This window comes from Emys orbicularis, chromosome 6 (assembly GCF_028017835.1).
Source record: "Emys orbicularis isolate rEmyOrb1 chromosome 6, rEmyOrb1.hap1, whole genome shotgun sequence".
Taxonomy (NCBI): Eukaryota; Metazoa; Chordata; order Testudines; family Emydidae; genus Emys; species Emys orbicularis.
In genome coordinates, this window is record NC_088688.1 from 72,854,084 (window position 1) to 72,969,917 (window position 115,834).

Genomic DNA, 115,834 nt, shown 5'->3' on the forward strand with positions numbered 1-115,834 from the left:
AGTAGTGGGCAGCTGGGAACACAGGGTCTAGGAAGGGGTTGCTCTTTAAGGGAGAAAAATGGAGAACTAGAGGTAAGCTGGGCAGCCAAAAGGGAATATCATGCTGGTATACTGCTGGCATGGAAGGGTATGGTGTGGTGGGAAGGAAGCTGGTTAAAAAGACCTGGCAGCTAGGATAAAATGTTTGTTAAGGAAAGTGGGGGGAGGGAAAATACCTAGCTCAAAGACTGGTTTGTTAGATTCAAAAACTGATGAGCTAGCCTCATGTTAAATTTTTGAAAGGACCAAGGTTTCAAATATTAGTTTGATTTCCATGAGTTAAAATATAAAGTGTATCAGCAATTCAACAGCTCCCTTGTTTGAAAACAGAGTAGTCGTGGAAATTGTAACAAATTATAGTACTTAAACTGTTATAATGATATGTTCACAGTCTGAGTTGAATTCAGCTCTACCTGCAAACAGCTTTTATTCACTCACCTCTTGAAGAGCATGGTGTGGTGTCCATATTTGCTATCAAAAGTATATATCTGTGAAATTTCAAATTTATTTCTGAATCATTGTCTGCCAAGACCAGATGTAATGTTTGTAGTGTAGCATGCGTGCTTCTGCCATGAAATTCCAAAGAGCTGTAAATATAACAACTTTAATAGTTTGGACGCAGAAAAATAGCATGTTAATTAAATCTGCAGGTTAAATGTGGGGAGAGAAGGGTTGAATTAGATATGTAGACAGATATAAAACAAGATAAGTTAGAAACATGACTAGGAAATAACACAATGAGATTCAGCTACAAAAATGCAAGTTTATATAACTAGGATATAATAATCAGAAACAGATATTCAGTTGGCTTGAGATCCTTGGAAAGCAGTAATGTTTTAAAGGCCTGTGGGTGGTAATGGGCAGGAAATTGGTATGCTGTTAAATTTGCAATGTGATAAGGTAGCCAGGAAAAAAAAGGCAAAAACAAATTATGGGACAGATTATCAGAGGGCGTAAATTGTTGTAGTTCCAGTGGAAGGAGGGAGTTGCCATTAGAACTATGACAATTTACATCAGCTAAGAATCTGCCTCTTTGATTTTGGGCTGGGTCCACTGATGCATTCCTTCATGGATCACAGAAGTAAAAGTACTGCTCTGTGTAGCACTGGAAAGACTGCGTCTAGAATAAAGCATGTAAGGGAAAACTGCAAAGAATGAGGGAAATATCCACTGTGAGAAGGTGCACTGTCACAGGCATTCCACATATTTTGTCTTATTACCAGTAAGCATTGGGCCAAAGGTTTAGAGTTCTGCTGACTAATAACCAAAGTGTTGCATTTGTTTTGTTCAGTGTATTTTTTTAGCATAGGGCCAGTGAGAATATTTACTGATTGTTTGTTCTGTCCCTAACTTCATAATAATATCTTTATATTTCCTTTACGTTAACTTGACCAAATCTGCTGTTTTAAAGGAGCTATTTTTCAGGGCCAAAATCCAGCCTTTGTTTCCAGGGATTCTGAAGTTCTACAGACACTGGGAAAGGGGCCATTCTTGTGTGCAACAGTGTTGGGGGGGGGCTTGTGGTGGGGGTGGCATACAACCCAATGCCTTAGGTGTCCTATGGTAGGGATGAGTTCAGGGCTAGGGTTCCACCATCTTGGAGACGCTTGTATCTTCAGGCCCTCGGTGCACATGGGGGTTGCTGAGCCTAATTCAGCTGGGGACAGTCTGGCCTGGCCACCTGGGGTGGATGCTGGATCAAGGATCTTAGTAGTAGTACATCTGAGTCACTGAATTATTTGTTTTTCATATAGATTCACTGACCCTTTCCTGTTGAACCACAGGCACTTCTGGCGTCTATCTTCTATTCTCCTTTGTGAACATAAGAAATAATTCAGGGAGTATTTCAGTAATGGTACATATCATATTCTGTTGCTAAATTATTATTGTCATATCATGGAGTCTGTGCTTGCATCTACACAGGTTTCTGTTCCCCATTATAGGCAGAGTTAGTAGCAATGCCCATAATTAATGCTGCCTAACACTCTTCATTATAAGTTTCTATTTTCAGTTGTTTATAACATTGCCAGAATTTAAGCAATTGAGGTGAAACTTTCCATGTTTTTATTTTTATTTATTATTTGTATTATGGAAGTGCCTAAGGACCAGCTGAGAACAGGGTCACACTGTGCTAGGCCAGTGGTTCTCAAACTTTTGTACTGGTGACCCCTTTCACATAGCAAGGCTCTGAGTGTGACCCTCCCCCTTGTAAATTAAAAACAGTTTTTTATATATTTAACACCATTATAAATGCTGGAGGCAAAGCGGGGTTTGGGATGGAGGCTGACCGCTCACGACCTCCCCCCCCGTAATAACCTCGCAATCCCCTGAGGGATCCAGACCACCAGTTTGAGAACCCCTGTGCTAGGCAGTGTACAAATAGAGTAACACAGTCCCTGCCTAAAGAGCCTAAAGTCTTAATAGACAAGACAGACATGGGGTTGGGAAAATGGATAGAACTGAGAAGCAGAGTGAACTGAGGGATGATTTGCAAATAATGTGGTGTTGGCACAATTTAAAAAAAAAAAAAAGACCTCTGCAGTGGGTTCTTGTTAGGGGAGTGGGTTAGCGAAGCTGACAGACAAAGCAAGGGACAGAAGGGAGAGCATAAGGAGATAAGGGCACTGTTAAAAAGGGAGGGAAGAATGGAGGGGGGAGCACATGGCAGATGGAATGAGGCTGAGGTGAACAGACTGAGCAAGGGGGCAGACCAGTCAGCAAAAGGGAGAGAATGGCCAGATTCAAACTGTAGAAAGCAGTCTGATGATATCTGCATTTGACAGTCCCTGCAATGGTAGTAACTACTGAGGATGCTCCTTGCCTTTACTCCTGCAGACTTGAGTTTCTCTTGCCCCAGGGCTGTGTCCTCCCTCTAATCTCTAATTCACTGTGAATTTTTTTGGAACATTTCAATGAAAATGATTTAGCCATTTCTAAGGATGAGGGTAGGGAAGAATAGGTGGTAAAACTGCTGCTGCTGGCGGTAGCTCTGGCTTTAGACCTGGGCGCCCAGGCAGCAGCCTTCCTCTCTGGCTGCCCAGCTCTGAAGGCAGCGCCCCTGCCAGCAGCAGGGCAGAAGTAAGAGTAGCAATCCCACGACCCCCTTATGTTCCCCTGCAATAGCCTTGTGACCTTCTTCCACCCCCCCCCCCCTCCGACTGACTCTTGTGTTGGGACCCCCATGTTACAACACCTTGAAATTTCAGATGTAAAGATCTGAAAATATGAAATTGACTAATTTAAAAAAACCCTGACCATGAAACTGGTAGGGCCCTACTCATGTCTCCTGCTTACCACTGATCTGCCTGTAAGCCAGCGGTCCCCAAACTTTTGAGGGTCTCGCCTCCTCTTCATTTGCACACCAGTCTGAGGACAGCTCGAGAAGATTTTCTTGCTGACTGACGGAGAGGTTACTGCTGCTAACATCCTGACAAAATAAATGAGTTTCTGACCCAGTTGAGCTGAGTTATGTTGAATGTTGGGGAAATATGACTTGAAATCAGACGGCAAGTGGGCTAAATGATCTACTATTATTTCTTTAATTTTGCTCTGCTCAGTTTCCCCTGTGCAGACAGCAGTGACAGGCATGAAGTAGTGGAAAACAGGTAGTCTTTGTCTCCATATTTGTGAACTCCCATAATTCAGTTTTCATGATAAAAGCATTCACTTTCTCATAGCGATTTAGAATGTTCGTGCCACGGCCTTGTATGGACAAATTTAGATCATTCAGCTAAATATATCCATGAGGGAGGCCAGTTAAGCTAACCGCACAGTATTGTTAAACACAGAGGCAAGAGGTTAATGAATGATCAAGAAGAAATGTGAACTTGTGTGTAATTCAAACAGTCTGTCAAGTCCTTTCCCTTTTGAAAGCCAGCAAACCTTTATGTGAAGCAACAGTTGCTGATGTTCTGACCCCATCTCTTCACAAAGAATGCGAAACAGGCGAGCATTGAGTGGCCTGGACTTGATAAAGACAACAATTTTGACGGACTCATCTAAAACTTCATGGCGCTCAGAACTCATTTTTTGAAGCAAGTGCCTAGAGGGTATGATACAATGCACCCACTGCAAGGAAGGATTTTCTTTCCTGATCCTAGCTACAAGTCCATTCACTCTCCCGGTCATTGCAGCAGCCCTGTCAGTGCAGATGAATTTGCATAAAATCCAACTCAAATGATGTTCAGAAAAAAAAAGTCAATTAGTTTAAAAATGGCCCCTCTGGTTGTGTTTGCCCTTATACTTTTGCAAAACAATATGTGCTTGTTGACATGAGTGGTTGCTTACATTTGATACTGTGAAATCAGCTGAGCTTCTCCACTAATCTCTGTGGACTCCTCAAGCTGAAGGACAAATGTTTTTGCCATTTGGTTTCTCTGCAAGTTGAGAGAGAATATCCTCAGCCATTTTTTTCAGTTCTACAACACAGTGTCATTAGATAAAGGTACTTTCCTGAGAATATCAGTTGTTTTTTATCAAGTGTTTTTTTTTTGTTTTTGTTTTTTTTGCAACACCACAGTAGCAGACAGAATCAGATCTTCTACAGTTGTGTACAGTTTGATTTTGCTACAAGAAAGGAGACAGCATACGAAGCTTCAAGTGCTTTTGTAGAAATAGTGAAGCTTTTTTCCATTTTAAGCTGGCAATTCTGGAACTCAGAAGGATTTATTTGAAAAAATTCTACTGGCTTACCCACATGCACAAGGTGTTTTGGCTTCAAATGTCGTTGCAAACGCTCCGGCTTCATACTGTTATTTGATCGTTTCTCTGCAAAGGAAACACAAATCTTGAGGTGTATTGCTATTTGTAGATGTGAATCAAAAAGCAATATATTCCTCACAGAACTGACAATGGTTTTTTTTCCCCAGTCATTTCAACTTCTTACAATTTTCAGTGTTACCACTATCACTGCTTCCAGCTCCTCGTTTTAAAAATCTATCAATTTTTACATCGCAACCGCATACACACCATAACAACTATAACTCATTAACGTGCTTGCACACATCAGTAAATGACATAAAACGCATGTCTAATAGTTCATATATGCATGTTATGTTACCATATTATATAGTATATAGAGCAGTATAAACAAGTTATTGTATGAGATTTTAGTTTGTACTAACTTCGTTAGTGTTTTTTATGTAGCCTGTTATAAAACTAGGCAAATATCTAGATGAGTTGATGTACCTCCTGGAAGACCTCTGCGTACCCCCAGGGGTACATGTATCCCTGGTGGAGAACCACTGATCTAGACTGACCTCCTGTACATTGCAGGCCACAGAATCTCACTCCTCCATTCCTGGAATAGGCCCGTAATCTCTGGCTGAGTTACTAAAATCCTCAAATCATAGTTTAAAGACTTCAGGTTACAGAGAATCCACCATTTACACTAGTTCAAACCAGCAAGCGACCCGACCCATGCTGCAGAAGAAGGCAAAAAATCCCCAGGGTTTCTGCCAATCTGACCTGGTGGAAAATTCCTTCCAGTTAGACCCTGAGGATGTTGGTGAGACCCACTGGCCAGACACCTGGGAAAGAATTCACTATAGTAACTCAGAGCCTTCCCTGTCTAGTGTCCTGTCTCTGGCCATTGGTGATATTGGCTACTAGCAGTCGCAGAGGTGCCATATGCCATTGAAGGCAATCTCATCATACCATTCCCTTCATCAACGTATCAAACTCCGTCTTGAAACCAATTAGGCTTTTTGCCACTACTGTTCCCCTGGGAAGGCTGTTCCAGAACTTCACTCCTCTGAGGGTTAGAAATCTTCTTCTAATTTCAAGCCTAAACTTGGCCAGTTTGTTGTAAGGGGGCTGAAATAAGATTGCATGGGCTACCTTAATTTGGGTATTTCCCAAATTTGGAGTGCTTTATTTTGCAATCAGTATATAGTTTTAGCATCATATTATAAATGTTATAATTTCAGTCTGTTTTCCTTTGAATCTTTCCATATTTGGATATCTTTGTGTATTCAGTTGCCTTTCAGGGTTTGTACCTTTCTGTTACACACTTTAGCTAATGGCATTTGTCACATTGTTACATTAAAAGTTACACTTTTAAACAGGAGGAGAATATTTAAGAAGTAGCTTGATCTTGGATACAAAATCAAAAGGCTAAACTAGTCTAAATCTGTTAATACATGATGACTTTCTCCTGTCAGTGCTAGTATGTGAGCAGTTTTTGTTTTTTGTTTTTTGCTTGGATGACGGTTTATAAATAAAATGCTAATATCTTCAGATGACTAATCTATACATCTGTAAATGTGAGGGAAAAAATTACTGGCACAGTGTTGAAGTTCTAGTACCAAAGTCACTAAGAAAGTAATGATTAGGCCTCCCAAAGAAGTCATGGTCATGCGCTGCAGTGACGTAAAAAGAGGATTTTGCGACTGATTAACTTCAATTTTTTTCTGTGATCAAGCTTCCTAAGCTTTCCAATGAAGAAAAGTTTGCCTCTCCTGCCATCCTATTTTCTGTAGCAGATAACTTTATCAAAGAAATCTAACCCAAGAGCAGGTTTCCATCCCAGTTCAGTTTTATAGCTGATTTCTGCAAACAAACAAAACCCTTAATATGCTTAATCATTTATAGAACATGCACTTCTTTGTTTCTGTTTCTAGCAGTGCATGAATTATTTGAAAGCAAAATAAATTAACCTCTGAAAACTATGCTTTCCTAAGACCATAAAAAAAGCCAGACTGGGTCAGATCAATAGTTCATCTAGCCCAATATCCTGTCTTCCAACAGTGGCCAATGCCAGGTGCCCCAGAGAGAACGAACAGAACAGGTAATCATCAAGTGATCCATCCCTTGTTGCCCATTAATGATTCCCAACAATCTGTTAGCTTTTTTTCCTTTTTTGAGTAGTGTCCCTATGCATGCTCCAGTGTAGGTGTATCTGCACATCTAATCAAAGATTTTAGGTAGCAGTGTCCATTCGGCTCACACTTGGGTGGGTAGCCTGGGAGCTGTTGCCAACCTGAAGGGTAGTACTTTGTACAGGTACTGGTAATTGCCCAGCATGAAACTCAGGTATTTTCGGTGCCTTTACCAACCCAGCCCTGACGGTTGAGAGCAGTGATTATGCTCCCCAGAGGAACCATGTGGAATTTGATTTCTCTTTAGAATCTGTTAAATTTGTAGAATTCTAGAAAAGAACTCAGGCCACAGCCTCTCTTAGTAGTAGGAAAATTCCAGGAATTAAATTTGCTTTCTCAAACAGGCTCCACCCCACTTCTGTGGCTTCCCTTTTCAACAAGTTTCTGGTGAGAAGGATCTTTCAACCAGAGTGAACTTTGACCAGACTATTACTTCCTGCGTGGCATCGGCTTGTCTTTTTGAGCTCTTTCTAAAAAGAGCTTATAGATATCACAGCCTTTAATTGAAATGGCCTTCTTCCTGCCCCTCACCAGCAGTTATAATTCCAGTCAAAAGTGGGGCGTTTAGCAGGGCAAGAAGATAACCCAAACCTACAGTTTTATGAGGTGGGTTTTTCACTGGATGTGGCAGTTTGGGAAGGGCCCCCAGTTATCCAAACGCAGGAGGAAAATGTATGGAACTTTAGATTGTTTCTAAGACTATCAACCAATTATCCAATCCAGTAAAGAAGTATTTACAGAACTTCATCTACTACTCTTGCAGTGGAAAAAGGGAGGGAATTTGTTCTGTGACTGCTCCAGCAGACTGTCTTGGAACGTTGGATTTCAGAACGCATGCATGGCCCATATGTGTCTACTACTACACAAAAATGGTTCCATGGTTATGTGGCTAGACACCCAGCACTGCCATGGGGCTCTGTGGCAGTGGTGGTGCGAAGAAGGTTATATTTTTATATTGGACTTGTTCCTGGTGACCAGAGATACAAGGCTCCCTTTATTTGCCTTTACCAGGATACCACTTTCAAAATGTTGGATAAAGTGACCACATTTTAGAAAATGCTTTAAATGGCCAGTAAAACCCAACCGGTCAGTGTAATTTAAATCAGATAGACTTCTTAATTCACAAGTGGTTTGCATCAATACATATGATATGGCAAATAGATTTAAGTTTGCAGTCAGAATCTTAAGGATGTTGTGCTGTGTGGCTTTCTTAATGGAAGACAAAATTATGGTAATATTAATTTATCCAGAAAATGTAGACTTAATACAGTTACACCCAGTTCCATTTTCCCCTTCAAAAATCCTTTGTGATGCAGCATGGCTATAGCTGTCTAGTCTTTATATGTCACCTGACAGCATGGTATCATCTCTTATAGAGATCTTAGTTCTAAGCCTGAGCAGGGTACAAATGAAAATGAGTTTGTTGGCCTTGTCCTAGTTTCAACCCATTTAAAACATTTGGCATAATTCAGGACCATCTGTGTACAATCCATTATGTGAATAATACCATTGCTTTACCATTCTTATTACACAGGCAAAACCAATCTGTGTTATAAGTAGGGCATTCCCATATCCTAACTGGTTTCCCCAACACAGCTGTAATTGTAATGGAGATATTTCCTAATGAGTTTAAGCAGATACTGGACTTTTATGTAGTGCACCGAAGTGGGAGTCCTGAGATCTGGGTTCTGTCCTTGCATATTTTATTGACTTACAATGTGACTGTGGGAAAGTCCATTAACCTGTTCATATAATGGAGGTAATGACAATTACCTGCCTTTGAGATCTTTATCATGTTAAGAGATTTGGAGAGACTCCTGTTTGCATATCAAATATTACATCACACGCTTAGGCTAGGCTGGTGCCTTCAAATATTGTATCCATGCTAGGACATTTATTACAGTTCATTTGCTACCAAAGGAAACAACTCTTGAAAATAAGAAAGCAAACTGGAAAATGGAGTTTGCTCATAATAGTCAAAAGAAGAATGGACTAAATCTATTTCCAGTATTTAGGTGGTTTCTTTCTGTAACAAGTTTTGCAACTCAGAGAGCAGTTATCATTGGTTCACTTTCAAACTGGGAGGATGTATGTAGTAGGGTCTTCCAGGAGTCTGTCCTGGAGCCAGTACCATTCAATATTTTCATTAATGACCTGGATAATGGAGTGAATGACAACAAGCCGGGAGAAGTTGCAAGCATTTTGGAGAACAGGATTAGAATTTAAAATGCCCTTGATAAATTGGAGAACTGGTCTGAAATCAAAATAAAATTCAATGAAGATAAATGCAAAGTACTAGGGAAGGAGAAATCAAATGCACAAATACAGAATAGGAAATAACTGGCTAAGTAGTACTACTGCTGAAAAGCATCTGGGGATGGTAGTGGATCACAAATCGAATGTGAGTCAATGTGATGAAGTGGCAAAAAAAGAGGCTAATATTCTGGGATGAATTAACAGGAATGTTATATATAAGAGAGGAGTGGTAATTGTTCTGCTGTACTTGGTCCTGGTGAGGCTTCAGCTGGAGTATTGTGTCCAGGTTGGGGCACCATGCTTTACGACAAATTGGAGTGTCCAGAGGAGAGCAACAAAAATGATAAAAGATTTAGAAGACCTGACGTGTGAAGAAAGGTTGTTTTGGCTGCAAAACTGAAACTAATATAAAAGTGAGGTTTTGCACTGGGGAGGTGGGAGAGGAGAGCACAAAGACCCCTGAACACTTAAAAGGACAGGACAGGACATCACAGTGACAAAACCCTTCTGCATCCCACCTCCTCCTCATTTCAATTATGGCTAATATTACAAGAAAATACTTGTCCCCTGCACAAGTCAGTCTTGGTCGTGCCTAATATTTTATCATAGGTTTTGGAAATGTCCCAATTTCACAGAGTGGTGGAATGAAATTAAGAAACGAAAGAGCGCCCATACCAAAAATTCAACTCGTAATTCTTTTAAACGTCCTGCTTAATACAGACTTAGTTTAATTGTTTGGATAGAACACACAACAACTGATTTGTAATCTGTTATTCTGGGCCAGGAAAGCTTTTCCATGTGAGTGAATAAACAGCATGGATCCTATGAAGCAGCTGTGGAGGAGACAGAGAGGGGATGCATTCTCAAGAGAAAATATTCACATATTTATATAGATGAACTACGATGCATGATCCTTATGTAAACACACACACTATCCACATGAAGGATATATCCTGGTTATTTTTAATTTCCTCCTACTCAGTGCTTCAGAGACTGAGATCCTCCTCCTGGATAAAACATCCTTTGTGTGCCATGTGACACTCTGTTATTACTTTCCTTAAGTTGGGTCTCAGTTCAAGAGGTCTTAGAGGAAATCCAGATTTAGCAATGACCCTTTCTCTTCTCCCATCTCCTGTATACAAGTTTGCCTACCTCAATATTGCCAGAATTCATCCATATCCTTGACTTTTCTGTTTCAGAACTTTAATTATTTCCTGCCTTGCCTACTGCAGTTCCTTCTTTTATTGTCTTCCTAAATTCCCTGTCTAAACATCAGGAGGTCTAGAATCCTACAGGTAGTCCATGTTCCTTCTTCTTGGAATAAGCACATAATACCCTCATTCTTTGTCACCTTTATTGGTTTCCTGTTCACTTCTATCAAATTCAAAACTGTCTTATTTTCAGAACTCCCCATAGACTTGCATAATGTTATTGTAATATAGAGCAACCTGCCTGGAGTGCCCTACAGTGGCAGGCTCTGGTAGGATAGGCATATCTGCCTCAGTTTCCCCTCTCAATCGCACCAAGGACACTTGGACATTTTCTCTTGACTCAATAATACCCTCCTTGGGGCCAGTTTCTGACAAAAACATAGTCCAAACAGTACACAACACAAATCACAGACCTAGACCATGTCTCACACCCAGTATGTAAGGTCCTTAAACTGCCATATCCTCTGGTCCATTGACATAGCACATACCACACTCTCATGTCTTCCAGCATACCTGGGATGATCTTAGGTTCACTCCAGTCCTAGAGCCATCCCAGCTCTTCCACTTGGAGTGTGACCCTGCTCTTCCGAGTGGGAACCCTCACAGTTTCTCTGGTGGGAGCTCATCCTAATCAGGGGGGCATCTTTCATGCTCACTGGCCGTCAGCCTTCTCCAGCCCTCTGGCTCCAGCGAGGAGACAACAGTGGGTAAGCTCCTCCACTGCTCCCCTGCCTGCAGCCCTCTTCTTTGGCTTTCTGGCTAGGGGAAGTCAGCCAGAAAAATCCCTCTTGCTGCTCTCCTGCCTTAATCCTCCCCCTGGGAACCACCTACGGCTTCCTTCAGGGACCTCCTGCAGTCTCCTGGCTCTGGCAGCTCTCAAGCGCCGATCTCTCACTCCCTGGCAGTTCTCTCCTGCTCCTTTACCTGACTGACTTTTAGTCTCTTAGATTCACCCAGTCTCCTTCCTTCTAGGGCCCAGATGCCATCTTAGGCCTAACTGGAGGTCAGCTGACCAGTCACAGGTGTACTGGTCTCTTCCTTCTGAAAGGACCAGTGTTAGACCTGTGAGTTACCTGGAACACTCTTCCTCCAGATACTAAGCTGTAGAGTCATCTGCTTTCTTCAAATATTATCTCAAGACATTTTTCTTTTTAACTTATGACTGACCCATTGTCAAGCATTTTGTAATACTTTGATGGGTGATATCTACAGATGTATGTATTCCTTGTATTTGGAATAATGGCCCAAATTCATCCTGGTGACATTCCAATGAAGTCAGTGAAGTTAAATCAGAGAGGCATTTGGCTCATGATTTCAATAGGAATTCTACAAAGTAAGACACTGTTCAACATGATACTAAGCATCAAGGCTGGATCCTGCTCCATTAAAGTCAGTAGGAGTAGGATCATGCCGTAAGTCCTCAAACACAAAGAACTGGATTTTCAAAGGTAACAAACACCCAGAATGTCATTTGAAATCCATGGGAGCTGCAGGTGCTCAACACCACTGAAAATCAGGTTTCATATTTTTAGTGCGTTTACTTAGTGACCAAGTATTAGCAACCTCACATTGATTATATTTTCCTTTTTCAGTGTCAGTTCATGAAGGAGAGCAGTATGTAAAACCAAGGAGAGAAATCTATGGCACAGATTGAGATTCCTTAAGAGCAACGAATGTACCCACTGAGAATGAGAGAAGAAAAAGATGGATGAACTATGCGGTTGTAGTGACCCAGATTGAAAAAGGGTTTTGTGATGGGGTGTACCAGGCCCGGAGGCCCTTTTGGAGGTCTTGTGGCCCCTTTCACACCTTTCACACCCTGCCCCAGGAAAGGGAGCAGTAGAGGTGGGTCTTCCAGGCTCCCTAGAGAGGCTGCTGGCGGGGGGGGTGGGGTGGGGTGGGAACAGCCAATCAGAGCCCATCAGGCTCTCATAAAAGGAGCTGCTGGACAGAGCAAATCAGTTGTTGACTGGAGCCAGAGAAGCAAGGATGGTGCTCCTAGTTAGGTGTAGAAGCTGCAGTACATGGACAGAGCACTTGCTGTCTGGGACCAGAGGGGCAAGAAAGGTGCTTTGTTGGCTGCTGGAGCTCAAACAAGATCTTCACCCCTGAGGTAAGGGTGAAGCAGAGGGGCTGCATGGGAAGTGGCCTGAGGAATAGCAGCAGCAACTATTACACAAAGCACAAGTGGCTGCTATTTGTAGAGTGCTTGGGTCAGGACTTTGAGTAATGGGTGGGCCCGGGTCCCACACACTGGCAGAGTGGCCTAAGCCCTGAGAAGGGGACAAGTAGTGTTTAGAGGCCCAGGTGTGTGGTAGGACTCCTTCTCCATGGAGAAGGCCCTGGGGGGCACTGCTCTATAAAAGGGCAGGGACAGATAGAAAACTAGCCCAGAAGGGGCTGAAGACTGAGCCCAGAGACTGTGCCTAAAGACATTACTGAGGCCCTGTCACAGGCCCCGTTGGACTTTTCACCTTGGAAGGGGTGGGTTTGTTTATATGTTCAGGGATATAGACTATGCATTGCTTAGCCGGAGGGCTGAGCCCCTGAAGACCCACCTGACAAGGTTAACTGCTGACAGGGGGCACTGCAACACAGAGAGAGAGTGCGGGGGCAGACACACCCAGCCGGTGGTGCTCATGTGAGTTTAGAGACCCTAACACAGTGTTGCAATCCACAAAGCCAAATCCATGAAGTAGTTTGAGACCTAGAAAAAAAGCCTGCTGGAATATTCTGTGTGGGGGAGAAAAGCCGTGAATTAAAATATCATTTAATTCCAGAAAAGTCTGAGAGAGTTTGTGGAAACCATTAGGGGAAGTCCTGTACGATTCTGTACTTGAGTGAGAGCTCATCCCAGTCCAATAACTGAAGCATGAACATCTTTTGTACAGAACAACACAAGGCTGATTTGCTTGTCCATCCAGGCTTTCATACTAGGCTTAGTATCGTGGTATCTGACTGCCTTTCTTCTGGAGCACATGCATGGCTAGACTCTTTAGGGAAATGGCTTGAAACTGCAAATTTGGGTCCACTAAAGGGACCACTGTGCAGAATAGCTCTGTCCCTTATCAAAAGAGTCTTCTGAAAATTAAAGGCCAAGTCCACCTCCAAAGAAGACTAGACTCAAGCATGTCTGTACATGGGAGGGATTCATGGAGAAGACCGAGAGGTAAATGTGAAAGCAAGGTGAGTCCAAATTATTGTAAAAGAGCCAGCTTGTTAGTATTAAAACAGCTCAAAAACTGAACTTCTAGCTAAAGAAAGGGTGTTCCCAGAGTAAGCCATAATACTGGAGTTCGGGTCAGGCAAGATTTACGTGCCCTGAGAAAGGAATAATTTATTATAATTTTGTGTTTGAAGTGTGGTGGGATGGATCAGGCATAGCAGAAACCTTTGAATTTCAGCTTTTGTTTTGTAGTTTGAAACTCCCAGTGGGGTTTCTGCAGCTGGGCTGAGTAATTCTGAGATGTATTCATCTCAACAGAGCTTTAATCACTCCTATTGCACAATACTACAGTCTATTACTAGTCTTCTGATATCTGTAGTCACTGTCAGAACACTTAGGGGCCCCTGCATTTTGTACACACAAATCTGAAGCACCTCAGTTTGACTATAATTATCTGGCTGAGACTGTAGGGGAAAATATTTGAATTTACTTTTTTTTTTCTTTTTGCATTCTTTGAATTTACATTCTTTTCATTCCCCTTATTTACCCACCTGACCATAATCTACTCTGAGTGGTGCTGCTATGCCATGCTTAATGGATGTAATCTTGTGGATAATGAATTCTTTTAGCTAAGAGAATGAGAGATTAGAGCGTCTTGAGGAGGATGAGAGCTGTGCCCAAACTGGGAGTTGGGGAGGGGTGAAGGGAATAATCTTTAGCCAAACCCATAAACATATGTGGTTTAGTGGTTGGGTGAAAAATCTAGCCAGGTTTTCAATTTTCCAACTGCTTCTCTCAACTCTAGTGATGGGCATGAAAAGTAAAGCCCAGCACAACTTGTACAGTATTGTACGCATGAGGATTGTACTTTGAAAATAGCCTCAAGTCAGATGACAATTGATGGAATAACCTCAGCTATTATAATCCTACCACATTTACCATGTCTCGTCTGCAGTCCTGCTCTGACATGTCCTGAAATATCTATAATTTAAAAACAAAACACAAACACACACAAAAATACCACCCCAAGGGTTTTCTCCGGATTTAATTTTTTCCTGTGCTTTTCTAACAAACATAATTTCTAAATAAAAATAGATGCAGAACAAAATGATACTATGAAATTGTTTTTAAAGTGCCATTCTAAACTAAAAAATAACAGTAAAAATAACAAAGGGAGTTCCATAGTTATTGTTTCTCAACAAGTTTCAGATCAATCTTATTTAGTTGACAAATAAAAACATAACTTTTCTAACTGCTAACCCTACAACCTCAACTTGGGATTTGAGAGTCAAGCTGAAGCTTGAATTTGCATTGGCCCATCAATCAACACCATTAATAAAGATTCTGCTACTGCAAGTTAGTTAACAAGTCTGCTGATGTTACATGAGCCAGATAGAACCCAACTCACTCTACATAGTCCTTCAGAGCCGATACTACTATTAGGAGTAAAAAACAGTAAAAGATTATTTTGTATCAGAAATGTAAGTGGGTTTGACACTCTGAAGACTGTCACAATAAGCCCCCTGTTTTGTAGAAAAGAGAATCTCAGCTTTTGTTTAAATAATTTTCAAGTTTCTAACCCTTGAAAACCTAAACTAGTTTAAACTAATAAGCTGAAACGAAAAAATAAGATACTCGTGAAATGACCTAAAGAGCTCTGTGACATACACACTCCCTCTCTTTTTAAAATAAGACAGCTAAGTTTGGAGTATATTGCAAAGATCACTTTGAGGAAATAGGGCTGGATCCAATGTTCATCAAAGTCAATGGAAAGACTCCCAGGGTAGGTATTACAAAGGTACTTGGGCATCTAAGTCCCATTTTTAACCACCACTGCAATCCACAAAACATCTGCTTGGCTGCTGCTGAGCCCTGTAGGCTTCCAAAGTTGGTCAGCACCTAAGGGTATGTCTACACTATATGAAATTAGGTCAATTTTATAGAAGTCGATCTTTAGAAATCGTTTTTATACAGACGATTGTATACGGCCCCACTAAGTGCATTAAGTTGGTGGAGTGCGTCAATACCATGGCTAGCATCGACTCACGGAGCGGTGCACTGTGGGTAGCTATCGCACAGTTCCCGCAGTCTCCGCTGCCCATTGGAATTCTGGGTTAAGCTCCCAATGCCTGATGGGGCAAAAACATTGTCGCGGGTGGTTTTGGGTACATGTCATCAATCTTCCCTCCCTCCGTCCATGAAAGCAACGGCAGACAATCATTTTGCGCCTTTTTTCTTGGGTTACCCATGCAGACGCCATAGCACGACAAGCATGGAGCCCGCTCAGCTCACCACTGCTGTTGTGAGCATTGTAAACACCTCGCACATTTATCCTGCAGTATGTGCAGAACCTGGCTAAGAGACAGCAGCACGAGGACAATTGTGAGGAGGACATGGACGCAGACGTTCCTGAAAGCATGGGCTGTGGCAATTGGGACATCATGGTAGCAGTGGGGCTGGTTGATACAGTGGAATGCCAATTCTGGGCCTGGCAAACAAGCACAGACTGGTGGAACTGCATAGTGTTGCAGGTATGGGATGATTCACAGTCGCTGCAAAACTTTTGCATGCGTAAGGCCACTTTCCTTGAACTTTGAGTTGCTTTCCCCCACCCTGAAGCGCAGGAATACCAAGATGAGAACTGCCCTGACAGTTGAGAAGTGAGCGGTGATAGCCCTGTGGAAGTTTGCAACACCTGAGTGCTACCAGTCAGTCGGGAATCAATTTGGAGTGGGCAAATCTACTGTTGGGACTGCTGTGATCCAGGTAGCCAATGCAATCCCTGACGTTCTGTTATCAAGGGTAGTGACTTGGGATATTTAAAAGGGAAGAGGAGGAGAAGGTGCAGTAGGCAAGCAGAGAATCCATTCTCACCAGCAGCCAGGACCTTTTCATCACTCTGGAGCCAATACCCTCCCAGGGCGAATTATTCCCGGACTCTGAAGGTGGAGAAGGCACCTCTGCTAAGTGCACATTTGTAACTACACTATGGGGTTAAAAGCAATTGTGTTTAATGTTTGATTTGTCTTGAACAATTGGGATACATTCATGGCCAGTACAGCTACTGGAAAAGTCTGTTAACGTGTCTGGGGATGGAGCGGAAATCCTCCAGGGATATCATGTGCTGTCTGCTGTGAATTGCTTGATTCACTGTGAAAGAGTCTCCCTTTTGTTCTCAGAAATGTATCTTCTTAAATTCTACTCTCCCTTTTTTCCCCTCCTGCAAATGTTTCTATGCTCCCTGTATCAACTCCATCCCTGAGATTATTGCAGATTAGAAGGCAAAAAAAACCACACTCGCGATGACATGTTTTCAGAGCTCATGCAGTCCTCCCACAATGATAGGGTACAGCTGAATTCATGCAGGCATTTGGTGGCAGAGGCCAGGAAAGCATACAGGGAGCATGATCAGAACACACAGGAGGAGATGCTGAGGCTAATGGGGGAGCAAATGGACATGATGAGGCATCTGGTGGAGCTGCAGGAAAGGCAACTAGAGTACAGACCCCTGCTGCATCCATTGTGTAACCACCTGCCCTCCTCGCCAAGTTCCATATCCTCCTCACCCAGATGCCCAAGAATGTGGGGGGGGGCCTCTGGGCACCCAGCCACTCAACTCCAGAGGATGGCCCAAGCAACCAAAGGCTGTCATTCAAACAGCTTTGATTTGTAGTGTGGCTACAATAAGCAATGTAGCCTTCCCCACCCCACCCGACCCAGGCTATCTTTTACTAGTCAGCATTGTCAGTGATTTCAATTTTTTTTTAAATAAAGAATGAATGGATTCAAAACAATAGGGACTTTATTTCCTGTGCCACCTGTGGTCGAAGGGGGGGGGGGGAGAGGGATTGGCTTACAGGGAAGTACATTCACCAAAGGGGGTGGCTTTTACATCAAGGACAAACACACACAACTGTCACACTGTAGCCTTGTCAGTCATTAAACTGTTTTTCAAAGCCTCTCTGATGCACAGCGTGCCTCAGTGTGCTCTTCTAATTGCCCTGATGTCTGACTGTTCAAAATTGGCCACCAGAAGATTTGCCTCAATCTCCCACCGTGCCATAAATGTCTCCCCCTTACTCTCACAGATATTATGGAGCACACAGCAAGCAGCAATAACAATGTGAATATTGGTTTCGCTGAGGTCTAACCTACTCAGCAAACAGCGCCAGCACACTTTTAAATATCCAAAGGCACATTCTACCACCATACTGCACTTGCTCAGCCTATAGTTGAACTGCTCCTTACTTCTGTCCAGACTGCCTGTGTATGGCTTCATGAGCCATGGGAGCAAGGGGTAGGCTGGGTCCCCAAGGATAACTATTGGCATTTCAACATCCTCAATGGTAATTTTCTGGTCTGGGAAGAAAGTCCCTTCTTGCAGCTTTTCGAACAGCCCGGAGTTCCAAAAGATGCGAGCGTCATGCACCTTTCCCGGCCATCCCACGTTGATGTCGGTGAAACAGCCCTTGTGATCCACCAGTGCTTGCAGCACCATTGAGAAGTACTCCTTGCGGTTTATGTACTGTTTGGCAAGGTGGTCCGGTGCCAAGATAGGGATATGCATTCCGTCTATTGCACCACCACAGTTAGGGAACCCCATTGCAGCAAAGCCATTCACTATGACCTGCACATTTCCCAGAGTCACTACGCTTGTTAGTAGAAGGTTATTGATTGCCTTGGCTACTTGGATCACAGCAGCCCCCACAGTATATTTGCCCACTCCGAATTGATTCCCGACTGACCGGTAGCAGTCAGGCATTGCAAGCTTCCACAGGACTATCACCACTCACTTCTCAACTGTCAGGGCAGGTCTCTTCTTGGTATTCCTGTGCTTCAGGGTGAGGGAAAGCAACTCACAAAGTTCCATGAAAGTGGCCTTACGCATGCAAAAGTTTCACAGCCACTGGAATCATCCCATACTCACAACACTATGCGGTCCCACCAGTCTGTGCTTGTTTCCTGGGCCCAGAATCAGTGTTCCACTGTATCGACAAGCCCCAATGCCGCCATGATGTCCCAATTGCCACATCCCATGCTTTCAAGAACATCTGTGTCCATGTCCTCCTCACAATCTTCCTTGTGCTGCCAGTTCCTAGCTAGGCTCTGCACATACTGCAGGATAATGCGCGAGGTGTTTACAATGCTCACAAAAGCAGTGTGCAGCTGAGCAGGCTCCATGCTTGTTGTGCTATGGCGTCTGCATGGATAACCCAGGAAAAAAGGCGCAAAATGATTGTTTGCCGTTGCTTTCATGGAGGGAAGGGAGACTGACGACATGTACCCAAAACCACCCGCAACAATGTTTTTGCCCCATCAAGCATTGGGAGCTTAACCCATAATTCCAATGGGCAGCGGGGACTGTGGGATAGCTACTCACAGTGCACCACCCCGTGAGTCGATGCTAGCCACGGTATTGAGGACGCACTCTGACGACCTAATGTGCTTAGTGGGGACATGCACGGTCGACTGTAAAAAAAAATTGGTTGCTAAAGATTGATTTCTATAAAATTGACATAATTTCGTAGTGCAGACATGCCCTAAGCCACCTAAATCAGTTAGGCATTGCAATACTAAGTGCAGGAACATCTAAGTACCTTTAAAAATCTGGGCTTAAGTGATGTTTGAAAATAGTACTTAGGCTTTCAAGTCACTTAGGGTATGTCTACACAGCAAAGAAAACCCTCATGGCTGGCCAGTGCTGGCTGACTCAGGCTTGCAGCGCTTGGACTGTGGAGCTGTTGCATTGCTGTCTAGACTTCTAGGCTTGGGCTGGAGCCTGGGCTCTGGGATCCTCCCACCATGCAGGGCCCAGAGCTCAAGCCTGAGCCCAGAAGTCTAGACAGTAATGAAAAAAGCTCCACAGCCCGAGTGCCGCAAGCCTGAGTGGCTGGCACTGGCCAGTCACAGGTTTTTCTTTGCTGTGTAGACATACCCTTAGACCCCTTTTTTGAAAAATGTATCCTTTATCTATCTAGCTAGCATCAACTTAATTTACTTTAATGTAATGCCTACTTAACAAAAATTGTCTTTACATATTAATTCTTGGCCAACCATTTGCTCACTTCACACAGTCTCACAAACACAACTCCGAAAATGTATAACTATTTAATGGAGTTAATTTGATTTATGGTGAATCAAATCTTACTTTTATGTCTTAAGAATATAGTCTTATAGCTGCTTAAATGCAGTAAAAATCATAATCAAGTTAAACTTTTCTTTATAAAAAAGCATAATAAGTTCCATCTGGACTAGATTTTCAATATTGAGTATAGTTCTTGCACTCACACATTCTTTTCATCTCAAGTTGTAACAATACAATTTTCAAACCTCAGTTCCAGTTAAGTGTCGTTTTTTTATTCACATCAAAACTAACTGAAGGAAATATAACTAACTTGTTTGCTGTATATCTTTCTTTGCAAAGGTGTCAGTTTTCCCAATCCTGGAAATCAGGTGCTTTTTCCAGAATTGTCCAGGCATCTCTGATTCCAGCTGATATAGCCTAATTGACTTTTGAACCCACCATTGATACAACTGCAGCCTATTTTATTCCAAGTAAAGGCAGACTGATGACATCCTCTCTTGCTCATATCCTGGGTTGTTGCTCTCGCACAAATACACAAGTAACCATGCAGCTATGATTAATTGTTCAGCCATTAGTTTAGAGCTTTACGGTGAATCTCTGGGGGGAAAATCTCTCATCAATTTCCTCAGTAATCACCAGGTCATAATAATCTTTTCCAAGTCACTAGATCTATCTGTACAAAAGGCCAATGTGAATTTCAGTCTGCAAAAATTAAGGCATTAGTTCAAAGCATGGAGGCAACATGCTCCTTAGAATATTGCATTTATATACCAGAAATACATTGATAGTTTGGAGGGAGTTTAGAGATGAACAACAAACCTAATCAGAAGATTGGAGAAACTACCTAAAAGGAAATATTGAGATATGGCTAGCTTTGGCTAAGTGATGGCTACAGGGTGACATCATAGGCTACAAATGTTATTACTTTACCAAGGAGAGAGAAGAACTAGTGCAATATATGGGAGTATAGCTAGAGGTAATGAGATGAACTAAGTAAGAGAAAAACTAAGACATAGGGTGTGGAATAGTCTCCAAGAATAAATAGTGGAAGCTCCATAGCTTGGAACTTTTAAAAATTAGACTGAACAAAATGACAATGTTATTAGAACTGGGTAAAATTTTTCAACTGAAACTTTTTTGGCAAAAAATGCAGATTGGGTGACACTGAAACATTTAGCGGATTCATGTTGGTCTCGCCAAATTGTTCAAGTGGAAAAACAGCCTCCCGCCCCCAAAATCCAAAATAGTTAATGCTCCACTTACACATTTATAAAACAAAACATTTGATTTTTTTATTCAAAATGACATATTCAGAATTGTCCGTCACATTTATTTTTAAAAAATTCAAAAACATTTAAAAAATGCGTAATCTGGATTAAATTAATTTTTTTACTTTTTTGATTCACTGAAAAATTTTGTTTTTAGGTTGACCCAAAATGATTTTTTTTTTCAGTTTTACAGAATTGCCAGCAAACTGTAAAATCTGTTATTAGTACAGTTCTAAATGTAATTTAGGGAACAATCCTGCAATCTAAAAGGTGATTTCAATTTCTAGAATTATTAACTTTATTTGTGTGGTTTTAGAACTATGCCATGGTGCTTTTCACAAGAATAAAGCTGCTAACTAAATGTCCTGATGAAATTTCAGTCTGAGTTGGTTTAATATTCTGCTATTAAAATTTAATTGAAAATTTCAGTTGTAGATAGTTTAGATCAGGAAGTGAGATTATCAACTGCACTATTGATTATCATATTTCACTTTAAAGGATAGTGGGTGAAGTGATCCCATCAGGTCATATTTTTCCTTTGTCTTTTGTTGTTTGTTTAAAAATCTGGACATCAGTAGGACAGCTGCATAAAGAACAAGGGTGAAATCATGTCTGTAATCTGTAAATCAAATAATAAAATTTGAAACATTTTTCGTAACCTTAAGAATGCAAGGTGTCTGAGTACTTTTATATTATGTGATTTAATTCTACATTCAGATGTGTAATTTACTTATATGGAAGCCACCTGTGTGCATCCAAGGTCAGAATTTGGCCTGATGTAGGATATGAGTGTAAAACATACCTGATGTATAGTGCCTAATTGGCTGTGTCTGGACCATATGCTTCATATAATTTCCACCCCAAAACCATATAACCCAGGTGCCCTAAATGTAGTAATTCTGTCATATGTTCAGCAAAATGGTGAACTGAACTATTTATAATCTATTGCATACTAATCTTTTTAAAATTTCAAATTGAATATTTTTTGTTACTGCCAAGGTGGGTAATCCATAACATAGACAAATTTCAGTTCTCACCCTTAATTTACACATGTGCACAATTAGAACAACAAACCCCATACAAAATAATGGAATTAACAAGACGTTTAACTCCACCATGCAGTTACACTGCTTTTTATTTCTCTGAATATTCTATTACTTAATGTTCTGTATTAAGATTATAATTTATTTGTTTGAGACCTTCTCTTTATTTCTGTCTGAAAAGCACCTAGCAAACTATTGATACTATACATAAAATAATAATAATTTAGTTATTTTTATTGTAGTATGCAGATTGCAAATTGCTTTGATCAACTTCACTTTTTTAAAAAAGCACTACTGACAAGCTGAATGCTGGAACTGTGTGAAACTGCAATCATTTTCAGAAAAAAATCATCACAATTTCATTTGAGGTGATTTTGTATGTGTAAAATGTTGTTGCTTTTTCATAAAATTTCACAAAATGGTGTCTTCTAATGGAAACGTAGAATCTGATCTGCATGTCAAAAACATTGGAATTTTCACTCAAAATAGTTATTTTTAAAGCAAAAAAAAATAAAAAAAAATCCACAATCTTTTCCATGATTTTTCACAATGTTGACCATTTTCACAAAATCATAATTAAATGAACAAACATCAGTTCTGATGTTTTGAAATATTGTGCACAATCCTACTCTATATTATAGGTGGTGCAGTTAGCAAAGCCTATAGTTAAGATTGCCTGACACTTTCCATTATCTGACCCTGTTTTCAGTTGCTTATAACTTTGCGAAATGTAAAGTTTCAGGCTGAAACTTTCCATTCTAAGGATCTACTTAAAGCTGAATACTTTTGGAAAATTTCAACTGAAACATTACAGCTATTTTCAAGAATAATATTAGAGGAAAATACATTGTTTTGCCAGTGTTAAAAATATTCTTACAACTGTTTCATTGATAAGGACTAGTGTCTCCATGCTTTGGAGCAAAAGCTTGAAATTTGACAGGAAAAATTGCTCCATTGTCGGAGAAGAGCCATTTCCCACCCCATGAAAAACTGACATAAGTATCTGAAAAAAAATCAGTTTGCACATGCTCAGTAGAGGCTTGTTAGACTTTGGCTGCTAAATTCTCTGAAGAATTCATCTCCACTGAGCATGCTTCATTCTCTCTCCGATTTTATATGCTAACCAGATTTTGAGCATACTCCCTTCCAGGGCTACAGGGGCCATGCAGGACTTTCAGTGTCACTGCTCCTCCTGGCAGCTGGGGGGCTGCTGTGGTGCCAGGCACTAGAACTGAGAGCAAGCAGAGGCTGTCCCTTCTGTGCTTTCAGTGTTCCCCAGCTGGCTCCCAGGTGAGGAGGAGAAAGAAACTGCCTGATTTGAATGGAGTGGGGGTAAGGGGAGAGAGGTTGGGCTCGATGGAGGGAATATAGGAGCTTGCAGGGGAGGAGAGGTGTTAGGAACAGGAATTGGGTGGGTGGGACAGGAGCAGAAGGGGGAACAGAAGACAGAGAAAATAGGAACAAAGGAGGGAGTGGAGAGAGGGAGGGGGTGAGAGAGAAAAACAGAAGAATGAGCTCTCCTGTGACTTGTGGTAAATCTATAGAAGTGATGCCAAAAAATACAGCATGAAAAGATTTGAATCATTGCAATCATTGTTATTGTATTGAAGTTAATACTGGCTGGTTGTTCTCTGATCTCACAAACAAAAGTTTCCTTTACTGTTTAGCACAGTCTGAGGGGAAACAAGTGTAAAAACTGAAAAACACTGAAATTCTCCTGTGACAGTGGGAGGATCGCTGGAGAACTTATTGAACTACCAGGAAGGACACTAATGTTTTCTTCAGTCCTGTGTTCCTGTATCTGTACAATACTTTTCAAACAACTACAAAGGAGTACATTGCAGCACGTGTATCACACAGCAGCCTTTGGAAATCAGTTCAGGTTCTTACTACTAGCTGTGCTTAATCCAGTGCAACCATTTAAAAAAAAAAGCCATTTGTTGTTTCATTTGTGCACCACATTGCACTAATTTTCCTATATAATGGCTTTTATTTATGATTCCCTCATCTGATTTTTTTGGCTTGCTGAAAATGCAGCTGCCCAAGACACATACACTTTGCACATTCTTTACTTAAAAACCTGGCCCAAAGACACTAGACTAATCTTGCTTCTGCAGAATAATTGTCTTAATAGTGACTTCCCATAATTTTCCCTTAAATAGAAGTTGGATTAGCAAATGGATATTTAGTCTTCCTGGCCCAAATTCATCTTTTTTTTATTTCTGGACTTCAACTCTTTGATCTCCTTGCACATGACAAATCCTTTTGCCTGTATTTTGATTTAAAGCTAAGGAATACTGAGAAGTGAGTGTATTAGTGTGAAACATCTACAAGCATTGTAGAAAGTATCAGTGCATCTAAATGGTTTTTGGGATCCCTGTTTCAAGTGATTCTGTTTTATACCTGGAGTAGATGATCTGAGAAGTGTTTCCGGAGACTTTGGAAATAAAATATTAAATTCCCATTAGTTTTCCTCTCATGTGAACAACAAAAAGATGCATTCAAAAGAGTTTCTGGTTTCCTCCAGTGAATTACTCCAGGATATAATCTTCCCAGGAAAAATAGTTTTTAAAGTCTCAAGAGGGGGGGGGGGGAGAGAAACTTATCCATTCACTCTCCCCTTTGCATGAGGATTACACAGTCCAAGCAAAAGTGTGTTATCTTTTTTCGACCTGAGCAGTTTGTCAAAATTCAGGGTCCTGCAGGTTGTTTCAGTTAGGAAGGGAAATTGATGATGGAGTCCAGGTATTTCTTTGATGTAATCTTTTCTATTTACAAAGAATGTATACCTGTAGTGTAACTGCTGCTCTTCAAGATATGGGTGCAGACATATATTCCACTCACGTGTGCATGGCCCCAGCATATTGAAGCCAGAGAACTTTGCTTAAAAGTACCCATCAGGCAGCACTCTCCCCTCAGTGCCTTCGCACAAGAAAGCATGAGTGGGGACTCTGAGACAGAAGAGACAGAGGATGGGTTGTGGAATACATCTGCACCCACATCTCAAAGTACAGCAGATACGATTTAGGTAAGTAATTTTTAGGGTGACCAGATGAGATGAAGAAAATATCGGGACACCGGGAGGTGGGGGAAGGAGGAGGGGGCAAAAAAAAAAAAAGCTGAGTGCTGCGGCCGATCAAAAAAAAAGAGTGATCCCGGCGGCGAGATCGGTCGGGACGCGGGACAAACAGCTCAAAATTGGGATGGTCCCGATTTTATCGGGACGTCTGGTCACCCTAGTAATTCCCCCCCCCCTTCTTTGAGTGGTTGCAGGTGTGTATTTCAGTCAGGTGACTCACAAGCAATAACAGAAGGAGGTGGGACTCAGTCTACTTAAAGAACATCTGCAGAACTGCCTTTCCAAACTTTGCATCTGATTCAGACGTGGTCATAATAGCATACTGTTTGGTAAAAGTATGCACTGAAGACCAGTCAACAGCCCTGCAAATGTCCAATATAGAAACATCACTGAGGAATGTGATTTGAAGCCGCTTGGGCCTTCATCGAATGAGCGACAAGTCTCTGTGGTGATGTGGTGTGAGCTACCCATATGCTGTCGAAATGCAGGAAGTGATCCATCTGGAAATCATTTGTGTGGAGGCTGCCTGATCGTTTATCTGATCCGCATAGGAGACCAATACTTAAGGCGATAACCAAAATGGTTTAATTTTCTCCAGACAAAATGCCAAGCATCATTTCACATCCAACATATGAAGACACTGTTCATTTGCATTTGTGTGCGGCTTAGGAAGGAATACAGGTAAGAATATTGTTTGGTTAAGGTGAAACTGTGAACTCACCTTAGACAAACATTTTGGATGTGGCCTTAGGGCCACTTTGTCTTTGAAAGCCTGCACATATGGCGGCCCTGCCATTAGGGCCTGCAGTTCAATTACTCTCCTTGCAGATGTTATGGCAATCAAAAAAGCTGTCACTTGGCGAAGGAGGGACAGAGAACAAGTTACTAGGGGATCAATCAGAGGTCCCATATGGGTAGGCAATACATTGAGTTGGCAAAAATTGACATCCTTTGGATTGGAGAGTGGAATGCCGAGATCGTGGCTAAAAACCCCTCAACAAGTTCAAAGTGAGACCTGAGGATTTCAGATATAACAGGTAATCCAAAATGACTTGAATGCAGGCAAGTCTTGGCTGAATTCCCTGAGCCATTAATCAAACTGGAAAATGTTCCACTTGGCCAAATTAGTAGATGTCTTTCTACTACTAAGTAGGACATGCTGAACTGCCACTGAACATTGCCCTTCCTCCTCATCTAACCATGCAGTATCCATGCTGTGAGGTGTAGGCTGCTCAGTACTGGATGCAATATCTGATTGTGGTGCTGCATCAGTAGGTTGGGAAGAAGACGAAGATGTCTGGGGGGCTGGACAGACAGACTGTGAAGACTGGAAAACCAAAATTGTCTTGACTGGTGCATTGAGTATCAGTTCAGCATGATCTAGCTTCAGTTTGAGAATAACCTGAGGGATGAGTGGAATCCGGGGTGGAGGAAGGTATACATAGAGGCCAATCCCCCAATTCAGATGGAAGGCTTGAGATTGAGACCTCCTTGAGAGAAAAACTGATAGCAGTCCCTGTTGTCTTTCATTGAAAACAAGGTACCAATGTAATGCCCCATTCTCTGATGATGGATCCCTGGATGTTGCTCTTCGGAGACCACTCATGATTCTGGGAGAAATTCCTGTGAGGTGATCAGCCAAGTGATTCTAAACAATGGATAAGTCACTGGCTGTTGGAATAATGCCTTCCTTGATACAGAAAAGCCACAACTTCGTTGCTTCCTGACAGAGATGGTAGATGTGCAGGTGAATGAGCTCCTGATGGTGTGGCTGATGTGGTTAGGTCCTATGATGGTGTCCCTTGAATAGCTATGTGGACAAACCACACAACAGAAACACTAACTCTGGAACCAATCCCTGCAACAAACCGCATTGCCAACTCTGTCCACATATCTATTCAAGGGACACCATTATAGGACTTAATCACATCAGCCACACCATCAGGGGCTCGTTCACTTGCACATCTACTAATGTGATATATGCCATCATGTGCCAGCAATGCCTCTCTGCCATGTACATTGGACAAACCAGACAGTCTCTATGCAAAAGAATAAATGGACACAAATCAGACATCAAGAATTGTAACATTCAAAAACCAGTAGGAGAGCGCTTCAACCTCCCTGGACACTCAATAACAGACTTAAAAGTGGCAATTCTTCAACAACAAAACTTCAAAAACAAACTTCAACGAGAAATTGCAGAACTGGAATTAATTTGCAAACTTGACACCATCAAGTTAGGTCTGAATAAAGACTGGGACTGGCTGGGTCACTACAAAAAGTAATTTTCCCTCTGTTGATATTCACCCCTTCTTGTCAACTGTTGGAAATGGGCCACATCCACCCTAATTAAATTGGCCTCCTTAGCACTGACCCCCCCACTCCTAAGGCAACTCCCATCTTTTCATGTGCTGTGTATTGCCTACTGAATTTCCATTCCATGCATCTGATGAAGTGGGTTCTAGCCCACGAAAGCTTATGCCCAAATAAATTTGTTAGTCTCTAAGGTGCCACAAGGACTCCTCGTTGTTTTTATTTATTTTGGTGCATTAGGGGCAGCTACACTTGTTCTCTGTTCATGCCATAGAATTTCAAGGGGGAGGGTCAAAAATTGATTGGGTATGGCCAGATCCAGGTAGTGGATCTAGGTTTTTGTGGTGCTGGCATGTGAGGATGTGCCAGGATCAAGTATTTTTTGGTGTTGTAGGAGGAGCTAGACTTGTCCTCTCTTTAGGTATTAGAATGTGAGGAATCGGGGGCTAAAATGTGTCTGACTCACCCACTGTTGTGCTGAGATGCATCAGGAACTTTTATGTGTGTGTGTGTGTGTGTGTGTGTGTGTGTGTGTGTGTGTGTGTGTGTGTGTGTGTGAGAGAGAGAGAGAGAGAGAGAGAAGCGTCTAGATTCATTCTCAGTTTTTGATGATACAGTTTGAGGGCTTGGGGCCAAAGATGGGCAGGATCCAAGTGGATCCGCCTCTTACCTTTTCCCACCTCTAGAGCAAGCGGGGAGCGTGGGCACCTCTCCCCTTCCTGCTGCCTTGCCCCTCGCCGGAGGGGCTCCACCTCCGCCCGCGCTCCCAGGGTATTTGTTGTTGCGCGCAGGGTGCAGCCCAGCTCCAGCCGCACTCGCTGCGGCGCTCGGAGAGTAACTGGGCGCCCCTAGACAGCGCCGTGCTCCCGGCGCCTGCTGCCATGGGACCCAAGGCCGCCTCCGGCTTCTACCTGGGCAGGAAGCCCGCCGCCCTGCTCGCGCTGCTGCTGGCCGCGCTGCTGCTGGCCCTGGCCGTGCTGGGGGCTCTGTACGGGCGCTGCCTGCAGGAGGTGGAGGAGCTGCGGGCTGCAGCGGCTCCCCCCTCGCCCACAGCCGGCCCGGAGAAGGAGGGCGCCGGCTGCTGCCCCCCAACTCCCAGCCCCAGTCCCGGCAGCACGCGCCCGCCGGGGGTCTGGGACAACTCCCGCCTGCCCCGCGCTCTGCTGCCCCTCCACTACGAGCTGCGGCTCTGGCCCCGGCTGAGCCCCGGCCAGCCCGGCCCCTTTGTCTTCTCCGGGCAGGTGAACATCACGGTGCGCTGCGCCCAGGACACGGCCACCGTCCTGCTGCACAGCTCCGAGCTGGAGCTGTGGGGGGCGGCCGTGCGGGGGCCCCTGCTCGAGGGGCCGGACGACGGCGGCGGCGGCATCGAGGTGGCGGAGCTGTGGCTGGAGGAGCGGCAGGAGTACGCGGTGCTGGAGCTGCGGCGGAGCCTGCGGGCCGGCGGGCGCTACGTGCTGCAGCTCAGTTTCAGGGGGCCCCTGAGCGAGAATCTGGACGGGCTCTTCCTCACCCGCTACACTGACCAGGGGCAGAGCAGGTGAGTGCGCGGGGACATGCCGGGGCATCTGGGCGCCCGGGCAAGCGGGCAGCTAAGCGCTGCCTGGGGTTTAGCGTAGGGCAGGTGCCAGACTTCAGCGCCCAGCTCCGAGAACGTGGCCCCGAAGGGCGCTTTGCTCCAGCCAGCCCCAGAAGAGTTGCTGGCTAATTCCCGAGCCAATTTCTGAGATGACCGCCCGGGAAAGGGCTTGGGACACTTTTGCTCCGGTCAAAGGCTGGGACACCAGCTCTTCCTGACTTTAGAGGCCCTTGTTTGTATAGTGCCATCATATCAGCATCAGAGGACCCGATCCAAACCCATGTAAAGTCAATGGAAAGATTGCCCTTGACTTCAGTGGGCTTTGGCTAATCCCCTAAATCAGTGGTTTTCAACCTGTGGTCCGGGAACCCATGAGGGTCCGCAGACTGTCTGATTTCCAAAGGGTCCGCACCTCTGTTTGCAAAATTTTAGTGGTCCGCAAATGAAAACAGGCTGAAGACAACTGCCCTAAGTGCTTGTTTTGGTGGGTTGGGGGGCGGGGGACAGACGACACACAGCCAGGTATCTCTCTTCTTTCCTCTTTTCCCAAAAAGGAATTATAAGCTTTTTAGAGATGGAGGAAGCTGAAACCAAAACCTCAGATCTGAACACACCTTGCATTTTAGGAAAATCAATACAAATTTGCAATCACACACACATCTAATTAGTAATGTCCTCTAGGTGTATGCCAGGAAATAGAGAAAGTGGTGTCTCTACTTTGTATCTGATCTTAGCTGAAGAAAATTTCTCCTTTGCCGGTAGCTTAAGTTCTCACTTTGTCTGTTATGTGGAGTTGAACAAGAAAAGAACTTTTGTGGCTATAGAACGTATAAAAGACACTATAAAAATAAAGTAGTCTTGTCTGACAACAGGAATATCCCTCCCCCATCCTCTGCCTTTCAGGTTTACACGACCATACAGTTTGTTATTAGATAATGTGTTAGCAGATCCTCTATAAAGGAAAGAAGTCACTGCAACATACATTGCCCAATCTATTTTTCATAACAAGTCACAGTGTAATTGCGCGGGGAGATTGGGCAAAAGCTTGTGTCTGTTAAAGTTAACTGTTGCTGGATTATTGGCACTGGTACCCTCTCAAAAGAGCACTAAATGGTCAGCACTGTTGCAGTTATATAGAAGCTGTAGTTGCCTTTCCTGTGATTATCTGATGTTACAAATCAGACCAAATAGTTGAAGGCTTGCAAAAAGATGCTGGAGCCCCTTATTCATATTAGCCCAGGTGTCCACCATAGAACCAATTCCCAAAACCAATTCACTGGTCTACAATTTTTGAGACGTCGTCTGCTTCAGAGATAAAATGTGCTATTTATTATGTATTTTGATGTGCTGAATTCAAATATGACAATTAAAACAACTGATTGGCTATTGTTTCTAAGATATTTAAGTTTTTACATTTTATGTCTATGTATATTGTGTAGATAGTAGAATTTTAATCATAAATTGTAAACCTAGGTCTTTTCATGTGTTTATGGTTGCTTTACATGATAATATTTCACCTGTCCTGTTTATGTAACACTTTAAAAATCAGCAAAAGGGTTATATAAATAAAATTTATTATGAAACAAAAGGCAAAAAACTATTCTGTACATAGTTTAGTCCTATTCAGTGTCTACTCGGCGCTTCTTGGCTTGTCTCTTGTATTCATTAAATGGAGCATCTCTTGTCACTGTCCAGCAATAGTCTGCAAGCATTGATGGGCTCCATTTGCCTGATAGCGTTTCTCCATTGTTGAAATGTCCTGGTGAAATCACTCGCCATGCTCGTCGCTCACTGCTCCGCAGTTCGGTGGAAAAAAATCTAGATGAGAGTGCAAAAAATGTATCTTTAGTGACATGTTGCAACCAAGGCTTTTGTATGCCTTGAGGAGGTTTTCCACCAACAACCTGTAGTTGTCTGCCTTGTTGTTTCTGAGAAAATTTATTGCCACTAACTGGAAGGCTTTCCATGCCGTCTTTTCCTTGCCACGCAGTGCATGGTCAAATGCATCATCTCGAAGAAGTTCACGAATCTGAGGACCAACAAAGACACCTTCCTTTATCTTAGCTTCACTTAACCTTGGAAATTTTCCACAGAGGTACTTGAAAGCTGCTTGTGTTTTGTCAATGGCCTTGACAAAGTTCTTCATCAGACCCAGCTTGATGTGTAAGGGTGGTAACAAAATCTTCCTTGATTCAACAAGTGGTGGATGCTGAACACTTTTCCTCCCAGGGTCCAATGACTGTCGGAGTGGCCAATCTTTCTTGATGTAGTGGGAATCTCTTGCACGACTATCCCATTCGCAGAGAAAACAGCAGTACTTTGTGAATACAGTCTGCAGACCAAGCAAGAGAGCAACAACCTTCAAATCGCCACAAAGCTGCCACTGATGTTGGTCATAGTTTATGCACCTCAAAAGTTGTTTCGTGTTGTCATAGGTTTCCTTCATATGGACTGCATGACCAACTGGAATTGATGGCAAAACATTGCCATTATGCAGTAAAACAGCTTTAAGACTCGTCTTCGATCAATCAATGAACAGTCTCCACTCATCTGGATCGTGACCGATGTTGAGGGCTGCCATCACACCATCGATGTTGTTGCAGGCTACAAGATCACCTTCCATGAAGAAGAATGGGACAAGATCCTTTTGACGGTCACGGAACATGGAAACCCTAACATCACCTGCCAGGAGATTCCACTGCTATAGTCTGGAGCCCAACAGCTCTGCCTTACTCTTGGGTAGTTCCAAATCCCTGACAAGGTCATTCAGTTCACCTTGTGTTATGAGGTGTGGTTCAGAGGAGGAGGATGGGAGAAAATGTGGGTCCTGTGACATTGATGGTTCAGGACCAGAAGTTTCATCCTCTTCCTCTTCCTCGTCTGACTCAAGTGAGAATGATTCTGGTGCCTCAGGAACCGGCAGTCCTTCTCCGTGGGGTACTGGGCGTATAGCTGATGGAATGTTTGTATAATGCACAGTCCACTTTTTCTTCTTTGACACACCTTTCCCAACTGGAGGCACCATGCAGAAGTAACAATTGTTGGTATGATCTGTTGGCTCTCTCCAAATCATTGGCACTGCAAAAGGTATAGATTTCCTTTTCCCGTTCAACCACTGGCGAAGATTTGTTGCACAAGTGTTGCAGCATATGTGTGGGGCCCACCTCTTGTCCTGATTTCCAATTTTGCAGCCAAAATAAAGGTGATAGGCTTTCTTAACCATAGTGGTTATACTGCGCTTTTGTGATGCAAAAGTCACTTCACCACAAACATAGCAGAAGTTATCTGCACTGTTCACACAAGTACGAGGCATCTCTGCTCACTTTGGCTAAACAAAAATGTGTCCCTTTGCAAAATCAAACACTGACAAATAAGAGAGCATGACACTGTATGATTTCTAGAGCTGATATAGGGCAATTTGTTCAGCAGAGTGATGTAAGCTTCGTTATGATTGCATCATCCATGACTTCTAGGAATAACATGTATGACGCAATACCAGCTTCAGAGTGCATCATTCATTGTTTTGCCTAAAAAGCAAGTACTGTCCAAACCCAGTCATAGATTTATTCATAGATCCAGTCAAAGATGTATTTTAGTCATTTCTGGTTTAAATTGAGATCCCTTCCCTTTATAACTCACTTATCCTCCGCCATTCCCAAGTCAAGGGTCGTATATACTGACCCAAAAGCATATCTTGAAAACTAGAGCCAATCAACAATTTTAAGCGTCATTTTCATTCTCAGTGATCCAGAATTAGTAAAGTTTGACTACATTTATTTCAGAAGCATTTTGGTTGTAGAGCAGTGTTATGTGGGTAAAACCATAGTGCAAAATGCAGCTCAGACATCTTTCAGCCTCCTGTAGCTAAAGAACTACAGTCCCCATAAAGTACAAGTTTCTCACACACATTAGCATAACAGCTCAGGGAAAGTCAATATTCAAATTTTAAAATGAAATAGATGGGGAGTTGTTTTTCTAGTGTTCATCGATCCTACTCTAGGTCTGCAAAGACAAATCTGAACAGCCCAGATCTGCTGGCCACTTCTGTTCTCCCAGGCTGCTTTCCCGGCCTCATCTCCCTCCCTAGTTTAGTGTTACAGCCTGTACCCTAGTTGCCACAATGCCTTCCCACTCCATCATCCGTGATTCTTGTTATTCATGCCTCCTCCCCAAGCTCCGAGTTGTGTTGCCAAGCTCTCCCTTGGCAGCACTACTCCTAGTCTCAAGGAATTCTACAGGCTTGTCAGAGCAGGACCCCCCTTCTGGGGAATTACAGGAAGTTCATCCTAGACAAAAGAGCTCAGTAGGGGAGCAACAAGCTCCACATCACTGTTGCCATTAGCTTCCCTGACCTAGCCCCATAACATGAACATGCTTTGTGCTAAAGTTGACAAACGTGGAACTTGCCACTCTGCTTCCAGTTTTGCTCCCCAGCCTTCTTACCATCCGGCATGTCTCCTTCTCCCCAACCTCTCACACTTGCTAAGCTTGCCAACGCTACTTCTAGTCCAGTAGACTTTCTCAGGTCTCCCGGAGTGGGGCTTCACTCTGGCAAACCATAAAAGCTATGCTGCTCTGTGCTCTGACTGCTTCAGATCTCCCCTTCCATTAATGTTAATATGAGGGACTAGGACAGCACACACATCCAATGTATCATAGTCAGACTCAAATGCAAAACCTTAACTCTGACCTCAGATGTTTTCATGTACATATGACACATTATGCACTTCACCTGTATGTCTGTCTGCAGAGAATATATCTTAATTGAGCTAAGGTTAGAGTTAAGGCTGTGGTGTTTGAATGTGTTTTTGTTTGTTTTGTTTTTGTTGAGGAATTAGATGCATGCACTGCAGGTGTATGTTGGAATAAAATGGTACTTAGATGTAGAGTGGAAGAGTCTGTGAATGTTTTTGTTAGGTGGTATGGATGTTAGCATTTGCTTAACTGCAACTATAAAAATCAAATCACCAATGACAGTGCTTTACACTTTCAAAAAACTGTGTACACAATATAGAGACACTATCAACTTGGTCCAGTACAAGTTAAATAAAAACATTCATTTTAAATAAATTAACCTGCAAAATAGCAATTATGTGCCTACATGCTGCATAGACTTTGTGCTGGCAAATTTCATCCTAAGAATCTGGAAACAAAACTCATTAAACAAAAGTGAAACTTAATTAATTGATTTTTCATTGTCCAAACTGAGATGCACAAGGTAAACAAAACACATCAGAAAATGGGATTTTAATTTTTTTTTCACCTTTAATAATTTAAGGAGTAGTGAATTGCTCAAGGTCAGTAGAGCTAGAATTAGAATTCTGGCATTCTTGGGTCCCAACCTACTGATTAGTTAACTAGATTATGTTGTCTATCAGCGGTTGGATATTACAAGAATGTGCCAAATAGATAATATTCATTTTGCTTAAAAAAAAAAATCCATTCATGCATGAACACATACCAATAATAAAAAAAAACTTAATTTTTTTGTTTTATTGAAATAAAAAGTGTCATGTGACTTTCATATAACCTAACTCCACTGATACTAAATCTGGAGAATTTAACTTCCACTGACTGCTTTTTTCCGTGTGTGTGTAAGTGTGTGTGTGTGTTGAGAAGTTGGTTGGCCTGAGAGAAAAACAATAGGAGCTTATTTGTACAAATTTCTTCTATTTTTCCTGCAATCTTCATCCGTTCTTTCATGGATCTCTTTATACAATGGTATTTGTCTAATTATGGAGTTTGAGTTAAGGAAAACTAGAATATTTTGCTTAATTTCTTTGGAAAGCCCCTTTTAGTTTTATACAAGTAGGCATAGAATATTACACCACTAAGTATATAAATGAATATCCTGTGTATGTGTTCTTAGTATTCATTTACATTCTGTTCTTTATGTTGTGACTTCATTTTATGGTACAACCTCCCTAAATAGCTTAGCAAAGTGGCAAAAAGATTTATATGAATTGTTCCATTCTATCCTTAATTTACCCTGTAGTAACTATGGTATGTAAGATTGCAGTCTGGTTAAAAGATTCCAGTTATGTCCAGACAGTAGATTGAATCAAAGGAAGTCTATGGGTTGCAGATTTAACATGTTGCTTTGCTTATCTGTTCTTGTCTGCATTCTTGATGTTCTTAAGTCAATTTTTCCATATCTTTCCTTGTTTTAAATGACTTTCTCTGAACTTGATCCATGCAACACTATTTTGTAACTTCTCCTTCTTTCAGAGTGAAGTCTTCAATCTTACCATAGTTGCAGTTTCCTAGCTCTGAGTCTCTCGCAGTTTGTGCTGCAGAAACTCAATCCTTCTCCTGCAGTATGGATGTATTTTTGGGACATCATTTGTAAGGTCTAATAAGGTACCTGACAAGGTTATTTTAATTATTTTAGAAGACTAATTCTAGTGGAGGATTGGATAGCCCAGGCACTATGTAATAGGGCAGGGGTAGGCAACCTATGGCACGCGTGCCGAAGGCGGAATGCGAGCTGATTTTCATGAGCACTCACACTGCCCAGGTCCTGGCCACCGGTCCGGGGGGCTCTGCATTTTAATTTAATTTTAAATGAAGCTTCTTAAACATTTTAAAAACCTTATTTACTTTACATACAACAATAGTTTAGTATATTCTAGACTTATAGAAAGAGACCTTCTAAAAACGTTAAAATGTATTACTGGCACGCGAAACCTTAAATTAGAGTGAATAAATGAAGACTCGGCACACCCCTTCTGAAAGGTTGCCAACCCCTGTAATAGGGCACCTTTCATCTCTAGGTCTTCAGTTCAAATCTAGGTTGATAGTCATTTTGGTAAAGCCACTGTACAACTTGCAGAAGATAATGGTTTTCTATCACTTTGTGCTAACAGTTTCTCCTGCTCAGATGTCCACATAGCTCTTGGCAGCTTAATAGAGCAAAAGGCTTAATTGGCATTGAGAATGATCTTCTCTCTCACTTTGCCAAATCAGAGTTGAGGCACATTGGTGAGCTGGTGTGGAAAACCTGTGTCCATCTGTGCTATAATTCTTATAGAGCAAGAGCTCTCTAGTCCTCTCATAAGCACTAAACTCACAAATAAGAAAAAAGTAATATGAATACAATAACCATTAATGGTCTGTTTGATTATAGATAATGGCAAGTGATCTAAGTTACACACTTAATCAGGTCTTGAAGTGTGGGGGAGGAAATGAAAAATGAAGGCACTATTTGTAGCCACTATGGAGTACATTTCTGCAGTGCTTACAGCACCAAAGGGAGTCAAATATAAGCCTGGCCCCACTTCTGGATGCTTTGCACTGGTCAGACAGTACAAAATAGCTTGAAAGCTATCCTTATGGGGGGTCAAGCTGGGGAATCCATGGGTGGCATATAGCTAAGAGAGTCATTGTCAGGATTAGGGGAGGCAGAAAGGTGTTTTAAAGACACTCTTGTCTTCCTTCGTCCTACTTCAGTTGTATTGGATTAAGTCCATGGAATTTGGGAGGCATGTTTTACCATCAGACTACATGCAGAACTTTCACTGCTGTGAATTGAGTGCTGTGTGCTCAGATCAAGAGTAGTGTATGTCCCTATGGAATTTGTACTAAAGTACTGGCTTAATTTCATCTAAATCTTAGGATTTTGGGGTACTATCCTAATCAGTGCAATTTTTCTTAGTACCCATTCTGTACACATACAGTCTTGCCCTCTGATAGCAAATGTAACTGATTCTTGAAGACTCACAAGTTATTTACTGCTTCTCATAACACAAGAACTAGGGGTCACCAAATGAAATTAATAGGCAGCAAGTTTAAAACAAACAAAAGGAAGTGTTTCTTCACACAATGCATGGTCAACCTGTGGAACTCTTTGTCAGAGGATGTTGTGAAGGCCAAGACTATAACAGTGTTTAAAAAAGAACTAGATAAATTCATGGAGTATAGGTGCATCAATGGTTATTAGCCAGGATGGGCAGGGATGATATCCCTAGCCTCTGTTTGCCAGAAGCTGGAAATGAGTGACAGGAAATGGATCACTTGATGATTACCTGTTCATTACCTCTGGGGCACCTGGCATTGGCCACTTTCGGAAGACAGGATACTGAGCTAGATGGACCTTTGGTCTGATCCAGTATGGCCGTGTGACAGGTTGGGTCACAGGATCCCCTTGGGACTGCCACCTGATGTGCTGGGATTACCTCTGAGCCCATTTTCCCTGGCAGCTTGGGACTTCAGTACCCTGTCTTGTTGTGCCAGACACGCTAGCCTGCCACAAACACAGACCCAGGTCTGAGCCATGTCCCCCAAGAGCTGCAGGCTTAACTGAAAACAGCTTAAGAAGTGCTCCTGTCTCTAGCACCCAGATGCCCAGTACCCAATGGGGTCCAAACCCCAAATAAATCTGTTTTACTCTGTATAAAGCTTATACAGGGTAAACTCATATATTGTTCACCCTCTATAACACTGATAGAGAGATATACACAACTGTTTACTCCCCCAGGAATTAATTATTTGCTCTGGGTCAATTAATAAGCAAAAAGTGATTTTATTAAATGTAAAAAGTAGGATTTAAGTGGTTCCAAGTAATAACAGACAGAACAAAGTAAATTACCAAGCAAAATAAAACAAAAACATGCAAGTCTAAGCCTAATACAGTAGGAAACTAAACGCAGGTAAATCTCACCCTCAGAGATGTTCCAATAAGCTTCTTTGACAGACTAGACTCCTTCCTAGTCTGGGTCCATCAATCACTCACACCCCTGTAGTTACTGTCCTTTGTTCCAGTTTCTTTCAGACATCATTTTGGGGTCGAGAGGCTATCTTCTGAGCCAGCTGAAGACCAAATGGAGGAGTTTCCAGGGGCTTGTATAGTTTTTCTCTTGTGGGTGGAAACCCCTCTGTTCTCCTGTGTAAAATCCCCTCAACAAGATGGAGTTTTGCAGTTACCTGGGCAAGTTACATGTCTATGAATGATTCAGCTTTTTGCAGGCCGACGCCATTGTTTATATGTTAGTTTGAACGTTCCCAGGAAAGCTTAGATGTGGATTGGCGTCTCCCAAAGTCCATTGTTAGTTAAGTACTCCCCATTACTTGAATAACCCCTTCACACTATGTTGACCAAATCTGCCTTATGTGCTTCCTACAGCAAACACTTTAAATACAAGCATAGAGCCAACACTTATAACTTCAGATATAAAAATGATACATGCATACAAATAGGATGCATACATTCAGTAGAACATAACCTTTGCAAATATATGTTACATGGCATATCTAGCATAAAACATATTCCAGTTATGTCATATTTACACTCATAAGTATATTTCTATAAAGCATTATGGGGTGTAACGTCACAGGCCGTTCTTGTGTTCTTATGTTTTAAATGAACACTGGTAGGTGTTAATGGGCAATCCACTATCTGTTCTGCTTTTTTTTAAATTGCCTGTATTATGTCAATTGATAAGGACTAGAAACAGGACCAATATGGATTACCGGGGATGATCCACTAACAGTTACATACTAAGGCCTGTTGTCCACCCTAAAACGAAGATGGTTTACACTAAGCTATCTTTAAGATTCAATTCCCATACATGGTTCAAATGAGTTCAACGTGGTTGTAAACAGCTTTTAAAAATTTGTAGTTGTGTGTAAACAGTGTTAACGATTTCAGAAATGTTACTTTCCTAAACAGTTGGGACAGGGGAGAAGGTGGAGACTGTTGTACTTCCAGTGTCATCCTAATACTATTATGTTCTAGCAAGAAGGGTGTTAATAGGAGTTATTGCAGAAATGCCAGCTTATCGTCTATAAACATGAAGTCTTTATACATGATGAAAAAGATTTCGAGTGTTTTAAACTTAGTTAATTTCATACAAGGTGAAATACAACTTGGAATAGCTGAAATAATCATGCCTTATTCTTAAAGAGCCTGTTAACAGTCAGGTTGCCCTTATTTGGGAATACTCTAATTTTGATTTTATTTTGCTAGCCTCTGGCATTGTTATACAGCATTTCTTAAAATAGTTTATAAAAAGGTTCATTTTCTACAAATTTATTTGTGCAAAAGAGGAATAGTGGGGGGGAGTTAATTTGTCTGCTTATACAATCCTGGGCCTTAGGAAAATAAAATTCCATTTGGATTGATTTGTGTCAAATGTGGTAGATTTGCAATGTGGAATAAAGTTTACTAGCAATTCAGTCACATTAGGATCTTTTAAAAATAAGCAAGCAAGCAAACAAACAGTGAGTCATACCACTGCCTGACCTGAGGTACTGGGGTGAAACACCCACTGTTTATGTACAGTAGATTAAGCATTTTCATTTTACTTTTATTTTCTTTTTATGTGGAAATCTGCTGGAAAAACAACCTTTAATTCTTTTTATAATAATGCCTTGGCCAACATTTGTGTTATGCTTTGTAATGAGAATTATTTGCAGGCAGTGTACCAAATTCATGCAGGCTCTCTCCTAGCTTCTACTGGCACAAATCCTGGCATGGGGGGGTGGGAGGGGGAGGCAGAGACAGAAATTCCACTGGGGTTGGGGAGTTTGCAGTGGTGCAAGGTGCCCACAACATCTCCTAAGACCAACAGCAAGTGCTACCCCAATACTGGGCATTGCTGGTTGGGGAGGGGCATGGTTAGGGTGGCAGATTTATGCACTGATATACTCATTAGGTCCACTCCCTACATAACCTATGCCATTGCAGCTTCTATGGAATCCATAGAGATTAAAGGAGCTCTCTAACTCTGTGGAAACCCTAAGGGAGGGCTATCATAGTTTAAGGGTAACTGCCCCTGTATTCCTCCTCCGTGCTCCCTTGAGGGCACCCATTTAAAGGTTTCTGGCTCCCAGCCATTACCTCTTGGGCAGAGACCCATGTCTCACTCCACCCTGACTGGAGTTCTTTAAGGCTGCACAACTTCCTGGATTTACACTGTGATATCCCCAGCAAGCCAGACTGCCTAAAAGGCCACCAGCTGTACTTTGTTTTCTCTCTAGAGAGGCTATGAGCTGTGTGTTGCTTGCAATTATAGGTTACCACAGAACTCTTTCTAAGCAAGCACTTTTATTCTTACAGGGAGAACATTAAAAACAATAAAAGATCTTTAGGTGAGCAAAAATGCTTACCAGAGATCACCCCCAACTCCACCCTCAAGCTCTGGTCAATCCTTCAAAACCCACAACTGGGTTTGCCCTGTTGTTACATGTTCATGACAATCTCAGATTCACAACCAGATCCCTGGCTGGGCAGTTGAGCAGTTTCTTTATACAAGTCCTTGATCTCCAGTCTCCGAGAAGAGATAATCAGCAGACAATGACCCCTTCCTCGGGGCTTAGCTGCAAAAGGCTGAGTTTTTGCATAACCGGGGATGGGGAATTTGCATTAACCTCTCCCCAAGTATTCCTCAGGAACTCCACACTTATTGTCAAAAAGTTTATTCTTGTCTGGCACATTTTCAATATAGTCCTTTGAACTACCAGACTTCACGTCACATCTCCCCTCTAGAGGGGTTACATATAATCCCAGCTCAAAATAATACATAAACTTAATACTATAAAGCTTTCCAAGGATAGTGCAGGAAATTGCCATCTATCGCATCTCCCCTGCCAAAGTGGGTTTAACTAGGGCTATGTCTACACTACAGCCTGTCTAAAAAAATTATGTCGCTCAAGGATGTGAATATTCAACTCCCCTGAGTGACATAAATTACACCGACATAAGCATTTGTGTGCACAGCGCTGTGTTGGGGGGAGAGCTTCTCATGCCAACACAGCTCATGCTGCTTGTGGAGGCGGTGTTTTATGCTGACAGGAGAGCTCTCTCCTGTTGGCGTAGAGCATCTTCACCTCAGGTGCTGCAGTGGCGCAGCTGTATCAGTACAGACGCAGCGCTGTACATATAGATATGACCTAGGGTGGTTGGCCTGCATCCTAGGGGAATCCATTTTCTTATTTCCTGGACAGGGCATCAGCAACCAAATTTGCATTCCCTTTAACACGAATCATTTCCATCTTAATCTTGGAGCACTAATCTCTATTTTAGCAATGTGGCATTTGTCCTTTTTATTTGATGTAGCCAGGTGAGTGGGAAATGGTCACTGCATGCAGTGAAATGTCATCCAAAAGAGTAGGGCTGTAGTTTGCTGAGGGCCCACACCATAACCAAACATTCTTTTTCCATTGTTGCATAGTTGTTTTTCCTCAGGGATGCAATTTCTTGCTCCCATACACTCTGGGGTGCCTCTCCTCTTTTCATCAGCTTGCATCAGCACAGCGCTGAGCCTGTGTCAGAGGCATCTGTGAATACCATGGAAGCCTTTTCAAAGTCTGGATATACCAGAACTGGGTCTGTACTTATGGCTTCTTTCAGTTCACAGAAGTTGCATTGACTCTGTTTGGACCAGATAACCTTGCCTGACTTACCCTTCTTACACATAGATCAGTGAGGGACAACCTCTGGTAATATCTGGCCATCCCAGTAAAGAATTGTACCTTGTTTTTGTGTCTGGAGAGTGGGGCAATTCTTAATCACCTCCACTCTTGCAGGCTCTGGTTTTATGCAGCCCCTCTCCACTCATGGTCAGAATAGCCCACTTCTGCCATCCCCACCTTGCATTTTTCCACCTCTACAGTCAGGCCTACCATCTGAATGCTGTAAAGCATCTTCCTTACAGGGGTCACATGCTCTTCCCAAATCTGACTGAAAATACAAATGTTATCTATATATGCTGGAGCAAGATTGTGACATTTTCCACAACATCAAACCACTTTATGCTCAGGATTTGGCACTGACAGCACATGTGCAGTGCCTCTAACACTGGAATGACCATCATAACTTGGTCCCCTGTACCATATGTCAGAGCACATGTGGTGTGGTCATGCCAGACTTTCTGTTTCTTCCAAGCTCTAGATAGATTCTGTCAGTGAAAACTCAGGAGCTCAGTGAATTTTTTCCCAGAAACCCAACCAGTACTCCACCATGGACATTCCCTTGGGAGAGGCTGTACGTTCCCACTCTGCCCTCATTAGGTCCAGGGGGCCCTGTACCCTCCTCCGATAGAGAAGTTCCAAAGGGGAGAATCCTGTGTATTCCTGGAGAACCTCCTAATAGGCAAATAACAGGTCAGGTAAATATTTATCCCAATCACCAGGCTGTTGGTCCACAAAATTTTCAATATTATTTTAAGGATTCCATTAAATCTCTCAACCAGCCTGGTAGTGTGGGGGTAGTAGGGAGACGACCAAAATTGTGGAACCGCACATTTCTCCCATAGCCCTTCATGTAGGGCAGACATAAGTTTGCCCCGTGATCAATCAACACCTCAGGGAAAACTGCCCCTGCCCCCGGCTGAATGTTGTTAGCAAGGTATCAGCCAACTTGTCTGCCTCTATGGAGGAGAGCTACCACTTCTTGATAGCAGTACTACCACAATAATATATTTTTTCTCCATATGGGTAGTTTTGGTAAGGGGTCCCACAATGTCCATAGCAATCCTCTGAAAGGGTTCCTCTATAATGGGAGGAGGAATCAGGACAGCCTTGCCCTTATTCCAGCCATTTCCCACCCTCTGACAGGGGTCACAGCTCTTACTGTATTTTTGTACTGCCTCAAAAACCCAAGCCCAGTAGAAATTCTGGAGTAAGCACTGTTTGCTGAGCTGTATTCCCAAGTGTCCCAACTAGCCTGAGTAGTCTAAGATGGTACTTTTGTGATACCACCAATTGTTTCTGTACACTCCGTGGCTCAACATTCTTAAGGAGCATCCACTCTATGTAAAGCAACCTCTGATCCCAGAGAAACCTTTCCAGGCGCCATCCTGCCAGGAAGTTGCCAGGGGAGTCTGCTGCAGCCCTAGGTTTTCCTTGAGGGGTCAGTTAATTGTTTCTGCTTGATTTCCAAAGCGGAAACTGGGAGAGCTTAGTCTGCTCACTGGGGCCCACTTACACAGACCTCAGAGGGGGAATCAGGAGGACTCTGCCTAGGCCCAGGCCATGCACTTACACTGTCAGGCAGCAGCTCAAAGCTGTGTGCCAACTTTCAGCTCGGTCTGAGGCAGGGGCTGTGGCTTTCTGTTTTTGGCTCCAAGTAACCATAAAAGTGGCGCAGGCCCAGGACTGTAGGTCATTTCCTAGCAAGACCTCTTCTGGTAGTTGGGAGGGTACCCCAACAGTGTTCGGGCCCTGGTTGCCACCCCATTTCAGGTGGATCGGAGCCACAGGGACATGGAAATGGGGACCTATTATTCCCTGAATGGTTATGAGTCTATCTGGACTGATCCATCAGGGGTCCACTGCTCATGGGCATACCAGTTACTTGGGTTCCAGTATCCCTCCATTGTTGGGCTGTTTCCCATCCACCTCCACTGGGAAACAGTGTTTAATTGATTCCCATTTGGAGTCTGATAGAGTCAAGTTCACTGATAGGACTAGTTTTGGTTCCACTGGTAGTGGAGTCATTGCCACCTGGACCTGCTGTGTGCTACAACTAGCCTCTGATCTCCCTAGCACCAGACAGTATTTTGTCTTATGACCACTTTTATGGCAATAAAAACATATCAGCTCTCCAGGTTCCCTTTTTGGGCCCTTATTATGGTTTGCCTCCTACCATTTCTGGATTTAGTCCCTTCCGGGGGGAGGAGGGGTCTTGATTGGGTGGTCAGATTTGTGCTATCTCCCTTGATTTTTCTTTCAACTGCCAATGGACTGTCTGCATGTTAGTCGGCCCATTTCCCAGATATGGTCATGCCTCTAGGATCTTTGTCTATTAACCATTATTTCAGGTTGGGGTAGCAGAGTTTAAGGAATTGTTCTAAGCCCATTAATTCATAGACCTCATCGACCATGGAAACCCTCCAACCAGTTCCCCATTTTCTTATATAGCCCATAATTTGAAGTGAAACCTCAGCATAGATCATGTCCCTTTTTTTCTGAACTCCCCAGACCTTCTATATGCAGGGAGAAGTTTGAACTTTGGCAAGAAAGCTTGTTTATGTTGCCCATGATGTTTATATTTCTCTCTGTCCATAAGGGTGAAAATGTCTAAGTCCTTCGTTTGTGATAGTAATGGAGCTAGGCACCAGACCATGTCCTCCTGCCCTATCTTATTCAATTCACACCCCATTTTAAAAGCATTTAGAAACACATCCATATCATTCCCTTCCTTAAAGCAAGGAAATAATTTGGAGTCTCTGCCACCCTTTGGGACAGTTACGTGGGCGTCTGGTTTCACCTACCGGATTAGGGTTTTGTGGGTACAATCTGTCCATTTCAAGATGATATTGACATTCCCCGTCCTTCTCTCTTTCCTCATGCTGTCAGTGGCACTCCCTGTCTTCTGTCTCACATTGGCACTACCCATCTTCTCTCTCACCTTGGTGATACCCATCTTCAAGCAGCTGGTTTTCAAAACACAGGTGGTTCATCTCCAGCTGTATCCTCTCGTGGTCTACCTGTAGATCTGCCTCCAATCCCTGTTACAGTGATGCATCTGCATTTGGTTTGTACAGGGAATCATAGAATATCAGGGTTGGAAGGGACCTCAGGAGGTCATCTAGTCCAACCCCCTGCTCAAAGCAGGACCAATCCCCAGACAGATTTTTTTCCCCAGTTCCCTAAATGGCTCCCTCAAGGATTGAATTCACAACCCTGGGTTTAGCAGGCCAATGCTCAAACCACTGAGCTATCCCTCCCCCTCCGTCAGTATCTTCCCTGCTTCTCTCCAGTAAGGATTTTCCTCAATTGTCTAAAGTTGGGCACCCAAAACCAGTGGACACTTTTGAAAATTTGGCCATTGGGTTCTCCCTTGGCCCGCTGCACTCTGCCCAAAAGCCCTCTTCCAAACTACCACAAGCGGTAAGAACAAATACATAAAAATGTGAACTCTTCAGTTAGAAAAGAAAGACATGTAAGAAAAGAATTAGCCATTAAAATGGCTGAATTAAACAACGCGCAAATCTGCACATGGATCTCTGTGGGGGACAACTGAGTCATAAATTTCTCTAAATAATGTCTAACCCTTTTCTAAATCCACATATGTATATGATTTACCTTTTCTTTTTCTAACTTGGCAGATTTTGTGCACTATATAATGGTTTTGATCAGCTACAACATGCTGGATTAACCATATCTGTATTTCCAATTTAGTATGCTGATTGCATCACAGCTTGAACCAACATATGCCAGGACTGTTTATCCCTGCTTTGATGAACCTGCCATGAAGGCAACCTTTAATATCATAATTGTCCATCATCCCAGTTATGTGGCCCTTTCCAACATGCCTGCTATAGGTAGGTTAAAAAATAGACATCTGTATTTCTCCAAGTTACCTTAATAAAGGTTTGAATTTACTTCAACAGTGTATAATCATAGCACATTATTTTACTGTATCATCCTGTACTATAGTGATCTGTTATCCATGGACTAAAAGCTCAAATATTTGAAAATTCTGTTCAATTAATGTGTTCTGTCCTAGCAATACAGAGCAATAATACAGAGCATGGACTGGAGGTTAACTGTAAAAAAAGAAATGTAAGTGGAAGGAGGTTAGCAGAACATGATGTTGCAGAGGCCAGGTTCTCAGGTCTGTGTGGAAAGACTTTGAATGGTCCTATGGTAGTCCTTGCTGGTCAAAAGAGTGATGTTGATAGATTACTGGAGGAGGACTCCATCTCCTAAAAGGAGGCAGTTGCTGCTCCTGTTTGGGGACAGAAAGGGTTAGGGTTTGTCTACATGGGGAGTAGGGTGGGGAAAACTGCTCCCTGGAGTGCCCTCCCCCCCCCCAATGTCAGTGGTCTCCTTTTTTCCAGTGCCTTTTGCTGGCATCTGCCTCTAACAAGATCTTCCATGGCTCAGCCTTCTGGCCAAGTCACAAAGTTCAAACCCTATCTGAGGTAACTGAAAGGTCCAAATGAAAATCAAAACAAATCTGAATAGTTTTTGTTGCCCCCTTGGGCTACTTAAGTCTTCTGCTTCCACTTACAAACCCTATCTCAGGGTTCCCTGACACAACAATCTACTCTACTCCCTGTGGGCTTTTCTCCAAAGAGTCCTGCCATCTCTGCAGTCTCTCCCTGGATCTTGCCCCCGTTTCAGGCCCATTACAGGGATTGATTCTATTTCTTCTGCCTTCCTAGTGAGAGGGAACTCCCTACCTCCCCTCTCCCGGGTCTTCTTCCCTCAACTGAGCTCAGCTCCAGTTAAGTTGTCCTCTGTGGCTGGGGTCAGTCATTCTAATTCCATTACACCCAGCTGGGATCACTAATTATCCCTACCTGGCTAGATCAGAGGAAAGATTAACGGGTAACTGCTAGGTCATGGGCAAGGCTCAGTCCAACTTGCCTTAAAGGGCCAACCAGCCTGAGAGAGGGACTTATTTCGGAATAGCTATTCCTGATTAACTCCATGTGCAAACTTCCCCCTGGCCCCCAGAATATGTGTGCCTTATTTTGGAATAAGAATCTGCACATGGAGTTAATCAGGAATACTTAATCTGTTTTGAATTCATACTCTACTTTTATTCCAGATTAACTTTTGTGTCTGGCAAGTCCTAAGAGACATGGGTTGTTGAGGCAGGAATATTATTTAGTAAAAATATTATTTAGAAAAAAAAAGTCAGAGAGGGTTAGTAAAAATCTATAAATTCACAGGTAAATATGCACAGTCACAGTCTTGAAAGGTGGGTGGTGGTGGTATTGGGTCACTTTTCAATGGTGACATATCCATGTCTGGTAGCTGTGATATTTGATTGCACAACAGTTCATGTTTGGAGTCTTACTGTACAGTGTTTACTCAGTATATTTTACTGCATGACTTTTACTTACTTCTGAAGTTGTGGTGTTGTACGTCTGAGAGCTATACTTCTGTTTTTTAAGGACAGGGGGCGGGGGAGATTGTGTGTATCTTAAAAAAAAATTCTTGGGTGCTTATGAAAACTTCCTTAACAGTCACATAATTGAAATCTTCTGTTAATCCACAGAATAGACATGACAGGGTCAGCAGCAGTGCGAGCTATTATATACTGCTCTGGCAATGTTTCTCACCACTGATTCTCACCTAATGTGGGATGCTGTGTGTGACAAAGATGCCAAATGAGGGACAGATAGTATTCATGCAGGAAACCTAAAAAGCTGTGAGATTCCTTCCTTTCGTGTGTAAATGTCTCTTTTAATATCCTCATTGTGAGGATTCTTTATTTCTCATGTACATAATTTTAAGTAATAAACGTCAATGGTTACCAAATCTGTGAGGCATGTAATGTAACTTTGGGACTAAAACAGGGGAATATCTGTGAAGGTAGTCTGCAAATATTTCCTCTCTCAGAACCTCCTTCCATGTGTTTTTCTGTGGACGGTCTGATTGGGCCCTTTATTTGAAGCATGTGAGATTTAAGTATTTGATAACTCTCAGGCATGTTTGATATTTACTTGAGTGATATTATGAACATACATATTATAGAAGTATAGCATGGGTGAATATTTTTTTATGCTTTTCCACATCCCAAAACTAATGCAAAGTTTGATATGCTTCATAGATTTTGATTAAGAAGCTGAGGAGTGGAGTAGTAGAGTCTTTGTATTTAAGGTAATAATTCAAGTACATGGAATGAGCTAAGTGGGAAAGTTGGCATGGTGCTATTGCCAAAATATATGTAGCCAGTGCTGTCATACAGAGTATTAAAATGTAATAAAGAGATGTATAAAAGATTGGTTTGAAAACACAAACTCTTGTTTTATTGTATAGTAGCGATAGTTTGTTTCTATACTAAAATTGTTTTTATTCTAGATACATCTGAAATGAAAGATGAGAATGGAAGCCTATGGACCGTTACCACATTTAACACGACACTGAAAATGTCAACTTATCTAACTGCTTTTGTGGTTTGTGACTTTGATTACATCACCAGGACTGAAAGAGGGAATGAGGTAAATAAGAGTCTGCATCACTCATTAGAGCAGCTAACAGAATAAATTGGTTCTGTGGTGCACTGTATGTTTGATAAGATGTAACTTGTATTGAATATACGTCCTATTTTGAAAGTATTTGATTACATGGTAAAACTGTTAACATTTATCCAATAAATACATGTGCAGAAAAATCTCCTTCATAATAATTAGAGTTTATATACTCTGTACAGATCACTACATAAATTCTGATGTGATTTATGAGCAGAATAAAACCTCTCTTAAGTTCCTTTGAAAATCCCAACCCTAATGACTTGAATGGGAGCAGTGCTGTGCTTCAAGTCCTTAGTATAGACTTATACTGTATAACTTATACTGTTTTTGAATATTGACACAATTTTTAACTTTTAAAAGCTCCTATTGTATGCCCTCAAGTTAGTTTTCCTATGCAGTGAATGATGTCCATACCATGTTACAATTGTCCTGTTGTGGTATTGTATCTATAACTCTTTAAGGAAAAAAATGTCAAAAAGATGTTATTTTATTATTATGTTTAATTTTGTTTGTTGAAAAACAAAAGGCGATTAGATATAAAAATCTATGCTAAAATAATATTGAGCCAAGGGTAAAGTTTACCCTTAGTATTTGATTCACTTAATGAATGCCAGAGAAGTATTAGTTACATGGTGGGTCCCATAGCCATCCCACTACTGCAAAGCACAATGGCTCAGGCTGGACCATAGAAGACACTACAAATGTGCAGCAGAAAGCACTCTACTGCTCCTTTATAATGGAGAAGCATACACTGATATGGTGCCTGTTGCACACCACATCAGACATGTTGGGAGCTTGGAGGTCTGACCAAGCCTCCAAAATTGCAGACTATACAGTAACTCCTTACTTAAAGTCGTCCCGGTTAATGTTGTTTCGTTGTTACGTTGCTGATCAATTAGGGAACATGCTCATTTAAAGTTGTGTAATGCTCCCTTCTAACGTCGTTTGGCAGCCACCTGCTTTGTCTACTGCTTGCAAGAAGAGCAGCCCATTGCAGCTAGCTGGTGGGGCCTTGGAACCAGGGTGGACCGGCAGCCCCCCTATCAGCTCCCCCTATCAACTCCCCACTCCCCTAAGTTCCCTGTGCAGCAGCTGCCTGCAGTTCAGCTGTGTCCCTCCCCCCACTGCCATTTGCTGCTCCTGCCCTCTGTCTTGGAGCTGCTCCCCGAGACTCCTGCTTGCTGTGCGGGGGGGGTGGGGGAGGGAGAGGGAAGAAAGAGGGGGGCTAATCTCAGGGTGTCCCCCTCCCTCCTGCACCCCGCTTACCCCACCTTCCATAGAGCAGGGCTCAGGACCGAGGGAGCTTGTAGCAGCTGTGTCTCAGCAAGCTGATCTAATTAACAAGGTAGTGTACTTAAGGGAAATGCGCATATCTCCCTCCATTCCTGCTGCCTCGCAGAGTGAGAGAGTTAACCCTTGAGGGCTCAGCTAATTGCTAGTTCATCATTTAGCAGTAAGGGAAATATCCCACCCTCTGACTCTTCAACCTCAACCAAGTTTCACAATCATCATCACTGTGTACCAGTATTAAATTGATTGTTTAAAACTTATAGTGTGTGTGTGGGTATATAGATAATATAGTCTTTTGTCTGGTGAAAAAAATTTCCCTGGAACCTAACCCCCTCATTTACACTAATTCTTATGGGGAAATTGGATTTGCTTAACATTGTTTCGCTTAAAGTCGCATTTTTCAGGAACATAACTACAACGTTAAGTGAGGAGTTACTGTATCTCGTTGAGCCAAGATGTGCTTATTAGGACAGTAGCCAGACCCCCAAATTAGTACTTGTGAGCATTTGGTTGCAGTCCTTCTCTGCTGCTGTTGGGAAGCAGAAGGGGCAGGATTTTGTCTTTAATTTTCAAACATAGATATCCAAGTTTCACCTCCAAAGTATGTGCATTAATGGACAAACAGTTAATTCTTTGTCTCTTTTGCAAGAATAGTTTACAATAAATGTCTGTTTGAAAATATATCCACGAGAGTCTGCTATACGCCAGGGTATTTAAAGTTCAAGCTGTACTATGATTTTAACTCTACCCTTTGTGTCTGGGTATTGAAGAACACAATGGTATGCTGTTTTGAGACTCTTACAATACATTGTCAGAAAAGGGGAGCTCAAGGCTGGAGAGACTATGTTAACTGAATACCCATACTTTTTCACTTGAAATTAAAATCTGGAGATCAAATGCCTCTAAAACTGTGCCCAGAAATTTTACATGTACAAGCACTTGCATGTGCAGAACTCACATCTGGGTTTAATTTTGCAAACTGCTATGTATTCAAAACTTGCTGGCTAAATTTTCAAAGGGCCTCCGATTAATGCATGCACCCATATGGGCATATTGATGGGGTAACAGTATATTTATCAGTTTATTCATGCAAATACCTAATCTGCCTGTCCAAAAGCCCATTTCTGACCACAGACAGGTGCACATGCCATTTTGCTGGTACAAGTTAAAATATCACTTTTAAATATGTGGTCTTCAGTGTTATTACGTTATAAGGTGGTGTTTCATATTTAATAAAAGAATAACTAGGAAACTATCTATATACATTTAGACTCAAATCTTGGTCCCTTTGAAGGTAGTGCCAAAACTCTCAATGATTTCAATGGGATTAGGATTTGCCCATTAGTTTGTTAGGACGAGTGATAAATTGGTCTTTTTTTCTTGTATGAAAAGTTTAATTGCAGAATCTGATGTGGACAGGCAGCATTTCCAAAACAGCTATTCAGAAATGTTACCTTCACAGAAGAGAGGTGAAGAAAGTGAAAATTTAAATTGTCTAAAATAACATTTCCTTGTTTTATTATAGATACGTATTTGGGGTCGTAAAGAAGCAATTAAAAATGGACATGCTGACTATGCTTTAAATATCACAGGCCCACTTTTTTCATTTCTGGAAGATTTATTTAACATCAGCTACCCTCTTTCAAAAACAGGTGAGGTACCTTCCTTTCATTAAACACAAATGGTTGCTGCTGATATAACATCTACAGAAATACTGGGTCCTGTTTTGCCAGACTCTTATTTTAATCTCTGCAGGATTCAGAGAATACAAACCCTAGGGTTGCCAACTTTCTAATCGCACAAAACCAAACACCCCTGCCCCACCCCTTCTCCGAGGCCCCACCCCTCTGCTCGCTCCCTCCCTCCATTGCTCGCTCTCCCCCACTTTCACCAGGCTGGGGCATGGGGTTGGGTGCAGGGGGGTGGTGGGGGAGGGGGAAAGGGCTCTGGCTGGGAGTGTGTGCTCTGGCATGGGGCCAGGGATGAGGGGTTTGGAGTGCAGGAGGGGGCCCAGGGCTGGGGCAGGGTCTTGGGGGGGGGTGTGGGGGTGCAGGGTGCGGACTCCGGGAGGGAGTTTGGGTGCGGGAGGGGACTCCAGGCTGGGGCAGGGGGTTGATGTGCAGGAGGCGACTCTCTGCTGGGACAGGGGGTTAGGGTGTGGTAGGGGGTTTAGAGTGCGGGGTCCCAGTGGCACTTATCACGGCTCCCAGGAAGTGGCCACCAGGTCCCTGTGGCCCCTAGTCCCATGGGCGGCCAGGGAGGCTCTGCACACTGCCCTCACACCCGCAGGCGCTGTCTCCACAGCTCCCATTGGTCATGGTTCCCAGCCAATGGGAGCTGCAGAGCTGGCACTTGGGCGGGGGCAGCACATGGAGCCTCCCTGGCCGCTCATGCGCCTAAGGGCCGCAGGGACCTGGCAGCCACTTCTGGGAGCCGTGCAGAGCCAGGGCAAGGAGGGATCCTGCCTGAGCTCTGGGCCCCCACTGCACCGCTGACCAGACTTTTAACGGCCCGGTCAGCAGTGCCAACCGGAGCTGCCAGGGTCCCTTTTCAATCAGGCATTCCGGTCGAAAACCAGATGCCTGGCAACCCTAACTAGCCCTAACCCTTTATTCTTCAATTTCTCCCCTTTTCCTCCCTTCTTTCTATGCAGCATATTTCATGAATCTATAAGTCAGTGACCTCTCCCCACACTGACCTGGCTTTCCCTGAAACATCATTCCTAACATGTAATTAATCCACACCTCCCCAAACTTTCCTTGCTTCCTGTACTATGTCCCCATCTAACTTGTAAGTCACCAGCATCTCTTTGCACCTTACTAGCTTTTGGTGCAGTGTCTTATTCTAACTTGTAACTCTCCAACATCTCCCTGCATCTTCCTTCCTGGAAAAAAAACCTGTGTAGGCAAACTCTATTTCTGCTTAGAAAGAAATGTGCAATAGCCATTTCTTAAACCTCATTATCTTAGATTTATGTATACTCTGTGCAAAGGTGCTAGACATCATTATGGGTCCTGATTCACCACTGCATTTCTCCACTTTTACACCAGTATATCTTCATTGATTTCAACAGAGTGACACCGGTATAAACTAGATCAATGGAGTGGTGACATAGGCCTCTTAGTAAAAATTTCAGCTTTTGGTGACATGAGTTACTAAGCGGACTTCCTTTTGACTTCATTTGAGAGTTTGGCTTAAAATATCCCTTGTTGTTGATATCCTTGATGTCCATTTGAGATCTTTCTTCATTTCCTTCAATGTCCAAATCCAGCATGGATAAAAATTGAAGATTAAATTTTTTTTTTTAAATTGGATTTTTTATTTAAATTTTTATTATTATACTGTTTTTCTTTTTAAAAATAAACCTGGTTAAAATGACATCTGAATTTAATACAAAGGCCTTAAACTTGTAATTTAGTTGTAAATGTGAAACATGTTTTGATGAGACGTTTATGTATCCAAAATATTTTGTTTAATAATATGCTGTGTTTTGTGTTTAATTAAATCCCAGTTACCATCCTAGACACAAATCATGAGCAAAAAGTTAATTAACTAGTAAATAAACAATATATTATTAATCATTTTCTAACATACAAAATATACAATTAATAAGAATCTGAAAATATTAAGCTATATAATTCCTTAAATAAATGTATATAATTATAGTTACCTCCTAGGTAGCAAAACTATGTACCAAATGTAGTGTAAAGGCACTATTTAGTTGTAAATCAACAGGCAGGGGACTGGACTCGATGACCTCTCGAGGTCCCTTCCAGTCCTAGAATCTATGAATCTATATTCTTCACGTAGTGTCTCTGTGTGTGCTCCATTTCGGATACGCTTGAGCGCTGTGCCTTCAATCGAAGATTTTTGGTAGCGGTGCTCATTCGGCCCACACATGTGCCCCACATATCCTCGTGCCCAGCACCAAGGCTATATGCAAGGCTGCCCAGAGGATTCAGGGGGCCTGGGGCAAAGCAATTTCGGAGGCCCCTTCGATTAAAAAAAGTTGCAATACAGTAGAATACTATATTCTCATAGGGGCCCCTGCAGGGCCTGGGGCAAATTGCCCCACTTGCCCCCCCCCCCCCCCCCCCCCCCCCGGGCAGCCCTGGCTATATGAGGCTGCATGGGTGAACCACCCTCAGTTCCTTCACAACCACCATTGGCCTGAGACAGTGTCTACTGTGTGCCTGTTCTCCGATATCTAGCTTTTTTCTCAGATAGTTGGTTACCTTATGGTTACTTACCCTACAGTGTTCTAGTTATTGGGAAAAAATGTTCCATTTGTTTTGCTTTTCTTTCTGCCCCCCCCCACCCAAAAAAAAAAAGGGGGCAAACAAAACCCCCTTTTTATTCATATAGTTGTGTAGTTAGGACATTTCCCCTCCTGGGGTTAAATTTTCATGAGTTTTGCTCAGGAATGCTGGACTCCCCAGGATTCAAGAGGTGTCTCTCCTGTCATGAGGCTATTCCAATAAGTGATAGACACTCCCAGTGCCTCTGCTGCCTGTGTGGTACTCATATCCCCAGTATGTGCAAGATCAGCAATTCCTTCAAGAGTAGCTCCTGAAAAAATAGAAAAATTAAGTTTAAACTCCTAATGACGGAGCAAACTTTATGTCCAGCTTCAGATCCGGGGGTATATAGACCTCCCAATACAGCTAGTACCCCATCCACACTGAGATCTTGGTCACCAGAGACCGGTAGCAAGGCAGGCAGTACCGTGGAACTGAGTACATCTACGGTGCTGAAGTTCTCATTCATATCTGCCTATAAGCAGAAGGAGTCAAGGAGTAAATCTCCAAGAATCTCTTGGTCACCATCTCACAAGATGGCTACAGAAACCTCAGGTCCCAAGGGTAGTTCCATGTAGGCTCCCAGCGAGGCTGGTACTGCAAAGGCAAAGAGGAGTCAGTCCTCTAAGTCAGACTCAGTACCAAGTTCGGATTCCCATACCCAGAGCAGCAGAGACATGGTTGAAAAGACCAAGCAGATCCCGCAACAATATTTGGTACTGATAACAAGAAGATAAATAATACCAAAGACTGCTTGCCTACCTGTGGTACTGAGGGAATCAGAGCCAACTCATTCCCATAGTAAGTACTTGGTACTGGCTGCATCGGTACCAAACCCATCCTCCACAGGTTCTCACTCAGCCCAATCTTTGATACTGTTGGTACTGCAAGAGTTTAGGTACCCTAAGGATCTGATAATATCTTGTGAGCTGGAGTATTTTCTGTGAATGAGTGGAGGTTTGTCACTGTCAAGATGCCTTTGGTGACTAACCCCTTTATCACCTAAGCACCACACACACCCTCATCTACTCTGCAAGTGGAACAGCTATCGCCCCCTTAGAGTATGTGGAAGAGAACTCATCAGATTCTCAAATTTCAGTGCAGGTTCCCCTATCTATTCTGGGACACGTCACACTCCCTACTATACTGACATATTACAGGAGGATAGACTTCAAAGGATGCCCACATGGCAGGAACACAGATGGCTGCCTCCACTTTTGCCATTTGGGCCCCCTCAGTGGCCTTGCTGAGATCTGTGGGCCTTCTATCACTAACAATTTACATCAAGGTTTTTGCAACATCGGAGGGAACAGAGAGGGACCCATTCTTCTCAATCCCCTTTACCACCACCTATGCCAGAGGAAGAGACCTTTGAGGAGCAAGAGGCAAGGGCTGATAAGGAAGTGACACCTCTTACTAATATTTCCTCCACATCTCATGATGAAGTTGTCATGTCTTCATCACCTTCTGTGGCAGATGACTTCAGGCAATTTCAAGAACTGAGGAAGTGGATTTCTGACATGCTGCAGATTTCCTTAGTGAAGGTTCAGTCATCCTACCATAAACGCCTATATTTTACACACTTGATATCTATGAAGATTGCTATTCTGGTCAATGAAGCTTTTATGGCGCCTGCTAAGATGGTTTGGCAAACTCCAGCTACCACACCACCTACCTGCAAGATGGTGGATAAAAGTATTATGTTCCAATTAGGGAATTGGAGTATCAATTTTCTCACCAAGTTCCAAATTTCCTAGTAATGGAGGCCATTCATGAACAAGGCAGACAAACATAGCTCAAAGTCCACCCTGTACATGAAAAACCACAAGAGGCTTGATCTTTTTGGTCATAAATCCTATGCTTCAGCCATACTTCAGTTCAGAATAGCAAACCATCTGGTGCTCATGACCAAATCCGACAATTCTTTTATTGAGCATCTGCCAGAAAAACATTGGGATCAGTTTAGATCTGTTGTACAAGAGGGTCAGCTTCTGGCAAAGACATCACTCCAGGCCCCCTTGGATGCAGCAGATACTGCAGCATGGTCTATTTCCATTGCAATGGTCAGGAGACGAGCGCCTTGGTTGCAGCTGTCGGGCTTTCCAAGAGAGGTTCAGAGTACTGTCAAAGACCTCCCCTTTGATGGTTTCAAGCACTTTGTAGACTTGATAGATACATCTCTCCACACTTGAAAGGACTCAAGAACTATGCTGCAATCCTTAGGGATTTTCACTTCTGTAAATAAAAGGAGATTTAATAGGTCTCTGATGGCACAAAGAACACACCAAGCCCCATATTCAATATATTGTAGGCCCCTTGAACCTGCAGCCAAGAGACTAAGATAATAAAAAAAATCCTCCTTCATCTACAGCTACATCTTCTCAGCCATCCATGTCCTCCAAGCGACAGTTTGATGGCTTGGTCGAAAGTCTCAACCATCTAACCAACATGGTCTAACAGCTGCAACATCTTATCCCCTTCCCCTTCCTGTTTAAAGGTTCTCAACAAGATCAAACAAGATTGAGCCAGAATCATATTGATTGCACCAACATGGCCAAGACAGGTCTGGTATCCTTATTTGATCATATACACCTCTCACCCTTTGTGGAGGCTTCCGATCAGTCTGACCAGCATCCTAGGTCAGTAGGCAAGAACACTTCACCCGAATCTGCAGATTCTGAATCTCCAAGCATGCTTCCTTGATGGTTCTGAGGAATCGAGATATCCTGTTTGTCAGAGGTACAATACATTTTATTAAATAGTATAAAAGAATCTATAAGAAATACTTACCTCCAGAACTGAAAACGATATTATCTTTGGTGTAATAGTCATCAAATTTCGCCGACTCGCTCTCCTCTTCCCAAGGTACTAGATTACCTATTAGAACTGAAAACATTGAGTCTTTCTGTGAAATCTATCAGGATTCATTTAGCATCAATAACAGCTTGTCACACACCCTTAGGGGTTTTTGCACTCTTTGCTCACCCAACTATGGCAAAATTCTTAAGAGGTTTATCAAATATATCCCCACAAATCAGAGATCCTACACTGATCTGGGACTTGATCCTAGTACTTAATTGCCTTATGAAACACCCTTTTGAGCCACTAAAACTATGTGTTCTTTATTAGATTTCTCAACAAAGACAGCCTTCATGGTAGCAATTACTTCTGCCTGAAGGGTGGAAGAATTTGGGACCTTAATGACAGACCTCCCCATTTACTGTATTCACCGGAGAGAAAGTGTTGCTGTGAGCACACCCAAGGTTTTTTTTACCCAAGGTTTCCTCAGAATTTCATATTAATCAAACCATTCATTTCCCATTCCTCCCCCCCCAACTATGCAAGAAGCTATATTCCATATCCTAGATGTCAGGAAGGCATTAGCCTTCTATCTAGATAGGACCAAACCATTTAAAAGATCTCCTAGCTGTGGCAAACCCAGGACAAACAGCTACAAAAGGGGGGGGGGTAGTAATCAGTCCCAGGGGGTTAAAAAGGCCTCTCCCAAGCCACTGAGGAGAGAGAACCATGGGGAAATAAGGTTCAGCTGGGCAAGGGGTTACCAGGGAACTAATTAGGTTCAGCTAGCTCCAACTGCTTGTGACCTTTTTAAACCCTCCCCAGTGTGGAAGGGAGGGGGGAGAGAGAGTGAGAGAAGCAGGGAAGCTGCTAGTAAGCTAGGTGCAGCAAGGCTCTGAACCCTTCCAGCAAGGAAGGCTGCACTCTGTTCCCAGAAGGGAAGAAAAACAAGCACAAGGGACTGACTGAGGGAAGGAGTAGCCAGACCCTGTGTTACCTACAAGGATTTGCTTTGCCCAAGCCTGTGTTTCCAAGGCTAAAAAGGACTGAGCCTGCTGAGGAGAAGAAGGTACTCTGCCTCATAGCCTATTTGTATCCATTGTGGACAGGGCGGCTCCAGCATTTCTGCCGCCCCAAGCAAAAAAAAAAAAGCCGCGATTGGCAGTTCAGCGGCAGGTCCTTTGCTCCTAGAGGGAGTGAGGGACCTGCCGCCCCCGAATTGTCGCAGGTGCTGCCCCTCTCCCTTGGCCGCCCCAAGCACCTGCTTGTTAAGCTGGTGCCTGGAGCCGGCCCTGATTGTGGACAGAAACAAGGATTTGGTAATTTCGAAACAGAGGTTGTCAAAATGGATCTCTGGTTGTAGTAAGATTTGTTACAACAGAACTCATGTTCAGCCCCCTTCAAAAGTGATAGCACATTGCACAAGAGCACTATCTACCTCTATAGCCTTACTTAAGGATGTACCAATTACAGACATCTGTAGAGTGGCAACTTGGTCATCTGTTCAGACTTTTTCTAATCATTATGCCTTGGTAACTGTGGCCAGATCAGATGCTGCTTTAGACAATGTAGTTCTCTCTTCTGTACTGGACTCTATTCTGAATCGCCCACCTCCATAATGGGGGATACTGTTCGGGAGTCACCTAAAGTGGAGCACCCATAGGGACACTACACCACATTTATTTTCTAAAGAAAAGTGCCTTTTCATTGGTTGATATAACCTATTAAAAGGAGAAGTTACTCACCTTGTGCTGTAACTGGAATTCTTCGAGATGTGTCCCTGCAGCTATTCCACTACCTACCCACCCTCCTTCCCCTCGGCTTTGGAGTCTCCCTTGTGGGTCTTTGCAGTGGAGAAGGAACTGAGGACAGTTTACTCATGCGGCCCCATATAACCTCAGTGCAGGGCGCAAGCATATGTGGGGCACATGTGTGGGCTGAACTGGCACTGCTACCAAAACCTCCCTTCAAAGGCACAGGTGTCCCTGAAGTGGAGCACCCACAGGGACACCCATCTCAAAGAACTCCAGTTACTGCACAAGGCGAGTAACCTGTCCTTTAAATGGTTATATCAATCAATGAGAATGGACCTTCCTTTAGAACGGTGGTTCTCAAACTAGGGCCGCCGCTTGTTCAGGGAAAGCCCCTGGCAGGCCGGGCTGGTTTGTTTACCTGCCACATCTACAGGTTCGGCCGATCGTGGCTCCCACTGGCCACGGTTCGCCGCTCGAGGCCAATGGGGGCTGCAGGAAGCAGCACGAACCTGCGGACGCGGCAGGTAAACAAACCAGCCTGGCCTGCCAGGGGCTTTCCCTGAACAAGCGGCAGCCCTAGTTTGAGAACCACTGCTTTAGAAAATAACTGATGCACAAATGGTAAAGTTGATTAAAATCAAAGATTTAAATCAAGGCTTTCCACTTAGTGATTTAAATCACTGATTTAAATTGCCTTGATTTAAATCAACCCATCCTACCAAAATTTATCTGAATCATAGATGTAATGAGCTCACTGCTTATCCGGCACAATGGGGAATACAGGGAAAACAGACATGGTGGAGTGAGACTTGCTGTGAGGAGAGAGAGAGAAGGTGTTTCTGGGGCAACTTGATCCACACAAAAGAGTGGAAATGAGCCTCTCTGCTCACCAAGGGATAGGCTCTCTCTCAAACTCTCTTTCTTATCAGTAGCCAGGATGCAAAAAGAGGGGGAAATTACACACCTAGAAGCCATGAGAGAGAGAGAGAGAGAGAGAGAGAGAAAAAAGATGTCTTTTTCTGCTCCCTCCCTCCCGCATGCTCCCATAATTGGGGCAAAAGCAAGACAGAGAAAATGGAGAGCCAGAAGTACTCAGGAATGGGGAGAGTTGAATCTACTCTCTCCCAGCAGCTGGGAGGAAAATTCCTTTATCAAATATTTTAGTTCAGAATGTACTCTGGTACATGAAACTCTTGAGGGGTTTGGCTTGGACTTAGTTGACTTTTGTTTTTCTGACTGAAAGGGCGGCATCCCTAGAGAGGCATAGCAATGTCATAAACAGTTAAAGACATGAAATAAAACAATTCCAAAAAGTGTTTTCTAGTTTATTGCAATGGTACAGCAGAGAACCACTAAAAATATATCTTGTAATTGCACATTGGGTAAACATAGAACAGTCATGTAAGCATTTTACTCTTGAACATTTTAAAGATTTTTTTTTCTGTTTAAATCAATTTAGATCTGGTTGCACTGCCTGATTTTGGAGCAGGTGCTATGGAAAACTGGGGGCTAATGACTTTCCGAGAATCAGCCTTGATGTACATCCCAAGTGATCAATTTGGAAGCAAAAAGGCTATGATTTGCCTAATTGTTTCACATGAGCTAGGACACCAGGCATGTGGTAAAACATTCTGTATATGTATTTATCTATGAAGTTGCTCTTTTCCAGTTTATGTAGATGCAAAATCACTGTTTAATAGCGACTTACATGTAGGGGCGTAACAGTTGATGGTAACTAGAGGAAGGAATGCTACAGCAATAACCAAAGCCATTTTCAGTTGGTTGGAAGACACTTCGGTTATAAATTAACTTGGCAGATAAATATAAAAAACGAATTCCAGGATGACACAAGAACCTTCACCCAATATCTATTTATCTTGAATGAAATTTATAAAATACTGATAACAGTATTACCATTATTTGAAAAGTTGACTCAAATGGGTTATGGATATGCACATAATGTCTACTAATGAACCATTTGTTTATTTTCTTACAAGATACTTGGATACCGTCCAATACTCTACTCTAGGAATGAACGTGGTATGCATATCGAGATAGAGTAATGATTCCCACAATGCATTGATGGGAGAATAGATTCCATAAAGAATGTTAATTTTTAATGGGGATAGATGTAACTATCGAATAAGGCAAATAGTGACTAGGCTATTGAACTATAGAATGAAGGCATGGTAAACACATTTTTATCTGTAGCTGGAACTGTTTACATAATGATCTTCAGAATTTAAAATTATTTGGTTTGGAATGATAAAGCAGTTTCACTTCATTTTTTACTATACTTCATTTAATAGTACTTTGCCAAGAGAAAGTATTTTAAAAAATAAAGTTAGCAAAAAGAGTTTAACTTGGCTAGTCCACATGTGTGTTTGTTGAGGGCCAGTAAAATAAATATTATTACTTAATTAAACATAGTTTTTAAATAAAGTAACAGACCTTAAGGATTAACAAATAATATATAATGAAATCACAAATCCCCAAATGATATATCAGATTTTTGTTAAATGTAAACTGCCAACTATTAGTACATCACAGCTGTTGTGGAAGTTTTATTGCTCACCAGGGTATGGATTTGCTGATTTTGGAAGTGGCTGTTTCCCCCGTTCTGTTTATCATCTATTTGACAATTTCCTTTTGTTAAGAACAAGGAAAAACAAAATAATATTATTTAATTGGAAAGAAGCTATTTAGAAAATAATTTTGTATATTATTTGAGAAATGCCGTATTTTCAAATTGTAGTCTGGCTTACTCTGCTAGATTTACAAATTTATAAGTGGCTGCTTTAATTTAAATAGAATGGAGAGCTGTTTAAAATCACTGTATGTGCTTATGCTATGAAATCTCAGACCAAGGAATTAAAAAATATACAACCACTGACCTGCATCTGTGTGGCTTTTCTCAAGTTATATCTTTGCACTACTGAATTTCCACCAACTGGGAAAAAATTATAGCATTTGATTGTGATAATGTATACACATTAAATAAAGTCACGCTGTTCTCTTGATCATTCGTATCTGTTTAACATAAAGGAATGAAAGCAGCAGTTCAAAGAAATGCAATCTGAGACATTTTTTCTTTTCTATTTAAGTGGTTTGGAAATCTGGTTACCATGAATTGGTGGAATGATCTATGGCTTAATGAAGGATTTGCATCTTACTTTGAATACATTGGTGCTAGCTACATAGAACCCAGACTACCACTGGTAAGTACCAACGCTGAATATTAACGCTTTCCCCTTACAGCTAACATTATTGTCCTGATCCAACACCAGGGACGTGTAGTCAATGGGAGCTTTCCTATTGACTTTAATGGGCTCACCGTCAGTTCCCGTATAACTTTAAATGAAAATAATATAGATATTGTGTATAGAGCAGTGTGAATAACTGATTTTTCGGTTCTCTAGCTGTTCCAAAAAGTAAAAATGAAATTCATTTCGGATCAAACAAAACATTTAATTTGACCTGAAACCTAATGTTTAATTTCATTTTAGTTTTTAAAACATTTTAAAATAAAATTGAAACAAATTTCTAAATGAAAAATCATTTTGAATAAAAAAAAAATCAACGTTTCATTCCAACATTTTCTAAATGAAACCTTTCAATTTTTTCAGATTTTTTTTTTAACCAAAATAATTTGGCACATTCAGCATGAATGCACAAAATGTTTCAGCTGACCCAAATATGCATTTTTTTTGTTTGGGGGAAAAAAAGTTTCAGCCAAAACATTTCACCCATCTCTAATGGTGTGTGTGTATATAATATAGAGACAAATGTTGGCTCACAATTGCATCTGCTCTTTCAGCAGCACAGAGATAACATTTCAGTATTTGCTTTGAATCAGTTTGTTACTATACATTCATTTTGAAATGGTATTCACTATACCTAATTGATATGGGTGGGTTTGGTTTTATGTACTCTGTACATATCTATGCAGCTTGTAATAATCTTTCTGACACTCCATGTTGTATTACGTCAGATAATAGAACATAACATTTTACAACGTGTTTCATATATTCACAGTGATCCAACATGATTAATCATGGCTGTCAAAAATGCAAAGCTGTATATTTTTCTTTACTGTGTGAGGTGGGGCTACTCCACATGAATGATTCCTGGAAAGCTGTTGCTTGTTTAGGTTAACTATGTGATACAATGAATGTAATTCTATTTCTCCTAGTTTAGTATTCTGTATGTAAATGACTCCACAACTGATAACATAAATGTAAACTTCTCATGTTTGAGACTGTGGAGACATTGATGACAACTCCATAGTTAAGGTTGTGTTGAGTTTTTCATTTTAAAACAGGATTTTATTCTCTGCTAGGGATGAAAATTAGTGTTTGTGATCACCAAAATTACCATTTGCTCTTTAAGCTTGTGGTTAAATTAAGCCACCACTTAAGTACTTTGCTGAATTGGAAACTACTACGGGCATATCAAATACATTCTCGGGAGAACTTAATACTACAGGAACGTATAAAGGGCTACGTTTTAAGAATGAAGCCTTTGTCTCTTTTTTTGTAGATGGAGTTTGCCCCTGTAAAAGTCTGTGCCTGTAACTTTGTGACACAAAATGTATTGCAAATCAAATCACTTAACATCATTAGTTATGTGTACAGCTACAGATTTGTGTCTGGAATCAGGTAATTGCTGGTACCTGCACTACGGGTTTTCACCTACAATTCAAATGCAGGTAAAAAATTACAAGCACAGATTGCATCTGCAACATTTCAAAATTTGGCTCCCAAAATTGTTTGGAAAATACAAAATAATCTGCAACTAAATAAATTGACATCTCTTAAAAGCCTGTCTCCTCCTATTTGGTAGTGCAGGTATTCAAAGACACCTGCAGTGTTTTAAAAACACATTAAATAAAAAAACACCTGCTTGCAGACCCACATTAGTAGCTGAACGTCCAGGTAGACTTAAAATGACAAATACATGTTCAAAGAAAACAGATGAACACAAGTTTCTTCTTTACTTACCTGAGTGTGAGACTTGACTTCAGGACTATGGGGTGACAGCTAGTGTAAACTGTCACAATTCCATTAAAATTAAGGGAACTAAGCTGATCTACACCAGCTGAGGATCTGGCTCTCCACATTTGCTATCCAGTGACATCTGAAGCTCCTAAAACTGCACTCCTTTGGATGGCTATTGTGTTATTTAGTCTTTCAACATAAGAAACAGAGAACACTGAATGTGTCTTGCCAGATAAGTGAAGCAAGAACTGATTGTACTTGAAATGTAAATATATAATTCATTTTTACATTTTGCAAATTTTGTATTTAATAATTTTTGCATTTTTTCTTAAATCGTAAAACTTTAGTGCTCTTCATGAGACCCAAACCTGCCATCCTTCTGTGTGCAGAACTCCGACTACCTTTGATGGTAGTTCCCCCTTTGGAGGATTTGCAGGATCAGGGCCCCGACCCCCTTTATTCTGGGGGAAAATTGCTTCCTTTTGAGGGGGAAAAATGAGCTGAAAAGCAAATGTTAGCTTGTATGTAGTCTGTGTGGTTTATACAACTGGAATTAATTGAAATGGGAGTCTATCTTTTAATTTTCAGAATAAATTCTTTTATTATCACATGTTACAACCTGTCTTAAGGGAGGATAAGGAAATAGCAGCTCAGCCATTATCAGCAAGAGAAGAAAAAATCAACGGAACATTTTCACTAGTTGGCCTATTTGACATCTTCACTTACAACAAGGTAAAAAAGAAAATCAAATATTTTGCTTTGATGTACTTTCCAACAGTTTTGTAAAACACAGATTTAAAAAGAACCAGCAAAACATTTTATTGCAAAGCTTACAATAGTTTAGTTATCTTTTCTTCTAAGATTTAATTTCCATAGATCCATTTTTCGTTTATAAACACAAGTACATCGAGTGTTGCAAAAGTATTCATCGACAGGAAAGCGTGAATATGAATGCATTTGCAATCTATATTAAGTATTTAAAAGTCAAAATAGAAATGATCAGTGTCACTTATGAAAAATATGGCTTGAATATCAATCATTGAATGGTTAAAGTTTATTTAAATAATAACTCCTATGTTCAAACATCTTTTTTGTTCCATAGGGGGCCTCCATTATCTGGATGCTTTCCAGCTTTCTGACTGAGAGGCTGTTTATCAAAGCACTCAGTGTGAGTTTAGAAAACTGAACTTCTTCATCTGGGTTTATCAGTTTGAAAATAACAATGAGCATGAATGAGTTTCTCTTTTTCTGATTTTTTTATTACAGCTTAATGAACTCTGATGTTTATATTTGTTTCATTGCAGTCATACCTGAAAGCATTTTCCTTTTCAAGCGTTAACCAAGATGATCTGTGGACACACATACAAATGGTACTTATCATGTCTTGTTAGTACTTTTGTTTTAATGGTTGGAATGGGCCAAATTCTGCGCATATACCAACTGTGGAACTTTGAAATGGAATTTATCTACTCCTAGCCTAGTTCCTACACCCCACCCCCACCCCCCAAACTCACTTTGCAGGCTTTTTGTGGCAGGAGATTTGATGGGAGAGATGAGGGACGAAGGATATGTCTACACTGCAATTAAAAACCTGCAGCTGGCCTGTGTTAGCTGACTTGGGCTTGTGGGGCTCGAGCTAAGGGGCTGTTTAATTGTGGTGTAGTCATTTGGGCTCATGTTGCAGCCAGAGCTTTGGGACCCTCCCACCTTGCAGGGTCTTAGAGCCTGGGCTCCAGCCTGAGCCTGAACGTCTACACCACAATTAAATAGTCCCTTAGCTCGAGCCCCACAAGCCCAAGTCAGCTGGCATGGGCCAGCTGTGGGTTTTTAGTTGCAGTGTAGATACCTAAAGGGCCAGAGAGGAGGTCTGTGCACTTACAGCCACTTGCCTCTGCCTACACAAACCTGCATAGATTATTCTTGCTCCGAATAAATTTTGTCATCTTTCACTTGTCCATTTAAATGGATAACCTTTTCTCACAGAGAGACAAGGTGGGTGCGGTAATATATTTTACTGGACTTTGGGTTGGTGAGAGAGACAAGCTTTCGGGCTTACACAGGGCTCTTCTTCAGGTCTAGGAAATGTACTTGGAGTAGCACAGCTAAATACTGTACCAGGTGGAGCAGATTTTTTTATCATAAGTAGTAAACACATATTTTAAGGGACCATTCAAGGTGAAGTGGCTCATTAACACCTCTGCAGTCATAAAGGGAAAGGGGGGGAAAAAGCTGGGCAGTGGGGATTTAAGTGGGTTATAAATTGTTGTAATAACCACCCCCCAGCTTTTTTCTCTCACCAACTGAAGTCGGTCCAATAAAAGATATTACCTCAGCCACCTTGTCTCTTTAATATCCTCGGTCCAACACAGCTACAACAACATTGCATATAAGCTTTGCTGGTCTTTATTTCGGTGTAACTTTAAAATCTTTTATTTTTATATCTTCACTTTTATACATAGTAAATATTTTGGCTCAGACAATATTTTAAATTTAGTTTATTTATCATAAGTCACTAAAGAGTCAGGATTTATTCATGTATATTACAATGAGGGCCCAACACTTTAGGGAAACTCCCCACCACCAGCACCTTTAATATTTGCTAAAAGTCTGAATAAGACTGGACGCTAAGAAAACAAATATTAATAATGGATTTTTATTATAATGTCTGTACCAAAATTACTGTGGAGAAAGATTCCATAATGCTACACCAGAGTCTTACCTTAAGAATGGAGGATCATATTCTCATATGGCATAAATTGTTGTAGGAGTATTGAAATCAATGGAGCTATGCCAGTTCCCACTAGCTGAGAATTCAGCCCAGAATCAGTTGTCAGGTGTTACATTATTTATTTAATTTGTTAGTTTTTATAGTGTCTATCTTATATTCTAGGTGCTTTACATGAATAGAATAAACAAAATCCCATACAACAAATTGTGTCTATCATTAACCATCCAAAGGTGCAAATATATTGAAATGAACAAGAGAAAGGTAAAGACTCAAGTTACAAGAATTAGAAATGTCATTGCAATACTTTAGATTTCCCAAAAGAGTTGGGTCCTCTATAGGTTAGTCACAATAATGCTTTTTTTCCGGTTAGTTACAATGATTCTCAATATAAAATACACATGAATGAAGATTAAGCAGTTATAATTTCTCAAATACGTTACTACATCCCCCAGCGTGTTGCTGGGATCAGTATAAATAAACATTTCATAAATGTTTCTAATTCAGCCCTTTCTTGAAGGTTGTAGATGCACAGAATGAAGTTCAGTTGCCAGCATCAGTAAAAAAAATAATGGACTCCTGGACATGCCAAAATGGGTTTCCAGTTTTAACATTCAATCTGTCCACCGGCATTATCAGTCAGGAACAATTTTATAATAAAAGGACAGAAAACAATACCACTTACAAGTATGTTTAGTTCATATTTTTAGCATTTAGCATATGTTTACCTTTTATTGCAGAAAAATATTGCATTAGCATATTATGTTTTGAACAGCTGTTTGTTTTTTCCCCTAGAATTGTCAAATGAAATCCATTGGAGGCATGAGTTTAAAGTGGTATTGCATGCAATTCCCTTTTCCAACGGATTATTTCCCCCTGGGTAGCAACTGTGCAAGGCCATTATGTGGCTGCAAAAGGCAGACACAGAGACCAAGATCTTCCAAAATGACTAACTCTAGTAGCAGTAGCTTTGGTGCCCTTTTGCAGAAGGCTGGTGTGCTGCCTAGTGAGCATCCGGGGTCTCTTGCCTGCACAGAACTCTTTTTAGCAAAAATGTTTCTGAAAAAAGGCGTTTTACAGGTGCCAGGAAGGGAATGAAGAGTTAAGAGTAATGAAAAGAGAGAATGTAGAAGGATAAAATCACTGTTGGAAGAAGGAAAGTAATCCCCAGAGAAAGATTCTAGTATCTGAGGATCTGCCAAAGGACTATAGGCTAAATCTTGGCCCTATTGAATTTAAAGCCAAAACTCCCTTTGATCTTCAGTGAGACCAGGAGTTGACCCAACTTGAGTACTAACATCTGAAAAGATATAGTGCATCAGAGAGGGGAAAGGGACAGCTGGAATTTTAAGAAATTACATGCAATCTTATTCAACATCAGCTTAGAGCTTGTTTCCTTAAACTATAAGAATTAATTAAATTGTCCAATTTTGTTTTTTGTTAAGTAACACATGGATTGTTCCTATTTCTTGGATAAGAAATGGATCTGCACAACCCTTAGTCTGGCTAGATAAAAGTAGCAGTAAGTAATGTTTTTGTTCATACATGTAAAAAAAAAACAACCCATGAGCTATATTTTGAATTAGATAAGAAAGGATAAAAAACTCAATAAAAACCTCCACATTAATCTGCTTTAGTTATATTGCATGTTAAAATAAGTACATTTTCAAATAAAGAAAAATGATGTGCAAAAATCTGTTGTAACTGTAAAAGTACTGTTTTAATCACACAATAGAATGGACATTGTGAGATTTCCATAACAACTAGAAATCTGCCATTTTGTACAGAGGGACAAACTCAGAGGTCCTATTCAGGTTTTACTCATTCCTTACTCAGGCTGCTTCCAATGACTTCAGTGGGAGTTTCTCCTGGACTGAGGAAGGACTTCAGGATTTGGCCATTATCAAAGGGTCATAATCATATAATACCTAAATACTGTAAATAACTCTATGGAGTAACTCAAAATACCACATTTGTACATCTAAGCAAACTGAAAAGGTGCAGTTTCAACAATACATAATTTAATTTGTTTATATAATTTTAAAGGAGGAGCAGAATTAAAATTAATCTTAAAAAATGCAACTGCACATGCATCCTTAGTCATAAAAAGGTGCAATTCCTTTTCATTTTACTATTCTGCAATAAACAAGCACATTTAGACCGAGATAAGGGTATAATCACTGCTACTTTAAACAAAAAGAAGCTTTATTAGATTATTGCCATTCGAAAAACCTAAATATTTGAAAGTTTGGACATTTTGAGTTAAGGTTCTAGAAACAGCCTTCATTCTAACCTTTACTCCACCACACTATGAACCATCTATATGAGGCAGACACATGCTTCTTCAAAGACTTTTTTCATTTCCTCAGTACATAATAATGATAATATAATACACTGTATACCTATGTCAGCTCTCCTCTGTCCTGTCTTTGGAGTGGGTGTGGTAAGGTCAAAAGCTGTTTAATCTATTTTGAATAATGAGATATAGGGCTATCAAAGTGAGTATCTAGCCACAGGTGGGTGGAGGAAGCAGATAAACAAAACAGTATTTATTCACCCCAGAGAACACTTGTACTTTTCAATTTAAAATTCAGTAAGCTACTGCATGAGTGACAAGTTAGCAAATTAGGGCTGTTGCAGGAAAGGGGTGTTAAGTAGCAGTGCTCACTTTGAAGGTGCTATACTGAGTTCAGTGCTATGGATTAAACTTATTGTAGGATTAAAGAGAGGCTCCATTTCCTCTCCCATCAACCTGTCAGACATTCTCCTATGTGCAGCTCTTAGAATGACCAAAAATCCCCATGAATTAACGTTTGGAGCATCTGTCTGAAGAAAATAAAATACTGCACATATTCAGTACTCCCTTTAAAAATATTGTAACTTGTACTTGAAAACCAAATGTCTTCAAATCTATCAAAGTCAATAGGCCTCATTCAAGGCTACTTACGCACCAAGTCTGAAGTTTTAAAACAAAGCCAATTCTGATTTGCTGTACCAAAGTACAAAAAAAAGTGACTGAATATTTTCTTAAAAGGTTTTCTTAAAAACACTTTTTCGCACAAATCACTCAAATAGCTAAATTAATTGTGATGAAATTTCTCCCGCACTTACTCCCTTAAAATAGAAATCACTTCTGGGTGACACCAACTATAAAAATTTCAGCTCAAAAGTGTTTCTTGGGAATAGTTTAGGCAGGGGGCACTCAATACAATCTGCTACTCTAGGTAACACTTCTGTGTGCTGCCTCCCACACTACTCAAATTTGGCCTAGCCACCTCCCTGTCATGATGGGGGGTGGGGTAGATTTGAGCAAGTGATGTTACAACCTGACACATGGAGTCACAGTGCTGCTCAAATTTGGCTCAGACACTACTTCGTCATGATAGAGGGGCTACAGCCCTAGGCAGCTGCCCAGAAATCTGCCACCCTATGCAGCTGTCTCGGCGGCCTATAGCTAGAGTGGCCTCTGGGTTTACACATGTGAAAGTAAGAGTTTAGGATGGAAGTGAAGTTTCAACTTTAATTGTAGCACTGTTTACTGTAATGGCATAACTATGCATTAGGAGTAAACTTTTAAAAAGCACCTACTTGACTTAGGAACCTGTTCTAAAATCTTTCACATGCTTCTTTCCTCCCTTTGTGTTTTATTTAGTGACAATGTTCAGGGCCCAATCCTGTAGTCCCCACTCACTCAAAACACCCATTTAAAACCTGATTCTGCAGTCCTTATTCCCATACTTATTCTAATACTACACCTCTACCCTGTTATAACGCTGTCCTTGGGAGCCAAAAAATCTTACCACGTTATAGGTGTAACCGCGTTATATCGAACTTGCTTTGATCCGCCGGAGTGCGCAGCCCCCCCCCCCCCCCGGAGCGCTGCATTACCGCGTTATATCCGAATTCGTGTTATATCAGGGTAGAGGTGTACTTACATCAGTACTACTCCATGATCTTATCTAGACTAGGGGAAAAGATTGGATTTTTTTGTTTCATTTTTGTTTCTTTTAAATCAGGTTAGCTTAACTGCAGTTGAAACATTTGAAGCACCTTGTGTAGGTGCAGTTTTAACACCTTTAAAATTGTTTTAGCTGCTCAAGGTCTACCCTAGTCTCTGGCTAGCTAACTAGCTAACCACACTTTTTTCCTTGTCTAGGAAGACCCAGATGAGTACCAATGGCAGAATCAGGCCCTTGATGAGTGATCAGACTGTGTAAGAACTAAAGGGATTGGGCCTTGTATTTACAACAAAACTATTTAGGATGTTTTAGTAGGATGTTTGCTACTGTTGCATAAGCTTACCCATTCTGCTGCCACCACAATTGTTTAGATTTATATTTGAATGCTGATAAGGAGGCAATTCTAATCTAAGATAACAGTGAGCCCTGTTATGGCTTGAAGATAGAGGCCCACAGTGGGAGCAGTGTGGAGGCACACTGCTCCAGGGAAAAGTCCAGAATGTATTGAGCCTCAGGTGGACACAGTTTCTCCCAGAGATCTTGGCACACAGGCAGAGCAAGTCTCCATCCATTAGGAGGATGAATCATTCATTCCACTATACTGTCAGCCAGGGCCGGTGCAAGGAAGTTTTGCGCCCTAGGCGAAACTTCCACCTTGCGCCCACCCCCACCCAGCTAACCCTGCCCCCCCGCGGCAGCTAACCCCGCCTGGGGAGACTTCCCCCCCCCCCCCCCCGCGGCAGCTAACCCCGCCTGGGGAGACTCTCCCCCCCAACCCTGCGGCAGCTAACCCCGCCTGGGGAGCCCACCCCAGCTCACCTCGGCTCCGGCTCCTCCGCTGAGCACGCCGGCGCTGCTCTAATTCTCCTTCCCTCGCAGGCTTGCGGCGCCAATTGGAAGAGACTTAGAGCTGGGCTGTGTGCTCAGTGGAGGAGGCAGAGTGGAGGTGATCTGCGGGCGGCCCTCCCCACGACCCTCCGCCCCAGCTCACCTCCACTCCACCTCCGCGCCTGAGCGGGCTTTTAGGCGCCTGCCTAGTTTGCCTAAATGGTTGCACCGGCCCTGCTGCCAGCGAGCCAGCTCCTTTGGTCAGTGAAGGAGCAAGATGGGTCCATGGCTCTGCCTCCTCCCTGCCTCCTTTGTGAAGTGCCTTAAAGGGATAAGTTCTTGTATTCTGCAGAACACAGAGAGTGCAATTGGGCCTGGTGCATGTGGGGGTCGCCTTGTGCCCCCCCCAACCCCCTCAGCCCACCCTACCAAATCAAGGGCCTGGCACAATCTGGCTCCACATGTGAGCTTGTAACTCATAAAATCTTGAGAAACTGGCTGAGCTCTTTTGCCTCATGCATAGTAGCAATATAATTTAATGGTGTGGTGATGCACATGCACATATATCAGATTAAAACTGAGCCCATATTTCATAGCAGTGTATAACATTCTGCATACCTGCATTAGTGATTGGTAAAATGGTACAGCCTTTCCATTTTCAAATGTCCCCACAGAAATGTTTCCTGAAATGCAAATATCAGATTCAGAACATGACTGGATTTTGTTAAATATGAATATGGCTGGGTACTACAGAGTTAATTATGATCCATTACATTTGAAGAGATTAGCACAACTGCTTGAAAAAGACCCAAAGGTAAGATAACTTGTTTATCAATGATGTAAACAAATTCTATACAATCAATTTCTTATTGCAATCATTACCAGTAATTACTTTAACTGATAATTGAAAGCTAGTGCATCACTTGCAAAGGGTTCAAATCTGTGCCCATTAAAGTTACTGACAAAATTCACTTTGACTTTAGTGGGAACAAAAGTGGGACTAAAATAGCTTTTCATTTCAAGTGTGTGCTGAAAATTTTTTCATTAACATAGGACCAGATTCTGCCTGTAAAGCTGTCTTAATCAGCCCTGGAAGGATCTCCCACTATAAGGAGGTTCTTCCATGACTTCAAGCCATTGCAAAGTCTTACCAGTGTATGGGTGTTGCTGGGATTTACCTTCACTTAGAGCTGATGGAAAACATTCTGTCAGAACACTTTTCCATCAGAAAATGCTGAATCGACAGAATTGAATCATTCCACAGGAATGTGTTGATTCCATCAAAACTTCTGACGAAAATCTCCCTGACTCTCTGGGCAGTGGCCTCTGAGTCTGCTCAGCTCCTTGGGGACTTGGGCAGCCCTGAGAGGCAGCACCCTGGGGAGTTGGATAGCCAGGAACAAGCTGAAAAATTTCCATCGGGGTTCTCCCAAAATGGAATTATTTTTAGAGTTTTTCCTCTCATGAAAAAATTCAATTTTTGGCAGGAGGAAAATTCCGTTTTCCAGCCACTTCTACTAATGTTCTGCTAATCCCTGGTTGTCATTTCAACACCTTGTGACCATTGAAAGTTAATATAACTTAAGGCAATTTCATGCTGGTCTAACTTACATCAGAGAACTGGCTGAGCAAAGCTTGGGCTCAGGATAAAGGGAGCATAGAGATGAGCTTTAAGGCACCTTTACATTCTGCCTCAATTGAGTTGCATGGTGTAGCCCAGCCCCGATGAATCACTTTTTAATTACAATGTTTAGAAAATGTAAAGACCAAGGCTACTGAAAATAGTTCAACAGGGCCAAATCAACCACTCTGCTTCTGCTACAAAGTATAGGAAATAATGGCCAATATTGGCATAGGAATGGGGAGACATGGAAAGGGGAAATGCCTCCTATTGGTATTGCTTTCTTGACTTTATGGAAACTGCTCCGGAGGAGTTGCAATCCATGGGTATGGCAGGATTGGAGACAACAGGGCTGAGAGTACAGCCTCTCTAAGATGCATTCTTTTTCTTTCCTTCAAACCTGTATGGTTCCTGATCAAGCAAATTTTGAATGTCAGCCTAAATTTAGGTGGGCTCCCAATCTATGCTTTGAATCCTCTGTTGGCATTCATCATTGAGAAAATCCATGGGAACATGACAGAGCCATACTGCTATGCAAGCAGGAGAGAGATAAGCAGGAGCCAGGAGTTTTGACACAAATGGACCTGGACTCTGGTAAATGCTAGATTCACCTGGATTGCAGGAAATCCACAGATTCCTTGGACCAACCTCCCCACCCCCATGCAAGTTCTTTTGAGGCTGTTGGAGAAATTCTACCAAAGGAACAGTGTGAAATAAATTTGCAATTTAATTCCATTATACAGGTTTAACCCACAAAATTGCCCAATTAAGTTTATGCTAAGAGATATTATAGGCTTTAAATATCTAGAAGCTATTCCTGTAAATAGAAATAGGGAGGCAAAATACATGTGTAGAGGAGAATCATATAGTAAGAGGGTGAGCAAGCTGTGCTCCTACTCTGCTTCCTGGTTGCAGAATTTGCATAATATGCATAAATGATAGCGGGATAAGTGTCTTTTCCACAGCTGCTGGATGCATAGTCTGTTTTGCACCAGAACCAGAAGCTTGTAGTTCTTTTTACAGATTCTGGTTACAACATAAATAATCTTTGCACGCCACATAATCCAGTGCAGGATCAACCCGGAGATGTATTCAATGGAGAACAAAATTACTAACTGGAGTTCTGCCTATGGTCTCCTGTAGCCAGAACAACTCAGAATTCAGAACAAATGTAAGACACTCTAGTCTGGACTGGTGTGAGTACTTGATTATGAATTGGAGTCTCAAAAGAAAAAAAGTCATTGTCAAGATGAAGAAATCAGGATTTATTTTAGATACTGTAGAGCTTCCTCACTTTAATTTGCAATATTGCACATACTTAAGAGGATTTTTCAAGTTTAGCAGTTCATTAGCTGTTGCAAATGGGTACCAGATGTAGAATTTTTTAAGTCTACATACACAGAAAAAATTGTTCTTAAAGGCACATTGAGTAAATTATTTCAGCTCAAAATATGGGACCAAATCCTGCCATCCTTACTCAGGCAAAGCTTCCATTGAAGTCTATAAAGTTTGGCTTGAGAAAAGACTGCAGGGTTTGTCCCAGACTTTCAAAACATAACTAAGTATGCTTTTCCTCAAAATGATATGTTTGATCTACTAACACCACATGAGTGCTTTCTGCAGGCTATTCCAGTTGTCAACAGGTTACATTTGATAGACGATGCTTTTACATTGGCACAGTGAGTATATTTTGAGTCTATGATAGAAAATTGTTATTAATGCACTATTACATGACACTGTTATACTTCACATTCCTATTTTGACTTTGCTCCTTTGTCTCCATAAATACCCTGTAAAGAAGACAGACTTCACCAGGGAACAGTTTAAAAAAAACCATTAGGTCATCTAGTCCATCCCCGGCCAGTGCAGAGTAGTTCCTTACAGTATCTTTTCTAACTGTTTGTCCCAGCTCATATGTTTCAAGCAGTTGAGCTGCCACAGTTTCCATCAGGAGACTTTTCTACAAGCTAATATAGATCCCCATTAGGAAAATTTCTTGATGTTAAGCCTAAATTTCCTTTTTCTTACTTCATATCCTTGTTTCTAGCTATACCTCATTGTATTCAACAATTCCTTTCTGTTCCTGATAAGTAATCTTCCAACTACTTGTAGATGATTATCATGTCCTCTTTCATTATTGACACTGATAGAGACAGTTCAGGGGGGTGGGATTGCCCCGACAAGTGTTGGGATTCTGCAAAAAAAACAAACATATAACTTAACTTACCTGCACAGTTCCCTTCCCTCCCCCTCCCCATGGGAAAACTCCTTTAAGGGATATCCAAGTCCAGCTGCAGGTGGACAGTTTCATTGGAGCCATGCTGCCAGGAAGCTAAGGAAAACAGCAGGGAGCCCAGGAGTCAATGGTTGTCCCTGTGCCTCCAGCAGATACCTGAGATCCACAAAGGTATCAGAATCATTGTGGTCTATAGGTGGGCAAAGCACCCCCACAACACTGGAGGAGTTTGGAGGGAACTCTGTCAGGGGAACCTTAGCGTTTTCCTCCCCCCACTTTCTGTAGGTTTTCCCACCAGAGGGCAGTCTGGCCTGTAATAAGGAATGTGTAAAATGTACTCCTCACATATAGTTATGGTGGGGCTTCCCATGGAGGGTTTTGGATGGGCCCTCTGCAAAAGAGTGAAGTTTAGCCTAAAGTGTATTGGTGCCATTCTAACGATTAATTAATTAATTAATTAATAATGTTTAAATATCCCTGAATTACCATTTAATTGTTTATGCTTTTCGGGTAATGGTTATTCCCCAAAGCAGTTTATAATGAAAATCTGTTGTTCGAATATTTTAAAAAGACCATAAATATTGTATCTCCAAAATGTTATTACATAAAAATATAGAGGGAATCTTCACTTTATCCTAGTGAGGATGTTAAGTGGCAGTAGTGGACACGGGCCTGATCCTGCCAACACACCTTAGTGTAGTGTGTGCTTAATGTTTTGAGTTAGTTGAGTAGTCCCATTGATTCTTGGTAACAGCACGTGGCTCAGCAGTATGTGTTCGCAGGATCAGACTCTTAAACTGGTCACTATTGTATTGTATTTATTCTCATTGTCTGTCTTCTTTCCTAGACCCCACAGTATCTAGATGTTTTTTCATCAGTTATCTAAATATACCATTGTTGAAATGTGTGTTTAACTTGAATACCTATGCTCAGTTCTGTTTTTTTTTTTTTAATTTAAATAGGGCTGGATATATTGAGATTGAGTCTGCATTTGAACTAACAAAGTACCTTGCCAAAGAAGATGAAATATTTGTGTGGTATTCAGTACTGTCAAACCTAATACCTGACAATTTGGAAAATATTCTGAACAACTATGAATTATATCCCTTTTTAAAGGTATCATCTTTCTTTGTTAAATATTGGACAGTTTAGACCATTTAAATGACAGGATCCTACATGAATGCTTTATAAATGCTCAAGGATGTACCAGAAGGTACATTACTTTTTCGTTAAAATTTTGTTCAGCCTTTTTTTTTTTTCTTTTAAGAAATGGAAGCTAATTATTTGATTTGTCTATTAATCAGTCAAAGGTACATGCACATGCATCAGTTTTTACAAAATGGGGGCCTAACAACCACCACTAGTTGTATAGAATGCAACTGTTTGCTTGCATAGCAGTGCTTCTCCTAGAGCAGAGGTTCTCAAAGTATGGTCTGTGGACCACCAGTGGCTCCACTAATTAGGTGCCTGGACCCTGGAGAAGATGCACATCTAAGGTGAGGTGGTGGCCGTGGGAGGGGGCAGTGGGGTGAGAAGAGGGGGTGGGGGGAATTTGGGATGTGCAGGGCTGCAGCGGTCAGAGAAAGAGGTGACTTTGCCCAGCTCCAGGGCTGCAGCTGCCTGGGAGAAATGGCCTCCTTCCCAGCCTCAGCTCTGTGGCAGGGGAGAAACCCCCCTCCTTCCCAGCCCCAGCTCGGGGGCTGCCGCAGTGGGGGAGAGAAGGAGAGACCTCCCCCCTCCTTCCCAGCCCCAGCTCGGGGGCTGCCGCAGTGGGGGAGAGAAGGAGAGACCTCCCCCCTCCTTCCCAGCCCCAGCTCGGGGGCTGCCGCAGTGGGGGAGAGAGGGCACATCTATTGCATTAGAAAGGTAAGACTACTGATATTAAAATATGAGTTGTGTGCTTTTATTTGTAGAACAAAAAAACATTAATTATTAAGGTTTTTTTTAATATAGCGCTTTTATCCAAAGCGCTTTACAATAGTTAGCGAACGGTACAAACAATATTTGGAAAGATCATTAAATGGTCCACTGAGACCCTCAGCAATTTTCAAGTGGTCTGCGAAAAAAGAAGTTTGAGAACCACTGTCCTAGAGAACACACTACACCTGTGATTTGTAACGGCTTCCTGTTTGTTTTAACCTGTCATGTCCTAAATAGTTTAGGTACAAAATACTTCAGGCTGCCACTCGCCCTGTATGGTAACCAGATGAGATCATTTGAGGAAATTGAGCTAACAGTTCCCTTATTTAGTCCGCAATTCAGCAGGAACTTAGGCATGTGCTTAACTTGGAGTAGCGCCATTGACTTCAATGGGGCAAATTACATGCTTAAAGATAAATGTGATTAAGTACTTTACTGAATTTTTAATATGGAGGAGGCAAGGGATTTTTCCAGTATCCTCCTCTCTGGGACTTGCTTTCTTAGTTGTTCTTCCAGAGTCTGAATTTAATCTTCATATCAAGTTCCAAAATTCATCTTTTCTTCCAGGGCTAAGGGAGCTGTAATGGGAACACCTCTGTGTGAGTGGTTCAGGGAGAATTCTGTATTTTGGACATTCCAATTTTTATGTTTTATTTAAATTTTGCATCTGTACCCAGAGTTCCAATTTTAAAATGATCAAAATAAATAAATAAGTAGAGAAAAATACAGCAATATCATATCTAAATGAAAGTAATTTCTCTTTCTCTTCTTTTAAAAGAAATATCTGTTAAAGAGAATGTTGCCAATATACCATTATTATGCAAGTATTATTCATCAAAATGTTGATGCTTTGGCAGATGACTATTTTGATCAGTAAGTATTTTAAAAAAAATCAAATTTGAAGTGATTTGATTTGATAAAGACTTTAATGCAAATTGAAAACAGTATGCAGGAAAGATATTTTAATTAATTTAAGTGTAACTGAAACATTGTTATTAATAATGCAGTACTAGGCTTACCATACGTCCGGATTTTCCCGGACATGTCTGGCTTTTTGGGACTCAAATCCCCGTCCGGGGGGAAATCCCCAAAAGCCGAACATGTCCGGGAAAATCCGGCGCCACTGGGTGCTGGGCCGGGGGCCGGGGGCCGGGCCGGGGCCGGCGGTGCTGGGCCGGGGGCCGGGCCGGGGCCGGCGGTGCTGGGCCGGGGGCCGGGCCGGGGCCGGCGGTGCTGGGCCGGGGCCGGGGGGCCGGGGGCCGGGCCGGGGCCGGCGGTGCTGGGCCGGGGCCGGGGGGCCGGGGGCCGGGCCGGGGCCGGCGGTGCTGGGCCGGGGCCGGGGGGCCGGGGGCCGGGCCGGGGCCGGCGGTGCTGGGCCGGGGCCGGGGGTGCGCTGGGCCGGGGCCCGGGCCGGGGGCCGGGGCCGCGCTGGGCCGCAGGCTGGGGCCGGGCCGGGGGCCGGCGGTGCTGGCCCGGGGGTGCTCGGCCGGGGGCTGGCCCGGGGCCAGGGCCCGAGCCGAGCCAGGCTGGAGACGCTGGGGCATGGCCGGGGCCGGCCACCGGAGGGGGCCAGACTGGGCCGCGCCTCCTCCCCCCACCCCCCCAGCTTACCTGCTGCCTGCTTCAGGCTTCCCGCGAATCAAATGTTTGCGGGAAGCAGGGGAGGGGGCGGAGTTGGGGCGGGGACTTTGGAGAAGGGGTGGAGTTGGGGCGGGGGCATGGGCGGGGCTGGGGGCGGGGCCGGGCCCCCGTGGAGTGTCCTCTTTTTGGACACTCAAAATATGGTAACCCTATGCAGTACCATAAATGTGCATGATATGTGAATTTTAAAATGAAATAGCAGCAGCAAGATGGGCTGCCTGTTTTGTTCTCAGGATTGGGGAGGGGGGGTTTAGTAAATTTAGTACTAGAGAATGATTGTGATTTAATACCCTGGAGCATGATATCCCTGATCTATCCATAGAACTTTAGTATCATAGCTATTAGCAGGGCAAGTAGGTCCTCCTGCTCCTTTGTACCTCAGACCTGACCTAAAGGAACCACTTCTAAAGATTAGAGGTAGTTCAGTTTGCATGGCCATTGAATCCTTAACATCTCTGCTGAGACATGCCATCACAGTGGCAAGTGCAGTGTAAAAACATGGACAGATAGGTTTGTGGTGGGACTAGAATACATTTAAACCTTGCTAATCCCTACAAACATCTCTGTGCATGAGACTGCTGTTATTAGCAGACGACTTCCCGAGATACAGTGTCATTTGATAAAATTATGTTATAGTTAAAAATTATTCATTGGAATAATGCAAAATGTGTAATGTGTCCTTTTTTTACTTCCCTTCAAGAATTCATTTGGAAAAACTTATTAATACAGCATGTTGGCTGGGCCTCCAAGACTGTTTAAACCTATCTTCTGAACTTTACACTAAGTGGATGGAGAACCCTGACAATGAGTAAGAATGATACTGTAATATTATAGATACATATGTGTAAGTCAGATTTAAATTTAACAGGCCGCTACATGGGCAGGTAGTGTAGGGGAGGTTCCTTGTGTACTTCTCTTCTTCCTATACAGATTGGCAAGACCTAAATTATAAAAACCTAAATTGATATAATATTTGGTGCTTTTTCAGGTAAACTTGACTTTCGTGAAGGATGCAGATTGACTGCCCTGGAAATTGAACTCTGTCTAAGCACCAAAGAGGCAAAGTGCAGACAGGGCTGTGGAAGTATCCCTCAGTTCTAACCTCTGGTATTGTCTGCACCCATTTAATCTTTAGCTGAGCCAAACACTGCCAGTTGTGGTGGCTGTTTGTGATGTGGGCACTTGCCCATACCAAATCATTTCATATGTGCTACTTAACATCTATTAATTGTAAACAGCTTTTAGCTATTACAGACCCAGGGCCTGATCAGGCAAAGCTTACTCTAAATTGGAGTGTCATTGATTTCAATGGGTCTCTAAGAGGGCGTGTAAGCAGCTCATGACAGCTGTTGGCAGGACCAAGGTTCTAGGCAGGATTTTAATAAGCAATGCAGAAGTACCAGTCTGCCATGACATCCATTGCTCTATACAATATTAAGGTTGAAAATGTAAACGAATAAAAAGGCAGGCAATTCAAAAAGCAGGTTCCCACAGGGACATTAACTCTGTTACATTGCATACACTGTATATGTTACTGTCTGACTTTCACAGCTTCAACAGTAGTCTAAATTGTGACATATAGCATCATTGTGGGAAATTTTACAGTTGTATATGACATTGCTCTGGGGAGAACTTGACAGTTACAATGTTTTATTTTTGGTAGGTGTTTATTAAGGCTGTTTAATATGGTAAAAACAAATAAATCCACAATAAGAACATATCCAGAAGCACCCTAAATGGATTTCACAAACTGAAATCAAAAGCGCATGTTGGACTTTTATGTAACTAAAGATGGCCTATATTTGTCAACAAAACCGTGTTAGAGTATTCCACTGCAGAAAAGCCCATACGGCATATTGTAATTCTCCCTTCTCTTTCCCTCCCTCTTTTCTTGTTTTTCTATGCAATTATGATAGTTTTGGCACTGGTGAGTCTATGCTCTGTTTATTATTCTTATCATTTTTATATTTTTATTTTACCTGTTATAGTATAGTTACTAAATGTGATCAAAAATGTTGTCGGCTATTATTTGAATCTATGTTCATATAATCAGATGGCTAAGTCAGCTGAACTTGTAGTATTTATAGTAAAGTTTGTGGGGGGGTTTAAGGAGCTTTGTAATGACTGACCTCATAATAACGGCTTTTAAAGGTAAACTGAAAAGCTTTAAAATGTTACTCACTATTTAGTATCCAAAACAGAATATTCTTCTTATTGTGTATTGTCAGCTGTAAATACTGCAGTTAAGGATGCAAGATGATTTTAATCATAATCTCCTATTTTCAGTTGTTCATAATTAAGGCTACAATTTTGGCACAGAAATTTTTAGTAAATTTCACAGCAGAGGGGTCGGGGGGAAATAAATTATGGAAGGATGAGGATCACCAAATAATGTATTTCTTGCTACGTGCACCTACACAAAAGCTATTAAGTAGCAAAAGCAGCTGTGGTTATTAATAAGGGTGAGGCTACGGTTGGGCGTAAGTTGTAGAGTGAGCCCATCCCACACTTAACCTACAGTGGAACTCCTGTCCCAAGGAGCTGGGCCTGGCTCCCCACTTCAGGCATTGCAATCCGGAGCACTAGGTTACAGCACCACTCAGGCTTGGCACCTCGACCCCTCCACAGATGGAGACAGAAATTGGATGGCTCAAACCTAGTGGCACTGCAACCCATACATCAGGTCACAATGCCACTCAGCTGGGGGAGCGGGGGAGGAATCAAATCTGTTTTAATAGCCATTGCCAAGATTTCACAGACTTTATTCAAATTCATGATTTCCATGACCTCTATGACAAAATCAATGCCTTATTCATAATTTTTTGAAATATTCATCTTCCAGGCTGAAACTTTCCATGCTTAGTCTGAATCCAAAATCTCACTTTTTCAAAAGTTTGAGTTTCTGTTTTTGAGTTAGGTGGAGAAAAATATACTTGTTCTGATTTCATAATGAATAAGACCTTTCTTTCTTTGCACACAGTTAATTCACACGACAGCTAGTCTTTAAATCTTTACATATGGCCAGTCCTCACTAAGGAATGGCTGCTATCTATATTTGAAAAAACAAGTGCAATTATGAAGTGATAAGTGATTCAAATATGTTCACTACTAAGTTTTAACAAGAAAAAATAGCATAGAGGTGAGGAGGCTCCCTAAATTTCAGTTCATGGATTCCCCCCCCCCCCCCCCCCCCCGATTGATCAATATTTAGGAAGGTACAATTTTTCTACACACTGAACTGGAAAACACACCAAACCTGTAACAGACACAAGATCTGCAGATAAATCCTTTTGGGTGCTGACATAGTGCATTCATCCTACCCCCCAAGTTCCTTTTCTCCCACAATGCAGTCATTCTGCCATAGGCTGACAATGTCATTATCTTCCATAGTGACATCCCCACAGGCTTGAAAGGGGATATTGCTATGGAGAGCAACCAACTCCCGATCCCTTTCTGCCTAGGCACGCTTCCTCCTGACCCATGGAGCTCCAATCAAGTGGACTTGGGGTAATGGGTTTTTATAGGATCTGTGGAAAGAACAAGCTGTGGAGCCCCTGCTCCCCTCTTCCCACAGCCACCAGCCAATATCTTCCAGGTTTTTCTTCCTTTTACTCGTGGGAGCAATATGGGCCTAACCTATTCCCTGTGGCATTGGAGAACTGTGTCGCACTGCAGCTCTACAGAGCTGTGTGCTGCACATGTGTATAGTGCTCTAGATAGACTCCCCTCTCCTCCTGCATTTTCAGAATGGTTGAAGTGCAAAGCCATGGAGCTGCGTAAAACAAAATGATATAACTCTATCATGCCAGAAGTAGGTTCCCTGCCCCATTGTTTCTCCTCAGTTATTTTCCTGTCCATTGTTTTCCTTTTTTCTGTTTTGCCCTATTCTTTTAGAACAAGGACATGAAATTTAAAAAAACTATGCTAGTTTTAATGGTAAGTAATTTAATACAGAGACATTAGGAAAATAGAATGTTCAGAGTCTTCTAGCAGTGGGCCCCTTCCTGCCATAGGGAATCAACCAAAAAATCCAGTTGATATAAAATGTTTGTAAAGTGCATAGAGATCCTCACATGTATGATATGTTATTATTTCAGTAGAATAGTTAATATTGCTAGCACCAAAAAGATTTAGCACCCTGTGCTGTTTTAGTGTTAGTGGCACTTTTGACTGTTGCAGAAGAAACACAAACATTTTCACTCTGGTCTCAGCATGTAAAATGTAGCAGTAGGTGAACCCGAAGGTGTTTTGGATTTGGGTTTTGTTGCGAAATTCATCATCACTTTGTAGGTACCACCCTCTGAAGTGTGGGTAATTGGAGACAATCTGCTGCATGGAGAGGCGACCATTCTCTTTCTTCATCTTGCATTCTCGAAACATATGACATTCTTCTTGAAATGGACAGTGTTTTCCTATCACCTGCACTGCTGGGTTAGGCCCTTCCAAAAGGCCTTTCTGAGATGGTGTTTTCATGCAAATTCATCACATTAGGATGTGACATCACCATATTGTGATGTGACACAAGGATGTTAATTATATTGGCTAATATGAACTATTTGCCCAGCCATATTAAAAAAGCTATTCAGTTCACCTTCAAGCATCCCTGTTGTGGTAATGCTTGAATAATAAATGTAAAAATGCAGTGCTCAAATCTAGTTGCTTTTCAGATTTTTGTTCTGTGTTTAGTGCTCTGTTGTGATTATTTTAAATTGTAATTGGTTAACATAATATATAACTTTCTGCCATATGTTAGCTGCTTGTTTTCATTTTATAGCAATATGGTGTCAACAACTATTATTCTATTTTACAGGATTCCCTTTACTATTAAAAGAACAATCTGTTGTTATGGTGTTGCAATGGGAAGTGATAAAGAATGGGACTTTGCATGGAAAATGTATAATCATAATAATTCCACAGAAATAGATAAGGATATAATGCTCTTTGCCATGAGTTGCACCAGAGAGTCATGGTTGCTTTACAGGTGACTTTGATCAAATCATATTTTTAATGTATTTAACAGTAAATCATTAATTTCTTGGTTTTAAGGGCAAAAATAGATATTAATTCAATAATAAGTTATCCATTGTTTAAAGTGCAGTCCTACTCCTAAAAATGGCTTTATAAACATTGCATTATTGAGTCCATAATTACCATAATTATTATTTCTCAATGGCTTCAAAGAAAATCTGCTTAGCTTATAAGTAAAAATATAGTGAATCTGGATTCTGTGATCGTTTATGTCCACTTTGCACCACTGAGAAGCACAAGATAGACAGGCAAGCACAGCAGCTCTCTCTTATTGGGGTAAACTCCACTGATATAAAGGTTGCAGAGGCAGCATAGCTGCCTCCTGTGGCAGCCACTTCTCTGGCATGGGGGGCATGTCAGGAGATGGAGGGAGTATATTGGGGTGAGGAACAGAAAAGACATGATAGAGCAGAGCATTGCTATGCTGATGCTCCACTTTTCTGCGGTCATTTAAGGACCTTATGCCAGTTTTATAAGTTAGAGCTTGTCCTCACCAGCTCTAACCAGTTCCAGGAGCTTCCCCTGGCTCCCTGATGGTCCTCTCCTCCCTGTGCCCGAGAGAGTGAGAATCCAATGCGTTTTTCCAAATGGCAGTCTGCAAAGTCACTTAGGAAGAGGAAAGTCAAAATAGGCTCATTCTGTCTCACAAACAGTAAATATTCTGCAATTAGAAATTAGTTAACAATCCTGTCTCTGGTGTGCAGCCAGAGAAAATTCAGGCGACCTACACCTGCCTTATGCACCTGTGCATGTAGCAGCTACCAGTGGAGAGCGTCTGAGAACATAGCTCCTTTGGCAGCCATGTTGCTCTGGAGGGTGAGAAGCACTCCTTAGGCACTAGGGACTTAACAGAAATGCCACAGATCTCCTGGGTATCTTGACATACCCCATTGTGGCATGAAGGGTCCTGCTACCTGCTCACTCTGCAGGAGGGCAAACGCCAACCTTGCACCTGACAGGATGAGTCCATAGAAACTAAGAGTCCATGGATTTTTTTTCTGTGGAAGGGATAATTTGCCCCTAACATTTCCTGAGAAGTGGAAAGATAAGGAAAATGAATATGCCCATATCCCGTGCAACGCTCTTTCTACATTGAGAAGGTAAACCCAGTAAGTAATGAACGGTTAATATTTATATTAAACATGATACTCTAACGATACAGTCAGCTCAAAAGGTCAATGTTTGTATTCTAAATAATTATATTTTTAATGTATTTTTCCAACAGATATTTGCAGTACTCACTCAACAATTCATTGTCTTCTGATAATATATCCATAGTCATTTCAAATGTGGCAGCTACTGAGATTGGCCAACGCATAGCATGGGAATTTGTAACAGAAAATTGGCTAGTTTTAAATGAAAGGTATGGTAAGCAACCAAATTATGTCGTTCATCTTTATTTCTGCAGTTGTTTCTCTGACTCTCTTCTCTACCTTAAGTTTGAGCTGTAGAGCCCAATGGCAGATGTTCTACTCCAGAGGTGCCTGCATTTCCATGGTGGTCTAAGTGATTCCTACATACAAAGGCTAGAATTATTAGAAGGGCTCAGCTTTCATTAAGGCACCAAAATAAGTGGCTGGATTTTCAAAGAGCTCAACGGAAGTATGTGTGTGTCCCCGTAAGTGTCTCAATGGGAGCTAAGGGGTATTGACCCGCTTTGAAAAATCTGGACCCTATTTTGGTGACTAAATGGGAGCTGAGCTTTTTGAAAATCTGGCCTTAACTGTAAGATGGTGAGCATTTAAAAATCTGACTCATAGTGCAACCTTATAAAGTGCTTTGTGGCGAAAAACATTATAAAAATGTGAGGTTTTACTTATTGTTAAATAGCATGCAAACTGGTGTACTCCAGAGTTCTATATACTCCATACAACACAAATATTTAAATTGGAAGCACTGGAAGGTAGTTGGATCCTATAACTCATTGGTAAGAGTAGGAAAGGGTATGGCCCAGATATTGTGGCAGGAAAATGGCTGGTCATCTAGGAGTGAGATGTTGGGAGCAGATAAAAAAGGAAGGATTAATATGTATGTGGTATGATTCCGGAAGCAAGGAGAATGAACAGAGGAGGTTTGAAGAGTGGTCACACATGGGGGGGGAAGGGTAAGTGGGCAGGAAGGCTCTTGGATCAGATGACATGGGGGGAATGGGGGGCATGTCAGGAGATGGAGGGAGTATATTGGGGGTGAGGAACAGAAAAGACATGATAGAGCAGAGCACTGCTATGCTGATGCTCCATTGTTCTGCGGTCATTTAAGGACCTTATGCCACTTGTATAAGTTAGAGCTTGTCCTCACCAGCTCTAACCAGTTCCGGGAGCTTCCCCTGGCTCCCTGATGGCCCTCCATCCAAACTTTCAGATGGAAAATGCTATTGCTCTTTAGTTTTATCCATCATGTGTTTATCAAGGCTATCAATATAATGGTTTAAGACAATAAAGGCTTCCTGTATATGAATATGAAACTTTCCAGTTCAGCCTCTTTACAGAGTAAAGCCTGGGACAAATTGTATGGCAAACATGCAGTCAGTTTTTATACGGTAGGAAAATGCATTCTTATTTGGAAATGTTAGATGCTTGCATAGGGGAATCCTGCATGGCATAAAGCTGGGATAGCTTCACCTACACAACGTGCTCCTAGCCTCCCCAGCATAGGAGGTGAAACAACAGGCCAAATGATGAAGGGGGCATAACTCCCATTGAATTAAATGATTATTTAACCTGCTTACTCCAGGCCTGGATAGAGTCCTGGTATAGTATCTTTTATATCATAATATGCCATGGCTCTGATTCAATACATTGATATTTCTCTTCCTCCTTCAAACTCTTGCACCTGATTATTTGCGTGTGACTGACAATGGATGAGCATATTTCTCTAGTCTCTTCTAACTTGATTATGATTTTTAGCTGTGTAAAAATGGCAGAGTTTACCCGATTAGACAAGTCAGAGTGAGAGCAAACCTTTTACAGAAAGGAAAATTATTTGTAAACTGCACTCTGCATCTGGCATAGATATCTGCCTCACTAATTTAAACTCTGAGAATATTTCTTTAAATTGGGGGGGAGGGGGAAGAGGAGAGAACTCGGACTACTAAATTTCAGTTTAGACAATAGTTTCAACATAATAATACATTAGGCTTGGCGAATATGCTTGCAGAAGAGGAACGCAGGCTGATGGCATATTTATCAACATATTATCAAAATGCTTCTCTTCCTGACTGATATTTATATTACTTTATAGGCATAGGAATGGAATACTACAGAAATTATTGAGAGTTATGGAAAACTTTGTCAATACAGACTTACAGATCCAAGAAGTAAGTTACTTATATGCCATTGGATAAATAACTAATTTAAACCTTGCTGTCAATTTGTAAATAGTTTTTTTTTAATTACATATTTCTTGGAAAGCATGAAATGTATTGAATAAATATATGGAAACTCACTGTGGTTTTTGTTGAGACATAGAGATGGGGTGCAACCAGAATTTTCCTAATGTACCCAACCCAAATCCCTCACTGCCTCTTCACCCAGACCTGTTCTCCCCCCTGCACCTCCCCCCTGCACCTAGCTCTACACACAAACCCCTCCTGCTGCCCCACACCCAGCCCTGTGCTTTCCCCCCATATTGCCATGCCCCCAGCTCAAAGTTCTGTCCCCTACACCCAGCCCCATGCTCTTACTCAGTGAGGCACCATCCTCATCAGGAGGCAAACTGTCGTGGGAGCCCTTGGCCCCATCCTCCTCCTTCATATCAGCTTCTTAAGGAAGCACCAAAAGCCCAGATTTAATCCTTCAACTTTCCCTGCTCCACTTCTCCCTGGGGGGTGGGGCTGCCTAGTGCCCATAGGCACCAGAAGGACTGCAAAGATGGGAGAGCCAAGCAGGTGCACTGTGTCACAGAACCACTCAAATTTGGCCTGGCCACCCTTCAATCCTGACTGAGGGTGGGGACGGCAGGGCCAAATTTCCAACTCCAGTCAGAGGCCAAAGGCAAGCCTGGGTCCCCTAACCCTCCTCCCACATTGCAGCTCTGCACAGAGATCAGTGATTTTAAAAAATTTACAAGCATGTGTAACCCACACACCTCCTGGGTGTGGTGTTCTGTCCCATCTAGTGGCACAGAGACCACTTAGAGAGAGTTAAATGAGTCTACTCTACAGCCTTAGCTAACAGCCAGTTGGCTTTTAGCTCATGGGGTAGAGGCTCATGCACTAAGCTCCAGAGGTCCCAGATTTGATCCCACCCGCTGACGACTGGGGTCTGTTGATGTTACAAATGCACAAGAAATAAACTTACAAATGTGCACCCACAGTTTCACTCCCCAGTCAGAGGAATGCATGTGCAAATGGTAGTTAGTCACCACTGCATGAGTGTTTGTACAATTTGTACAAATGATTGTGGCAGTCTCCTTGCCCAACTCATTCCACCATCCTCCTGGCTCCCAGTCTCCTTGTCCAACCAGTCCCAACTTCCCCTCTCCAGCTGCACTCCCATTCTCCTTGCTCCACCTCCCTTCCCTACCCCTGGCTCCCAACTCCAGCCTTCCTGCCAACCAGTCGGAGAGCCTCTTGTCTCCTCCTTCCCCCCCCCCCGCAAGGTTTTAATCCCAACCAGACCTACCCTGCCTCTCCTCCCTCTAGCCTCCCTGCCTAACCAATCTCCAGCTCCCAGTCTCATTGCCAAACCAATCACAGCATCCTCCCCTGAGCTCCCAGCCTCCCCACCCAACCTGTCCTTGCCTCTTCCAGCTCTTAGACCCAGTCCCTTTGTTCAACTACTTTCAGTCCCCCCACCAATTCCAAATCACAGTTTCTTTCCCTGTTCCAGTCCCAGTCTCAACAGACTCCTTGTGCCAGTCTACTTCCTTTCCTTCCTTGGGTCTGGCTTTTGTCCCCTGTGCATTTGGATCAGATGGCTTCCTGAGCCCAGCGGAGGGCCTTTGATGCCAAAAGAGAGACAGGTTCCCTACTCTCAGTTGTGGTGCCTGGCCATTAGAGGGAAAGATTGGCTTGGCCCCTGTAGCCCTAGGCTGGAGCATGCTCATTAGCTCTGTGGGATGGCACATGCACAGTTTGGTTACAGGTAGGAGCTGTGAGAGGCTCGAGCAGGCACAATCAGGATGGAATCTTTGGAAAGTTAACCGCTATAATCAAAGAAGTATCTACTGAGCATATGCCAACTGATTCCCTGCTCCCCCCAAAGGCTTATAACTTGGCTTTATCTGAGTGGATTTTCATGGGGACAGCAAAAGGCACATCCGTGACACAAAGATCCCTCTGCCAAATTTCAAGTCCCTGCTCCAAAGCATGAGGGCACTAGAACTGTTCCAAAAAAAAAGGTTGCCAGAAATTTTTAACATGGGGGAAAATAATGTATTTTTCCCCTAGCCTCATTCTTTGAAATCGCTAAATAATTTTGGATGAAATTTTCCAAAAAATTCAGTCTGAGGCAGACTCAGAACATGGAAAATTTCAACCTAAACTGTTGAAGTTTTGCCAAGTTCTAAGCAACTGAAAACAGGCACTGGGAACCTTTTTTAACAGGCGGCACTAGCAACCTCATACATAATATGATTTTCACTACAGAGGAATTTTAAAGTTGCAGTTAGCTTTTCAGTTAAAAAAGTTTAAATTTTTTGTTAGGCATAGAAACAAATATTGATTATAACAAAAATGACAGCATTTACTCCTAGTCCTTGTCTACTGTAGCCTTCTCCTCCCCCCCATGAAAATTTCCACCAGTGCTAACACCAGTGCAGCTCGGTTGGTAGGAGCAATTCTGGGAACAATTGTGTTAGGGAGACCAGACAGCAAGTGTGAAAAATCAGGACACTTTTTTTTCAAGGGGTATAGTTGCCTGTATAAAACAAAGCCCCTAATATCGAGATGTCTGGTCACCCTAAATTGTGTAGTCAGGGCACTAGTAGCTGCTGATGTTTTTAACGACATGTTGTGTAGAGCTGCTGTGAACAGACTGAGATGACATGATGGTTAAAATGTCAGTGGCTGCCAGAAGCCTAATCTAGGATTGTACGGCCAGTTTTACTGCCACCAGTGGAGCTGCTGGGAAATTATTCCAGGAAAAAAGTCCTAGAGTGGACAAACTCGTAAAGATGGTATTTTCCAGAAATGTGAAAGTAAATCCATTCAGGAAATTAGTAGTTCGAAGAAATTAAAATTGACTCCATCTTACATTTATGGCTGCAGACTAAAGCCTTTTCGGATCTTTCGAGCCTACAAATGCCTATCTCTTTTTTGCAACATTTCTACCACTCTTTAGGTAGATGGCCATAGAGCTTGTGCATAGGCTAGTCTAAAAAAAACCCAGCCCAAGTTATTAATCATAGCTGTTTCTAGTTGTACCATGGGAGCAATTATTCATCAAAAGCTGATGTCTAAAATTTTATACATCTGGATAGAGCTCCTTGCTCTGGCTCCTTTATGCTGAGAAGTGGTGGTGTGGTGTGAAGGGGACCCCAGGCATATGTCTACACTGCAGCTGGGAGCATGCCTCCCAGCCCAGGTAGACAGACTTGCACTAGAGTGGCTGGAGGTAGCTAAAAATAGCTGTGTGGATGTTGCGGCTTCAGTGGAGACCGAGCTAGCCACCCGAGCTCAGACCTAGGGGCTCCAAGCTGCAATGTCCACACTGCTATTTTTAGAGCACTAGCTGAAGCTGAGCTAGCATAAGTCTGTCTACCCAGGCTGGGAGGCTTACTCCCAGATGCAGTGTAGACATACCCTAAAAGTTCTGGTTCCAGCATGGGGGGAGATTTCCCCCACAGCAAGCACTGTGAAGACAGCCATAAAGCTGTTTCCGAGGATCCCCTCGCAAGCCATGCTGCAGAGGGCATGTTGGGCTGAAAGGGGCATGTCAGGGATGAGACCGCAACACGCACCAGGGAGGAGTTTGGCGGCAGTGTGTGGCCCAAAGGGCAGCCCTTGGAGGCTACTATAACTTAGGCCAGGTGTTCTCACAACAAAATTTTTAGTGGCCTCAGAATGCGGCCACCAACTCTTGCTGGTGGTTGGTTTGACAATTTTTCCTAAAATACTTAATTAACTTTAGGAAAAACAAACAAATATGCACATATCCATGTCCAAAGCATTGTAATTTATCTATGTAGGGGTTTTGTTTTTTGCAGACTCAATAATAAAAATAATGTACATTTATTTATTCTTTACTGGACCTAAACAGAATAGCAACACAAATAAGGTGCTTTGAATGTTTTTGTCTTTTTTCTTGTTGTTTCTTTTGCCTTTTTTTTTTTTTAAAGACTTGCTAGCTATAAGTAAGTCTGCTCTGAAAAGTGGCATTTGTATGTTTGTTAATATCACTTTTCACAGCAGACTTACTCAGCCCCAGCAAGCCCGGGGACAAAGTAAGCCCTGGATGGGGAGGTGGCTACAGAGGCAATGGGGGCCAGGGGCAATGGGGACTGGAGGAGGCAGCGGGGGCCAGAGGTAATGGCGGGGGATGAGCTCAGGGCCAGAGCCCGCCACCATGCAGCCAGGGAACGGAGCCCAAAGCCCCACACCCAGGGGACAGCGCCTGGGGACAGAGCCTGAAGTCCCGTAGCTGGAGCCTGGACCCTGCCGTCTGCCACCCCAGGGCTGAAGCCCAACTCCACCACCCTCGGGAATGTGGAGATCTCACTGACTGCCTGGTCCTCCAGCTTGTGTGGCTCCAGAGTGGGGCAGGGCCCAACCACTGCTGGTGGCCCCTGGGGAGGGGCCGCTGCTTTGCTCCCTCTCCCCCTTCCAAATCACTGCCCAGGAGGCTATGGCCGCAAGAAAAGCCCCTGGTGGCCGCATTTGAGAAACCCTGACTTAGGCTATGTCTTCCCTGCAACAAAGGTGTGGGGAGGGTTTACAGCAGAATGACTAATGCTCTTTGCTATCCCACTGTAAAATCCTAGTGGAGACAAGGCACTGATATTTTTACCATGAGGAGCTAGGCAAGGTCAGCACTATACCCTGGCCTCTGGTGGACTTCACCGAGTTTACCAAGTGGTAAGACTACAGCGCCTTGTCTGTGCTAGGATTTTACAGCAGGACAGCTAACACGCATTAGTTATCCTGCAGTAAAGTCACATGTTTTTTGGCAAGCCTATAAGTTACACTGGGTGCCTCTCCAGCCCACAGACTTACCCAAGATCAGGAGGGCAGAGAAGTGCTTTAAAGCCACCTTAACCCCTTCCTCTGGGCTGTGTGTTCTATGCTGCGCCTCTAAGAGGCACAGCACAGAATCTCACCCCAGAACTCTGCTGTCTGTAACTATAGATGTGAACTATTTTGAAAGAGAAAAGAAGGTGCCAGGCCAGTGAAGCCTCAAAGATCTGCAGAAGCAGAGTTCCTGCTTTAATCTTTAAGGGGCTCAATTTTCAGTAGTGCTGGGCACTCCCACTCTGAAAATCATCCCCTTTAAGGTATCCCAATCTGGGCCCCCAAAATCACTTGTCACTTTTGAACATTTAAGCCACAGTATAGGAGCTTTACAGAGCAAGCACCTTCCTAAACTAAAGTTTTAAGTGTCAAATTCTGGCTCCATTGATGTCAAATGCAAAACTCCCATTGATTTCAGTGAGATCAGGATTGCACCTTAAATGTAAATTTAAACCCTAAATGTAAAAAACAAGCTCTTATCTAGACAGTTCTGTCTAAGACATCTGTCGAATTTTTCCACTCAAGGTACTCTGTAGACCGTTCTGTCTAAGACATCTGCATTCAATTTTTCCACTCAAGGTACTCTGTAGACTAACTTTATGTTTTTTGGGTTTTTTTTTAGTTGCAGCTTTTTTACAATACTACACTAGACAAGGATCTACGGATTGCTACTACTGAAACATTGCAGTTTGCAAAGTTTGCAAATAATGAAAGGAGAAAACTCATAGCCAGATTTACTGATTGGTTACGGAAAAATATAGACGACTGACTTCTGAAATCTGCTTCTCATATCTATTCTAATATATATTAGAATATAGCTTGCTAGCATTTTTATACTATTTTATGATTTAATAAAGAGATGAAGCACATGATTTATATTCGAAACCAAAGATTCTAACCACAAAGCCAGGCCGACCTCATTCACAATGGAAGGATAAAATTCTACAGAAAACATGCAAGAAAACTATTTGCATATTACATCTATCTTATTTCCATACAGGATGATGCTTGAGAGACTTATCCTTAAATAAAGTCAAGAAAAATCTGCAGAAACATTTTTTAAACATGTCAGCACTTTGGAGGACTCACCCCTGTGATTAAAACACAGGACTGGAAGTTAGAAGACTTGGGTTTTATTCTCTGTTCTGCTGCTGGCTTAGTGTGTGACCTTTAGGCAAGTCATTTAATCACACTGAACCTCCGTTTTTGTATTTGTGAAAAGGGAATGGGGACAATAATACGTAAGTTAGAGCAGTGTTATGGAACTTTAACTCTTGAACATTTGTTTGTGAAGCGCTTCTTGATCCTCAGAGGGAAGGCACTACAGGAATCCAAAGCTTAAGTTTTTATATATTGAGTGCTTTTTCATCTACACTAAATTTCATTAGAAAATTTGTAGAAGTTTTACTTTCTTCCTGCCTATTATTAGGCTTAATGGAGATGACTGACAGCCAAATAAAACTCAGGCCATTAGTATTAAAGCACGTCTATTAGCTTTTGGTTAAAGTGTATTAGTTTGTGGGTTTATTTATTTGCACAGTTAACAAATTATGAAAAAATGAAGTTGCACTACTACCCCTATAAACAGAGAAAGTAATATTACATTACCCTAGGGAAACCCAGTGAGGAAGTAATAGGCAGTGTTATAAAGGAAATAAAGAGCACAAACAGAGCAATATCCAGGATTTCAAAATCAGAGTTTTTAATGTGGAAAATCCTTTGTTGGGTTCCCAGTGCACATCCAAGGAAGCTGACAGCCACATCCTTAGCCCCAACTTAGGGTATGTCTAAACTTGGAGCTGGGGGTTGCGATTCCCAGCTTGAGGAGACATGTAGCTGTGGCAGCGCTGGCAGCAGGAAAGGCTAGCCACCCTGAGTACGTGCCTATGGTCTTGGCTGGGTACATACTTGGGGTGGGTAGCCCCTCCCACTGCTCCTATGGCTGTGGCTACACTCTATTTTTAGCACACAATGGTGCAAAGTATAATTAAAGCTGCTTTAAGGCAGGATTGGAGGATTCTGTCAGCACAGGGGTCGTATATGCTGATGTAGCCAGCTCTATGCTAGACACTCCTGGTCTCCCCAGCACCCATTCCAGGATGGGGAGGGTTTGGGGGCGGAATGCAATATGTTCCACTGATCATGGATAGCAAAGGAGCTGCTCCCTGCTGGCATGACTTAGAGCTTCTTCGTATAGATGCAGGGACTGATTTGGCCCCCTGCAGGATTGGTGCGAGGTGGAAAGGTAATGGAATGACACCGAGGCACCGCTCTACACAATCTCACTGCAGGATTTATGTACCTAACTTTCAGCACCCAGCCTATCCAAACCATTGTCTTTCCCAGCTATTTGTAACCATTCTCCCCTTTTCTTGTTTACAGAAATGTCAGGTTTTTTACTGAATAAAAATACGCTAATAATTTAATCACCAATCTGTAAATATTTACAAAAGCAATTGTAAATAAGAAAATATTTCAAAATCACTATTGATTAATTGTGTGCTTCTTTAATAACATACCCTTTACGTCCTTACAGCAACAATATAGTGATTGATTTTTCTAGGGTTTATACCATATTGTACATCTCTTTTCAAGCCTGAGACTAAATAGCAGGAAGAAAACACAGAATTACTTGGTGCTTAATGTTGGCAGCCACTCAAAGAAAAGGAAAGCGAATCTTTTACCTCTTGATACTGCTTCTTGCTGTGCTGAGAATAGATAGTCGAAAACTGTCTAAGAACGTATCCCTTTTCCAGGTAATTGTTTGGAATAACTGTAGAGGCAGAATAGTAGGGAGAGAATTACTTAGATTTGTTCAAGTATGAAAATAACAACATGGTATGTCTAGTACTAGCCCTACCCTTTCAGCCTGCTGTCATAAGCAAAATCTTCTATGAGAGAAAGAGAGCCTCAATTACTGATTCCATTATGGACCCAGGCATGCTAAAATTGGACCAGAACTAAGACAATTGATTTAAAAATATAATTGTATATAAACATTAGAGGCTGATCCACAATTAACGTCAGATCTCCCTCATACTACAGCTGTCAAGAAAAACTACTTCAGCCTGCTTGGTGTAAGTCTCTTTTGATGCTAGCTTGCCCTTAGTTTGTAGCAAGACAAGTCATCATGGAACTAATCTCTTTGGTCTCTTCAGGTCAAGAGAGAAGCAGCAACTGGGCAATCAATATGTAAAAAACAATTGGTATGAATTTCCTCCGTTATCTTTCTGAAGGCATGTCAATAACACATATATAGTTTGTAGTATTTATTTCCTCATTTATTACAGTTGTTCTCAATTCAGTTCCGCTAAAGCCCAATTTATGTTAGGTGCATTAGAGAAAACAAAACAGATCACAATCAGTGTATCAATTCTCTTTATGGAAAAGGATATGTGTTATGATACATAAGTTTTGGAATAGAAAAATAATGACCCATCACCACACTTTGCATTCAGTTTCTGTGAGAATGAAGTCTACAAAACACATTTTACTGCATTCACCTATATGGAGGCTGAGTCTCTCTCAGAGTGTTCTTTTGCCAGGCCCAGCATGAAGAACTGTGTGCTCCTCGTAGGCTGCAGGAGCAACAACTAGTTAAGGGAGGTGAATGGGGAGGGAATGCCGAGCTTTGACTGGCACAGGCAATTCATTGGCAAGCTGCCTAAGAGTAGGAAGTAGAGCTGGGTGAAAAATTTTGACGAAAGCTTTTTTTCCAGCAAAAAATGCAGATTGGTGACACCAAAACATTTTGCAAATGTGTCAATTTTGCAGAATTGTTTCAGTAAAAAAAACATCCCCAAACCAAAACAAACAAAAACCCTAAAAAACTTCCAAAAAATCAAAATGTTTTGGTTCTCATTTTCTAAATGAAACATTTCAATTTTTCAGGTTGAAATGAATTTTCATTTTAAAATTTCCTTTTATTTTAGATTAAATTTTTTTTTAATTCAAAATCAAAGAGAAACATTTTGTTTCAAGTCAAATGAAATATTTTGTTTGATCCACAAAGTGATTTTTGTAAATATATATATATATATATATATATATTAATTCACCAAATTTTTTAACAAATGTTGTTTATGGTTTGATGCAAAGTTATTTTATTTATACTAAACTTTTTTTTTAATTTTCAGCAAACCGCACAGCTCTTCTAGGAAGTGTCAGGGAAGTAAGAGGTTGAGAGGAAGCCCAACCAGAATGGACTCTCTTACACTGCTAGTGGCCACCCACTCAGACTCAGTGGCCAACAGTAGGGTGACAAGTGACTATGAAGAGTGAAGGCTCAGAACAGGGAAATAGATGATGCAGCCAGGGGAAGAGAAGTGACTGGGAGAAGTTGCTGTTACTGCGTGGAGACTGGCTGGCTGGAGCATGGTGGAGGTGAAGGGAAGGCTGCTGACTGGCAGCTTGGTGCTGAAAGTGACTTTAGTGTGAAGTATTCAGGGCTAGGAAATGATGGGGTTTGGCGAGCAAATCGCAGGGTGTACGTAGGTGTTGAGGTGCATATAGCTGTCAGTGTGTGGGAGATGGGTGAGGAAGGGAGGTTGTAGATGGCAAGGTGTGAAGAGGAGAGGTTGTAGATAACAGGAATGAACAGAGAGGATAGGTGTTGGGTAGGAAAAGAGGTCAAGGACTTCAGCTGGCATAATTAGTGTAGCTCCACTGAAAGAAGCAGTTATAGTTGCTGGGCTGTGATGGGGGAAGCGATAGGTGGTGGGCTGTGAGGACAAATTGTAGCTATCATGATGCAAGGTGTGAGATAAAGCTTGTCGTTGCCACCCCACAGTTGTCCCAAACTCAGCTCCTTGCCCCAAGCACATTTCTCAGATTTACTGCTATGCTGTCTTGCAAACATATGTAAGGGGACTGTTGCCCCCTTACTAACATTCAGTGGGGGTGTTTTGGTTGGCTAGCTCCCTGCACTAAAAGGGGAAGGGTCGATGGCAAATCAGGAGCCTGAGACTGACAGTCCCCAGGAACAATGGGGAGAGGCCAATGCTCCAGATCAGCCTGATTGACAGGGTAATCAGAGGGTCAGGAGGCCAGGGAGGTCCCGTCCTCCGTGTGAGCTGGAATTGCCTGGGTCAGACTGAGTGGGGCCGAGCTAAGGAGAAAGCAGGGGCCCAAGCTGAGCTGGAGAGCAGAACCGTGCCAGATCCAGAGGGGCCAGAGCCACAGAGCCAGAGACGCAGCCCAGGGAGAGCAGATCCTGTGCTGGGAGCAGAGACGCAGCCACAGAGGCAGAGACGCAGCCCAGGGAGAGCAGATCGTGTGCTGGGAGCAGAGCCGCAGCCACAGAGCCAGAGACGCAGCCCAGGGAGAGCAGATCCTGTGCTGGGAGCAGAGCTGCAGCCACAGAGTCAGGTGTGGTGAGCAAGTGGGGCCAGCCAAGGGGGGACCTTGGGCAAAGGGCCCAGCACAGAAAGACACCCCCAGACAAGGGCCCTTGCAGGCCAGACCGGGAGGGGGACCTTAACCTGACGGGGGGCTGACGCTGGGAAGAAGGGTCCCACCACTCAAAGCCCGGAGGTGTGTGGCCACCACCATTGCAAGTGTCCAACCCGCAGCATACCTGCAGCACAGCCAGGGCCTGAGAAGGAAATCTGGGACCTACAAGGAACAGACTGTGAAGTGCCCTGATGTCCAGAGACACTGTTTGTGATGTTCCCTGCCACAAAGCAGGGTGATGTGTTTTCCTTTAACCTTTCCCATTTTTCCTTATTCTTTTCTTTAGATTAATTGTTAATTAAACAACTTGTATTTGTTTTAAATTGTATGGAATAATCAGTGGGTCAGGGAGGTGCCCAGTGCAGAGAGAGTACCCCGGAGTGGGGACACCCTAGCCCCTGTCCTAGGTGACCACAGCAGGGTTGGGGGTTGAGCCCCCCCAGGAATCCTGGGCCCAGCCTTGTTGGGGTTACGAGGACTCTGCCAGACAGGAGAGTGGAAGGGGAGCCCTCAAGGGCAGGGAGGCCTCTGGGTAAAGGGAGTGGGAGCGAGGACTCAGATCCTTTCGCTAGCCCACTTCACCGGGGTAGTGCAGAAGCCAGGAAAGTTCCCCACAATAGTGGGACCATTCCCCCGCTTACACATAGGTTACTGTGCTGCTGCTTTCTTCTCAGTGTCTCGGGCAGCAGGGGACTGTCTCCGGAGGGCAGAGTCAGAGAAGGGCTGCTGTGGGTGTGCTAAAGGTGAGGTGGCCATGGGGGCAGGAAGGAGGAGCTGAGGTCAGAAGTGAACAGCAGGAACTGCAAGGAGAGAGAGATGTGAGCGGTAAGGGAGGCTCAGAAGAGAAGGTATATTAGGGGAGGGAGGGCAGAAGAGGGGCACGATGGGGGAGAAGCATGAGGAACTGGATTCAAGGGGTGCGGGGGGGAGACTGGGGAAGAAAGTGAGAGGAATTGCAGGAGAAAGGGGAGACCTAACAGAATGGGAGGAGGAGAATGGGGAAAAGAACTAGGAAGGAAGATGTGATGTGGTGTACAAACCCCACACTAGGCAATAAAGGGTTAAGGTACTGGGCTCAGCCAGCCCTGCCCTGCTGCACCTGTAGAAAATGCACCAGCTGGAGGAGGAGTTAAAAGGCAGGAGAACAGCTCACTTGGTGGTAGACCAGGAAAGAAAGCAGACCTGTAACTCCAGCAGAGGAGAGCTGAAGGAACCGCAGAATTTGTCCCTATACAACTGTCCAAAGGTCCTTTCCTGAGGGAAGGGAAGTCCTGCTACAGAGAGAGCCTGATAGGGAAGCATCCCCCACTCCCTCTCATATGAATTCTGGGTTGTGTTAATTCCCTTTGTTTTGTTTGGACTACCCCGGTAGGGGAAAGCTCTAAGCCTGATCTGCCCCAGGAGGGAGGCCTACACCACAGGAGAAGGCAGTTGCCGTCCTGAGAGAAAAGAAGCTCTCGTGTTGCACAGCTGCTAGAAGACCCCTTTTGGTGAACGGACACCCTTCACACCGTCTTACCCTTGGGACAATCGCAGGGAGGTGGTAGGAAGTGGCCCAGGGAGGGCAGCCTTAAGTGCCCCTGACTGTCAGATCACTGATTGCCCTCAAAAGGCTCTGGGTTGGAGCCTGATGGAATGGGAGGGCCTGGGCTACCCTACCAGCCACTGTCCCTGCCTTACTATGCATTCTACTATGCCAGGGGACCCAATTACAGCACAGCGTTACAGGATCGCCAATCCCAAAGGTGCAAAACTCATGAGTCAGACCATGAACAGCATGAGATTTTCAAAAAAGGTTCCATGGTGTGTTTTGGTTTTTGATCTTTGAACCTCCCCTGCCCACCCCAGTAATTGCGTGGCTCTCTCCCACATTTATAGAGGAAATTGATTCTGGCCCCTGCTTCAGGCACCTGCACTGGTGGCCTGGTGATGTGGATCTTCCAGCTTCTTCCAAAACTCTAATCAATTAATTAATTCTGTATTCCTCCCCCCCCACACACACCCACACCTGCCCATCCCCCAGCCCAGCAATTAATTTGCACCTTTCCAGCCCCCAAGGTTGTAAGTGAAGGAAGAAATTGTAGGCATCACAATATGAATGGAGAGGCTGTAGGTACTGGGGTGTGAAAAAGGTTATGGGTATCGTGTGCATGTGGAGGGGTCTGTAGGTATAGAGAGAGCAGGATGCTGTGTGGAGAAGGGGTTGCTTGCCGCTGAAGGTTGGGGAAGTTCAGCTTTTCACCACAGAGAGGAAGTAGGGAGTGTTATCTTTCTCTTTACTCCTCACAGCACTTGGTTAAAGCGAGCAACCTTTACAAAAATAAATATCTACTCTTCTGGCCTCCTATGAACATGAGTTTCTGGGCAGTTGCCTCTCCCTCACTACAGTCACAGGAGCAGGCTCTTCTGTTTACCATGCTGGTTACCTCCTCTCCCTGGTCTCAGTGAAAGAGAGATGAGCGAAGGAAACTCCAGGAAGAGACAGCTCTTGACTGGCTCAGTGTGTGCCAAGGAGGAGCCGCTTGGGGGTGCAGGTTGCAGAGGCAGATGGGGTAAGGCAGTATGTATTTGTGTGTGTGCGTGTATGTGGACTGCAAGAGGACAGGTAGGTATTTGAGGTCTCTGTGTGCCAAAGAGTAGTGGTTGTGGATACAAGAAGGAAAAGTAGTGGGGAGAAAGGGGTGCAATTCCCTAAGGGAGAAAAAAACTGGGATATTTATTGAGAAAGGGACCTGAAAAGGGCAGAGAGACAGAGATTGAGATCAAGGAGAATAAAGACCCAAGGGAAGTGAGTCCAGGAAGAAAGTCAGAGAGAGGGTGCCAAGGCCACTGAGAGTGAAAGACTGCAGAAGAAAGAAGAGATCCAAAAGGGAAGAGAGCAGGAGCATGAGAGTGGTTATGAGGAGAATGGAGCAGTGAGTGATAGAAGAAGAGGGATCCATAGAGGCAGGGCAAGATGTTGGTCTCATCTATGCTATAAAATCTACCATGCTTGTTACCAGTTACAAAGCAATCATACCACTATTAGTAATCCCAAACAGCTCAGGGTTGCAGAGAACATGGGACCACACCATGTTGATTAACTTTGTTGGAGTTTTGCTTTATTGCAGAAGTCATGAAAACTGCTAAAACATGGTTCTGACTTGTCTTCACTTCAGGATCAAATCTATTCCACTCTTCTGGAGGAGAATTTTCTCTAAACATGGATCATTAATACAGAACTCTTTAAGGTCAGTCAAGCTTGTGCCAATAAGTGTTTGATTGTCAGTAACAGTTATCAAAATGTACTCCAAAATTAGAAATTTAAACAATCAAAACAACTACTTTTTATTTAAATATCCCAGATATTAATAACATTAAATCATAGACAATTTTTCTGCATCACACACATTCACTCCTAGGTATAGCATACTGTGAATCCCAAATATATGCTCTGCATGATTTTTAAACTGCTTTCTGATATCTTTTGAAATTCAGTTTAATTAGGTATAATTGTAGGTGTTGGGATGAGAGAAAGAGGAAAGTTATAGAGGGGGTGGGTCAGAGTGAGAGATTGTAGGAGTCCGGGTATGAGTAAGGAAGGGACCATCTTATCCATACTTTCCCCCCAGGATCATTTAGAAGAATTCTGGCATGCTACCCTACTCAAAATCTACTCCCCATCCCAAAGGAGTTTCTACCAAAATGATCAGCAGAGAAACAGTTAACATTTTTCACATGGAATTTATCTTTGGGTTTCAGATTCAACATATCATTGAAATAAATGGTGCATTCATAGCAATCTTGGTGCTTTTGATTCAATCTGTCTATTTACAGACTCTCACTATGGATGCTCATTCAGAAAATTTATTTGCAACCCTGACGTCTAGAAGTTTAATTTTTTAAATGAAAAATTAAATACTATGCCAGCCCTTGAGGCCACCAGAGAAGTGGCTGTACACTGTGCCACTGTATTATTGTCTCAGTGCAAGTCTTGCACTTCTGTGCTTGTGTTGCTTCAGTAACTCTTGTGTAACTCTTGGACTTGCATTTTCTAATCTCATTGGAACATTAATCAGCTGATCAGAAATTATTTTAGATGGTTTTTGTTTTAAACGAAAGTGTATTCACATGATGCATAATGCAAAGGCTAGTCATGCGTCTCAAGACTTCATCAGAAGGGCTGAATCTGATGAAAAGGGAAAAAAATGTTTGTGGCTGCTGTTAAAGATAGTGATGGCAGGGGAGAAACAGTGTCTCTTACTGGCTCTCTTATGTCTCAGTGGAAGAGATGCTAAAATAATGTTATGACATTTGTGATGTGCAGATCTGCTTCTAAGTCTTGTTCCTTCAGGAGGAACAAAATGTCCTCATGTTCGGTTGATTTTTTTTAAGCAGAATTAACAGTCTGTGGGTATAAAGGATTTTTTTGCACTGGGTTTCCAACAAGTCATTTACAGTCTCGCTTGTTTTTGAAATCAGACTCATTAAAATTGTCCCATGGCTCTACAGGAGCTAGAGTTTTTTCTCCTCTTCTTTCTCCATAATGAGTATCATTAATTTGGGAGGAAAGACTTAGGAGTCAGAAATATGGGAGAGAGGAATTAGAGCAGTAGGGAGTGAGGACAAGGGGAGGGATAGATTAGAAAACAGAGAATTTAGTTTAACATTCCATACAGTTTACATCTTATATTTTTTACATCCTATAATGAAAGCTCAGTGGATTATTTGATAATGAAGTAAGAACCTTAGAAACTAACTTTAAACGTTAAAAACTGCTGTTTGGTTTCTTACAATGCCCATTTTATAATTGCTTTGGAACGCTATGGAGCAGACTGTGCAACAATGCTTATTAAAGTACACCTCAGCTGCACCAGCAGCATTAATTGGCCAAACACCAGTCAGTTGTGTCCTGTTGCTTTATCTAAGAACAACCAGGCAGCAGAAACAATGAGAGAGTTTCAGGTCCACAGCCAAGTTATTTTTTATTTCTATTTAATTTTACTGGGGAGGGTGTTTGTATTGGAGAAAACTGAGGCAAACTCAAAGTGAAATTAGATAGTTCCATGTACCTGCAGAATAAAGTCCTCCCAGTGTAGGGTGACCATATTTCCCTATGCTGAATACAGGACACCTGGTAAAATTGCTCGTATTCAAGCGAGTTCAACAGCAATCAATCAGAACTATGCAGTAGCCCTCTCCCCCACCAACAGGCTATAAAAACTCCAGGGCCCAGCAGGGAAAGGGGGGCCTCGGGCATAGGCGTAGTATGACTTCTATTCTGGGGGCAGAGGCCAGTGAGGCTCAAGCCAGCTCCACATGACAGTTCCGGGGAGGGAGTGCCACCTACACCCCCTGACTCACCTCAGCAGGCCACCCAGCCTGTCAGGGTTGTGGCGGGGGGCGCAACCAAAAATTATAACTCAAAGGTGGGGGGCTCAGCTCAAAAAGTTTGAAAACAGCTCAGGGTGCAGGGAGGGGATAGCTCAGGGTGCAGAGAGGGGATAGCTAGGGGCTGTGTGCAGGGAGGGGAGTAGCTAGGGGCTGTGTGCAGGCAGGGGGTAGCTCAGGGTGCAGGGAGGGGATAGCTAGGGGCAGTGTGTGGGCAGGGGGATAACTCAGGGTGCAGGGAGGGGATAGCTAGGGGCAGTATGCAGGCAGAGGGGTAGTGCAGGGAGAGGGCTGGCTAGGGGCTGTGTGCAAGCAGAGGGTAGCTCAGGGTGCAAGGAGAGGGTAGCTAGGGTCTGTGTGCGGGCAGGGGGATACTCAGGGTGCAGGGAGGGGGTAGCTAGGGGCTGTGTGTGCGTGGGGGGTAGCTGAGGGTGCAGGGAGGGAATAGCTAGAGGCTGTGTGCCGGGAGGGCTCCCCTGCGGTCCCTGTTCCCTGCGGAATTGGGGCTTCAGCCCCACGGCTCCTGCCTTCAGCCCCACAGAGGCTGACAGGGCTCGGGCATTCAACCCCGCAGCTCCCGGCTTCAGCCCCGCGGCGGGTGCTGGGGATTGGGGCTTCAGCCCTGCGGCGGGTGCTGGGGCTCAGGCTCTGGGTTTCAGCATCAGTGCACAGTGGCCCCCCTGAAAGAGCTTATGGACCCCCATTGAGAACTCCTGCTTTAGGTTTCACATGGTGAGGGGTGACAAACACCCATACCCCTCACACACACACACACAGGACTGCCTCTCCTCCTACATGATATGGCCTCTTCCTGCCTCTCCACCCGGCCTAAGGCCACCATGTGCTCTCACTTACGAGCCACTGCCTACCTGCAAACAAGGCGCGGCTGGGGCTGTGCTGACTGACCAGCAGGAGGAGTCGAAAATATGGGACAATTTGCCCATTTAAAAAAAAAAAAAAAGGGCAGGACACCTGCAAGAGGGCTTAAATACAGGACTGTCCCGTTAAAAATGGGACAGATGGTCACCCTATCCCAGTGCAATGTTTATCTTTTTAAACGTCATACCTACATGCATAAATAAGATGAGCGAGGTGGAGATCTAGTTTCACATCAGAATGATGTTTAGATTATAGCTCTAAATAAAATAAAATAGAATAGGATATCCTGTATCCTTTAACTTAGCTTGGTAGTTAGTGAGCCTGCAAAACTCCCACCTACTGTTGCTGAAATGGCCCCAACAAGACTGGTTAGACCATGGGTCATCCAAGAGGGTAGGGAATTGGACCAGTGATCTGGGCAACAGAAGGCCTTGGAGCACTTTGACAGACTGTGCCAGCACTAGCCAGGAAAGGGAAGCTGCCTCCTCATCCTGTCTGAGTTACCTGAAAGCCTAAGCCTCATTCAAAGATCCAGGCGACATGGGGTGTCATTGTGTGGAGAGTGGGACTGGGGGTCTGGAAATAGGTAGATGGGAGTGGAGAAAAGCAGCCCTGTGGCTGTTGGAGGAAAGCCAAGAAGCTTAAAAGAAATTGGTGTTTAGAAATATAGCTGCTTATATATTAAATAGTTGTTGTACTTTCTTCCCTTGTTCTTTATTATTATGGACATCTGTATCACATCATGCAAGACATGTTCATAATCCCCCATGCTCTTGCACAGGGGGGAAAATCCTGACCTCAATGGGGATAGGATTTCACCTAGGATTTTAATTTGTATACATATGCACCCATACCTACAGGCTGACTCAGACACAAAGAAAGTACTTGTTATTTTCAGTGGATTGCAGGTTGCTACTTAACATGATTCATGTGTCATAATTCATGATCACTCACAGTCATGTAAAAAGTTAAGACTCGTGTGTTGACTGGCACTGAGTACTTAGTAATAACGGAGTGGAAGAGGCTGACCTAGAGGAAAATGATCAATCTGAGGTTTTACACATAAAACACTAAATTCAGTTTTAATTGTTGCACTAATAGACATGATAACCATTGTTTCTCTTACTCTACATCCACAGATTTTCATTTTCAGCTTCAGGCAGCTTGCGATGTATTGTGAAAAATGAGGGAATAAAACCAACAGGTTCCCATTGTAATTCTTTCTCTCTCCTGCTATTGTAGAAGGGATTAAATTACAGTCAGGAGCGCCTTGGAGGTTTTATAATTTTCCCCCTAGAGAGATTTGTGGTTTATTTTTCAAGACAAAGGAACCTGAATGCAATACACGACGACTATCCACACAGTGTCTTTTAAATCCATTTGGTAAACTATTTCCTCTAAATGTTATGTCAGCATTTCATTTTAATAATGGTCAGAGGAAAGGAAAATAATATAACCAGGAACTTACAGTGGGTTAAATTAACTTGCTCTAAGGCTGAGCTGTAGCAAATGCCTTAAAGAGGGAATGGATTGAGCTAATGAAGATTCCAAGATTTGTGCTGGACTTACCAGAAATATTTGTTTGCACACCACAGAGGAGAATTTAGCATGATGTCAGTACACTGACTAATTGTCAATATTTAAAATTGACGGGTTTTTGATCATCTTAAACTTGTTCTCTCAAAGTGACAGGGAAAAGTCATCGATGATCTTAATATACTGGAAATTTGAAAAACTCCCCAAAGTGTCAATCAGTGTGAATTGTTACTTTTGGTCTTATTGTAAACTAAACTACAAATCAAAGGCAAACAATGAAAGTGTGACAGAGTTGCAACATTTTAGAGAGTTGGGGAAAGTCTATTTACTTAATTGATGACTTTAAGCTGCAGGAGGTGGCTGTTAGTTTGTAAGATGTTTTATGTAACTTATTTAGTGTAGTAAAATATTGTCCTATTATTACCATGTTGTTTTCTTTATAGCAACCTTTTTTTAAAAGTGTAAAAATTATTGTGGTCTTATTGGTTACTTTTCAGTTTAAAAAAAAGGCCTAAAAGAGTTTTGCATGGTGTATATATACCATAAAGAAGACACATGCACACAAGAAATGAAGAATCACATCCAAGTTTAAATGGATTTCTCAGTTTTATGTGTTGTATGCTAAGGACTGTAAATAATGAGGTGAGGATGAGGTCCTGTAAGACTTTTACCTGGCATTGTCTTCAGCGCTGTCCTCCTGGGACCATTATTTTGATGCTTAGTCTTCTGTTTCAGTCACTCTGGCTGATGTCAGGATCTCACTATCAGAGCACTTGTGCAGCAGTAAACCTAGAGTAATCTTTCTTCTGTGTGCCAGGCTGTTTGGTTGGTAAGTACAATTTAAAATTTTTGAAAACCCTTTTTTCCTCAATAACTGATCTGAGTTGGAAATATAACCCTTCAAACTGCAATTTTTCATAGGAAGAATTTCGCACGCCTCTCCTATTTGTTAGATGAAGCCCAGAATGAAAAAATGATTGTATAGATCATCCTGTAGAATTCAAACCCAATGAAAAGGCCTATTACATCCTGCTATGGTAGAAATAACCAGGGAAAGGATGTGTGGGGGACAAAATCTCCACTAGGAGCCTATTGCAGAGTGTCTGCCTTGTTGTTCTGTTGGGGGATGGTGAGGGTTGTTTTCCCCACTCTTCCCATAGAATGGGCCATTGTTCTGTCTCTACATCTTATGGATTCTCCAGGATACTGGCAGAACCTCAGGAGGCAGGGGGTATCCCTGCATATGTTCTCTGCTTCCATGCTGGCTCTGGAGTCCCCTCCTGCTCTCAGGAAGCCCAACTCCATTTGGAACTCTGCTGCCAGGGAATCACTAAATGGTGGCTCACCCCCAGAACACCCTCCCCCCCTCACGTTCACATAAAGCATTTCCAAGTGCAAACAAAGGCTGTGGAAAAATTCATTCATTCTCATGCTGGATTAAATTTATATTCAATTTCCTGTAGAGTTTAGAGGGCATGATGCATGTGTCACATCATCAGCTGCTGATCCCTGGGCCCACAGAGCTCTCTGCAGGTTTGCGGCCAGGAGGAAGATGGTACTACAGAAACAGCTGAGCCCAATCTATCTTTTGTGGAGGATGGGTGTAGATCAGTGAGGAGGATCTCCTCTGTACTGGTCCAATGAAAGGAGTGATCAGACTTAAATAGTTTAGGCTAAATTCAGCCCCTGTTTACACCAGTGTGACTCTAATGGAGTGGACTAATATTATTAAGAATCTTGTAATTATGTAAAAGTAATTTAAAATGAATAGGTACTTTCACTGTGAAGCTACCAAGCAGCCTGTAACTATTAAGAACTCTGCTCACCATATCTTCTACCAGCTGAAGTATTTAGACAGCACAGGCTGCGAGACCCATGAATAACAAGTAACAATAAACCCTTGAAATAACAAAGAGGAACATTTTCCTTTATAAAAATCATAAATGAATGTTATGCCTTCCAACTCCAAACATTTCCTGATGCAATGCTCTTTCTGACCAGAAACATCTGCCTCCTTGACAACATTACTTCTCCCATTCTGTCTTCAGTCAGTTAGCACTGTCTTCCGTCTATGTTTAAGTTAGCAAACATTAAATCCTTTACAGAGGTCACATTGTCTGGTAACATTGAGAAATGCATGTTCACAGCAATGAAATACTTATTCCCATCAAGTTGTATGCAAGGTCAGTGTTTTGAGAGGGAGGTGGGATAGGAGGAGATGGACTAGAACTGACTGCTTTCCTTGTACACACAGATTTCAAAATGGAAATCCAAAGAGACATGAATGCTGCTTGAACGCCTGGCTAGATTGGAGGGATGTCCTGAGGGAGGGAAAAGAAGGTCCTGGTATGGAAAAGGTTGAGATTAGAACCATTGAGTTAGAGATCTGGCTAAGGAGCAGCTCCTTTTGTTCTTCTGGCCTCCCTTTCACCTCACTGCAAGGCAACTTCTCAAGTGCTTTTGCTGTTATGCCTCAACTTCTTCCTCTTGCCCTGCAGGGGGTGCTATAAGCAGGGAGGCTGAAGGCGTCCACCTTCTTTGCTGGTTCTTTCAGCTCCCTTCGTCTCTGCAGTCACTTATAGGAGGAAAATAAGGCAGGTAAAGTAGAGAGCAGTGCCTCGCCCCCTCCCCGAAGGGTCCCAAGAGAGATCCCTGAAGGGGAGGGGCTTAAGCAGTGTGGAGACAACCACCCCACAGAGATGGGGTCCTTGAGAGACCATTGCAGCAGGATTGGGGGAAACCTGAGACACTGTCCACCACCAGGAGGAAATGACTGGAGAGACCCCAAATAAAGGACTTAAAAACCCTCCATGGCAAAGTGTCAGAGACCCCAAGTGTGGGGCACTCTGGGAGATCCACGAGCAGATGGGGAAGGATCTAAGAGCCTCGCATGGAGGAGCAGGGCGGGCTCCAGGCACCAGCTTAACAAGCCAAGGGAGAGGGGCGGCACCTACGGCAATTCGGGGCCGGCAGGTCCCTCACTCCCTCTAGGAGCGAAGGACCTGCCGCTGAACTGCCGCCGCCGATTGCGGCTTTTTTTTTTTTTTTTGCTTGGGGCGGCAGAAATGCTGGAGCCGGCCCTGTGGAGGAGGCCCTTGGAGATGCCCCTATGGGGAAGTGAGGGGCAGAGAGATCCCCAGCAGACTGGGGAGAGCACTGAGATGTTCCCCAGCAGGCAGGGTAGAGGAATGAATGGGTGTTTGGTGGGGAATAATGAATGCTGGGTGCAAGCTGTGTGTGTCACATGAGTGATTCTATTGTATTCAGATTCTTATACTGCGCCCATCACCCTGATTTCTAAGCACTTTCCGAAGGTGCATTAAATGGCAAAACCAGCATCTGTCACATGCAATTCTCTCTCCCTTTATCCTTCTGGGGGAGAGCTGTGTGACAGTGAGCAATGGAGGAGTGAGTGAGTGTGTTGGTTGGCTGATTATGTGAGTGAGTCCATAGCTGTTTTATTAGCAGAGGGAGTGATGTGTTTTTTATGTTAATCATAAGACTCCAAGTATAAGCAAAAATAGTGCAAAATGAAAAAGTGTGGGTTTAACAGGCAGAGTTTTCACATCACCTGTCATTTAGAGCCTCCAGTACATTGGTGAATTGTTATGCTGCTGTCTGGACTGATAGAAATGCGGCATATATTATTGCAACACATATTTTGGAGGTCTATAAAATATGACAAACTATAGCACCCAAACCAGTTAATTTGCTTACATAGTGAAAGCTTTTAAAAAATGACCTTATAGAACAACAGTGACACCTAATGGCAAGTTAAGTTAACGATCTGTACATGTATTCTCCACATCTGTTGCATATCATTGATGGCTCCTATTTGCTTTGTGAAAATGTTGGTATGTGTTTTTATATTCCAGAGAGTAATTTACTGTTTCAATAGCTTAGTGACAATTCCTTAAAATGGTTATCCTTTGATGTCTTAATGTCATGATTTACCCAAAATGTGTTGGAGTGTCTGGATATCATAATTTTGCACTTGAAAATATGCAGCGTGGCTGTACTGTAACATTCCTGCTCCTGAATAGCAAAAGATGAAACAAGACTTGAGTATTTATTAAAATTATACAGCAAAGACACTGGAATTATGCAGCTGGGATCCTGGAATTATGGAGCACTGCCCTCAAGTTCTCTCTTCCTCATCGCCTGTTCAGCAGTCGTCCAACCAGTACAATATGCCCTGATGTTGTTTATTTATTTAAGTTGATACTGAATTAAACTATTTTATTATGCCCCCAAATTTCAATGTGCTGCACACTTTGGTATTGCAATGCTTAACTGCATTGTACAAGTCGTCAGAGAAGAAGTCGGAGGTTTTGCAGATGGGGAAGGGACACTTGGGGCTTTTGACACACAGGAATATATGGGAAGCAGTTTTGGTTTTTGGCATCCATGAGGCAATTGAGGCTTTTGATACTGCAAAGGGAAAGTATCTCTTCTTACTTTCCTCCTTTTGGGCACAAGGGAGGTTACTTTAAATTTGGGAAAGGGGTTTGAATTCCTTGTTCCTCATCTCTTCAGCTAGTTGCCACTCTATACTCTGCCCCCAAATCTGCCACTACTTCCTGCAACAATGGATGAGCACATTAGCTTGATACTTCTGCTTTAAAGATTAGCAGGAAATAGTTAACAGTGTTGGCATTTAAATTGTGGTCACTGGGCTTCAGAATCAACACCCCTTTGTGATGAAATGGAATCTTCTTTCAAAGTTATTGTTTCTGGCTGTCTTTACAGACTCAGGCAGAAGGTACTACATCTGTAGCACCTGGTTCACATCTTGAAGGTTTTCTTCACAACCATATTGAGCTACAGACTTTTTATGATTTTAAGTGAAAGGTTCAGCTGTGGAGCTCAATTCACCTGTAATTTCAAAAGAATGCAGAATTATGTGATCACTTATGCAGCTGCATAAACATAGGGTCCTGCTTAAACATTTCAGATAGCAAAAATGTAAATGACCATTGACAGTTCAGGAATCATTTTAAAAATGTGTGCCCAGAACAATGGCTTAAGGATCTTTTGAGGAATATTATTCTTGTCCTGCAAAGTAGCCTTCTTAGTTTATTTCAGTAAATAAAAGGTAAAGGAACTAAGGTCAAACTGTTCAAATGTTGGTGCCTAAAATCAAGCACTTACAGCCATATTTAGTTACCTAGATAAAATAACAGAGTCCTGTGGCACCTTATAGACTAACAGACGTATTGGAGCATAAGCTTTCGTGGGTGAATACCCACTTCGTCAGACGCATCATTCGTCACATGTCACTATAAGGTGCCATGGGACTCTTTGTTGCTTTTTACAGATCCAGACTAACACAGCTACCCCTCTGATAGATAAAATAGAAATAACAAATAATTTATGATAAAATTTAATTAAGAGCTGCTGGGTGCTCAGCACCTCTGAACTTCTGACCATTTATTTATGCGCTTAAACATTGATTTAGGTATCTAACTTTAGGCGCCCAAGTTTGAAAAGTTTGGCCAAAATTTTAGACTAAAACTAATGTACTACAATTACAGTTCCTCATCTATACCCTATATGAGATGACTAGCTTGTATGGGTAACAAACCTTATATAACATTTAAAATTCCTTATTTTAAATGGATTCTATCTTGATGAGCTTCAGGCTACGTCTACAGTACGGGGGGGATCGATTTCAGATACACAAATTCAGCTACGGGAATAGTGTAGCTGAATTCGACGTATCTGTTCCGACTTACCCCGCTGTGAGGACGGCGGCAAATCGACCGCCGTGGCTCCCCCGTCGACGGTGCTTACTCCTACCTGGGCTGGTGGAGTACGCGCGTTGATTCGGGGATCAATTATCGCGTCCCGACGAGACGCGATAAATTGATCCCCGAGAGATCGATTTCTACCCGCCGATCCGGGCGGGTAGTGAAGACAAGCCCTGCGAGTAACTTTTCTGGGTCAAAAATTAGATTTTAGAAGATAAATTGTCTCATCTGTAGCCCAATTCCAAAATAGGAAGGTTGCAGTAATTGCTTTGTATCCAAAAGAATAAGAACAATTGTCTGTTTTGAGATTAAATGAGGAAAAAGTGGAGTTTGACATTTATTGTAAATTTGAATTTATTTTTTGCTGATGGACTGTTGAGTAACTCAATTTTGTTGTGTCAGGGTTTTTTCCATTTGTTGTTTTTATAGGAGGTTTATAATGAATTTTCCAGTTTCCATAATGTCCTTTTGAGACATTGAATCCAGATAAGATCACGCCAGTTTCCTCAATAGTGGTCTTATGTGCCTGAATTTTTGATATTTTGGGGGAGGGTCACAGACCAATAGTCTCTGTAATATGGAAAATACAAAACATTTTTAAATTGCTTGCTTAAGCAGAACTTTTCCAAGTTGATGCTTACTAACAGTAACCCAATACAAAGTTGATTGGATCAAATTGCATAGCACCAAGGTAGGCTTTGCATCTGATTTATCTAAAGACCTTGGAGGGAAAGCTTCAAGGCAGAGTAATTAACACTGTAAATGGTTTGAATTAAGGGTAAGGCTGAGAAGCCTGAGGGTTTTTTTTTGGGGGGGGGGGTCATCAGAGGCAGACTGTCATTCCAGAATCTTCAGGACTGATCACTTTGGGAGAGCAAGTCACGGCATCAACAAACAGGCCAGCTCAGCCTTTGATCAGTCTCTGACAGCACCCAAAGAAGTTCTGTTAGTGAGAAGTGTTTTGCCAGCAGAGCATCATTTGCACTCCTGCTCAGTGAAAGTCCAGAAGACTGAGAGAGCTGAAGAGTTTGCGAACATTTTAAATACCTTATTTTCCCTTTTTCTATTTTTTGTCTTTTGTTTTTATTAAGTGGGAGAGGTCTTAGCCTTTTTATTTTCTTTATTTTTAGGGTGTGGAAGTGAAAGTGTGGCTGTGTACATGCACATCCAGAAAACCCACATGGGGAAAACACCAAAAAGAAAAGTTCCCCAGGTTTAAACAGCCCTAAAAATTTTCTGATAAAGACACTAGTCATTACAGTGTGCTCTGTATTTAAAAGTCTTGAAAGACTTTAGATTGTCACCAGCAATTTCTAGTACTTAAGAGTTGTTACATTTTTGCTTATGGAGAGTGTTCTGTTAAAAGTTTGTATTATAATATCGGCGTTGGGGACAGGGAAGGAAAAGGTTAGTTCCACATGAGAATTGAAGGCTAAAAGGAAGCTGGGTAATAGCTCTGAGATTGAGGTTCAGACATTAGGTAATAGTTTATTTTCAATATTAGGCTTTTTAACTAGATTCAAATTACACATTTGATTGACCATGGTAAAATTCTTTAGTTGGGATATATACCCAGCTGCACAGCCACATTCGCAGCCTCCTTAGCATTTAAATGAGGATCAGTTATTTTTTATATTAATTTGATGATCTAACTCCAATCCACTATTTAGCCTACCTTGTTTGATTTGTTGATTTGATCTTTATTTGATTCTGATTTGGCAAGGTTTTATTTTTAGTTAGTTTATTAATAATAGCTTACCTTTGGTGATATGTTTCTAGGTTTTATATTAGTTTGTTTCACAATTTCAATAACATTTCTAAAATAGAACTGGATACTGACACATTTTTTTCAGTAAGCAATGTGGGTCCAGAACCTTTGAAGGTCTGAGATGGATACCAGCTGGTCAATTTAAAAGTTTGACCAGCTCCCTGTAATAAGTCTGTGGTTCTCACACCTGTATATATCTCTTTAAAGTGCTCAGTTTTTGATGTTTCCTTTTTTTAGTGTCTTGAAATGAGTGATCATTTGGAAGAAAACTGTACTGAGAAAAGCAATTCTGCCCATGAGGAACCTGCAGAAGCATATGCCACTCCTGCTAAGGATTGTCAAATAGCACAGAAGCAACTGGTATGACTTCTGAAGTACTGTGTTACTGATCAGGGGGCTGGAGCAAATGTGCAAATACAAGTAAAGGCAAATAGTGAAATGACAGCAATAACTGCACAAGTACTTAACATAGTGTTTAGAGCCATTCAGAGTTCTAGCAAGGGAGGACGAAGGGAAGAGGGACAGTCCTCTGAACAGGAAGTAATCTTTTTGTAATTAATGTTACCCTTAGCTCTGGAAGGGATTCCTTGTGTTTGTCATTTCAGCCTCCATTGTTGTCTATTATTTGCTTCCAGTTGGAACATTTGTAACCTATGAGTAGGGACTGCATTTTAAGAGTAAAACCCAATTTCTACCCACAAAATGTAAATGTCTACATATGGCCAGCTGATGAGGTTGTCCCACTGCTTATCAGAAGGCCAGTGGCTTTAATTTTCAGTACTTGATGTCAGCCAGTTTGCAAATAAAAGACTTTCAGTTGGCTATTGGACATGTGCCACAACAACAGAGAATCTGCTTAAGCTCCCACTACTACCACCAGTGTGGAGTGACTGGAACCCTCCCCTAGGAGCACACTGTTGTTAAAAAGTTAATATAGACTGTGAGTAATACAATATGGTGGAGTCTGAAATGAAGATGATGGAAACAGATTCACATCAATTTATAAATAAAATACTGGTAATCTACTTTTACAGAAATCTTGAGAATCCCAAACAAATATTACCACCTTGCACTTTGTGTCATCATTTACTACATCATGTGTATAGTGAGTGAAAAGTAGATGTAAAATGCTACTGTTCTGACTGGTAACATTTTATGCTCACTTGCAATTGCATTGTACAGGTGTAAATGACAAACCAAGTTGTAGGACACTGGAGAATAAGGCTCATTCTTTTTAACCCCCCAAAACAGTTTAATCTGATTGTAAATCCAGATTTCCAGCAAAAATACAATAAAATAACCCTGCTAAAGTACTGTCAATCTCTATGAATTGTTTGCTTTGGCTCCTCCATGCCTTTCTTCATATACTTCAGTCCCGCAAGTTGTTCTTTCCTGCACTAATGATCTTCCATACCTTTTCCTTGCCCCCAGATTCTTCTTGGAGAGTTAGGCCATGGGGAGCTGAGGGAACAGAGGCGGGTAAGAGAACAGAAGGAATGATCCAGCTGAGATTAGGACAGTGAAAGTATTTTCTTTTACATTGTAGGCTATTGAATTACTTCCTTAAAGGCACATTGTGTACTTTAGTGGACCTTCATTTTATTGTATAATGTTGAAATAATGCTTTCCTTGAATATTCAGAATAATTGAAAATGATGCAATATCCTTATTAAAGGCTTTCCCCCCCCAGATGTTGAGATATATATTCATATTGTAAGAACTGTCTAATAAATTGTAACTTGAAGAATGCAAAATTAGGTTCACTGAGGAGAATTTGGAGAAGAGCTAATGCAACACAGATGAGGGCCTGGACCAGTCAGAAAGATCTTATGGGTAGTTGGTAGGGATTGTGCAACATAGATATAAACAAGGGACCGGGCAGAAAAGCCCCAGGCAGCATTGTGAATGGGCTATGAAAGTTTGAAAGGGTGTATTACTGAGAGGCAGAAATCAAACAATCTTTCAGCAACTCTATTTCTGTTAGAACTTCCTGTTTTGAAACTTGTTCTGATTCAAAGGAAAACACACAAGGGCAACAATATCTAACTCCAAAATATTTTAGAAAATGCAATGTCTGCTTTCTTACATGGCATTTATGATGTGCTCCAATCTCTCCGACAGAAAGTGAACAACACAAGTGCTGAACTCCCTCTTTCCTGTTCTCAAATTCACTCTAGCTAGGCCTTTACAAGAAGGGAGTGTTTCTGCCCACGGTGATGATTTTTCAAAAACCAAGAGAAAACCAACCAATATAATTTTTGTGGTGAAGTACTACAACCTGAGCTCTCTGGGTATGTCTACACTGCAGCTGGGAGACAGCCTCCTAGGTCTGGCAGACAGACTTGCACTAGTGGGGCTTGATCTAGCACACTAAAAATAGCAGTGTGGACATTGCAGGTTGGGTTGTCAAGCCTAGGGGCTGCCATGTCATGCTTACCCACCTCCTTTCTCTGCATTCACACCTGCATAAAATTGGAGATCTCTGGCTATGCCCTCCTCTGTTAGCTGACAAAATGGGCCTTGGGCATAATTGGTTAAAAAATTAACAGATGGATGAACTGTTTTTAAATGGGACTATTGCTACAGTAGGTCAGGTTTTTGCCTTACATGCCAATCACTGTGTCCTTTTATATTTTTATTATGAAGATTATTAATTGTTGTAGTAAACTAGCAAACATATATGGCAGTAAATAAAAAAATTCTGGCTAGCTTTGGTGTTTATAATCTTTCCTTTGTTTGTTCTTTCATAGCAACAAATAGAGCGGCAACTAAAATGCTTAGCGTTTCAAAACCCAGGACCTCAGGTAGCCGACTTCAACCCTGAAACTAGAGAGCAGAAGAAGAAAGAGCGTATGGCAAAGATGAACCAAGATTTTTTTTATAAACACAAGTAAGATGGTATATTTGATTTATTGTATGTCTTTTGAAATTGAGATGTTTACTCAATATACACAAAATTAAAAAACAAATATTTTCATAGACCTTGTTAAAATGTGAATGTTTAGCAGAGTAAATAAACTTTCTCTGTTTAGTTTAACAGAAGATTGACTTATTTTTGTGGCACACATTACTTAACATTTAATAACTGTCTATTATTATCAGAATCTTATATTGGTATTTTACTATGTTGCAAGAGTGTTCAGAAGAAAGTACTTGCTCCTGTGTAGATTCTTCCTCATTAGCTTACTTGAGTGTGTTTGAAATATTCTCTGTGGGTCACTGTTTTTTCTCTAACAGAACTATGAAGAAGTATGACAAACATGGCAGGCTGCTTTGTAATAACATGGATTTGTGTGACTGCCTGGAGAAGAACTGCCTGGGTTGCTTCTATCCATGCCCTAAATGCAATTCGAACAAATGTGGACCAGCGTGTCGCTGTAATAGAAAATGGGTTTATGACAGAATTGAGACTGAAGCTGGGGAAGTGATCAGCATGTTACCATTTTTTGTCCCTGAATGATGTTTTTCTGCTAGCTTTTGTAACTGAGCAATGTTTTTCTTTTCATTCTTTTTTATTTTTTAACCTTTAATAAAAGTGAATTTTGGTTTTGTGAAAGGGGCTGGATTGACTTGGCTAAAGTACCTGTCTGCGCCTTTCTCTGCCTCACCAAAGTGCCTTAATCCTCACAATTAGGGACAAGTATATATTTCATTCTCCTTAATCCTTGGCAACTTTGCTGAGGCAGCTAACAAGGTCCTCCTAAATCTTTACTTTCTAAAATTACAGGTGTCAGGAATTAGGGTTACCATATTTCAGCAAGCAAAAAAGAGGACGGGAGGAGCCCTGCCCTAGCCCCGCCCCCGTCCTGCCCTAGCCCCGCCCCTGCCCCTTCCACTCCCTCCCACTTCCCGCCCCCGTCAGAACCCCCAACCCTCCCCCCGCTCCTTGTCCCCTGACTGCCCCCTCCTGGGACCCCTGCCCCTAACTGCCCCCCAGGACTCCACCCCCTACCTAAGCCTCCCTGCCT

At 42.4% G+C, this 115,834-nt stretch overlaps 2 protein-coding genes across 2 annotated transcripts; both read left to right on the top strand.

The window, feature by feature from the left end:
- The first annotated feature begins 28,219 nt into the window (after positions 1-28,219).
- Positions 28,220-91,881, top strand: LVRN (laeverin). Its single transcript, XM_065406741.1, has 20 exons — positions 28,220-28,878; positions 45,040-45,182; positions 47,677-47,816; positions 50,665-50,791; positions 59,450-59,604; positions 61,095-61,208; positions 63,576-63,719; positions 64,090-64,155; positions 64,292-64,357; positions 66,233-66,399; positions 67,158-67,234; positions 71,174-71,313; positions 73,744-73,799; positions 75,319-75,472; positions 77,055-77,149; positions 78,618-78,725; positions 82,728-82,898; positions 84,171-84,308; positions 86,186-86,261; positions 91,735-91,881. Exons 1-20 carry the CDS (start codon positions 28,220-28,222, stop codon positions 91,879-91,881), a joined length of 2,943 nt encoding a protein of 980 aa, XP_065262813.1.
- A 20,231-nt stretch (positions 91,882-112,112) lies between these two features.
- ARL14EPL (ADP ribosylation factor like GTPase 14 effector protein like) lies at positions 112,113-115,326 on the top strand. Its single transcript, XM_065405955.1, has 3 exons — positions 112,113-112,226; positions 114,617-114,756; positions 115,104-115,326. Exons 1-3 carry the CDS (start codon positions 112,113-112,115, stop codon positions 115,324-115,326), a joined length of 477 nt encoding a protein of 158 aa, XP_065262027.1.
- The last annotated feature ends 508 nt before the right edge of the window (positions 115,327-115,834 follow it).

Bases quoted from the DNA above. Each gene is read 5' to 3' on its own strand.
- LVRN (XM_065406741.1), top strand. From the start codon at position 28,220: ATGGGACCCAAGGCCGCCTCCGGCTTCTACCTGGGCAGGAAGCCCGCC. The intron at 77,150-78,617 runs GTAAGTATTTTA...CTTCCCTTCAAG, and splicing joins GCAGATGACTATTTTGATCA to AATTCATTTGGAAAAACTTA. The intron at 82,899-84,170 runs GTGACTTTGATC...TTTTTCCAACAG, and splicing joins GAGTCATGGTTGCTTTACAG to ATATTTGCAGTACTCACTCA.
- ARL14EPL (XM_065405955.1), top strand. From the start codon at position 112,113: ATGAGTGATCATTTGGAAGAAAACTGTACTGAGAAAAGCAATTCTGCC. The intron at 112,227-114,616 runs GTATGACTTCTG...GTTCTTTCATAG, and splicing joins AAATAGCACAGAAGCAACTG to CAACAAATAGAGCGGCAACT. The intron at 114,757-115,103 runs GTAAGATGGTAT...TTTCTCTAACAG, and splicing joins GATTTTTTTTATAAACACAA to AACTATGAAGAAGTATGACA.